Raw genomic sequence first — 144179 nt, forward strand, 5'->3', positions numbered from 1 at the left:
AATTAAACAGTCAAATCAATATTAAGCTATCAATCCTTACTTGTAGCGTAAAATCGCGATTAAATAAGAAGTTCAATTATTGGTGGAATAGATAATCCTCTTTGATTATTGTTCATCAATAAAAGTTGAACGGAAAGTTGAAACATGAGGATATCTAATACGGTCTGTTTATCAAATATGTACCTTGATTTGAATTTATTATCTATAGCTGATAATAGGCTAAGGAACATTAGTAGCTTTAATAATCTCCTAGATGTCCTCAATATTCCCGGAAAATTGGACAATTTTAAATTTTCCAAATATCAGCCATTTTCCTTATGTTCACGAACGAAAGTCAAAGTCAAAGTCTAGATTTTCGGCGACTTCGAAGTAAAGTCACGATTGAAGTTTACTTTCGTCAGAGTGTCGACTGTGAATAGGAAAATTGTGACTTTATGCTTTCCAAAGTCAACTTTGGACCCTAAATACACAAATTTAACATTGGCGGTATAGGACAGTTAATCTTCCCTTAATAGTATTATTATAATGTACCGAAGTACATATGATATTTCCATGCAGATATTCTGCGTCATCATACGATGAAAGAGTAATGGAACGGAGAAAAATTCTCTCTGGCGCCGGGATTTGAACCCGGGTTTTTAGCTCTACGTGCTGACGCTTTATCCAGTAAGCCACACCGGATTCCACCCCGGCGTCGGCAGAATCGTCTCAGTTTTAAGTTCCAACTCTTGGGTTCCCTCTAGTGGCCGCCCTCTGCACTACGTCATAAATGTCTACGAACGTAGGACCGAAGTCCACACATGTGCTGAGGTGCACTCGTAATGAGTGACTAGTTGGCCGGGATCCGACGGAATAAGCGCCGTCTTAAATCACGAAGTGATTTACGCATATCATATATATTATTTTAATGTACCGAAGTACATATGATATTTCCATGCAGATATTCTGCGTCATCATACGATGAAAGAGTAATGGAAAGGAGAAAAATTCTCTCCGGCGCCGGGAGCCAACTAGTCACTCATTACGAGTGCACCTCAGCACATGTGTGGACTTCGGTCCTAGGTTCATAGATATCTATGATGTAGTGCAGAGGGCGGTCACCAGAGGGAACCCAAGAGTTGGAACTTAAAACTGAGACGATTCTTCCGACGCCGGGGTGGAATCCGGTGTGGCTTACTGGATAAAGCGTCAGCACGTAGAGCTGAATACCCGGGTTCAAATCCCGGCGCCGGAGAGAATTTTTCTCCGTTCCATTACTCTTTCATCGTTCCCTTAATAGGCCTAACTGATGTGTCTCAATCACTGCTGCTGTGATCTCAATATTCTCAGACCTCAATAATAGTAAATTATTGTTTAATATAAAATACTTTTTTTTTTTTAAGTGCTTATGTATTTTGTTATTTTTAGTCCGTTTTTAAGTCATAGCTACGTCCATGCATATTTTGCCATTTTTAGTGCATATGAATCAGCCCCCTACATATTACTCATATGCAGACATAGCATCTTGGGGACCGATTGAGGGGAACACTGTGCCTGCAAGTTAACTGAATGCTGGAGTGTATAAGTAGCTGCAAGAGCGGCACATGTACACAACAGACTATGTAAGGAGGAGCACTGAAATAAACAAGTGTTTGTTCACCACGACACACACATACAGGGACATCATTTTATTTTTACTAACATTTTTAATATTAACCTGGCTATACCTTTAGAGAACCGGAAACACCGTTCGCTACCCCCTTCCACAACCGGAGTTCAATGACTCTGGCGTAAAACACAAACAAATCACTTTACTAGGTATAGGAGGGAAGAAAAGTACTTCATCCATTTACGTAAACTAGGAAATATCGCGATTTTGAGTTCGATAATTTTCATTAGGTTTTTATTTAATCAAAATGCAGTACTGTATTAAGAATACACGAACTGAGTTATCCATGCGAACGTGTTCATTATGCAGTGTATATTATACTGTCTACACCACATTAGCGTAGGCCTATACTATAGAGAATGAAGTTCAATTGAAAAATAATCATAATATGGATATTTAAACACATTTTTGAAAATGGTAGCCGTTCATTCCGATAGCCTACAGGCTTCAGTTCTTTTGTGCATATTACCGCACTATAGACTATTGTATCTAATTCCAATTACTAGTTTCATCCTTCGTACTAGTAACTCATGTTGAAATAATTCTGTACCTACTCTACAAAAGAGTACCTTACGTACTGTAAATTCAATCTTCACTTCTGCCCGACCCGCACAGATAAAATTACTCAGACATGCTATCTACTGTCCGTCCAAGTGGTTATGCCGCAGGATCGTAGAAAGGAGGGAAATCACGTGACAGTTAATTACTTAACGAGGCCCTTTTATTTAAGTTATTTTAAACAGTTGTATAATATTACGTAAACGTCCAATTCCTAACAGAAATTAATGTTTTCAGAAAAGAGCTAAGACAGCCCTGCTTTTACAGAGAGGCGTGCAGAAGCAGGTGGGGGAAATCGGGATGCGACGTAGGCAAACGGACAGTACCTGTGCGAAAATGTGATTCAATATTAAAAGTTCTTTCGTCACTGGAAAACGCGAAGATATTTCTGGAACGTACTATACTCAGTAACTCAGTGCTGTTTACTATAAGCGGCCTTGATTCTGTCTGGAGAACAGTTGAAACTTCATTAGTAGAAGGGGTGGGAGTGAAGTACATTTAAAAGCTCAGGTACAATAAAAATTGAAGTAAAAATAAAATGATGTCCCTGTAGTTTGTAACTACCCGTCAGTACGCTACTTATCTGCATAGATAGTGCATCTGTAGTACATCATGACGGAGGAAAAGGGATCTAAGAAGCATCAATTTGTGACAGAATTTGGAGGCGAGTGTTTTGAAGTGAATGGGGAACGTATTACTTGGAAACTGTGTAGCGTAAACATGCGGGTTGACAAACATCAATATAGAGACATTGGAACACTAGAAAATATGCAGAAAATAGAAAACTTGCATCGAAAAACGAAAGGGAAGGTCTGCCAACAGGTAATTGCATTTCAAATAATCCCAATTTTAACTGGATTTGTGTGAGATTATGGTACGTTCTTTAAACTACAAAATCTCCACTTTAAAGTCTTTATTGAAAAATACACAAGTAAAAAGTTGCCAATCTATGTAACATTAAGGCAAAATTATTTTAAAATAGGCCTATTTTACGATAGCACATTGCATTGAATAAGACAGATGTATTTAGGTTATTTTCATTTTTAATATAACTTAATATTTATTTAATTTTCAATAAATGTTCTTGTGTAACTCATAGTTCCTTGCAAGCAGTGTTTATGTTCATTAGACGACCAACATAGTTGTATAATATTAAAACTCAAAGATCCGTCCCTGATTCTGAACTACAAGGTCAACACACATTCAGCGGTAAACAACGCTTCTTGAGTTTCGAGTTCCTGTATAGACTACCTCCATCTTCTGCCACTAGACTATACAACGAAGTGTATACTCAGCATTGCAGTCAACTTAACTCATCGGTTCCCAAAATGCTATGTCTACTCAAATGTAAGTGTATTATTTAATACTAGTATTTATATGTTTAATTTACTTGATTTTTATAATGTATCATACTTTTCATTTTAACCTACATGACACATTCCTATAGGCCTACTATATTGTATAATCTCTGAAATTAAATAAAGATAAGATATCGAATTTATAATTACATAGGCCAAGCTCAGCGGTGACCAAAGTGGGTGTCGTGATTGCATCGTGTATTAACAGACATTCAGACGGGTACGAGGAGTTTCCTAGGCCTATACATTGCTGTGTGTTTCATTAACGTACTGACGGCAAGCAGTGGCGGTATCATGTCGCTCTACAAACTCTGTCTCTACAAGCAGTAAGAGGTGGTTTCGTAAAGAATGAGGAGAACTTTTTTGTTGTTCTATCGGGCAAAATGTAATATGTTTACTTTGTTCAACGGCTCAATTAGGAGTATATAGAAACATTAATTGCCACACTGAATAATGTATTATTATTATTATTATTATTATTATTATTATTATTATTATTATTATTATTATTATTATTACTGACCACTAAGTATGTGTTTCTAAGTTATAATTGTTCTGTACGTGCATGAATATTGATATTTTTAGATCTTCTGCCTACAAGGATAAAATTATTAGGTTTTATCTCAATTTTAATCTTCTTAATCTTTAGATGAGGGTAACTATTCATTTAATAATAATATTGTAGAAAAACTGATTCATTATTATGTGCCAACGACCTGTCAAACGCCAGGAATTGACATGTCTTAAAATCATAGCCAGGAAGAGAAAGATAAGATAAATAAATGTAAGGAAGTCAGCTACCTATGGGGTTTGAAATATATCGTGCTCTTAAGCCTTTTAACAAAAAACTTGTTCATAAGAAGTTTTTAATTTTGAAAATCTACGAATTTCTCGACCAAGTATCGAGAGAAAAATATAGAAAATTCCTGATTATATTCAAGAAGAAGGTTAAAAAAGAAGCAACAAAAATCGTGTACTTATTATTCACTGGCTCTTGATGATAGCAGTGACATTACTGATGCAGCGAAGCTTGAGATTTTTATCCTCAGGATTGATCAAATTGTTAGTAAGGCCTACAGGAACCACCACTGGTTGTAGTTTTCATACCAAGTACCTTTCCTCCGTCTCTTTACTTCATAGGCTGTCTGTTGATGTAGCCCTAATCACTGCAGCTCGATTTTTGGTCACCGCTGGCCTAGATTGAATTATTTAAAAAAATACATATCAACTGGAAATTTTCTTAGATTTGTATGACAAAATTAATTTCTCTTTTTTGTTCCACATTGGAGTGAGTACAATCGTATGAATTGTAGGGATTATAGGAAACACTGTTCTCCTTAGGCCTATCGTTTTCTTAAAACACGAAGAAATGCGACAAACTCCGAATTTGTTGATAGGCTACTCAATGTGACAGTCGCTGGTCTCCTGGCAACACATAATTCAGTTGTGTTGCGTTGTGATTACAATTCAGCAATGTAATCAGGTAAGTGTAATTAAATAAGATATAACTTATAGACCTACTTGGTAAGAAACACGCACGTGGCTAATGGACAGAAATAGAATATTTCTTAGAATTAAGATTTTTATTAAAGTGTCCAAAAGGGGAAATAGCATGGTAGCGACTTAGGAGTAGTAAGTTATGTAGGGCCTATTTTAAGTAGGCTATGCATTTTCATATTGTTATTCTGTTTTCGGAATTCGTATTAATCATTTGACGTGATCAGACAAAATAGGGTAAGGTTATAGCCTATCGCACCACTTTAGCATTTATAATTTTTATTGAACAATACAATTCTTATTTTCTGCATTCCTTTAGGCCTACATAAATACATTCCCAAAACATTTACCTTTCATGTAAAAAAGAATCCTTGAATTTGATTTAATATTTTTGAAGTAGAATGACATTTTCGAAACACTTGTCAATGGTGCCATTTAGGCAACTAGTTTCCTAAATAGCACCTGCGGTTTCTTAAATCGCACCTCTTTATCTGCAGGGAACAGGATGAAGGAAAGCTTTTAATATTGAACATATTGAACAGTATTTAATATGAATAATGTAATAAATGCAAATTACAAGTTTATTGAAATTAATGAAAGAGAGTAACGCATCTTCAAATGAAATTGAAAAATAGAGCATAAATTACGTAACATTTAAACTTCCTGAATGCGTTTTTTTATTGTCCCACATTTGCCATGTGCTTCACCAGGCAGTTCAAACTGTAAACTGCGTCACCTTTTCTCCGCGATTATCTCGAAGTCACCTAAGAACTGCTTCATGATATGACTGTCTGAAATGGTTTGAAGATAGAAACATCTAGGAAGCTGAAATAGGAGCACACATTTTCCCGAGATAATCTAGCTTCTAAATTTTTGGAATGGTTCGTTTGGGTGGACATACAGAAGCAGCACTTTATTCTATGGCAGGTTTGAGTGCCAAATAAAATGTTTGAGCTATTCGACAAATAGTTCACTGTTGATGTAACCTGACTCAGAGCAAACAAATAACGATCCTGGAAGAACACCAGCTGATAATGTAGGATGCACTGTTTGACGTTTAAAAATTTTCATAGGTGGCACAAAATATCTGGTGCGCTTGTATAGCACACACTTGTTGTATTAACGCCCTTTTCACCACTTGATATTGCACCCACCTGATACATTCCTAGTTCAGTTAAAATTTTTGGCCTTCTTTTGTACGGGTAGAAATGCTACAGTTGCTCATATCGCACCGGTGCGAATTAGGCGCCTAAAAAGTGGTGCGAATTAAGAAACTACGTCATAAGTTATTATTTCCTTCATTCTAGTCTATAATCACCTCATGTTCGAAAATCGTACTAAGTTAAATGTTCTTTAATATTTCTTTTAACCAATAACATCTTAAGATTATGGATTCCTTTGCATACAAATCCGTTATTTAGTTACAAAATGTTAGCTAAATATACATCCACCTGAGCGATTATATTAAATATTCTATCACCACGTTGCTAGCACAAAGAAGTGGCAGAAATCAAGTGACATGGTGGAAGTTCATATGGTAGATTGTAACAATACCACTAGATGCTACACTACTACAGTAACTTGTTTTAAACTAGCAGTGGTGCCATTTAGGAAGCGGTGCGATTTATGCTACTCTACCCTACATTTTTAGATTAGATCTCGTCAATCGTAAACTGTTTAGTCAAAGAAATGAACTTCATGTTGTCAGACAAAATACGTTTTCATTTTATATTACTAATATAACCATCCTCTGATTGAGGTTCTGGCTGATAGTCCTATGTAATTTTATTATTTATGAGGCAGTACATCTCACTTGACGATATGTGTCAGAGGAAGAACAATTGAGGACCGTTTTTGCAAAATTTGCTGACTGCAAAATTTGCAAAATTGAGATTTTGATGGATTCGTTATCATAAGGCAGGCCTCTACATGAAGTTCAAGGCGTCTTAGTAAAATTGAATTATTTTTCTTCATTGCAGTGTGTCAAAATGTGATCGTTTTTTCAAAACTTGCTTTCTGCTAAGTGAGAGTTACAGCAAAAATTTGCTTATTATAATGATTTGTCTCTCCTGTAAAATTTAGTTTTTTTTTTCAGTTAGCAAGTTTTTCAAAAACGGTCCTCAATTGTTTGTATGCATATGAAGTCTGGCTAGTGTAAAATGTAGCTAGTCGGCGATATATGCAATGGAGGGGGAAAGGAACTGGTCATTTTCTCCTGGCCTAGTTGCCTCATAAGTGGTACCCTGTTGGTATCACTTGTGAGGTTCAGACCTGTCTTCGGATAGTTGACTAAACAACTAACAACAACTAATCTACTAATCACATATCAATTTTAATGGTGTAGCCTATGTAATCCCTTAAAATAGAGCTAGACTTTAGGCCCACATTTAAACTTTGATTAAAATAACGATTTGAAGGAAATAATGACTAGTTCGAATCAAACGGTCTGGACTTACTTAAAAATAATCCTGTTTTTCGAAAAGCTGTGTCAAATTAATGAAAAATTGCCATGTCAGTGACAAATATGGCAACACCCATACTTCTGAACGGCCACCCTAATCCCCACTCCATTCCTGTGACCTTTTCTCATTGGCCTTTGTCCATCTGTCCTTAAGATGTTCAACACCGTTGCGTGAGGGTGTGTCACAGTACACCAATCACGGCGCGAGAACTCTCGTATTGGTAGAATGTAGCCCACACTCCACGGGTGCCAGAACAGAGCTGTCATCTGTGCTAGGACACAATGCACGGCCACGACGAGTATTTTACTGACTGCACAGGGAAGACAAGCTTTAGATATCACCTAGATTGGTGATTCTGTTTGGAATGGAAGTGGAAGCGAAAGGAACAGTTGCAGAACAGGATAATATTCACTAAGGTCGATTCTCGTGTAGCAACCGAAAATTCACGAATTCTTCCGATCCAAATCCCGCCCCATCTTACGATCACAGCCGAGCCCGGTACACAAAAATGATTACAGACAAATACGTTAAATTGTCCATCGCTTGTGGACAGTGTTGCCAACTTGAGGATTTTCCCACCAAATTTTGGGGAAAAACTTTTACAGGGGGAGGTTTGGGGGATAAAATTGTTAGGGGAATTTTCAGGGGAAAGATAAATTTTAGAGGTTTTTTTTGGAAGCTATTTTTAAAATTAACTACAGTGAAACAACTGTGTTGTGTAATTGAACAGTGAATATCATGATCATGATATCGGTCGGTATCGCATCTTGCAAGCATGTTTTCTCATTTGCTCTCTTCATTACTCTTAGGTCTATTATATTATGAGTTTATGACTCTCTCTCCCGCCCGTCATTGCGTTGCACAAGCATTCTCCTTCTTTGTTTAAGTCATGGACTACACAACAATACTGTCTGCAGTAAAATGCAGTTAAACAATTTCCCCAATCAAAATTTATGTTTTTGATACAACCAGTAGCGGCTGGTAACCGAAATCCTCGGTGAGGCCTGTAGGCCTAATCCCCATTTCAATTTGGTTGATAGTCTTTCCCCTCTACTCACACCCTTTACCATCCGTGAAGGGGAAGATGCTACTGTCTATCTTATTAACGTTCGACTAATTGACTTTGAACTTAGTGAAAATCCTTATTATTGAAAATGTTTACCGGTAATCTATATTTAGAAAATCTACACTAAGCGTTTGTATTTAATTTTATCGTTGTTTATATCAACTGGCACATTAAAAAGCTACTGACAGCAGAAAATAAATGTTTTCTCCACCGCTAGTTGCTACTCTAAGCTTAGCCTACACAATGGGACAGTCTATAATGTGTCACTCCCCCCCGACTTCATAATACAAACTAACATTCCTTAATTTAATTAATAAGCCTATCAGTCGAAAATATTGTAAGGACGACACTAAAATATATTGAAACATGTAATTGTCAAACATCTGTGTCACTGTATTTTATATCTACTTATGTACTTTAGTTAATATTTTATTTTCTTGTGTGTACAACTTGGGGGGTGCAGGTATAAGAGGAATTTAGAATTTACAAATCTTTTCACTATTCGTGACCTGCCACAAGGGACAAAGAATACTTAATCATAGAAATCAGTGAATCATTAATTTTGTTTTGACAATGAAACTCCAAGTACATACAGTAGCTGCAAATACATTTTGTGTGAGATCGTGCGTATTTGCTTGTTTTCCGCACAGTACCAATACGCGGTAAGTGTGAAATACCACATTCAGTATTCCCAACGTAACACACATAACAATTTCCCTCTTCTTACCGCTTAAGCGCGACATTCATTTTACTGCTTTAGGCTTTTAACTTATTATTTTTAGAGACGTTTAACATAGTAATAATTATAAATTGGAAACTTACCACTGCAATTTCACCTAAATTGCAATGTTAATTATTGTTTTTAAATATTTGCAAAAATTAAGTAAAGTCTACTACTCCACGAAACTTATTGCATTCCTGATACAAGTAACATTAAGGAAGCCGTGAAAAAATTAACAAGATTCCAGATGCCGATGTTATTACTGCAATATGTTAGACTATATAAATAATATTGTTAAAATATTAAAATGAAAAATAAATCATTACATAACCTTACCGTTTGTTTTAAGTTCGCATATATAGACTTTGGGAAAAAAAAGACAGACGTATATCACGGCCTGCTGGAGTATAGTAAACACAGAAAACATTTTATAGCAACAATGTTGAAGAAAGATATTTTGGTTTCCCGAAATTGCCGTCATTAAACAGAAACCAACATGGAGATTTCATTGCAACTAATTAGAAATTCGTCTTTCAGGTATGTAATAAACGATCTTCGCACAAAATAATGTACGATACACGAGCGGTATGTTTGTTTTCATGTTCTCGGAAATTAAAAAAGCTCAACTACGTTTCGCTTTTTCAATTTTTTCCTCGAACATGAAAACGTCAACATACCGCTCTTGTAACGTATATTACTATTGTGATTGGTGGAAATATACCTAGTTTTAGAGAGGCAAGTGTTACAAAAAAGTAAAGAATGCTAATGAACTTGGTTTCATTTCGAATATAGGCGATTCTTCAGGAGAGCAATTGATCCTTTCAATGCAGCTAAAGTTGCAATCGGAATAATAGATGTAGGTATTCCGAGCCTCTTAAACACATCTTTCATGAAGAGTAGCGGTACCTCTTGCTCCAACCAGAAGTCCGATTACTTCAAGCTCCTCTAGCTGGCACTTTTGGAGGTAATATGGAATGGTAGGATTGTAGATATTCTACCGGTCTGTTCCTGACGGACTCAGGGCAAGTAGAAGGGGAAAGAAATGCCTTCGCATTCTCTCAACTTGTATGAAATGTCGTTTACTAAGTACTTTAAGCAGGCTACCTTCCATACAAAATGTCTATTTTTATGATACTTTATTATGATTGACATTATTAGGGCCCTATTATTATTATTATTATTATTATTATTATTATTATTATTATTGTTAATGAAAAATAATATGTCAATCTTCAAATAAGTTTCTATGCTGTGAGTTGATTTCAGTAGGCTTAACTATTTAATTTTTATAAAGCAACAAATATTAAGCTCAACTGAAGAAGCATGTGTTGAAATTCCACTGGAAATATTTTTCAGATCGCTGAAGTTTCAGTAGACACACTGTTCTCTCATTTTTGTTGTTTTTGTTTTGTTTTTTTGACAACAAGCACGACCAACAGAAAAGTTTATTTCGCACCACATTACCAAAGACCATTTATGTTAGCTTATTCATAACAGCATGCATTGAAAACTCGCGTTTTAAGATTATCTTTCTGAAAAACTGTCAGTGATGGCGTAAGTCTGTCTTAATTTAAAACTTTTCTGTTTTTAATATTATTTCCTGTCGATAACGATACTCTAACAATGAATTTATTACAATCATTATTTCTCGCATTTCTATTTTCCCGAAACACATAACCACAGTGGACCACACGACGATTCAGTGATACTTGAGACCGGTATTGACAAAAGACCGGGTTGTGAATGGGAGAAGTGGAAGCTGATGGGTGGGGGAATGGGCCTACCTGCTAGGCCACAAGGCCACAAGAAATGTGCCTCAGTTTCAGCTTTCCTAATGCAACCTTAAAATCCGTGGAAACATGCGAAATGCAGAAGCCAGACCCGGCACAAGTGGTCCTGGCCTCAGGAACAAATTTTACTGCAAGAAAGCTCTATATACATCACAAAGTTTTCTACTTTTACAACTCTATACGCTTCATTGAAATAACTAATATAATATGTTATATACGACTAAAACCCACTAAAATTTTGAATTTAAGGAAGCAAAATGACTGAGGCCCGGCCTCACTTGCCTCAGCCAGTCAGCCGCCACTGGATACAACTGATTTTCATTTCTTTTATATTCTACATCTTTGTTTTCTTAATTAGATTTCATGTTGTATTATATTAAAATATTATACGTAATAATTGCCAGTCACGTGAGCTATGAATAACATTTTTAGTTTGAAACTGTCTGCTTGCCCGAATAAAACTCGGCACTCAGCAAGATGCAAGCGTTACGGACTTTCAGTGTACTGTGGAATTACTTGCAAAATGCAACACGTTGTTATCCCGATGGATAAGGTGCCAACCAGTTCGTAATGCGAAGATGAATTATGAGAAATCCAAAGAAATTAAATCAGTAATTTAAAATAATATATGTTTTTATTTCACTATTTTTAAGCCTATCAGTTTATTTATAAAGCAATTTTAAGGATAAGTTATGTACCGTTGAAATGCGGTAAATATCTTATTTTAATAATTAAAAATCCTTGCACATTAGAAATGAAATAGGCCTAATTATTTTTTATACTACCACGTATAAATATCAACTCTGTAACATAAGTCGATACAAAATATTAACTTACCTTTCAACAATGGATTTTTGTCCAGAGGTTTGAATATTTTTGAACATATCTTCATTTCTTCCTTGAATGTCATATTTGAACACAGTGTGCAACTAATGCAGACCCGAACACTTAAAAAGATTATTTTCTTCTATTGCAGGTCAATGTGCATGAGTATGAACATTTTTTTCTATCCAATTGTGTGTGTGTATAGGCCTATATATACACACATAAAAAGCAGCAAATGTGATTATATATATATATATATATATATATAGAGTAAGGGAGGGTATTGTCGGATACCATTTTGATGTTTCAAAATAAAGGTAATTAAAAAAAGTTAGAACTGGAAGTACTCAGTATTATAATAACCTATTGGGGTTCCTGCAGATTGTACATAAGTATTAGGTAATTTACATAATATGTATTTGCTGTATAACTTGCAAAGACAAAACAGAAATAATATCATCACTGACAGAATGGGAAGCTAATGTCGGATACATTAGACATTGTTATGTAAGAGGTATGATAATGCATTAAAATAATATATTGTATATCAGAAACTATTACAATAGTGTTCTGTTTAGCCAACTGATATGCAAGCCTTTTAACATCATTTCTGGTTCATCCAAAATATTTTCTCTCCATCATTAACACATAGTCAACTAGCTTCTCTTCAAGTGAAGCTGGGAGTATTGGTTTTCTCCAAGTTTCGATTTAACGGCTTTGGTGGGCTCAGAGTTGGACCGTACATAATCAAATAATGTTGATCGAGGTACACTGAATCTTTTGGAATACTGGTTAAAGGGTTTGGGCTACCGCTGACCCTATTATTACACAAAATATATCTAACAATTAATTTAATTTTAATTACTATGGTAAAACTAATAATACAAAATTATTACATTATGTTATATTATAAACTTTTTCTTTTGTAATTTCCTTGGGCTACCGCCGGCAGCCCCGGTAGCCCGCAAAATACGCCCAAATTGGAAGCAGCAAGATAGCCCATTCTTTTCTCCCGTACTGCGACAATGGCATTTACCATATCTTCAGACTTCCATTTTCTTTAGACTGAATCTCTCTTTTTTTTTTTTTTTTTTTTTTTTTTTTTTTTTTTTTTTTTTTTTTTTTTTTTACTTTAGGCATCGAAAAAATATCAGAAGAAGAAACAATTCGTTACTTCATAATATTCGATTAATTAGAAAATTAATTACATTAATTAAAAATACCCATGAGTAAAAAGTAGTGGTTTGTTATAGAAAACATATAAATGGGATTAAGGCAGCTTTTATGTAGCGAGCAGCATTGAAAGACAGCCGACAATGCCCTCGGCTAGTATCCGACATTGCCCTCGGCTAGTATCCGACATTGCCCTCAGCTAGTATCCGACATTGCCCTCAGCTAGTATCCGACATTGGCCGACTCTTCACAAACAGTAAAACAAGCCAGCTGCATGAAACATGTTGTCGATAGCATTTCTGCAATTAGAGAATTAAGAAGCCTTATCTATGGTATATCAAACAGTGCATACCATGTTGTGTAAATATAAGAATAACTTGTAACGAATAAATCACATTACTTACCCTCAAAAAGTTTTTTTTCTTTGCAGAAACGTTGAAAACACGCTATTCACACACAGTGAAGCACTCAACAGTAATGGCTATTCATGCAAATGTTCGTCTACTTGTAGAGAACGTAATGCATTATTTTCACATCAGATTGCACCATTCGATGGAAAAGAAATATGTTATCCGAGATTATCCGACATTACCAGACCTATCCGACAATCCCCTCCTTTACTCTATATATATATATATATATATATATATATATATATATATATATATAATCACATTTGCTACTTTTTATGTTGCGTTTTTCCAAGTACAAATTGAAATAATTAGGGGCTTTCTTTGAATTTTAGGGGATTTTTAATATGATACAGAGGGATTTCTTGTTCCTTGCTTGGCAACACGGCTTGTGGAGTAACTGTTAGCGTGTTTGACCGTGAAACGAGCGGGCCCCGGTTCAAATTCTGCTTTTCCCTCAACCAATTGAAGCATAATTGCTGCTAACATTCGGCGTTAGGCATCGGATTCACTTCGGATTAGGGAAGAGATGGATGAAGTGGTTAGGGAGGATGAAGTGGGCACTGCTTATTTTTTGCTTGTAAAATACTGAACTCTCTCGGAAACTGTTTGAACTAGTTCCTGGCTGTTAGAAAGTGTCTCTGTGTAATGTGCTGTTCGTGGAAGACTGGAAATTAAAAGGAATTAAGTGTTTTGACGTCTTCAGATGTAAGGTAAGTGTATTTTTATACATTATATTGTCAGATTATTTAATTTTTGTTGCAGATGTTGCACGTATTGCGTAGCATGTTTACTAAGCTGTGATTGTTCACACAAACATCTAAACGTGGAGTATGAAAATGGCTGCTGTAGACATTCATTCGTTACGACGCGAAAACGGGTAGAGTACCCACTTTCGCCGCCAGAGGTGACTACTTTACCTGCACTCCTTTTCCTCTCTTCGACAATACGTTTCTGGAACTACAGGGACATCATTTTATTTTTACTTCAATTTTTATTGTACCTGAGTTTTTGAATGTACTTCACTCCCACCTCTTCTACTAATGAAGTTCAACCGTCCTCCACACAGAACCCAGGGGCGTATTTTGCGGGCTACCGGGGCTACCGGCGGTAGCCCAAGGAAATTACAAAAGAAAAAGTTTATAGTATAACATAATGTAATAATTTTGTATTATTAGTTTTACCATAGTAATTAAAATTAAAGTAATTGTTAGACATATTTTGTGTAATAATAGGGTAAGCGGTAGCCCAAATCCTTTAACCAGTATACGCCACTGACAGAACCAAGACAGCATATACAGTCATAGTAGCCTTACGGTCATAGTAAACAGTACGTTAAAAAATATGTTCGCGTTTTCCAGTGACGAAAGAGCTTTCAATATTGCATCATTTTCCATTTGCCTACGTCGCATCCCGGTTTCCCCCACCTGCTTCTATTCGCCTCTCTGTAAATGCTAGTGGCTGGGCTGTCTTACCTCATTTCTGGGAACATTAATTTGTTAGGAATTGGACGTCTACGTAATATTATACCCATACAATTGTTTAAAATAACTTAAATAAAAGGGCCTCGTTAAGTAATTAACTGTCAAGTGATTTCCTCCCTTTCTACGACGCTGCGACGTAACCACTTGGACGAACAATAGATAGCACGTCTGAGTAATTTTATCTTTTCGGATCGGGCAGAAGTGAAGATTGAATTTACAGTACGTAAGGTCTCTTTTATAGAGTAGGCACAGAATTATTTCAACGTGAGTTACTTATACGAAGTACGAACCTGGTAATTGGAATTAAGCCTACGTACAATAGTCTGTAGTGCGATAATATGCAAATTAGAACTGAAGCCTGTATCGAAATGAACGGCCACCTTTTTCAAAAATGTGTTTAAATATCCATATTATGATTATTTTTCAATTTAACTTCATTCTCTATATTGTACGCTGATGTGCTGCAGACAGTATAATATACACTGCATAATGAATACGTTCGCATGGATAGCTCAGTTCGTGAGTAAAAATACTTATTGTTAATAGTCTACTGTAATTTATTTTGATTAAACAAAAACCTAATGAAAATTATCAAACTCAAAATCGCGATATTTCCTAGTGTATGTAAATGGATGAACTACTTTTCTTCCCTCCTATACCTAGTAAAGTGATTTGTTTGTATATTACGCCAGTATCACCGAACGTCTGTCGTGGAAGGGGGTAGCAAACGTGTTTGTGCGAGATCGTGCGTATTTGCTTGGTTTCCGCACAAAAACAATCCGCGGAAAGTCTAAAATTCCACATTCAGTATTCCCAACCTAACACACATAACAATTTCCCTCTTCTTACAGCTCAAGTGACATATTGATTTTACTGCTTTAGGCTTTTAACATATTATTTTTAGAGACGTTCAATATAGTAATAATTATAAATTGGAAACTTACCACTGCAATTTCACTTAAATTGCACTGTTAATTATTGTTTTTAAATATTTGCAAAAAGTTAAGTAAACTCTACAACTCCACTAATGAAAAATAAATCATTACATAACCTTACCGTTTGTTTTAAGTTCGCATTTATAGACTGGGGGAAAAAAAAAGACAGACGTATATCACGGCCTGCTGGAGTATAGCAAACACAGAAAACATTAATTTTAAAGCAACAATGTTGAAGATAGATATTTTTGTTTTGCAAATTTGCCGTTATTGAACAGAAACCAAGATAGAGATTTCATTGCAACTAATTAGAAATTCCTCTTTCAGGTATGTAATAAACGATCTTCGCACAAAATAATGTACGATACACGAGCGGTATTTTTTCTTTAAATTCTCGGAAATTAAAAAAGCTCAACTACGTTTCGCTTTTTCAAACTTTTCCTCGAACATGAAAACTTCAACATACCGCTCTTGTAACTCATATTACTATCCCTGTTCTTAATCGTTGATCCAAAGGTATAGCAGGTTAATATTAGAAATGTTAGTAAAAATAAAATTATGTCCCTGTGTAACAGTCTATTAAAATATTACACATTTCTAGCTTTGTTGATAGTCATTGCAGGTTAACTTATATCGAATTATTGCAGTGAAAAATACAATAGGACTTCAGCATTTTAGTCTTTATGCAATGTTGGTAGTGTAGGCCTATTTTAAAATCTTAAATAATGATTAGAATATTTCTCCTTTTTCCAAATAAACCCAATTTCACATTTTATTTGAAGTCAAATTATTTCACTGCAGAAAACCTTGCCGTCAAAACACAACAAGGAAGTCAAATCAGCAGAGTTGGCATGCTGAGGATGTGATGAAAGCCATAGACAACTGACAGTGCGAAATAGGGATATGAAATTTCAACAACTTTTTGTCAGAAAACACTAAAGTAAAACCATTCAATATAGGCCCTAATTTTTAATAACTTATGTCTATTATTTTTGTAGTAGGCCCTACATATGACTCAAACGAATATTCATCGTTCAAAAAAAATACTTTTGTGCGAGATCGTGCGTATTTGCTTGGTTTCCGCACAAAACCAATCCGCGGAAAGTCTAAAATTCCACAGTCAGTATTCCCAACCTAACACACATAACAATTTCCCTCTTCTTACCGCTTAAGTCACATTTTGATTTTACTGCATTAGGCTTTTAACATATTATTTTTTAGAGACATTCAATATAGTAATAATTATAAATTGGAAACTTACCACTGCAATTTCACCTAAATTGCACTGTTAATTATTGTTTTTAAAAATTTGCAAAAATTAAGTAAACTCTACAACTCCACTAAAGTTACTGCATTCGTGATGCAAGTAACATTAAGGAAGCCGTGACAAATCAACAAGATTCCAGACTCATCATAGACTGGGGGGGAAAAAAAGACAGACGTATATCACGGCCTGCTGGAGTATAGCAAACACAGAAAATATTAATTTCAAAGCAACAATGTTGAAGATAGATATTTTTGTTTTGCAAATTTGCCGTCATTGAACAGAAACCAAGATGGAGATTTCATTGCATCTAATTAGAAATTCCTCTTTCAGATATGTAATAAACGATCTTCGCACAAAATAATGTACGATACACAAGCGGTATGTTTTCTTTCAATTCTCGGAAATTAAAAAAGCTCAACTACGTTTCGCTTTTTCAAACTTTTCCTCGAACATGAAAACTTCAACATACCGCTCTTGTAACGTATAGTCTATTACTATTGTTCCTGTATTAAAATGAACTTACTTACTTACTTACAAATGGCTTTTAAGGAACCCGAAGGTTCATTGCCGCCCTCACATAAGCCCGCCAGCGGTCCCTATCCTGTGCAAGATTAATCCAGTCTCTATCATCATACCCCACCTCCCTCAGATCCATTTTAATATTATCCTCCCATCTACGTCTCGGCCTCCCTAAAGGTCTTTTTCCCTCCGGTCTCCCAACTAACACTCTATATGCATTTCTGGATTCGCCCATACGTGCTACATGCCCTGCCCATCTCAAACGTCTGGATTTAATGTTCCTAATTATGTCAGGTGAAGAATACAATGCGTGCAGTTCTGTGTTGTGTAACTTTCTCCATTCTCCTGTAACTTCATCCCGCTTAGCCCCAAATATTTTCCTTAGCACCTTATTCTCAAACACCCTGAACCTATGTTCCTCTCTCAGAGTGAGAGTCCAAGTTTCACAACCATACAGAACAACCGGTAATATAACTGTTTTATAAATTCTAATTATTAAAATGAACACAAATCAGAAATGTTATTAGATACGCAGATTTCAACATAGCCTAGTTGAAGAATGTGATCCCAAAATTTGCTAAGTCCATTTGGTCATTTTTATGATTTATACATTGTAGACCCTACTGTAGGGGCCTATATGCTTTTCTCTTAGATGTCTGTCATTAGGCTATACCTATTTTAAGCTTGTTTTCTTCCAAAACAACGCCAATCGTTGTCTAAAAGTTTGTGTTATTGTGCATATCACTTGAAAACTCGCTCAGTCCGTAGAACGATACATAAAAAACTAGCCCAGTTCTTTCATAAAAATGGGCGTAACTCGTTTTGGGATCACATTCTTCAGTTGCATCATTAAGACTACCATTTAGGTAGCTATTATGTAACCTATTAACATGTCCTCAAATTTTCATAACCCTAATTTAAGTAGTTGTTTCTAGGGGGAGGGGGGAATTAAAAAGTAATTTCTAGCTTACAATGTAGTACGTTAGATAATAACTAGACTTCGTTGAATTGCCACACGCAGCATGCAATCATGTTGCCGATGTACGGTAGTATAGAAGAGGTGAGCGACCTCCCGGTCTCGTAATATAAGCAGTTCATGTTAATAGTTGTGACCGGTCCAAATAGATAGAGCAGCTAAAGCTAATGTATACCTATGTAAGCACCTGTTTTTGCATTACTGTGGTTGGAATAGTCAAAGCTTAACATTTGTTCAGTGCAGACAAGAATTCAATCAAACATACCACAATGAGAGTGTTGCTGTTCCAAACAATTGCCCCTGAAATACCCTTACCCCCGCAGCCAGTCTTGACCCGTTGGAAAACGTGGTTGGATGCTGTTAATTATTATGCAATATATTACGGAGAAATAATGGAGGTAATTTATGCATTGATAGCACATACAGTTCCGCTGTTGCAGCTGTAATATCATTGCCTTCTGAACAGTTATTGGAAGATATTCTGTTCATTGATTCTAATTTTAAAATCGTGTCCAAAAGCATCATCCTATTAGAATCGTCTAAACTACAACTCTCAGAAGCCCTTAACATAGTGTTCAAAGTATCACAAACCGTTATCCAAAATAACAATTCACTAATTTCAGAAAAAGTGAAATGTAAGTTGAGAAATATTATTGCTAAAAGTTCTGCTTATTTACAACTTCGTGTTATAAATGATGTACCATCAGGTCACGACAAGACGTCTGAAATTGGTGTACTAAAAAGTAGTGACTTTCCGTTCTTCAAATATGCACGTATTACATCGTGTGATTTTGAATGTACATTTTCCCAATATAAAAACTGTTTGAGTGGCCATCGGAGGAGGTTCACTTTGCAATCGCTCAAAATGTACGTAACTCTTCACTGCATATATTCAAGGATGATGTGAGTATATTACATTAAATTTTAAGAATTAATATATCTCACTACAAAATAATTGTGTATTTACATGTTTAGACATTTCCTACTTCAATGATCATTCATTATATTTCTTGATGCAGGATACAGGTTTTATTGTAACCGCAGTATACTGCTCAGTGTTTACATCAGAGGCATACTCCATCCGTTGCACGTCCCCTTCTCATACAGTCTATACCGCGTGCGTAGTAAACCTTACGCTTCTCGTGGCAATTCCACGAAGTCTAATAATAACCATTCTAGATTCATTCAATAGCCAAAAGTTTCTTTATTAGAAAAAAAAATTCAAATAGCTGCTTTAATTTGGACAGAATGTAACAAGGGAAATTAAATGCAAACGATTTTCCAGCCTTACAATTTATTTTATTTAGCACTGGTTATCTGTTACCACAGTAGCATATCTCTTCTTCATAGATTACATAACCGGCTGTTGGTTCGCATGAACTCACTGTCGTCCAGACCAATATTCCTGAGCCTGGTTCTTAGTAAATCTTCCATTTCATTAGTCATATCTCTCTTATTAGCCAGAACCCTAATGAAAGCTGGAAAGTGAAGAAGAATATGAAAGAAATATGCACTTTATGTAGGTCTATTCAATGAAGGAAGGATGTTATTTTCTTCGGATTGATTTAGGTTTGTTTTCAATTGTAAAAGAAATACGTAGACTTACAGGCCTACACAGTAGGCCTATTAATCATCCGGTTGTAGTCTACAATATTTTAACTTTGTGTAAGAAAACTAAATAGGTATTAGCCTACTACAGCCTAGATACATTTACCACTTAGGTGCTTTATTGCGACGCATAGTGTGCTAAAACGCAAATCTGGCTGGGCAAAATTAATATCTTCTGTGGATTCCAAGGGAATGTTATGAAACTTTGTACAGACTTTATAGGCAGCACATAATTTTTCTGTACAAGCTCTGATTGAGTTTGTGTAAGAGGAACTACCCCTTTATAGGGGATGATTTCAGACAAAATTAATAACTTCTGTGCATTCTAACGGATTGTTATGAAACTTTGTACAGACCTTGTAGGTAGCACATAATTTTTGTGTACAAGCTCTGATTGAGTTTGTATAAGAGAAACGACCCCTTTATAGGGGATTATTTCAGACAAAATTAATAACTTCTGTGCATTCTAACGGATTGTTATGAAACTTTGTACAGACTTTATAGGTAGCACTTAATTTTTGTGTACAAGCTCTGATTGAGTTTGTGTAAGAGGAACTACCCATTTATAGGGGGTGACTTCAGACAAAATTAATAACTTCTGTGCATTCTAACGGATTGTTATGAAACTTTGTACAGACTTTATAGGTAGCACATAATTTTTGTGTACAAGCTCTGATTGAGGAACTACCCTTTTATAGGGGATGATTTCAGACAAAATTAATAAATTCTGTGCATTCTAACGGATTGTTAAGAACCTTTGTACAGACTTTATAGGTAGCACACAATTTTTGTGTACACGTTCTGATTGAGTTTGTGTAAGAGGAACTACCCCTTTATAGGGGATGATTTCAGACAAAATTAATAACTTCTGTGCATTCTAACGGATTGTTATGAAATTTGTACAGACTTTGTAGGTAGCACATAATTTTTGTGTACAAGCTCTGATTGAGTTTGTATAAGAGAAACGACCCCTTTATAGGGGATGATTTCAGACAAAATTAATAACTTCTGTGCATTCTAACGGGTTGTTATGAAACTTTGTACAGAGTTTACAGGTAGCACATAATTTTTGTGTACAAGCTCTGCTTGATTTTGTATAACAGAAACTACCCCTTTATAGGGGATGATTTCAGACAAAATTAATAACTTCTGTGCATTCTAACGGATTGTTATGAAACTTTGTACAGACTTTATAGGTAGCACTTAATTTTTGTGTACAATCTCTGATTGAGTTTGTGTAAGAGGAACTACCTCTTTATAGGGGATGATTAATAACTTCTGTGCATTCTAACGGATTGTTATGAAACTTTGTACAGACTTTATAGGTAGCACATAATTTTTGTGTACAAGCTCTGATTGAGTTTGTGTAAGAAGAACTACCCTTTTATAGAGGATGATTTCAGACAAAATTAATAACGTCTGTGCATTCTAACGGATTGTTATGAAACTTTGTACATACTTTATAGGTAGCACATAATTTTTGTGTACAAGCTCTGCTTGAGTTTGTGTAATATTAACTACCGTTTTATAGGGGATGATTTCAGACAAAATTAATAACTTCTGTGCATTATAACGGGTTGTTATGAAACTTTGTACAGACTTTATAGGTAACACATAATTTTTGTATACAAGCTCTGATTGAGTTTGTGTAAGAGGAACTACCCCTTTATAGGGGTGATTTTAGACAAAATGAATAACTTCTCTCCATTCTAACGGATTTTCATGAAACTACTGAATGTAATAGGCCTAAGATTTACAGCTAGCATATGATTTTTAAGTACAGATTCTAATTATGTTTGTTAAGAGGAACTATCACTTTAAAGAGATTAATTTAAACAAAATTAATAACTTCTATCCCATCTACCGGTAGCTAACAGATTTTTATGAAACACTGTATGGAAGTTACAGGTAGCATATATTTTTTGTGTACATAGGCTACACTATTTACGGTTCCATAAGAGGAATTACCCTTTACCTGTTAGATAGGAGAGAAGTTATTAATTTTGCCTAACTGCATTCGCTATAAATGGGTAGTTTTTCTTCTGCAAACGAAATCAGAGCACACTTCATATCGATAATCCTTTTCTGAAATAAACAACGAAAATGAATTAGGGTGAAACAGAAAGTAGTGCGGTGGCGTACTGTCTCATTATCTGTCTAAAATTTTACACGTTCTGTGAAAGATAAATTTTGAAAACACGATGATTATTTCTTAACCGTTTGGTTTCATCCAATCCCTAATAAGGTCCGAATTCATTCAATACCATTCCATTCACCTAAGCTTATTTCATTTTAATACTGAATTATTAGTAAGAATTATATAAACAACTTTAACAATTAGCCTACTAACTCAGATATTTTCGTCGGAGACCCTGGGTTCCCTATCTCAAATTGTTGTCTACAACCTCTCAATAACCAGATAAATTTCTTCGGATGAATTCTGAAACACCCTGTACTATGCTATTTAAATGTTCTAAGATATGTCCATTAAAATCTTTGCTAACTTAGACCAATTCCTAATAGCCTAACTGAAACAATATCTTTTTCTGAAAGTTGATTTAGGCCCTATAGGCTGTAAATATTTGAATCATGTTTCTTTACTCACGTTTTTCAAAGTTATCAAGGCAAGCACCGATTATTGCATAGGTGGCATAATCCGCTGCCAGAACTGTGTAGTTGCTACTGAAAACGTTAAGGTCAACTGAAACGAGTAAATAATGCAAATTACTGTTCGTTTTAATGGATGTAGTTCATCTGCAAGTAGTAACCTATTTACTTTTAAAGCCTACTACTATTATATAGATAAGAATGACTTCAAATAATGTCTTAAATAAATTTGGTGGCTCAGTCGGTTGAGGCGCTTGTCTACCGATTTGAAGTTGCGCTTGGTCGTGGGTTCGATTCCCGCTTGGGCTGATTACCTGATTGGGGTTTTCCGAGGTTTTCCTCAGCCGTAAGGCGAATGTCAGGTAATCTATGGTGAATCCTCGGCCTCATCTCGCCAATATCATCTCACTATCACCAATCCTATCGACACTAAGTAGAGTGCGAATTAACGAGAGGAATGGGGGGATTCTCCCCCTGTTGGAAAGTTATCCCCTCTCATAAATTCATATTAATTTTCCTGCGAGGGATAACTTCTATCCCCCCCTCACAAAATATAATTCTTTTAATACGAGTAGGCTATACTTTATAAAGTATAAAGTAAACAAATAAAATAATATTGATGTATTATCATCACCGGTAAGCTGACAGCAATCAATAACTTGGGAATTACACATCTTATCTTAAGCTGCTCATGGATATAATTATTATTATGATCAAGATGCAAGACAAGCAACTCAGTGCGACCAAGCGTTGAGCCGTATCGGATGAGGATAATAATAATTTTATGTATGGTGTTCTATATATAGGATTCTATCCCACCCTCATCAGAAAACTTAATTCGCACCCTGACACTATGAAAGTACTTAAGTAGGCCTACGTAGTAGGCCTAGTTGACACAACGTTGTTAAATAACCAAATAAAAAATTTAAAAAGTAAATAATTTTCACAAATTTAGTTCTTTTTTGAATATAAGTTAGTACCTACTCACATTTAATCCAATTTAATTTAATACAAGAAAAAGCACTGATTCAATATGAAAAACTTATCAGATTACCAGGTAACAATTGGCATCCATACAGTCCTCTTTGTAGATTGAAAACTCAAAAAAAGTTTCATATCCATTGTTCAAGAATTAAAACAGAAAATCAATATCACGAATTTAAAAGAAAACTTACAAATTAAACCAAACCCTTTAACTCTATTAAATATAGAATATAATCTAAATTTAACAGAAGAAATACTGAAATCAGAAATAAACACTGAAATGCTGAAACAGTTGTCTTCAGAGACAATTAATATTAGGTACTCTCCACAAAACTGGCTTCATTTATACACCGACGGATCTTTGATCTCCAGAGAACAAAGTGCCGGTGCAGGTGTTACGTGCTGTCTCTTCTCACTTTATAGATCTCTTGGATATGGAACAACAAGTTTTGATGGTGAAATCATTGCAATAAATGAATGTCTCAGGAATCTTCTATGCCACATCAATAAATTTAGGAATGCAGTTATATTGTCAGACTCCAAAGCAGCTATTCTATCAATAGTCTCTAAACACACACCTTCATCTCAAACAGCAGAAATAACTAAAATGCTCTCTCAATTAATATCACTCAATAAAAGAATTGTATTCCAATGGATACCATCCCATTGTGGAATCCTGGGAAACGAGAATGCGGATGCTTTAGCAAAGAAGGGCAGCACTGCTACTTACAGACCTGTTACTAAATCTACGTATTACTCTGTGAAGAGATTTATTAAATCTACATACTTAGACTTCAACAAACAAAATTTGATAACCCAATCCCAAGGGAAAAAATGGAACTCTCTGCATCAAAATCCACAGTTGATTCCCGATTTACCACGAAAATCGTCTGTAGCTGCATTTAGATTGGCAACAGGCCATGATTGTTTGGCCAAACACCTGCATAGAATTGGAATATATCAGTCCCCTAACTGCCCATTGTGCAACTCAAACCAAGAAATGGATTCGAAACACCTCAAAATCTGTGCTTCGGTGGCTGGTCATGATAATATCTTTGAAAAATATTGGAGTGCAAGAGGTCAAATGACTTTATTGTCAAACTCCTGGCATTAAAAAACAACAACAACAACAACAACATTTACTCCAAACATGTGGCCTAAATTTATAAGTTACGAGTATAACTAAATTTATAGCCGTACTCTACATTGAACTTTGCGCGATTTGTAAATGTTGGAAGAATCAAATCCATTCCTACTTTAATCCAGCTAAACCAACATCACAAACAAACAATGTCATGCATTTCAAAGGAGTTTATTTTAACTATTTTCTAAGGTATTTGCTAGGCTGTGCCTAGAATATTAGTAAATAGGTTGTGCATTAAATTAGACTAAGGTCCCTGAGCCAAATAACGCCATGTATACCTTTAACGCCACCCTATTAAAATTTGTTAACGACACAAGTGTTCGGTAGTGCACTACTGTAGCCTGCAATCGCTTGCAATCTAGTGATGAAATGAGTTACTAGCTGTCCGCTGACATTTACGAGTGATATCACAGTCTACTATATACAGTCGCGAAGCTTGAGGTGATTTTTTGCAAATCTCGTGATAAAGCGCTCCAAGCGGTTAGCAACTAGAAACAATAGACTGTCCACGGTCGACTTTGGACTGTGTCGTATTTCCATCGAGTGCTAGCTCGTTGCGCATTTCACATTGATGCTTGTGAAATGTTCGTTATTGGTTGTAATGAAAATGTTAATGGCTAAAATACAAAAATTTGAATAATAATATTTTACTAGAGACGTAGAAAAATTAAGTTTGTTTTAATGAAATTTATTGATCACGTTTTATATTCAATTCTGGTGGGATTATTATTGCTTAGGCCTACTTTTTTTTTCAAAGGATATGTTTTTAATTATAGCTGTTAATTTTGTTGTTATTTTTATTTGTTACTTTACTAGAGACGTAGAAAAAGTCTGTTACAATAAAATTTATTGATCACGTTTTATTTCCAATTCTGGTGTGATTATTATTGCTTAACCTCAACCCACTTTGTTAACTACGTAAGCCTACACTACAAGTACCGGTACACGTAAGTTACTCCATTAATTCATATTTCCATTATTATTGTTGTAAAGGAAAATGCAAATTAATATTTATTGGTTTCATAGTTAATTATCGCTATAATCTTGAATGAGTGAAGCGATTATAGTAAATTTCAGTTCGTTTTGCACAAACAAAAATAATATTAACCTATTTCTTGCAGGTATCTTCGAGTTTATGGTGGAATTTAATATACTTCATTAAAATAATAAATTCACTTTATGCATTTAATATTTAAATAATGGAAGGAAGGTGTTAATTTTTCCAAAAGAACACAACGAAAGTGTAACATATTTCGTCGTCTACTAGGAGAGAGATATGCGATGATAAGGCGATAGTAGCGATCCTAGTGGTGAGCAACTACCCATGTTTGCATTTTTACTACATATTGAGCTTCGCGACTGTATATAGTAGACTCTGGTATATTATATTCCATCATTTTCCTGTTGTGTGTTGATAGTGAATGGCTGTTCTTAAATCAAGGTAAGAGGCAATATTTTATTTTGTGTGTTGAGCAAATAATAACTATATTAAACTATATATTTTCGTGATCCTTAAACAATCTTCTATTTATAGAAAGTATTTGCTATCTATAAAATTTGAAAATGCTAGAGAAACAGGCATGTCATGTTATCAAGTACTCAGTAGCGCTTTAACGCCATGTGGCGTTAAAGGTCTACAGACAAAATTTTAGGTTATGTTAGTACTAAGGCTGACAGTACAGCATCAGTGTGAAAACATCAGGAAAATCACTAAGCTTTCAACTTACAAATGTTCAGAATGTGCAGTGGTGATATTGGTCCAATTGCTTATCGAACTCTTAATTTTTTTTTATTTTACATAACTTAATTTTTTTTGTTCTACTTATTGGAAAACATTCATATTAAACTAAGGTAAATGCTTTTGTGTTTAATAACTTTCTACTGTGTCACATTGTCTCTTTTTTTTAAAGTAAGGAGTCACTGGAAAACACATTTTCCTAATCCATCTGGTGTTTCAGTTTCAGATCAAGAATCTTTCATTGGTATTGAGTGATTTTGTATCTTTTATTAACAGAAACTCAAATTTAGTCGCTTAGTTCAATTTGTGTTGCTTAGGAAAAATAATTCATTAACAATTATAAGTGTATAGGTTACTAGAAAATAGGTGGCGTTAATCGGACAACCTGTTCCTAATAACGCCAGTTTACAAAGTTTTCCTATTTGAGTTCTAATTCTTGTTCGGTATATAATATATCCATTTTCATTTGTTATTTTGTAAAGATAAGATTACAGTTTCTATTTCATAATTTTCGTGTTTGTACATAACTTATTTCCAGAGCAAAAGTGACTGAAGTATTAAGGTGGCGTTATTTGGTACGTGTAACTTATATTGTTTCTAATAGTTTCTATAATTTCATTTCATATAACTTACGTGTTACTTATGTAGGCGTTTGTTCCTTATTGGTGTTAGCCTAGTTAAGCAGTCAAAAGAACTATTTTTTGTTCCTAACCTATTGTCTCAATGAATAATGGTTTCTCGTCTTCATTAAACTTTATTTTATTTTTTTCCTACTTTGCTACATGTTACTCAGAACAAAATACTCTCGAAGTTGAATTAATATGATCTCAGTAGGCCTAGACTACTTACCTTCTTGGTAAATCATGGTCAGTATATTATTTTCGTATTTTCTTTCTACAATCTTCGCCCTTTTTCTGAGTACATATTTGTTCCCAGTAGGGCGGTACCTAAACAAATATAAGAACATAAATTATAAACTTACAACTATGTAGGTATATTTAGACCTATTTATAATAAAAAATTGTGATCATAAAAAGTCAAAATTGACTCCAAGTTGTTTCCTCCACCACTGAGAACTTCGATTAATATATTAGGTCCATTAATCTATCAATCACTCCAATTAATCAATCGAATAAACCAATCAACTAATCCAATAAATAAATCAATCCAAACAAACAATAAATCAACCCATTAATTCAATAAATCCATCAGTCACTCCAATAAATAAACCAATTAATTGAATAAAACAATAGATCAATCCAAACTATCTATAAATCAATCTACTAATCCAATAAATGAATCTATCAATCAATAAATCAATATATCAATCAATCCAGTCAGTCAGTTAATCAATAAATCGAATCAATCAACTAATCAATAATAAATCAATCAATTCAACGAAAGAATAAATCAGTCAATCACTCCGATCAATAATCCAATCAATCGAATAAATCAATCAACTAATCCATTAATTCAATCCAATCAATCCATACTATTCATAAATCAATCTACTAATCCAATAAATGAATCTATCAATCCAGTCAATCAATAAATCAATATATCAATCAATCCAATCACTCAGTCAGTTAACAAATAAATCGAATCAGTCAACTAATCAATAATAAATCAAACAATTCAATGAATAAATCAGTCAATCGAAACAGTCAATAAATCAACAAACAAATGAAATAAATCAATCAATTCAACGAATAAATCAATCAATCGAAGCAATCAATAAATCAACAAACTAACGCAATAAATCAATAAATCAATCAACTAATTCAATAAGTCAATAAACCAATCTAATCAATAAATAAATCAATCAACTGATTCAATAAATCAATTAACTAATTCAATAAATAAATCAGTCAATTCACTCACTCAGTAAATCAGACAATTCAATCATTCAGTAAATCAACCAATCGAAACAATCAATAAGTCAATAAACTGATCCAATAAATAAATAAATGCAAACAGTCAAATTCAATCACTCAGTCAATGAATCAATAAATCAAATCAGTAAACTAATAAATAAATAAATAAATCAATCAATCAATTCAATGAATTAATCAATCAATCCATTCAATTAATCCAGTTAACCAATTGATTCCATCAATTCAACTAATCCATTCAATCATTCATTCTGATGAACTAATCAATTGGACAAGGAAGAGGCAGAGTAAGGTAAAAGGTACACGAGTTAGGCCCGATTGTATAAACCATTTAATCTTAGATCAGAGGTTAAATTGATCCTTGTTTCAGCTGAACTTGGAATTTTGTGTTGTATAAAGTCTAATCTAAGATTAATTTGTCTCAAACTAAAGTCAACTTTGACTGAAGAAATTTCTCCGATTAAGTTAGATGATCCAAGTTCAGTTATTTCTTTTCTGTTTGAAATATACGAGTGACAGATTGTGCAAATAAAATATTATTATTATTAAAATTAATAGATATGATAGGTACATTTATATATATTTCTTTCAATTTCTTGCCTTGATACACAAACAATCTTATATTTTATAAGGCTCTATCGTGTTCAACAGTATCAAATAACATAACCTATAACTATATTATGTTTATAACAACCATTAATTATTAATGGATGTGATAGGTACATTCATAAATTTTCAATTTGTCGTTTTATAAAGCTTTATTATGTTTAGCAGTATCAAACACCGTAACATGATAACAATTTGGAGAACAGTCAACCTTCTTCTTATTGTCCGCCATTATTTACAATGCACAAATAAACCAGTGTCTCCAACAGTGTGTACGGAAAGTCGCCAAAAAGTAGTTGTAAAGTCGCTAGATTTCTCATTAATCAACAAAGAAAGATTAAATTTTGTCACTATTGGGGTGCTAAAAAGTTCGCTAAATCCCTATTTAAGCAATATAAAAGTTAAAAGAAATTGTTGTTGGAAAAGAGTTAAAGTCGCTAGATTGGCAACACTGAACAAACCTGTATAACATGGTCCGCGCATCACGTATTTCACCTGTTTATGCGATGTTGCCAAATCCTTTTCACGTGAACTTAGATTGCATTTGAACTAAGGCAATTTGACCGCAGAAAAGTTTTATATAGGTTAGAGTCGGGTAGTATCGGACATCGGGTAATATCGGACAGTGAGTTTCTTTCATCTACCACACGATGATAGTACCTGATTGACATGGTTACGTTTCCGTGATGTCGCATAGAGAAACGTAACCATGTCATTCAGGTACTATCATATGATGGTAGATGAGAGAAGCGCACTGTCCGATACTACCCGACTCTCCCCTAATAGAAGAAGTTTCTGAACTCGGTTTCGCTTTTCGATCTTCGATCAAAGTTAATCTTTAGTCAGGGAGTTTTATACAATTGGGCCGTCCTTGCAAGAGCTCTTGGGAGTGATCTTAACATTTATTTGACCTCCTAGCCTGAAGGTTACTTGTCTCACTTCGTTCATACAGGGTCCTACGTAATCGACTAGAGTAAATTTTCCACCGAAGAGTCCGAAAAGTAGAAATAACGTTAAATGTCTGGACACTGCAAATGGGTATATACCCGGTGACAGTGGTAACTAATTACATTCAATAGTGACAATTAATAATAAACACAACTAATAAACACATTAATAATTAATAATAATAACAGTAATAATAATAATAATAATAATAATAATAATAATAATAATAATAATAATAATAATAATAATAATAATGACAAGGAGCATCATAAATTAAATGAAGCACGATCACTTAAAATAGCATTTAAAATAAATCTAATTTGTATCTTAACCCTAAGTTCGAACTAAGACCCACGAGTGTGATAGGTTCATACCTGCACAATACACTTATTTCGCTGTCAACTCACTCACTGCACTGATTCTATCCTGATTTCACTAACACTTCAAAACCATTTCACTGTTCAAATACTCTGCACAGCCACTATGAACTACAGTAGAACCCCGTCTATCCGCCATCCTATCAACCGATTGGCGGATTATCCGATTATCTTTCTCTCGTTCGTTTTTTTTTTTTTTTTTTCGCTACAGAAACGTATGAAGTTGATACTGTTGTACGCTATATTAGTATATACGTATTTTTTTATAGAGTGTTATTACAAACATTTACACTTAGGCCTACACAGTTTTGGTCTACTGTTCGAGTTGCTGTACTCTATTACTTCTATATAAAATTTGTTCCATGAGTTTAAAAAAAAAACGTGTTGTGCTAAGTGTCGAATAAAATCCAAATAATTAAGTGGTTGGGGAAAGAGAAATTGTGAGTCTTCTCGCATCACGATACGAGACTGATGTTACAGCTATGAGCGATTTAATAAAAATCAAGGATAAAGGGTATACTGTATGTAAATCTACAACATGAGACCTTTAGTATTTCTATCTTTCCGCTGACAGCCATTAAAAGAAGTTTCTTTTACCTCTTAAAAACACGTCTTTGACAACCGAACTTAAATTAATGAACTTCTGATTCACTACCTAGCGTATCAAACACAAGACCACGGAGAAAATAACCAGTGTTATTCACTTAATTTACAAAAAAATATTTTATGGTACGGATTATCCGATTTTTCGATTAACCGTTCAGTCAAACCCCTTCATTACAGCGGATAATAGAGGTTCTACTGTATACAACTTCACTGACACAAACACACTTCACTTACACAACACCTATAGTATACTGTATAGGTCAATTGATGAATTGTTTAAGGTTATAAATCGAATTAATCTACTTCATATGCATTGTACAATTTTGTATAGCTTAACGAAAATAAGTTTGTAAATTGAACTAATTTGATTGTATATATTTGTATAGTTTGGCTGGTGAATTGTAGGCCTATATGCTTTTAAAATGATTACTAGTCTGTGTAGCTCTACTGATGAATTGTATATAGGCCTACTGTAAATTGAATGGTAGTCTATATAGCTCAATTGATGAATTGTATATGCTGTAAATTGTATAGTAGTCTGTATAGCTCAACTGATGAATTGTCTATGATTATAAATTGAACTAATCTACTTGATATTAATTGCACAAATTTGTATAGCTTAATGAAAGTATGCTACTTTGTATTGTATATATTTGTATAGTTTTGGCCGGTGAATTGTATATGCTTTAAATTGAATAGTAATCTGTATAGAGCTATTGATAAATTGTTTGTGTTTGTAATTTGAAGTAGTTTGCATGATATGTATTATCAGTTTCTGTATATCACAACTGGTTGAACTGTTTATGCCTTAAATTTAATTAACTTACTTATTTTGTATTATACATATAGCTCAACTGATGAATGATCGTTTGCGTTTGTAAATTTAATAATCTGATTGGCTATGTATTGTATACTTTTAGTAGAGCCGTCGATGTAGCTCAGTCGGCAGACTCGCTGGGCTGCTGATCCAGAGCTGCGTTCGGGCTTGGGTTGGATCCCCCTTTGGTCTTTGGTTTCTTCCGAAGTTTTCCACAGCCGTGGGACTGAAGCCGGATGGTCTATGGCGAGTCCTTGGCATCAACCCCTTTGATTTGCTTACCCCTTTTGATTTCATTACCTGGTTGGATTTTTCCGAGGTTTTCCCCAAACCAAAAGGCAAATGCCAGGTAATATTTTGGTGAATCCTCGGACCTCACCTCATCTCACTACATCTCGCCAAAATATTATAAAAAATTGCACATAATTGTAAAAATTGTAGAAAATTACTAAATTGTAAAACTATAAAAATTTGTAAAAATTGTAATTGTAATATTGTAAAATTTAGACTGTTCCACATCTTAAAGCTTCATTGCTCATGTAAGATCTATGGAATAAAATAAATGAATGATTGAATGAATGAATGAATGAATGAATGAATGAATGAATGAACACACTTCACTGACACTACACACTTCACACTTCATTGACACAACACACTTTCTCACTGATACAACACTTCAAATAACAAAATATCAATTACACCCTTTAAATAGTGTGTATAAATACTACCGTCTGTTAGTAAAGTCCTTAAGCCTATTTTTAAATACTTTTTGGTTATTAGTAAACCATTTAGTAAGTCTGCAGGTAAAGCATTCCAGTCCCTGATAGTGCAATTGAGAAAAGAAAACTTTCCAGTGTCCGTCCTCTGTCTTCTTTCCCTCATTTATGTGAGTGGTCGTTCCTTGAAGAGTAATTTGGCGGCTGCACCGCCAATGCCTAGGTTCCATTGCCAACCGAAGATAAGCTTACATAAACTTTAGGAAATGTAAATGCGAAATGTATACAAATTTAGCGAAATGTAGGCCTAGATTTCGTGACCCATTTCTATCAGGGCTCGTCCCGTTATTTGTCTTAGGCCCAATTGTATAAAACTCCCTGACTAAAGATCAACTTTGATCGTAGATCGAAAAGTAAACCGAGTTCAGACACTTCTTCTATTGTATAAAACTTTTCTGCGGTCAAATTACCTTGGTTCAAATGCAATCTAAGTTCACGTGAAAAGGATTTGGCAACATCGCAAAAACAGGTGAAATACGTGATGCGCGGACCATGTTATACAGGTTTGTTCAGTGTTGCCAATCTAGCGATTTTAACTCTTTTTCAACAACAATTTCTTTTAACTTTTATACTGCTTAAATAGGGATTTAGTGACCTTTTTAGCACCCCATAGTGACAAAATTTAATCTTTCTTTGTTGATAATGAGAAATCTAGCGACTTTACAACTACTTTTTCGCGACTTTCCGTATTACATTCTGTTGGAGACACTGGTTTTTTTTTTGCAATGTAAATAATGGCGGACAATAAGAAGAAGGTTGACTGTTCTCCAAGTTGTTATCATGTTATGGTGTTTGATACTGCTAAACATAATAAAGCTTTAAGAAACGACAATTTTCGTTTAGTAATACAGTTAATTGAACATTTATGAATGTACCTATCACATCCATTAATAATTAATGGTTGTTATAAACGTAATATAATTATAGGTTATGTTATTTGATACTGCTGAACACGATAGAGCCTTATAAAATATAAGAATGTTTGTGTATTAAGGCAAGAAATTGAAAGAAATATATATATATATATATATATATATATATACACATACACATATATAAATGTACCTAACATATCTATTAATATTAATAATAATGGATATTTTATTTGCACAATCTGTCACTCGTATATTTCAAACAGAAAAGAGATAACTGAACTTGGATCATCTAACTTAATCGGAGAAATTTCTTCAGTCAAAGTTGACTTTAGTTTGAGACAATTTAATCTCAGATTAGACTTTATACAACACAAAATTCCAAGTTCAGCTGAAACAAGGATCAATTTAACCTCTGATCTAAGATTAAATGGTTTATACAATCGGGCCTTAACGCCTTAGGGAAATCACAGGCAGGATGAGTAGTCTCAATTTTGGAGATCGAGCCAGTTTGCTTATTAATAGCTACTCTAATTAAAAAAAAACTAGCAATTTGCTTAAAAATCTGTAACCCTAGTGCCCCTTGTAATGGATGAACCAACCAATTAGGCGAATTAAACTTCTTATTTTTCGGCTAAGGTCGGTTGGGTTAGGTTGTAAACATTCTTGTTGTATCTAGAAGTATAGGACCTATGCTATTTAGTCAGGATGGAGAATTGGAGTGGTGCACAGCGTGCGTTTGCCATCAAGGCTTAAGTTATAGATTCCTGATTGCACAGCTCTTGTTTCGGCAGCATTACAATGTAAGTTATACAGGGACATCATTTTATATTTACTAACATTTTTAATATTAACCTGGCTATATCTTTGGATTAAAGGTCTAGAAGCGGAAACACCGCTTGCTCCCCCTTCCAAGACTGGAGTTCGATGACACTGGCGTAAAATACAAATCACGTTACTAGGTATAGGAGGGCAGAAAAGTAGTTCATCTATTTCTGTAAACTAGGAAATATCGCGATTTTGAGTTTGATAATTTTCATTAGGTTTTTGTTTAATCAGAATACAGAACTGTAATAACACTTAGTGTTTTTACTCACGAATTGAACTATCCATTCGGACGTATTAATTATGCAGTGTATATTGTACTGTTACAGCACATTTTTTAAAATGGTGGCCGTTCATTTTGATATAGGCTTCAGTTCTTTTGTGCATATTATTGCACTAACTTATAGACTATTGCATCTAATTCCAATTAGCAGTTTCGTCCTTCGTACGAATAACTCATGTTGAAATAATTCTATACCTACTCTATAAAAGAGTACCTTACGTACTGTAAATATAATCTTCACTTCTGCCCGATCCGAAAAGATAAAATTACTCAGAAATGCTATCTACTGTCCGTTCAAGTGGTTTTGTCGCAGGGTCGTAGAAAGAGGGGGGGGGGAATCACGTGACAGTTAATTACTTAACGAGGCCCTTTTAGTTAAGTTATTTTAAACAGTTGTATAATATTACTAGACGTCCAATTCCTAAAAGAAATTAATGTTTTCAGAAAAGAGCTAAGACATCCCAGCTACTAGACTTTACAGAGGGGCGAACAGAAGCAGGTGGTGGAAACCGGGATGCGACGTAGGCAAACGGACGACAGTACCTGTGCGAAAATATGATTCAATATTGAAAGCTCTTTCGTCACTGGAAAACGCGAACATATTTCTGGAACGTACTATACTCACTAACTCAGTACTGCATACGCTGCTTCAGTTCTGTGTGTAGAACGGTTGGATGTTTACTAGTAGAGGGGGTGGGAGTGAAGTACATTCAAAAACTCAGGTACAATAAAAATTGAAGTAAAAATAAAATGATGTCCCTGTACATGCAGAAGGGCATGGTGATCACACACACAACATGGCCCTTTAGATATGAATAAGATTTATTTCTTCTACTCACGCTATGAATCCTGCAGTCGCATAATTAAGTCGAAAAGAATCGATGAGAAAGCAAAATCGATCAGAAAATGTTTTTGAATTTGTCAAAACCGTGTAGTACTGAAGATTATTCGACATCTGAAACAAAAGAAATACAGTAGCCATAATTCTTTACAAATCAATGTATCTGAGAATTCTGAAAAACTCGAACCAGTTTGAAAACTTCTCATAGGTTAGGCCTATTGCATAAATGTTACCACTGGTTTAAGTGTGCTGTATTTCTTTCCATAATTGAATTGGTCATTGCTAAAAGGTCCTTTCTCCGTATTTTTGCAAAAATGAGTTAACTACAGATTCAACATCCTTACATATAAATACACAATGTGTGCTAAAAGGACTTTCCTCAAGCCTTCATCCACACGCACAGTTGAGCAGTTCATTTTTAGTGTCATGCTAAAATGCCCTTACTCCAGGATAGAGGGCCATCTAGCTATGAACTTGTCATTTAGTGGTGCTTCAATCTTTTGGCAAAATTTTATACTAACTATACTATCAGCTCTATTTTTTGAAGCGGTTTGTTTATTCTGCTCTGATCTTTATTTATGTTTTAATACAAGTTATCATATTATACGCAATTTCGGCTAATTGAAATGGAAACTGATAGTTTGAAAAGCAAAAAGAGACGTAGTGACCCTGGCAGTTGGAAACGAAATATATTAAAGAAAGTCAAAGTTATAGGACGCTTTGACAAAATTGTGCACAGATTTCCTGTTCGAGGACATTCATATCTGCCCTATGATAGGAATTTATTTTGGTGTGATAAAAAGGGCAACTGCTCAGAGACACAGAATCTATATACCTACAGAATAGAATATCAAGAAAATTCTATGCTACATTGCCCGTGGACAGTTACATTATTATGAGATGAGAAAATTGTAAATTCTCCACTATCAGAACACAGAATACAGAATGAAATGGTCAAGTTAGATTTAAAAAAAGGGCCTAAAACTTTGTAATAAGTAATTAGAATATGTTTTAAGATGAGAAATATATTTTTAATTTGAAATAATGTTAGTTTATTTAATTAAAAATCCTGCATTTTATTACAGTATTCCATTTTAAACCAAATGTGAAATTATTTTAAGTTCACTGCTAAAAGGCCCTTAAATTTTAATTTTTAATTAATAATATTATACAACCTACACGTGACAACAAAATAAAAATTGTGATTCCAGAAAGCACAAATGTACCTTTATAATGGACAATTACCACATTGCTCTATGAAGATTAGTATTTCTTAAAAACAGTTTTTTTCGATTTATTCAGAACCAACAATTTTGGACAAAGGGCCTTTTAGCAGTGACCAATTCAATTTCATTCTTGGTTTTCACAACAATCACAGCTGTTTTCTTACAAGGGCTCAACCATTTACACAATGTTTATCTTCGAAAACGGGAAACATTTATGTTTTAAAACCAGAGTGATAAGGGAAATAAGTTATTTTCCAATGAACAAGCTGTAAAAATTATATAGACTAGATAGGCGTATTAAAGATAACAGAAACTAACATTATTCTTAGTAAACATCACTTTGTTTAAGTTATGTCTGAAGATTTACGGCAACTTTCTTCAACATCTGTTAAATAAATTGCTTTCTAATGTTAAATAACAGGCTATTAGGCCCATTAAAATAACTTAGACCTACTATGTTTCATAAATAACTGTACGTAATTTACGAACACAAAGTCAAGCTATAAATACAATGATTTACCATACTCTAGATGGCCTTGACAATAGACTACTATTGCTTTCTGAACGCTGCTCATGTCTCGGTTTGCGTTACTTTTTGTTAATTTGCCATTCGTCTATATCTCAGAAATCCATTCAATTTAAAAATTCTATTCTATTGCAAGTATTGTTGGGAAAATGTTCCGTCCTTAGAAAAGGTAGATTCTTATGTTTTGAGCAATTGTTGCATTGGAAAGGGGTCAATGAACTCGATCCCAGAGTTCCAACATAGACCTTCGTTATATTAGGCCTATTTGTAGTATGTAGGCTAATATTTACATTTTTATTTACGATTCACTGTCCAGTGAATGGGAGTATGGCAAGATCAAATAGGCCTAATATTTGTACAGCGATCCCAACAACACGTTTCAATTTAATAAGTTATCTTACCAGTTTATATATATATATACATATATTATTTATTTATCTATTTATTCATTTATTTCTATTTATTTATTTATTTCGTATTTGTTTCTTTATTTATTTATTTACTTATTATTTATTTATTTAATCTTTTATTTGTTTATTTATATATTTGTTTATTTATGTATTTATTTATTTATTTTGCATTCGTTTGTTTATTTTCTTATTTATTTACTGTTTTTATTAATTTATTTATTTACTTATATACTCTTAATTTGTTTATTTATTTACTTATTTACTTAGCCTATTTCTTTATTTTGTTTAGTTACTTACTTATTTCTTCATTTACACATTTATTTATTTATTTACTCCTTTATTTGTTTATTTATACACTAATTTATTTTACATTTGTTTATATATTTACTTATTTATTTACTGATTTATTTATTTATTTATCTATTTATTTATTTACTTATATACTTATTTCTTCATTTGTTTGTTTATTTATTTATTTACTTAGCCGATTTCTTTATTTTGTTTATTTATTTACTTATTTAATTGTTTATTTATTTATTTTTTATTTATTTACTTGTTTATAGATTTACTTATTTATTTATTTGTTTAGACCTACTTATTTTTATTTCGTTTGGCTTACTTAGGCAAGTTTAACTACTTTATATTAAGATAATATTCAGGAGTGTAACAGTTTCCAGCAATTCTTCACCATTACTTCGACCACTTACAGCGCTATTTAAAATCATCGTGCAAATTGCTGGCCTCATCTTTAAGCATTTTTCTGTCTTCCTTTTTTATCTAGATTTAGGCCCAGTAGTCTCGCATCTTACACTATTTTCGTTAGCTACACTTTGAACGCATTGCCCAGACACTATGACACAAAGATGTGGAATTAGACTCTTGTGGTATAACTGCTAAGATATTGTCAGAAGATTTCCCTGATAATGAGACTCATATTTGCCTTCACTGTATCCATGGGGGCTATATCACTCTAAGTCGTAGGGTATAAAACTTGTCTTAAAAAACGAGGATTAATTTTTCTAGAGATGATGGAGTAAAGAGTAGTAGGCCTAGTAGTAGTAGTAGTAGTACTAGTAGTAGTAGTAGTAGCAGTAGTAGTAGTAGTAGTAGTAGCAGTAGTAGTAGTAGTAGTAGTAGTAGTAGCAGTAGTAGTAGTAGTAGGTAGCAGTAGTAGTAGTAGCAGTAGTAGGTAGTAGTAATAGTAACAGTAGTAGTAGTAGTACTAGTAGTAGTAGTAGCAGTAGTAGTAGTAGCAGTAGTAGTAGAAGTAGTAGGTAGCAGTAGTAGTACTAGTAGTAGTAGTAGCAGTAGTAGTAGTAGCGGTAGTAATAGGTAGCAGTAGTAGTAGTAGCAGTAGTAATAGTAGTAGTAGTAGTAGGTAGCAGTAGTAGTAGTACCAGTAGTAGGTAGCAGTGGTAGTACTAGTAGTACTAGTAGTAGTAGTAGTAGCAGTAGTAGTAGTAATAGTAGTAGCAGTAGTACTAGTAGTAATAGCTGTAGTAGCAGTAGTAGTAGCAGTAGCAGTAGTAGTAGTAGTAGCGGTAGTAGTAGTAGTAGTAGATAGCAGTAGTAGTAGTACTAGTAGTAGGTAGCAGTAGTAGTACTAGTAGTAGTAGTAGCAGTAGTAGTACTAGTAGTAGTAGCAGTAGTAGTAGTAGCAGTAGTAGTAGTAGTAGGTGGCAGTAGTAGTAGCAGTAGTAGTAGTAGGTGGCAGTAGTAGTAGTAGAAGGTAATAGTAGTAGTAGTACTAGTAGTAGTAGTAGCAGTAGTAGTAGGTAGCAGTAGTAGTAGTAGTAACAGTAGTAGTAGTAGTAGGTAGCAGTAGTAGTAGTAGTAGCAGTAGTAGTAGTAGCAGTAGTAGTAGTAGTAGTAGTACTATTAGTAGTAGTAGTAGCAGTAGTAGTAGTAGTAGTAGTACTAGTAGTACTAGTAGTAGTAGTAGCAGCAGCAGTAGTAGTAGTAGTAGGCCTAATACTTTTAACGGCGCTTTTATCTTCGGATGTCATTCAAGTCAAAATTCAGCGTGGTGAGAAATGACCGATACATTTTGTCTGGAGCCCTCTACTTGGAGCAGCATCAGACTCTATTTACGCGCCTCCCGTTTCAGTTACCTGTCATCATATCATAATCTCTTCACACGCACGCAAAATAGCCGCATACTAGCCATACCAACACATAAGACATCATCGTATTCATCATCATACACAATCTCGCTCTCGCGCTTGTGGAATACCCTACCCAGTGACATCAGAGACTGTCGGAATTTAGTAGCGTTCAAAAGCAAACTTATTAAGCATTTTCTTACTGCGTAGAGTAGGTTTAATTTTTACTTAATTAATAAAAAATGTTTCTCTCTTCTTAACTTTTACAATAAACTGTCTAGCTATTATTAATCAGTTAGGCCCAGTTTCACCAAGCTTCGTTAAAATAACGCTAACAGCATGTTAACTAACGTGTTGTTAAAAATTGAACAACCTGTTAGTGTAATAGTGTTTCACCAACCATTTTAAGTACTTTGGTTAGGTAACATGATGTTAAGAGTAATGTAACAGGAATCAAAGAAGCAGTGATTGTAGGAACGTTTACTGAATGTTCCTTTAATTGGTGTAGTCATTTGTTTTAGCGGAAAATTGTATTTTTTACATTATGGAAGTATTGGAGACTAACATAATTACAACGGAAATCGAGAAAAAGAATTGTGTTAGGAGCAGTAATTTTATCTCATATGAGAAATATAATTATTTTAGTAGATCTAGCAATTGAAATCAAACGTAGTGATAGAACTTTCATTAGGAAAAAGGAACAAGCATGGGTCTCTTTAACCCAAGATTTTCAATCGCCATTTGGATGTGAAAACGCGAACTATGAAACAAATCATTGTTTTGAAAATATTAAAAGAAATGCTAAGATGAGTCATGCACAAGATACATAGAACATTTTAAAACTGATGGTGGTACTTTCACTCTTAAAATTGATATTTGTGCGAAGATTCTTTTAATTATTCAGGATCAAATAAAACCAATAGAAAATGAAGATAATTGTGATGCTGAATATTACAATGGTTAGCGTTAACATTATTTTCTTATCTTATATACCTGCCTTCATACGTCAATAGCCATAATTACATGTGAACTATTAAATCAGTGAAGTAAAGAAATATCGTTTTGAAAATCTGCAATTATACTTGTGTATTAATACGGAATAATAATCACAGAAATGTTTACGTTAATAAGCACACATCTTCTCTTGATTTTGGATGCAGTATTAATATTAAATGCTGAAGCAGTGATTGTAGCTAATTGTTTTCACTGCAAATATATCTCGATATAATAATGTGGCGTGTAACATATGTTCCCTGGCAGCCATGATTCACGCTGTAACAGGACGTTAAGGATTTAACTGCGGGAGTATGCTATGTTAATTTAACAGAGGATTTAACGTGGCGTTAGTAGTAACAACAGTTGATGAAACATCTCTTCCGTTAAGTTTACTGTTAAACTGCCTTAACGACATGTTAAATATTTAACAAGGGTTGGTGAAACTGGGCTTCAATCTTTTAGTACTTTGATTTTTATTGTATTTGTAAATTTAATATTAATTGTAATTATAATTGTAATTGTATTCTTAATATTGTAGTTGTAACCCCTGGTAGAGGGGAAGAGAAGGTCTGATGGCCTTCTCTCTAGCAGGTTAAATAAATAAATAAATAAACAAATAAATAAATAAATGTACGACACGGTACCCATAGTTCTATTTCGCCCCCACTAAGAAAGACTACTCGGAACTAATCATCCTCCAAAATGCAACGCCGGCAGCCGGGTTTTAAAATGACTACTTCCGATCCAAAATCTAGCATGGAACACTCAGAACGACATGAAGTTGTGGTACGGCGGTAACGGGACAATGAGGAAGAAGAATGCGAGGACAAGCAATGCCTGAGCTAACGTTGGTTCTAGAAGTCTTCCCTCAGGTCTAGTAACATCATAGGCTTTGTACCAGGGTTTAAGGCACAGTCGCATTTGTCTCATTTTCCAATTCGACTTCTAAAAATGCAACAAACTTCAATGTAAATGTGCAAAAATGCGACAACCACATCGGACTTCAGAAACTAAGATGGTAGTGGAGAAAATGAAATCAGAGATGTGCTTGAACTAATCTGAATTTAAATGAAATGCTAATGGCATGGGCAATGTTCAAAAAAGTATTGAGCAATAGATGTTCAGGAATTGATTTCAAAGAGTTGGTGCAATTCATGTAAGTTAAGTGAACAATTTCTTCTAATTGATTTATATAATTCCATCGCATACTGCAAATTGTGAGCGAGGATTTAGTTGCATGAATCTTGTAAAAACTGGAATTAGAAACGCCTTTCGGTAAAAAGAGTTAGCACTCTGCTAACAATAAATCTTGAAGGGCCTACTACTGGGTGTTCATTTCAAAGTGTGTCATGACGTCACTGTTGTTGGGTCACCGATTTGAAGCGAGTTTCAGCTTATATGTTAGAGAAGTTGCCTATTATTTAAGACGTTCTTTAATCTGAACTTGAGAACGTGTACGGTATAACCACAGTATAAAGAAGATACAGTAAGGTCAACTAGCCCATTTCGTGGGAACAAATTCTGAGTGCGCATGTCATGAAACCGGGTGTATTGTCTGGAACCTCCACCAGATGGTTCTCCATCTACGACAGGCTGGCATAATTTAATATTAACTGAAAGATTTATTACTCATCTTTTAACAGTATGAAAGACATGAGGCAAAGGAATGGCAACATAATCATAATAATAATTACTTCCGTATATAAACATCATGAAAATATTGACTAATTGACGCTAATTTTAAAGTCACTGGTAGATGCTTATGTTGGTAACGTAATATTCAATCATTAGCTACATAGATCATGACATTCGTTTCGATAAAGTTACGTCAACAATGGATATAATAAAATTTTGTTGACTAGCTAATAACATTATATGGAAAGAAATGCAATGGATATGAAGAAACAAAATAAAACGGTAAGCACTTCGCTAATAGTAGTCTATGTTTTACTTCAATCATAAACACTGCAATTTTATATGTATTTTGAAAAGAAAAAGTGAATTTTCATTAGACCTACATAATAAGACACAAATATCACTACAGAACAAAGGGATAATTACAACAGTTAATACAAAGTTTCATCTGAAAGTTTAGCGCTGCCGATACTAGCGACATGGTTGGATTCATTGAGAACTACACCTCCCTAAGTTTGATTTTAGTACCAACAACATCAAAGGTGCCGACAAGAGTTGTCTCTACTGTATCTTCTTTATACTGTGGTATAACTTGAACGTCGTAGCAACAGATGGCGGTCTGTACGGTCTGTGTGCTACCATAACCTCTTTCGAACTGTGTTTTGCGCCGGCAAGTCGTACGCAGGGTATTTGTTATCATCGGTTGCGTACGGTAACATTCCACAACACAAATCAAATGCTCCGTGTCCATGTTGACCGTCGAAGTTAATGTCAACAAATACGTCAGTAATCGTCTTAACCCTCTCCCCATATCTCGACAGTACGTATTTCCAAACAGTTCACATTCCTGCCACTACCGGCGTTACCGTACGTATCGGTACGTACTCTTCAGAATGAACGCCGTACTTGCTAGGCAACTTCTCTGCCTCATAGGTTATACACCTCTGCGGAAGTGTAGTGAGATTGAATTCTCTAGGCTCATCGGCTAGCCACATGACGGCATACAGCGAGCCATGACACACTTTGAACTGAACACCCAGTAGTAAAAAATTTCTATGTTTAGAGTGCCCATAAAATAATGTATTTTAATGTGATGTAAATTCAGCAGTAATTGATTCTAAACATACCTACTGCTAAGAGCTGACGAGAAGAAGAGTGGAAGGAATGCGTGACGTAATACTAGAGTCATAACATTTCTATCGCATGCATCGTAGTACTACGTGTCCTGAAAATATTAGTCGCGTTTCTAATTTAACATTTTAATGCGAAAGATTTTTTTAACCGTAAACTGTTAACAATAAATTAAGTTGTAAGTTATTCTCAAAGCATTTAAGTACTTAAATTTAATTTTCTTCCGTTACTTTATTCACGAATTCGACAATTTAAGAATAATTTAATCTGCAAAAAAACTGTGTACATTAAAGTAGGCCTATTAATAGTATATAGTCAATAAGTATACAATGTTATACTTTATTGCATGAGTGACGAATATAATAAATGCATACTATTTTAAACAAGTCTACATTGTACGAGTTTCATACGCTATTTTATTACAACAGAATCATAAAAGGATATTGATAAAATGAAATAAAATAAATATTAATGAATTAATGTCGATTTTATAATAGATAAATAAAATTTACTAATGGTATCTCAAATTACCCACTTATCAAAATCGCCCAAATGAACATTTCTTTCCTTTTGGCGATTTCTGAGTTTCCCTGGAGTAGAAAGGGAAGTCTCACCAGCATCAGCAGCTTCTCTACGAATTCTTGTTTCTGAACTGACTCAAATACCAGTACAATGAGATATTCGTAAATTTGCTTGTTTCACTTGTGGCCAAGTTTCCCTTGTCGTGCTTCCTCATCACAACCAAGTATGACCCTTCAAATAACATCCCGGGGCTTACTGTGTATTGTGTTTCTTTTTCTTTCTCTGTGGCTCCATTATAAAATACTGTTCTGTATACCTATGCGAAATTAACTATATGACTACTAATATTTCCATTAACTTAGTTATTTTGACGTATAAAATCTTTATAAACACTGTAATGAAAATGAAACAATTTCAGTAACCGCAACACATGGACGAATAAAACGTGACGAATAAAACAATCATTATCAACATTGTAATTAAAATGAAACAATATTAGTAACCGCAACACATGGACGAACAAAACATGACGAATAAAACAATCTTTATCAACATTGTAATTAAAATGAAACAATATTAGTAACCGCAACACATGGACGAATAAAACATGACGAATAAAACAATCTTTATCAACATTGTAATTAAAATGAAACAATATTAGTAACCGCAACACATGGACGAATAAAACATGACGAATAAAACAATCTTTATCAACATTGTAATTAAAATGAAACAATATTAGTAACCGCAACACATGGACGAATAAAACATGACGAATAAAACAATCTTTATCAACATTGTAATTAAAATGAAACAATATTAGTAACCGCAACACATGGACGAATAAAACATGACGAATAAAACAATCTTTATCAACATTGTAATTAAAATGAAACAATATTAGTCACCTCAACACATGGACGAATAAAACATGACGAAAAACAATCTTTATCAACATTGTAATTAAAATGAAACAATATCACTAACCGCAACACATGGACGAATAAAACATGACGAATAAAACAATCTTTATCAACATTGTAATTAAAATGAAACAATATTAGTAACCGCAACACATGGACGAATAAAACATGACGAATAAAACAATCTTTATCAACATTGTAATTAAAATGAAACAATATTAGTCACCGCAACACATGGACGAATAAAACATGACGAAAAAACAATCTTTATCAACACTGTAATTAAAATGAAACAATATCACTAACCGCAACACATGGACGAATAAAACATGACGAATAAAACAATCTTCATCAACATTGTAATTAAAATGAAACAATATTAGTAACCGCAACACATGGACGAATAAAACATGACGAATAAAACAATCTTTATCAACATTGTAATTAAAATGAAACAATATCACTAACCGCAACACATGGACGAATAAAACATGACGAGTAAAACAATCTTTATTAACATTGTAATTAAAATGAAACAATATCACTAACCGCAACACATGGACGAATAAAACACGACGAATAAAACAATCTTTATCAACATTGTAATTAAAATGAAACAATATCACTAACCGCAACACATGGACGAATAAAACATGGCGAATAAAACAATCTTTATCAACATTGTAATTAAAATGAAACAATATCACTAACCGCAACACATGGACGAATAAAACATGGCGAATAAAACAATCTTTATCAACACTGTAATTAAAATGAAACAATATCACTAACCGCAACACATGGACGAATAAAACATGACGAATAAAACAATCTTTATCAACATTGTAATTAAAATGAAACAATATTAGTAACCCAACACATGGACCAATAAAACAATCTTTAGCAACATTGTAATTAAAATGAAACAATATTAGTAACCCAACACATGAACGAATAAAACATGACGAATAAAACAATCTTTATCAACATTGTAATTAAAATGAAATAATATTAGTAACCCAACACATGGACCAATAAAACATGACGAATAAAACAATCTTTATCAACATTGTAATTAAAATGAAACAATATCACTAACCGCAACACATGGACGAATAAAACATGGCGAATAAAACAATCTTTATCAACATTGTAATTAAAATGAAACAATATCACTAACCGCAACACATGAACGAATAAAACATGACGAATAAAACAATCTTTATCAACATTGTAATTAAAATGAAATAATATTAGTAACCCAACACATGGACCAATAAAACATGACGAATAAAACAATCTTTATCAACATTGTAATTAAAATGAAACAATATCACTAACCGCAACACATGGACGAATAAAACATGACGAATAAAACAATCTTTATCAACATTGTAATTAAAATGAAACAATATCACTAACCGCAACACATGGACGAATAAAACAATCTTTATCAACATTGTAATTAAAATGAAACAATATCACTAACCGCAACACATGGACGAATAAAACATGACGAATAAAACAATCTTTATCAACATTGTAATTAAAATGAAACAATATTAGTAACCCAACACATGGACCAATAAAACAATCTTTAGCAACATTGTAATTAAAATGAAACAATATTAGTAACCCAACACATGAAGGAATAAAACATGACGAATAAAACAATCTTTATCAACATTGTAATTAAAATGAAATAATATTAGTAACCCAACACATGGACGAATAAAACATGACGAATAAAACAATCTTCATCAACATTGTAATTAAAATGAAACAATATCACTAACCGCAACACATGGACGAATAAAACATGACGAATAAAACAATCTTTTATGAACATTGTAATTAAAATGAAACAATATTAGTAACCCAACACATGGACCAATAAAACAATCTTTAGCAACATTGCAATTAAAATGAAACAATATTAGTAACCCAACACATGAACGAATAAAACATGACGAATAAAACAATCTTTATCAACATTGTAATTAAAATGAAATAATATTAGTAACCCAACACATGGACCAATAAAACAATCTTTATCAACATTGTAATTAAAATGAAACAATATTAGTAACCCAACACATGGACCAATAAAACAATCTTTATCAATATTGTAATTAAAATTAAACAATATTAGTAACCCAACACATGAACGAATAAAACATGACGAATAAAACAATCTTTATCAACATTGTAATTAAAATGAAATAATATTAGTAACCCAACACATGGACCAATAAAACAATCTTTATCAACATTGTCATTAAAATGAAACAATATTAGTAACCCAACACATGGACCAATAAAACAATCTTTATCAACATTGTAATTAAAATGATATAATATTAGTAACCCAACACATAGACCAATAAAACAATCTTTAGCAACATTGTAATTAAAATGAAACAATATTAGTAACCCAACACATTGACCAATAAAACAATCTTTATGAACATTGTAATTAAAATGAAACAATATCAGTAACCCAATACATGGACCAATAAAACAATCTTTATCAACATTGTAATTAAAATGAAACAATATTAGTAACCCAACACATGGACCAATAAAACAATCTTTATCAACATTGTAATTAAAATGAAACATTATTAGTAACCCAACACATGGACCAATAAAACAATCTTTATCAACATTGTAATTAAAATGAAACAATATTAGTAACCCAATACATGGACGAATAATACGACTGTGCAAGAGCAGAAATACAAGTTTTGTGAATGATTAATACAGTTCAATGCGTAGTAACACGTGCAGTGGGGATTCGCAACGATAACAGCGTCCCTCTCCTCATGCCCCGCTCTCCTCGTAAGCTCTTAGCAGTACGTCTAGTGATTTACTTACATAAGTAAGTTATATCTAGAGTGTGATGAGATGATTTGAAAGTAATAAAACTCCAAGAAACAAATTATATAACTTTTTGTTTCTGCACACTTTATTAATCTTATCTTCCTGCACAATTATTTATAATATTGCACAGGCATTTCGCAATTTGCACAAATGTAAATTTTCATTTGTGCATTTTTGCGACAATTATTTTTTTCTCTAGCTTTGTACGTACTACAGAAAGACTGAAGTTTTCGATGGGTGGAGCTCCAATATAACATGATGTATCGTCTGCAGCTTCCAAATCTCCATGGAGACTCGCTAAGATCAACATCAAGAGTGACACTCTGGCACCTGTAAATAGATATTTTCATAATGGCTCAAAAGTAAATGCACAAGGTCAACATTTGAATTAGTACGCAGATGGGAGAAAGGGAGCGATCATGGGTAACTTATTGTTCGTAGGATATTAAGCTATGCAACTGGTCTTCGTCGTTCACATTCTTCGTTGAACCTTACTTCTTTGGGCATTGGCATTCGCCTTCGTATTTCTATCTTCAATCTTGATACAAAGGGCAATCAGTAAGTTTCCGGACTGCCCTGAATGTAGGCAACACACAGGACATAGGAAACGGAGAAGTTATCTGGAACCAGTGAAACGCCTGTAATCTGTAATAAATGCATCACTTGAAAGGCAGAGAAGAAGACTAGCCATAAGGCGCATACGGAGAGATTCCAGGAAAAATCGTACTAAGTCCTTGACATGTTTGCGCAAAATCACGTGTAGAAGCCCAATTCTTAAAGACAATCTGACGCTGTTTGGTAGACTGACTCAACAGGCATGGAAGCAATGATCTTCAGTGACACGTGCTTGTATGTTTAACAGTATACAATAAATACAAGTGCAGTTCGGAAATATATTGATTGCACCTTGTGTCTGCCGAGCGGCCAACCCTCTCCATGCTCTTGCAATTGCTCATAATATGAATGCAGTAAATTATATTCAAAATTATATACGAGTATATTACAGTAATTAGATCGTTTAAGGGGAGGAGAAAGGAAAATTTGAAATGTTTTCTCTAATTTGATGCATAAGTTTCATTTTTTGTATTCTGAAATACCATTGTTCCAACAACGAGATAACTTTTTGAAAAAAAAAAAATGAACCAAAATAAAAAAATACGATAATAGCTCGTACAGTAATTCACTAAAATTCATATATCTCAGCCATTTTCAAAGATAAATTCAAAATTTCTATGCCATTTTACTCCTAAAATTATTCCCTTTAAAATATCCGGAGCACAATTTTGATATTGACCTTCAAAATTTTAAGATAAACAATTAAATTTTAAGAATTAAGTTCAGAGGCACTTTTGTAGAAATATGGGAGCATATTTCTTACACGCAAGAGAATAACAGATATAGGCCTATATTCCAAACAAAATTTTCCTAATAGCGTAACAAAATGTGTGAATATCACACACGTATTTATTACGAAGATATAATTTTTGTAAAAGAATAAAGCAAAAAAATGTTAAACTTACGGGAAATTGGGATCAAAATTTAGTGTCATAAAATTTCTGTGCAGCAGAGTTTTAAAAATGACTTCATATCAGGTGACAAGACCATATGTGTGCATTAAATTTTATGTAGCGCAATGTATTTTTCACATACTAAGGAGAGCTATTTTAAAGTAAAAAAGAAATAATAATAAAATAAAGCTGCCGGAAATTACAATGTGATTTAAATGTCCTATGCAGCTTGCCTTTAAAAATGGTATCACAGCAGGTGAAAAGCTATGAATGAGTATTAAATTTTATATAACTTAATATATTTGTAACATATCCAAGACTATTGAAAATTTAATGCTTATTCACCATATTTCTCTGTCTTCTCCCATTAACTAGAAAGTAGTATTACAGTAAACCAGCTTAAAATAATTAACTCGAGATAAAGTAGCTTATGTCTTTCCCCTAACAGATAACTTATCAGATAAGTAAGGGTAAAAAAATAAGGACCCGGTAGGGCCTAATAACGTATAGGCTACCTCTTTCTAAGACCTATTGGCGAATCCTCGGACCTCACCTCATCTCACTACATTTCGCCAAAATATTGTAAAAAATTGCACAAAATTGTAAAAATTGTAGAAAATTACTAAATTGTAAAACTGTAAAAATTTGTAAAAATTGTAATTGTAATATTGTAAAATTTTTACTTGTTCCACATCTTAAAGCTTCATTGCTCATGTAAGATCTATGGAATAAAATAAATGAATGAAAATGAAAAAATTAAATGAAAAAAAAATAACAGTAGCGAAACGTTTCTCCAGAGTTAATTTCATTTAGGCCTAATTTCTGTTATTAAAAAGAAGTTTGATGTTCTAGACAATAAGTGGAAATGATTTCACAAGTTAATTTAATGTTTTCAGATTCGGAAATGAAATTTTCATACCAGACATGGTGTTGCTTACTCTTGTGCTGTAGATATTCAAAAGAACTTCTTGCCGACATGAACTGTACTGTAGTTTGTATTAATCTAAAATTATTTTGCGATGAGGTTACTGCGTTGTAGGCCAGACATTGTCGATAGGTTTTTATCTTCACACTAATATATTTCTTTACAAAATTATCATTACTATCACCTGTGGGAAAACACTCAAATAGGTACGAGTATTTATTCAAACCCTGACATATTTAAGCTTTATCAGTCGGGTGATATGTGGCTACTGTAGAAGCTTCTTTGTTGAAAACAGGTATTATGACGTGTTTCTTGACCTTATTAATTCGCTGCTTAATAGTCCAACTGAAGTGATAAAACGCACCCTGTACTTACGGGCTGGAAGGTGACTAAACGGGTTCTTCTGAGAGATTAGTCAAGACAATGGCTTAAACATAGAAGTCTAAAATCATTGTGGTCTTTTGTGGATGGGTTTGAGGAAAGTGACAATTTTAGTTGAATTTTGTATGTATATTATCCCAGGAAAATGTGAGGCGTTGGAGAGGTAATGTTGGGAGATTTTTTAGAGCAAATAGGCCTACCAATAAACTGTTCTTTATTGGTTTGTTGACGGTTTGGCCGTAATTTTAAGGGAGTCTGTACTTCCATATCTTACGACGTTAAATGTCTCAAATTTGGGTAGAATTTTCTCAGAAGTTATAAAAGATAAAAAGTAGAAAAAAATAGGGCATATGTAACGTATCTTTATGTACACAACCGGTTAAATAAATTTAAAATTCAACTGAGGGGTTGGCAAAATAATCATCGGTAACATTTTTTGCATTGAGAATGACTGAAAATTATTTTTTATTTTTACTGAAGACAGAAATAAACTTAATTTTTTAACCTCTGTGTAAAATGCCATTACATTGATATAGTATATTAACTTCAGCCTTCTATGTACAATATTTTCTGAGAAAAGTGTACCAATGTCACAAAAAATAAAAATTCCAGAAAAATGGTGTCAAATGTTCCATATCTTGCAATTTAAATTCCTCAATTTTGGATACACTTTTCTCAGACGTTATAAAAGATACAATTGTAGAAAAAATAGGGCATATGTAACATATCTTTACGTATAAAACCGGTTAAATAAATTTAAAATTCAACTGAGGGGTTGGCAAAAAAATCATTGGTAACATTTTTTTGCATTAAGAATGACTGCAAATTATTTTTTATTTTTGCTGAAGATAGAAATAAACTTAATTTTTTTAACCTCTGTGTAAAATGCCATTACATTGCATTTGGTATATTAACTTCAGCCTTATTGGTACAATATTTTCTGAGACAAGTGTACCAATGTCACAAAAAATAAAAAGTCCAGAAAAATGGTGTCAAAGTTTCCATATCTTGCAATTTAAACTCCTCAATTTTGGGTGGACTTTTCTCAGAAATGACAAAAGATACAATTGTAGAAAAAATAGGGCATATGTCGGGGAGAGTCGGGTAGTATCGGACAGTGCGTTTCTTTCATCTACCATCATATGGTAGTACCTGAATGACATGGTTACGTTTCTCTATGCGACATCACAGAAACGTAACCATGTCAATCAGGTACTATCATCGTGTGGTAGATGAAAGAAACTCACTGTCCGATATTACCTGATGTCCGATACTACCCGACTCTCCCCTAACATACTTTTATGTCTACAAACTAGTAGTTTCCTGCTGATTCTGGGTTAGCCAATAATCATCTGACCAGAGCTGCAACAGACAAATATAAATGAAATAATGCCAAAAAGGTTCCAATTTAATTTAGAATACAAATACAAGCCTACCTTTTACATCCATCAAAAGACTAATTAAAAATAAATATGAAATCAAGCAAACACCAAGCACTATGTACAAAAGCCAAAGATAAAAAGTGGAGCATTTTAATAAAAAAAAAAACAGAAATTATTCCAGAAATCCCACGTAAATCTGCAGTAGCAAAATTCAGACTGCTTACAGAACACGATTATTTGGCCAAACACTTGAATAAAATAGGAATTTACACAAATCCAAATTGCCCTCTATGCAACAAAGAAGAAATGACTGAAGATCATCTACAAACCTGTGAAGTTCTACCTGATGGATCCACCACAGAGAAATATTGGAGAGCAAGAACGCTAATGGCTTCGTTGTCAAAGCCCAGAATTAGATAAGAACAACAACAACAACATATAAATGATACTCTGGAGGAAATTAAACACAGAAAAATATGGGAAATGCCTGTTATTATTCGATTGAGAAGCTTTTATCATCCAGTCTGCTGTCGAAAAATCTGAAAGTTAGAATTTATAAAACAGTTATATTACCGGTTGTTCTGTATGGTTGTGAACTTGAACTCTCACTCTGAGAGAGGAACATAGGTTAGGGGTGTTTGAGAATAAGGTGATTAGGAAAATATTTGGGGCTAAGAGGGATGAAGTTACAGGGGAATGGAGAAAGTTACACAACACAGAACTGCACGCATTGTATTCTTCATCTGACATAATTAGGAACATTAAATCCAGACGTTTGAGATGGGCAGGGCACTTAGCACGTATCGGCGAATGCAGAAATGCATATAGAGTGTTAGTTGGGAGGCCGGAGGGAAAAAGATCTTTAGGGAGGCCCAGACGTAGATGGGAAGATAATATTAAAATGGATTTGAGGGAGGTGGGATATGATGATAGAGAATGGATTAATCTTGCTCAGGATAGGGACCAATGGCGGGCTTATGTGAGGGCGGCAATGAACCTCCGGGTTCCTTAAAAGCCAGTAAGTAAGTAAGAGCTGCAACAGGGATTGTGCCGGCCAATAAGCTATCGCTTCCCACCGGGCAATATATGAGTCTGCGGTTTTGGGATTACTTGTTATGCTAGAGTCACTGTGTAATAAATTGAAATACACTTCAAAAGTTATATATTCACTCATGTCACGCAAGGAAATGCTGGAACTGCCTGCCTCCATTTTCCACACATTTCTGGCATCTGCTTAGCAAATTACCCATCACCATGTGTGTTCTGAACACTGGCCATAAGTGGCTTACAGCCCATGTCCACAAATGAAATGTATATGACTCCAAACGATGTAGTGTTAGCAACGAAAAATACTCCATCATTAATGACACTTTATGGAATGTAAAGCACTAGGGTCGTATTTATAGACATTCTTAGCGCTGGCATCCGGTGGATAATCAACGAACTAACGTTTTTAGTATTCATAAACCAGTGTTAGCGATATGATATGATATGAATCCCGTACAAGTAACCAGTCGATAGCCGGGGCTAGTTTAGCATGCTCGTAGTGCGGGCTAGCGAATTGTCTATGAATAGCACCCCTAATTATCTGCAAGCACCAACTTTGGCCAAGTTAGCTGGTACTAGAAAGCCAGAAGTCTGATGGTTAAAATCCAAGCAGTCTGGCATTAGACAGCAACAAAAGAACTTAAAATATTGAGGATTACATTCTTGAAGCTGTAATGCATGACCTACTGTCTGCAGATTCCATATCTTGCTGCTGTATTACCAATTTTATAGAGAATAAATATGGGAAATGCGTGTTATTATTCGGTTGAGAATCTTTTGTCATCTAGTCTGCTGTCAAAAAATCTGAAAGCTAGAATTTATAAAACAGTTATATTACCGGTTGTTCTGTATGGTTGTCTGTTGTCACTTTGAGAGAGGAACAGAGATTAAGGGTGTTTGAGAATAAGGTTCTTAGGAAAATATTTGGGGCTAAGAGGGATGAAGTTACAGGAGAATGGAGAAAGTTACACAACGCAGAGCTGCCGCATTGTATTCTTCACCTGACATAATTAGGAACATTAAATCCAGACGTTTGAGATGGGCAGGGAATGTAGCACGTATGGGGTAATCCAGAAATGCATATAAAGTATTAGTTGGGAGCCTGGCAGGAAAAAGACCATTGGGGAGGCCGAGACGTAGATAGGAAGATAATATTAAAATGGATTTGAGGGAGGTGAGATATGATGGTAGAGACTGGATTAATCTTGCTCAGGATAGGGACCGTTGGCAGGCTTATGTGAGGGCGGCAATGAACCTCCGGGTTCCTTAAAAGTCAGTAAGTATACAGAAGCATATCATTGTCATCTGTCTTTCTTCAGGCATTCGGGAACAGTTTTGGAATGGATGATAAATTCTCTTGGGCGAGTCACCTAGAAGATAAGGCGATTCTTGATGTCCACAACAAACTGCATAACTGGATGGCAGTTGGAGAGGAAACGTGGGACAACTCCAGACCAATCTTTGGCACCGTAGGTGCATAAACTGGTAAGTACAGTGACCAAGATGGCTGGGCCTTAATTTTATTCAAAACTTATCAAATGGAGTCCTTAGTACTTAGCATTTTAATGCATTTATTTGCAATTGAAGACTTTCCAGTAAGGAGGATGTAACATCAGATTCTTGAAACATGTGATGTAGCCTAAGTGAAAAAAGTAATTTTATGCTCGACCATGCCGAAATGTAGTAATTATACACCTGGTAGTAGCCCTTTAATGCACCTCATTAAAGTACAGCTATTCATTAAAGTCCAGGTGTTCAGCCATTGAGAAATCACCATTGTAGCATTATAACACTGCAAGTATCGATTATTCTCGAATAAGCAATCGAAAGACAACTAGCGAAATGTCACGGAGGCTGGAAATCCAATACTGTCGCAGAAGGTTATGTTCTGTTACTATAATAATTAGCGTTAATTGTAAATAATATTCAAATAAATTCAATTTGTCATCTCGTTTTTCAATTCTAAATCAATTTCCAGGTTATATCAAGATTAATGTTAATGTTATTCTCTAGATTATATTAAGGTCAATGACATTCGTTCCTCGGAAAAAATCAACACTTTCGCGTCTGCGCACATGTCACAATTTAGAAGGTCAGTTCCGCTCCTCACTACTTATGAATTATTTCAAGTTAGAAATATGGTCGAGCATAAAAATTCGTATGAAACTTGCCTATAATGGTAATTAAGACGCTCGTATGAAAATTATGAAACTTGCTTGCGCTCGTTTCGTAAACAAACATACTCGCATCTTAATTACTACCATTACTGGTTGCATAATGTACTATTAAAGTATTTATTTATAACAATGAATGGTTGCATTCTATGGCTGAATAAACTTGTATCCTTGTTTAGTCTAATAGTGGTGATAATAAATACAGGCCTAATGAAATATTCCCCTGAAATTATTTTCCTTTCCTCCTAAAAATGAAATACAGTTTTGTTGATTACATCCCAATTGTGGGGAGGTCTTCAATTAATAGAGATATAATTTTGTGGTAAATATTTTACCTCAATTTTTTATGCTTATTTTGTCATAATTTCAATGAATATTTCTGGAAATATGAAGGTTTGAATTAATATTTCATGAAAATGTCAAGTTAGGATATGACATAGAAAATTAATATTACTGTATATTCTGTATAACGACATGTGGAAATCCAGTTACTAATAAAAGTTTAATTGTTACAAATTTTCTGATTATGAACATTAAATTACATAAATAAACATTTTTCTTGAAAAGTAGTCTTACTTGCAATCATTGCTTAATGTCAGTTTACACATATCAAGAAAATAATAGGTATTGAAAAAGTATCCTGACCAATCCACAAAACAGGGCAAGTTCAATTTCATGACAAGCAGCAAATCTTAACACTAATCCCCATTTCAGTTTGGTTGATAGGCCTTCCCCTCTACTCACACTCTTCACCATCAGTGGAGGGGAAGATGCTATTGTCCATCTCACTAATGTTCGACTAATTGATTTTGAACATAATGAAAATTCTTACTATTGAAAATGGTTATCGGTAATCTATATTTCGAGAGTCTATACTAAGCGTTTGTATTTCATTTTATTGTTGTTTATATCAACTGGCACATTAAAAAGCTACTGACAGCAGAAGATAAGTGTTTTATCCACCGCTAGTTGCTACTCTAAGCATACACAACGGGACACTCTGCACTGTGTCGCTCCCCCCCCCCCCCGACTTCATAATATAAACTAACATTCCTTAATTTAATTAATTATCAGTCGAAAATATTGTAAGAACGACACTAAAATATACTCTAACATGTAATTGTGAAACATCTGTGTCACTGTAGTTTATATCCACTTATGTACTTTATTTAATATTTTATTTTCTTGTGTGTACAACTTGGGGGGGGGGTGCAGGTATAAGAGGTAACAGCTACCGGTCTGTTCCTTACGGACTCAGGGCAAGTAGAAGGGGAAAGAAATGCCTTCGCATCCTCTCAACTTGTAGGCTATGAAATGTCGTTTAGTAACTACTTTAAGCAGGCTACCTTCCATACAAAATGTTTATTTTGATGATACTTTATTATGATTGACATTATTAGGGTCTTAGATTATTATTATTATTATTATTATTATTATTATTATTATTATTATTATTATTATTATTATTATTATTATTATTACTTACTTACTTACAAATGGCTTTTAAAGAACCCGAAGGTTCATTGCCGCCCTCACATAAGCCCGCCATCGGTCCCTATCCTGTGCAAGATTAATCCAGTCTCTATCATCATATCCCACCTCCCTCAAATCCATTTTAATATTATCCTCCCATCTACGTCTCGGCCTCCCTAAAGATCTTTTTCCCTTCGGTCTCCCAATTAACACTCTATATGCATTTCTGGATTCGCCCATACGTGCTACATGCCCTGCCCATCTCAAACGTCTGGATTTAATGTTCCTAATTATGTCAGGTGAAGAATACAATGCGTGCAGTTCTGTGTTGTGTAACTTTCTCCATTCTCAAACACCCTTAACCTATGTTCCTCTCTCAGAGTGAGAGTCCAAGTTTCACAACCATACAGAAGAACCGGTAATACAACTGTTTTATAAATTCTAGCTTTCAGATTTTTGGACAGCAGACTGGATGATAAGAGCTTCTCTACCGAATAATAACACGCATTTCCCATATTTATTCTGCGTTTAATTTCCTCCCGAGTGTCATTTATATTTGTTACTGTTGCTCCAAGATATTTGAATTTTTACACCTGTCCGAAGGATAAATGTCCAATTTTTATATTTCCATTTCGTACAATATTCTGATCACGAGACATAATCATGTACTTTGTCTTTTCGGGATTTACTTCCAAACCTATCGCTTTACTTGCTTCAAGTAAAATTTCCGTGTTTTCCCTAATCGTTTGTGGATTTCCTCCTAACATATTCACGTCATCCGCATAGACAAGAAGCTGATGTAACCCGTTCAATTCCAAACCCTGCCTGTTATCCTGAACTTTCCTAATGGCATATTCTAACGCGAAGTTAAAAAGTAAAGGTGATAGTGCTACTCCCTGCTTTAGCCCGCAGTGAATTGGAAAAGCATCAGATAGAAACTGGCCTATACGGACTCTGCTGAATGTTTCACTGAGACACATTTTAATTAATCGAACTAGTTTCTTGGGAATACCAAATTCAGTAAGAATATCATAATACTTCCCTCTTAACCGAGTCATATGCCTATTATTATTGTTAAAGAAAAATAATAACATGTCAATCTTCAAATAAGTTTCTATGCTGAGAGTTGATTTTAGTAGGCTTAACTATTTAATTTTTATAAAGCAACGAATATTGTGCTCAAGTGAAGAAGCATGTGTTGAAATTCCCCTGGAAATATTTTTCAGATCGCTGAAGTTTCAGTAGACACACCGTTCTCTCTCTTTTGTTTGTTTGTTTTTGTTTTGTTTTTTTACAGCAACAAGCACGACCAACAGCAAAGTTTATTTCGCACCACATTACCGAAGACCCATTTATGTTACTTACACCAGGATGCATTGAAAGCTCGCGTTTTAAGATTTTATTTCTGAAAAATTGTCAGTGATGGCGTAGATCTGCCTAAATTTAAAACTTTCATTTTTTCAATATTATTTCCTATCGATAACGATACTCTAACAATGAATTTATTACAATTATCATCATTATTTCTCGCATTTCTTTCGATTTCTATTCTCCCGAAACACATAACCACAGTGGACCACATGACGATTCACTGATGCTTGAGACCGGTATTGACAAAAGACCGGGTTGTGAATGGGAGAAGTGGAGGCTGATGGGTGGGGGAATAGGCCTACCTGCTAGGCCACAAGGCCACAAGAAATGTGCCTCAGTTTCAGCTTTCCTAATGCAACCTTAAAACCCGTGGAAACATGCGAAATGCGGAGCCAGACCCGGCACAAGTGGTCCTGGCCTCAGGAACAAATTTTACTGCAAGAAAGGTCTATATACATCACAAAGTTTTCTACTTTTACAACTCTATACGCTTCATTGAAATAACTAATATAATAGCCTATGTTATATACGACTAAAAAATACTGAAATTTTGAATTGAAGGAAGCAAAATGACTGAGGCCCGGCCTCACTTGCCTCAGCCAATCAGCCGCCACTGGATACAACTGATTTTCATTTCTTTTATATTCTATATCTTTGTTTTCTTAATTAGGTTTCATGTTATATTATATTAAAATATTATACGTAATAATTGCCAGTCACGTGAGCTAAGAATAACATTTTCAGTTTGAAACTAAAACTTGCCCGCATTAAGTCGGTACTCAGAAAGGTGCAAGCGTTACGGACTTTCAGTGTACTGTGGAATTACTTGCAAAATGCAACACGTTGTTGTCCCGATGGATAAGGTGCCAATCAGTTCGTAATGCGAAGATGAATTATCAGAAATCCAAAGAAATTAAAATAATTAATTTAAAATAATCAATGTTTTTATTTCACTATTTTTAAGCCTATCAGTTTATTTATAAAGCAATTGAAGACATTATTACAAAAACAACCATTGTCAAAATTGTTATTTTTCAGGAGAACAATAAAAATAAATAGGACAACACATGTCAGCTGTTTCCGTACAACTGGTGTTTATCCTTGTGGTTGTTGCACCTGACATGAGTCATTTTTGCAGTCTATAAACACTTTGAAATAGTAGCAAATGTGTCCCTAACTCAATTTAATTAAAATGACTAGGGCTGTTTTTGTAATAATGTCTTCAATTTTAAGAATATATACCGTTGAAATGCGGTAAATATCTTATTTGAAGAGCCTAATTTAACATCCTTGCACATTAGAAATTAAATAAACTACCATGTATAAATATCAACTCTGTAACATAAGTCGATACGAAATATTAACTTACCTTTCAACAATGGATTTGACTCCCAGAGGTTTGAATATTTTTGAACGTATCTTCCTTTTTTCCTTGAATGTCATATTTGAAAACAGTGTGCAACTAATACAAACCCGAACACTTAAAAAAATCAAATTCTCAAGAAATCGTCTTCCCGTGCAAGGACATAGGGGATTCTACTGAGATTATTCTCTTCTATTGCAGGTCAATGTGCATGAATATGAAAATTTTTTCTATTCAATTTTGTATAAATTATATGTAATCACATTTGCTACTTTTTAATGTTGCATTTTTCCAAGTACAAATTAAAAAAAAAGGGTGTTTCTCTGAATTTTAGGGGGATTTTTAATATGATACAGGGGGATTTCTTGTTTTTGGTTGGCAACACTGCTTATAGAGTAACTGTTAGCGTGTTTGACCGTGATCGAGCGGACTCCGGTTCAAATTCTACTTTTTCCCTCAACCAATTGAAGCAGAATTGCTGCTAACATTCGGCGTTAGGCATCGGATTCACTTCGAATTAGGGAAGAGATGGATGAAGTGGTTAGGGAGGATAAAGTGGGCACTGCTTATTTTTTGCTTGTAAAATACTGAACTCTCTCGGAAACTGTTTGAACTAGTTCCTGGCTGTTAGAACGTGTCTCTGTGCAACGTGCTGTTCGTGGAAGACTGGAAATTAAAAGGAATTAAGTGTTTTGACGTCTTCAGATGTAAGGTAAGTGTATTTTTATACATTATATTGTCGTGTTATTTAATTTTTGTTGCAGATGTTGTACGTATTGCGTAGTATGTTTACTAAGCTGTGATTGTTTACACAAACATCTAAACATGGAGTATGAAAATGGCTGCTGTAGACATTCATTCGTTACGGCGCGAAAACGGATAGAGTACCCACTTTCGCCGCCAGAGGTGGCTACTTTACCTGCACTCCTTTTCCTCTCTTCGACAATACGGTTCTGAAACTACAGGGACATCATTTTATTTTTACTTCAATTTTTATTGTACCTGAGTTTTTGAATGTACTTCACTCCCACCCCTTCTACTAATGAAGTTTAACCGTCCTCCACACAGATCCAAGACCGCATATACAGTCATAGTAGCCTTATGCCCATAGTAAACAGTACGTTCCAAAAAATGTTCGCGTTTTCCAGTGACGGAAGAGCTTTCAATATTGCATCATTTTCCATTTGCCTGCGTCGCATCCCGGTTTCCCCCACCTGCTTCTATTCGCCTCTCTGTAAATGCTAGTGGCTGGGCTGTCTTACCTCTTTTCTGGGAACATTAATTTGTTAGGAATTGGACGTCTACGTAATATTATACCCATACAATTGTTTAAAATAACTTAAATAAAAGGGCCTCGTTAAGTAATTAACTGTCAAGTGATTTCCTCCCTTTTTACGACGCTGCGACGTAACCACTTGGACGGACAGTAGATAGCACGTCTGAGTAATTTTATCTTTTCGGATCGGGCAGAAGTGAAGATTGAATTTACAGTACGTAAGGTCACTTTTATAGAGTAGGTACAGAATTATTTCAACATGAGTTACTGATACGAAGTACGAACCTGGTAATTGGAATTACGTAGTCTATAATAGTCTATAGTGCGATAATATGCACATTAGAACTGAAGCCTGTATCGAAATGAACGGCCACCATTTTCAAAAATGTGTTTAAATATCTATAAGATATTATGTTTATTTTTCAATTTAACTTCATTCTCTATAGTGTACGCTAATGTGCTGTAGACAGTATAATATACACTGCATAATGAATACGTTCGCATGGACAGCTCAATTCGTGAGTAAAAACACTTATTGTTAATAGTCTACTGTAATTTATTTTGATTAAACAAAAACCTAATGAAAATTATCAAACTCAAAATCGCGATATTTCCTAGTTTACGTAAATGGCTGAACTACTTTTCTTCCCTCCTATACCTAGTAAAGTGATTTGTTTGTATATTACGCCAGTATCACCGAACTTCTGTCGTGGAAGATGGTTGGAAACGTGTTTCCGGTTCTTAATCGTTGATCCAAAGGTATAGCCAGGTAATATTAGAAATGTTAGTAAAAATAAAATGATGTCCCTGTAGGCTATAACAGTCTATTAAAATATTACACATTTCTAGCTTTGTTAATAGTCATTGCAGGTTAACTTATATCGAATTATTGCAGTGAAAAATACAATAGGACTTCAGCATTTTAGTCTTTATGCAATGTTGGTAGTGTATTTTAAAATCTTAAATAATGATTAGGATATTTCTCTTTTTCCAAATAAACCCAATTTCACATTTTATTTGAAGTCAAATTATTTCACTGCAGAAAATCTTGCCGTCAAAATATAAAAAGGAAGTCAAATCAGCAGAGTTGGCATGCTGAGGATGTGATGAAAGCCATAGACAACTGATAGTGCGAAATGGGGATATGAAATTTCAACAACTTTTTGTCAGAAAACACTAAAGTAAAACCATTCAATATAGGCCCTAATTTTTAATATGTCTATTATTTTTGTATTAGGCCCTACATAGGACTCAAACGAATATTCATCGTTCAAAAAAAAACTTTTGTGCGAGATCGTGCGCATTTGCTTGGTTTCCGCACAAAACCAATCCGCGGAAAGTCTAAAATTCCACATTCAATATTCCCAACCTAACATACATAACAATTTCTCTCTTCTTACCGCTTAAGTCACATTTTGATTTTACTGCTTTAAGCTTTTAACATATTATTTTTAGAGACGTTCAATATAGTAGGCCTAATAGTTATAAATTGGAAACTTACCACTGCAATTTCACCTAAATTGCACTGTTAATTATTGTTTTTTAAAAATTTTCAAAAATTAAGTAAACTCTACAACTCCACTAAAGTTACTGCATTCGTGATGCAAGTAACATTAAGGAAGCCGTGAAAAAATCAACAAGATTCCATAGACTGGGAAAAAAAGACAAATGTATATCAGGGCCTGCTGGAGTATAGTAAACACAGAAAACATTTTAAAGCAACAATGTTGAAGATAGATATTTTTGTTTTGCAAATTTGCCGTCATTGAACAGAAACCAAGATGGAGATTTCATTGCAACTAATTAGAAATTCCTCTTTCAGGTATGTAATAAACGATCTTCGCACAAAATAATGTACGATACACGAGCGGTATGTTTTCTTTCAATTCTCGGAAATTAAAAAAGCTCAACTACGTTTCGCTTTTTCAAACTTTTCCTCGAACATTAAAACTTCAACATACCGCTCTTGTAACGCATATTACTATTGTTCCTGCATGAAAATGAACACAAATCAGAAATGTTATTAGAAAGGCAGATTTCAACATAGCCTTTGAAGAATGTGATTCCAAAATTCGCTAAGTCCATTTGGTCATTTTTATGATTTATACATTGTAGACCCTACTGTAGGGCCCTATATGCTTTTTTTCTTAGATCTCTGCCATTAGCCTATACCTATTTTAAGCTTGTTTTCTTCCAAAACAACGCCAATCGTTATCTAAAAGTTTGTGTTATTGTGCATATCACTGGAAAACTCGCTCAGTCCGTAGAACGATACATAAAAAACTAGCCCAGTTCTTGCATAAGAATGGACTTAACTCGTTTTGGGATCACATTCTTCAGTTGCATCATTAAGACTACCGTTTAGGTAGCTATCATGTAGCCTATTAACATGTCCCCAAAATTTCATAGCCCTAATTTAAGTAGTTTCTGAAAAAAATACCTTAAAATTTAAAAATTAATTTCTAGCTTACAATGTAGTTAGTTAGATAACAAACATTCTAGGTTCATTCAAAAGCCAAAAGTTTCTGTATTAGAAAAAAAAAGATTCAAATAGCTGCTTAATTTGGACAGGATGTAACAAGGGAAATTAAATGCAAACGATTTTCCAGCCTTACAATTTATTTTATTTAGCACTGGTTCTCTGTTACCACAGTAGCAGATCTCTTCTTCATGGATTACATAACCGGCTGTTGGTTCGTATGAACTCACTGTCGTCCAGACCAATATTCCTGAGGCTGGTTCTTAGTAAATTGTCCATTGCATTAGTCATATCTCTCTTATTTGACAGAACCCTAATGAAAGCTGAAAAGTAAAGAAGAATATGAAAGAAATATACACTTTATATAGGACTAGGCCTATTCAATGAAGGAAGGATGTTATTTTCTTCGGAATGAATTAAGTTTGTTTTCAATTGTAAAAAAATACGTAGACTTATAGGCCTACACAGTATTAATCATCGGTTGTAGTCTGCAATATTCTAACTTTGTGTAAGAAATCTAAATGAGACAGGGAAATCAAATACCCCCTAACTCCAATAAACCAAATTTTACAGGAGAGAGAAAAAAAACATATTATTTCTCTTGCTAACTTTAAATATTATACATTTATCTATTAGAGTAAGGGAGGGTATTGTCGGATACCATTTTGATGTTTTAAAATAAAGGTAATTAAAAAAAGTTAGAACTGGAAGTACTCAGTATTATAATAACCTCTTGGGATTCCTGCAGATTGTACGTAAGTATTAGGTAATTTACATAATATGTATTTGCTGTATAACTTGCAAAGACAAAAGAGAAATAATATCATCACTGACAGAATGGGAAGCTAATGTCGGATACATTAGACATTATTATGTAAGAGGTATGATAATGCATTTAAAATAATATATTGCATATCAGAAACTATTACAATAGTGTTGTGTTTAATCAACTGATATGCAAGCCTTTTAACATCATTTCTGGTTCATCCAAAATATTTTCTCTCCATCATTAACACATAGTCAACTAGCTTCTCTTCAAGTGAAGCTGGGAGTATTGGTTTTCTCCAAGTTTCGATTTAACGGCTTTGGTGGGCTCAGAGTTGGACCGTACATAATCAAATAATGTTGATCGAGGTACATTGAATCGTTTGGAAGCAGCAAGATAGCCCATTCTTTTCTCCCGTACTGCGACAATGGCATTTACCATATCTTCAGACTTCCATTTTCTTTAGACTGAACCTCTTTTTTCTTTTACTTTAGGCATCTAAAAATATCAGAAGAAGAAACAATTCGGTACTTCATAATATTCGATTAATTATAAAATTAATTACTTACATTAATTAAAAATACCCATGAGTAAAAAGTAGTGGTTTGTTATAGAAAACATATAAATGGGATTAAGGCAGCTTTTATGTAGCGAGCAGCATTGAAAGACAGCCGACAATGCCCTCGGCTAGTATCCGACATTGCCCTCGGCTAGTATCCGACATTGCCCTCAGCTAGTATCCGACATTGCCCTCGGCTAGTATCCGACATTGCCCTCAGCTAGTATCCGACATTGCCCTCGGCTAGTATCCGACATTGCCCTCAGCTAGTATCCGACATTGGCCGACTCTTCACAAACAGTAAAACAAGCCAGCTGCATGAAACATGTTGTCGATAGCATTTCTGCAATTAGAGAATTAAGAAGCCTTATCTATGGTATATCAAACAGTGCATACCATGTTGTGTAAATATAAGAATAACTTGTAACGAATAAATCACATTACTTACCCTCAAAAAGTATTTTTTTTTTTTGCAGAAACGTTGAAAACACGCTATTCGCACACAGTGAAGCACTCAACAGTAATGGCTATTCATGCAGATGTTCGTCTACTTGTAGAGAACGTAATGCATTATTTTCACATCAGATTGCACCATTCGATGGAAAAGAAATATGTTATCCGAGATTATCCGACAATCCCCTCCCTTACTCTAATATTGTGTAAAATTACATTCTCTATCAATTAAATACTTCAAAACCTAAATTTTTACATTATCTTACGCTACAATTTGGAATAAACACTGCTGGAGTTAGTGGTTTTCTGACTTCCACAGTGTATGAATTAAGGAAAGTGAATAAATATGAGCCTTATGAAACACTGGAATATACGAGAAAATAGAAGATTATTATTAAGATTAACGTTGCTATATTTTTTTATTTCAAAAATATGAGACAGAAAATCACAAATTACTATAAAGCACATCAAAATACACAAATAAAACCACAAACAAAATTTAAATGTTAACACAGTCTCTTTCATGTCACAGATTCTGTTTTTTTTCTCTCACTCTCATGTTCTTCATGTGCATCTACATTCTAGATTATTACTGTCCGCAAACAGAGTTTGGTAATACGTCCTACTTTCATCAGAAATAAACTGCATTAAATTTTGCAAGTCCTTTAGCTTTCTTCTTTCAATACCAATGCTGAATTGTACTTTAGTTGAAGTCCACACCTGTGGAGTAACGGTCAGCGCGTCTGGCTGCGAAACCAGATGGCCCGGGTTCGAATCCCGGTCAGGGCAAGTTACCTGGTTGAGGTTTTTTCCGGGGTTTTCCCTCAACCCAATACGAGCAAATGCTGGGTAACTTTCGGTGCTGGACCCCAGACTCATTTCACCGGCATTATCACCTTCATTTCATTCAGACGCTAAATAACCTAGATGTTGATACAGCGTCGTAAAATAACCCAATAAAATAAATACTTTAGTTGAATGGGGAATGATGCATCTGTATTGGGTTTCTGGAAGTTAATCGGCTCGATATTGTGCTTTTAATAGCAGTGTCGTAGCATGAAATTTTGAGCAGGGGAAGCTAATTCAAGTTGTCTTTCATGCAATATGAGAAAACTTATTACAAAAATACAGTCTTAAAATAAATAGCAGTCAATGTCAAGTCAGCAGTTGAAGATTGGTTGGAACCTCATAAGTAACACCAATAAGGCATGACCTCAAATAGTACGTAGTAAAATATGATTTCACGGTTTACACATCAAATAGACACGTATACGTATAACACTAGCTCACTCCCTGTCATAGTTAGAGGAATCACAATATTAACGGTCAATAGATACAGTACGTAAGTATGCGTCTGTCTTTTGGTTGTGTCCTTCATTGACAGCAAGGGATTCGGTCATTTTTGTTTTTTAGATCACACTTTCGTTCGTAAGTCAATCTTGATAATAGAATTGTCCTAAAAAAATTCAAGTAAATTGGTGTCAGGAACTGTTATTTCACTCATTATTGATTATATCAGCCACAATGCACACTAACACTTCAACTGAACACAACTGACGAAAAGGGATAACTCTGAAACTACTTATTTTCAATGTCAAAGCTAGCTTCTTGCAATCCTTGCGACTAGGGTAGTTTAGTTAGAAAGGGAAGGAAAATCTGCGGGATGGGTTACACAGAAGAATGAGTGTAAGAAACCAGTCTGCTTGGAAGCTGGTGTGTGCAGGCTTCTTGTATACTGCTGCATCACAAATCATCCTAAGCTGCCGCATCACAATATTTAACGCGTAAATATAAATTCTATTAAAATTAATAAATAATTTTGTCCATAGATTGCAGGTTTATTATGAAATTATTATTAACTGGGGAAGCTGAGCTTTTTAGCTTACATTGACGCTACGCCACTGTTTAATAGTCTTACTTACATGGATTTCATAGATTTTTGTGACATTCTGAATGCCGTATCGTATCACTTTACTCAGCTGGTTGAGCGATAGTGTTGCCACCTACCGGAAAATTAAGCTTGAAATGCAAGAACTCTCTTATTCCATGGAGTAACTTAAGTGGAGTTCTGACTTCTACGAGTTTTAAAACAGCCCTCAGAATGCAGATGAATGTCGATATTAGTGTATTTTTGCCTTCCACGCATGCGCGACAAACTAAAAAGCATCATCCAGCCCATAACTCAATTTTGTCAAAAATTGGAGTTAGTGGATTTTTGATCTTCCTGTCTCAAATACTGTAGGTATTACTAGGGCCTAGGTACATTTACCACTTAGGTGCTTTACTGTAACGTACAGTGTGCTAAAACGCAAATCTAGCTGGACAAAATTAATAACTTCTGTGCATTCTAACGGATTGTTATGAAACTTTGTGCACACCTTGTAGGTAGCACATAATTTTTGTGTACAAGTTCTGATTGACTTTGTCTAAGAGGAACTACCCCTTTATGGGAGGTGATTTTAGGCAAAATGAATAACTTCTCTCCATTCTAACGGATTTTTATGAAACTATGATAGGAGTTACATCTAGCATAGGCATATTATTTTTACGATGAAAGAGTAATGGAACGGAGAAAAATTCTCTCCGGCGCCGGGATTTGAACCCGGGTTTTCAGCTCTACGTGCTGATGCTTTATCCATTAAGCCACACCGGATACCATCCCGGCGTCGGACAGAATCGTCTCAGATTAAGCTCCAACTCTTGGGCTCCCTCTAGTGGCCGCCCTCTGCACTACTGCAGACGATTCTGTCCGACGCCGGGATGGTATCCGGTGTGGCTTAATGGATAAAGCATCAGCACGTAGAGCTGAAAATCCGGGTTCAAATCCCGGCGCCGGAGAGAATTTTTCTCCGTTCCATTACTCTTTCATTACTATGATGACGCAGAATATCTGCATGGAAATATCATTACTACTTCGGTACATTAAAATAATATGTACTATTATTTTTATGTACAAACTTTAATTACGTTGGTGTAAGAGGAACTATCGCTTTATAAGGGTGAATTTAAACAAAATTAATAACTTCTCTCCCATCTACCTGTAGCTAACAGATTTTTATGAAACACTGTATGGAAGTTACAGGTAGCATATATTTTTTGTGTACATAGGCAACACTATTTATGGTTCCATAAGAGGAATTACGCTTTATCTGTTAAATAGGAGAGAAGTTATTAATTTTGCCTAACTGCACCCGGTATAAAGGGGCAGTTTTTCTTGTTCAAACGAAATCAGAGCACACTTCATGCCGATAATCCTCTTCTAAAATAAACAACGAAAATGAATTAGGGTGAAACAAAAAGTAGTGCGTACTGTCTCATTATCTGTCTAAAAATTTACACGTTCTGTGAAAGATACAGTTTGAAAACACGGTTGAAAAGTTCTTAATAGTTTGGCTTCATCCAATCCCTAATAAGGTCCGAATTCATTCAATACCATTCCATCCACCTAAGCTTATTTCATTTTAATACTGGATTATGAGTATTAAATGTAAACAACTTTAATAACTACTAACTCAGGATGTTTTCGTCGAAGGCCCTGGGTTCCCTATCTCAAATTGTTGTCTACAACCCCTCTATAATCAGATAAATTTCTTCGGATGAATTCTGAAACACCCTGTATGCTATTTAAATGTTGTAAGGTATTTACATTAAAATCTTTGCTAACTGTAGACCTATTCCTAGTAGCCTAACTGAAACAATCTCTTTCTCCGAAAGTTGATTTATGCCCTATAGGCTACAAATACTTGAATCATGTTTCTTTACTCACGTTTTTCAAAGTTATCAAGGCAAGCACCGATTATTGCATAGGTGACATAATCCGCTGCCAGAACTGTGTAGTTGCCACTGAAAACGTTAAGGTCAGCTGAAACGAGTAAATAATGCAAATTACTGTCCGTTTTAAGGGAACTATGAAGTGATTAGGGGTCAAAAATCCGATTTTTTATTATGTGTTTTAAAAAAAGTGAAAAAACTTACTCTTTAAAACAATATAAATATTGTGGGGGGTATTTGTGCAGATAAGCCCTTTAAATAGCCTCTTTAAATTTTGCGGTGCATGTAATTCATTTATCCTTTTTTTTTTAATGCAGGTTTCCATAAGTTAAAATTTTTCATACTTACGTGCATTTTTCTCTGAAACTACTGAATAAATTAACATTAAATTTTTCCAGAGTTTTATGCAGCCTGTGTTCTACATAGTAGACCTACGGGTTTAAGAATATCACACACATAACACGAGAAAAAATATATATATAAGCATTGAAAAAATTGCAAAAAATGTTAAACGAATTTCAATACTTTTTCTGTTTCACTAGGGGTGAAATATTTAACTAACTTTTGCTTTAGAATTTACAATATACATTATTAGATATCTTAAAAGAATACAAGGTATAATGAGTGAAGATTGTAGCAAGTAATGTGCACCTGAAGAATGAAGTGGATTTAGCAAAATGGGAAAACAGGTTATCAGTTACGGCCTTTCTTTTGTACTGGATAAGAAATTAATTAGTTGTCTTTTATACCATTGAATTCAGAATGATTGATTGTATAAGCATTGAAATTTTTATTCCAGTCTCGAGCACTAAAAGCCTAGAAATATTGAACTAAACTTTTGTACTGAAAGTTTTTAATCGCACAGAGATCACAACTCAGTGCCCTTAATGGATGTAGTTCATATGCAAGTAGTAACCTATTTACTTTTAAAGTCTACTACTATTCTATAGATAAGAATGACTTCAAATAATGTCTTAAATAAATTTGGTGGCCACCGGCGTAGCTCAGTCGGCTGAGGCGCTTGTCTGCCGATTTGAAGTTGCGCTTGGTCGTGGGTTCGATTCCCGCTTGGGCTGATTACCTGATTGGGTTTTTCCGAGGTTTTCCCCAACCGTAAGGCGAATGTCAGGTAATCTATGGCGAATCCTTGGCCTCATCTCGGCAATATCATCTCACTATCACCAATCCTATCGACACTAAGCAAGGTGCGAATTAACGGGAAGAATGGGGGGATTCTCCCCCTTGTTGGAAAGTTATCCCCCTCTCATAAATTCATATTAACGTCCCTGCCAGGGATAACTTCTATCCCTCCTCACAAAATATAATTCTTTCAATACGAGTAGGCTATACTTTATAAAGTACAGTATAAAGTAAGCATATAAAATAATATTGATGTATATCATCACCGGCAAGCTGACAACAATCAGTAACTTAGGCATTACACATCTTATCTTAAGCCTGCTCACGGATATAATTAATATTATTATTATGGGTAAGATGCAAGACAAGCAACTCAGAGCGACCAAGCGTTGAGCCGTATCGAATCAGGATAATAATATTTATATGTATGGTATTCTCTGTCTAGGATTTTATCCTCCCTCATCAAAAATCTTAATTCGCACCCTGACACTACGAAAAGTACTGAAGTACTTAGTAGGCCTAGTTGACTCAACGTTGTTAAATAACCAAATAAGAAATTTAAAAAGTAAATAATTTTCACAAATTTAGTTATTTTTTTAACATAAGTTAGTCCCTTCTCACATTAATTAATCCAAAACATTTCACACATACAGAGGTGTGAAAATTATTAGAATAATCTTAATCTTAAAGGTTTTTTAATAGTTCCTTCACAAATATTCTTTGAACTGATGAATATTGGTATATAATATTACTATACTGATGTAGGATATATTTACTACTAACAATGCCGGAAAGCATTGTTGTACATTGGTATTTTTCTTATTTTACAATTTTTATGGAAATTCAGAAGTTATTATATTATGTTGGCAGAATTGGAAACATAAAAAATTAATTAAGAAATGCTTTAAACAAATTGTTCTTTGCGTTTACATTGTTGTGAAGGTTCAAATGAACGTATACATCTGTTTTGTGCATATAATTTTTGATGTTTCCAATTCCGCCAACATAATATAATAATTTCTGAATTCCCATAACAATTGTAAAATAAGAAAAATACCAATGTACAACAATGCTTTCCGGCATTGTTAGTAGTAAATATATCCTACATCAGTATAGTAATATATACCAATATTCATCAATTCAATTAATATTTGTGAAGGAACTATTAAAAAACCTTTAAAATTAAGATTATTCTAATAATTTTCACACCTCTGTAGCCTATATTTCTAAGTTATGAGTGTAACTAAACTTAAGTTATACCCTAATCTGCATTGAATTTTGCACGATTTTGTAAATGCTGCAAGAATCAAATTCTTTCCTACTTTAATCCAGCTAAACCAACATCACAAGTAAACAATGTCGTACATTTCAAAGGGGTTTATTTCAACTATTTTCTAAGATATTTGCTACGCTGTGCCTAGAATATTAGTAAATAGGTTGTGCATTAAATTAGACTATATCGTTTCTAATGTTTTCTATAATTTCATTTCACCTACGTTTTACTTATGTAGGCTTCTGTTCCTTATTGATGTTAGCCTAGCTAAGCAGTAAAAGAACTAGCCTAATTTTTGCTCCTAACCTCGACATTGTCTCAATGAATAATGGTTTCTCATCTTCATTAAACTTTTTTTTTAATCTCTTTCCTACTTTGCTACACGTTATTCAGAACAAAAGACTCTCGAAGTTGAATTAATATGATCACAGTAGGCCTAGACTACTTACTTTCTTGGTAAATCATGCTTAGTATATTATTTTCGTATTTTCTTTCTACGGTCTTCGCCCTTTTTCTGACTACATATTTGTTCCCAGTAGGGCGGTACCTAAACAAATATAAAAACATACATTATAAACATACAACTATGTAGGTATACTTAGGGCCTATTTATAATAAAAAAATCGTGATCATACAAAGTCAAAATTGACTCCAAGTTGTTACCTCCACCACTGAGAACTTCGATTAATATATTAGGTCTATTAATCTATCAATCACTCCAATCAATCGATCGAATAAATCAATCTACTAATCCAATAAATGAATCTATCAATCCAATCAATCAATATATCAATCAATCCAAACATTTAGTCAGGGAATCAATAAATGGAATCAGTAAACTAATCAATCATTGAATCAATCAATTCAACGAATAAATAAATCAGTCAATCTAAACAATCAATAAATCAATAAAGTAATGCAATAAATCAATCAAATCAATCAATAAATCAATCAACTAATTCAATAAATAAATCAATAAATTCACTCACTCAGTAAATCAGTGAATACAATCATTCAGGGAAATCACAGGCAGAATGAGTAGTCTCAATTTTGGAGATGGAGCCAGTTTGCTTATTAATAGCTACTCTAATTAAAAAAAAAAACTAGCAATTTGCTTAAAAATCTGTAAACCTATTCTGTTTTCGCTGTAAGAAAAATCCTAATGTAAACATAAGCACGTGGCTGTCATAACCGTGATTGGCTCCCAGTCGAAACAGTCACATGACGCAGGAAAATATAGTTCGTATTTGGAAACCACAATCTTGTATTATTTGAAAATAAAAAATTGAATTCTAGTTGTTAAATGAGATGAAATATTTAACTTCACTCATGTGTAAAACGCTATGTAAAAGAAAAGCTACTTTTATATTTTGTTATGTACTATGAACGCGGATGAATACCAACAGTAATACCAAGGTAGTCTGTTCTTCTAACAAGCTGGCGTCACTTGAGCTCGTAGTTGTTCACGTAAGCACGTGGTACTGAAGTATGGCTTCTGTATCCTCAACTGTCCATTGTGAAGACATAAGACTTAAAATAATTTAATTACAGTAATTATAAAGTAAATGTTTCCTAAGCAAACGAATGCATAGTAGTGAGGTTAGGCCTACTTGACGAGTAACGGGAAATGTTTAACATGAAGCAGAATGTACAACAGTAGGCGGGAACACGTACTGAGAATCTATGGCGCCAAACAGTGGCCAATGACGCCTCACTTCAGTCACGTGCTATTGTTTATATTAGGATATTTCTTACTGCGAAAAGATTATAGTGCCCCTTGTAATGGATGAACCAACCAATTAGGCGAATTTAAACCTCTTATTTTTCGGCTAAGATCGAGTTAGGTTGCAAACATTCTTGTTGTGTTTAGAAGTGTAGGGCCTATGCTATTTAGTCAGGATGGAGAAGTGGAGTGGTGCACGTTGTCATCAAGGCTTAAGCTATTACAAAATTGGTGATAGTTTTGTGATTGCATAGCTCTTGTTTCGACAGCATTAGAATGTACAGGGACATCATTATATTTTTACTTTAATTTTTATTGTACCTGCGTTTCTAAATGTACTTGACTCCCACCCCTTTCACTAATGTCCCTGCTAACGTCAGTCACACAAACTTACGGCCGCTGTTGCTAGAAGTGAATTAAACAGTACAGAGTACAGTGTGTTTCAGAAATATGTTGCGTTTTCTATAGAAGAAAGAGCTTATATTATTGAAGTTTATTTTCATACAGGTATCGTGTGTAGCATAACTGAATTTATCTGTGTGGACTGAGCACAAGTGAAGATTAGAGTTACCGAAAGTACGGTACCCTATACAGAAATATGGTGCGGTACTTAACAGCATTATTTAAACAAGAGTTTTGTTTTACTATTTGTAGGTATGAAGGACGATGATGGAAACTGGAATTACAATATAGCCGAATGTGAACAACAGTTTTTTTTTTTTTTTTTTTTTTTTTTCACAATTTCCTGATTATATCTTCACGGAATATTTTCGTAGAAATGTCATTAATCTGGTAGATAAATTTAGAGCAACAGAGTGTACAGAAAGGAAGAAAAGTATAAGATGGTCAACAAAGGTGACAGAAGATGCTGTAGAAGATGCTAGAGAAAGGATGCAGCGAGGTCCTAATAAGTCGGTCAAGAAGTTAGCTGTAGAAATTGGGGTTTCTTACGAAAGTGCTCACAAAATTCTCAAGAATAAATTAGGTTAGTAATATGCTGAATAAAGTAGACATTGCATAATGAATATAACCGCCTGAAGACTTGAGTTTGTGAAAAAAATTGTTACTATTCTACTGTTTTTTGATAAAATACTGTAAAAGTAATGACCAAACTGAAAATCGTAATACTATATTTCCCTGTAACATAAATGGATACACTACTTTTCTCTCCTCCTATAGCTAGTAAAATGATTTGTTTACATATTGCACTAGCAACTCCAAACTCCTGTAATGGAAGGGGGCAACAGTGTTTCCGGGTATAGCCAGGTTAATTTTAAAAATGTTGGTAAAAATAAAGTAATGTCGCTGTACAACTTACATGAGGAAGGACATGGTGATTACACACACATATTCACACACACACAGCTCTTTAGATATGAATAAAATGTAGGCCTATTTCTTCTACTCATGTCTATAATAAAGAACTCACGCTATGAAACCAGCAGTCGCATAGTTAAGACGAAAAGAATCGAGGAGGAAGCAAAATCGATCAGAAAATATTTTTGAATTTGTCAAAACCGTGTAGTACTGAAGAATCTTCGACATCTGAAACAAAAGAAACACAGTAGCCATAATTCTTTACAGATCAATATATCTGAGAAACAAAATACAAATACAAATACAAAATCGATCAGAAAATATTTTTGAATTTGTCAAAACCGTGTAGTACTGAAGAATCTTCGACATCTGAAACAAAAGAAACACAGTAGCCATAATTCTTTACAGATCAATATATCTGAGAAACAAAATACAAATACAAATACAAAATCGATCAGAAAATATTTTTGAATTTGTCAAAACCGTGTAGTACTGAAGAATCTTCGACATCTGAAACAAAAGAAACACAGTAGCCATAATTCTTTACAGATCAATATATCTGAGAAACAAAATACAAATACAAATACAAAATCGATCAGAAAATATTTTTGAATTTGTCAAAACCGTGTAGTACTGAAGAATCTTCGACATCTGAAACAAAAGAAACACAGTAGCCATAATTCTTTACAGATCAATATATCTGAGAAACAAAATACAAATACAAATACAAAATCGATCAGAAAATATTTTTGAATTTGTCAAAACCGTGTAGTACTGAAGAATCTTCGACATCTGAAACAAAAGAAACACAGTAGCCATAATTCTTTACAGATCAATATATCTGAGAAACAAAATACAAATACAAATACAAAATCGATCAGAAAATATTTTTGAATTTGTCAAAACCGTGTAGTACTGAAGAATCTTCGACATCTGAAACAAAAGAAACACAGTAGCCATAATTCTTTACAGATCAATATATCTGAGAAACAAAATACAAATACAAATACAAAATCGATCAGAAAATATTTTTGAATTTGTCAAAACCGTGTAGTACTGAAGAATCTTCGACATCTGAAACAAAAGAAACACAGTAGCCATAATTCTTTACAGATCAATATATCTGAGAAACAAAATACAATCCTGAAAAACTCGTACCAGTTTGGAAACTTCTCACAGGGTAGGCCACGTCGGGATAGGCCTATTGCATAAATGCTACTACCACTATAAAAAAAAAAGTCGCGACGGTGTTATTCCCGGCGTGACTCCTCCTCTTTGCTTACGTCTTAGGAAGTGAAGGCTCTAAAAAGTCTAGGTAGGTAGTATCGTTCGCCATTTTTGTTCTTTCGTTGCCGAGCTACCATACGAGGAATCTATTTGCCACACCGTTAAACATTGTCATGTCGTAGCTCCTATGATAATAAACCAAACGCACTGTAATTTAGCAAATAATTGAGCGGCAAATAACGTCCTCGTGTGCTTTCTGCGAACGCCAACGAAAGAGCCAAAATGGCGAGCGATTAGGCCTATATTTAGTATTTATCGAACCTTAAGAAATGAATAACGTCTTCTTCAGCGAATCACAAGACGCACACGTTTAAATGTAGCCGACCTGCAACGCGATTGGCTGCCGGAAATTAGAGCGACGGGACTATAGTTTAACCGTGGTATATATCTTTCCATAATTTCATTCTTGGTTTTCACAACAAACATAGCTGTTTTCTTATAAGGGCTCAACCATTTACACAATGTTTGTCTTCGAAAACGGGAAACATTTATGTTTTAAAACCAGAGAGTGATAAGGGAAATAAGTTATTTTTCAAGGAACAAGCCGTAAAAATTATATAGACTAGATAGCCGTATTAAACATAACAGAAACTAACATTATTCTTAGTAAACATCACTTTGGTGATGTCTGAAGATTTACGGCAACTTTCTTCAACGTCTGTTAAATAAATTGCTTTTTAATGTTAAATAACAAGCTATTAGATCCATTAAAATAACTTAGACCTACTATGTTTCATAAATAACTGTTCGTAATTTACGAACACAAAGTCAAGATATAAATACAATGATTTACCATACTCTAGATGGCCTTGACAATAGACTACTATTGCTTTCTGAACGCTGCTCATGTCTCGGTTTGCGTTACTTTTTGTTAATTTGCCATTCGTCTATATCTCAGAAATCCATTCAATTTAAAAATTCTATTCTATTGCAAGTATTGTTGGGAAAATGTTCCGTCCTTAGAAAAGGTAGATTCTTATGTTTTGAGCAATTGTTGCATTGGAAAGGGGTCAATGAACTCGATCCCAGAGTTCCAACATAGACCTTCATTATATTAGGCCTATTTGTATTATGTAGGCTAATATTTACATTTTTATTTACGATTCACGATCCAGTGAATAAGATATGGGAGTAGGCTATATCAAGATCAAATAATATTCGTATAGCGATCCCAACAACACGTTTCAATTTAATAAATTATTTTACCAGTTTATATATATATATATATATACACACATATTATTTATTTATCCGTTTATTCATTTATTTCTAGTTGTTTATTTATTTACTTCGTATTTGTTTATTTATTTATTTATTCACTTATTTATTTATTCCCATATTTGTTTATTTATATACTTATTAATTTACTTATTTATTTATTATTTATTTATTTTGCATTTTGTTTATTTACTGATTTATTTATTTACATAGGGGAGAGTTGGGTAGTATCGGACATTGGGTAATATCGAACAGTGCGTTTCTTTCATCTATCACCAGATGATAGTACCTGAATGACATGGTTACGTTTCTGTATGCGACATCACAGAAACGTAACCATGTCATTCAGGTACTATTATCTGGTGGTAGATGAAAGAAACTCACTGTCCGATATTACCCGATGTCCGATACTACCCAACTCTCCCCTATATACTTACTTCATTTATTTGTTTATTTATTTATTTACTTAGCCTATTTCTTTATTTTGTTTATTTATTTACTTATTTATTTTGCATTTGTTTCTTTAATTACTGATTTATTTATTTACGTATATACTTACTTCTTCATTTGTTTGTTTATTTATTTACTTATTTACTTAGCCTATTTCTTTATTTTGTTCATTTATTTACTTATTTATTTTGCATTTGTTTGTTTATTTACTGATTTATTTATGTATATAACTTACTTACGTCTTCATTTGTTTGTTTATTTATTTACTTATTTACTTAGCCTATTTCTTTATTTTGTTTATTTATTTACTTATTTATTTTGCGTTTGTTTATTTACTTATTTATTTGCTGATTTATTTATTTACGTATATACTTACTTTTTCATTTGTTTGTTTGTTTATTTACTTAGCCTATATCTTTATTTTGTTTATTTATTTAAATAAGCTTAGGCTACTTATTTCATGTAGTTAGGCCTACTTAGGCAAGTTTAACTACTTTAGGCTATATTAAGTTAATATGTTCAGGAGTGTAACAGTTTCCAGCAATTCTTCATCGTTACTTTGACCACTTACAGCGCTATTTAGAATCGTCGTGCAAATTACTGCCCTCATCTTTAAGCATTTTTCTGTCTTCATTTTTTTTATCTAGACTTAGGCCCAATAGTCTCGCATCTTACACTATTTTTGTTAGCTACACTTTGAAACGCATTGCCCAGACACTATGACATAAAGATGTGGAATTAGACTCTTCTGGCAGAACTGCTAAGATAGTGTCAGAGGATTTCTCTAATAATGAGACACATATTTGCCTTCAGAGTATCCATGGAGGCTATATCACCCTAAATAGTAGGGTATAAAGTTTGTCTTAAGAAAACGAGGATTAATTTTTCTAGAGATGATGGAGTAAAGAGTAGCCTAGTATTAGTAGGCCTAATAGGCCTACTTTCAACGGCGCTTTTATCTCAGGATGTCATTCAAGTCAAAATTCAGCGTGATGAGAAATGACCGATATATTTTTTCTGGAGCCCTCTACTTGGAGCAGCATTAGACCCTATTTACTCGCCATAACTGTACGACATGGTAGGCTACTCATAGTTCTACTTCACCCCGACCAAGAAGGACTACTCGGGACTAATAGTCCTCCAAAATGCAACGCCGGCAGCCGGGTTTTAAAATGACTACTTCCAATCCAAAAGCTAGCATGGATCACTCAGAATGACATGAGGTTGTGGTACGGCCGTAACGGGGCAATGAGGAAGAAGAACGCGAGGACAAGCAATGCCTGAGCTAACGTTGGTTCTAGAAGTCTTCCCTCAGGTCTAGTAACATCATAGGCTTTGTACCAGGGTTTAAGGCACAGTCGCATTTTTCGTATTTTGCTACTCAACTTCTGAAATGCAACAAACTTTCAATGTAAATGTGCAAAAATGCGATAACCACATTGGACTTCAGAAACGAAGATGGTAATGGAGAAAATGAAATCAGAGATGTGTTTGAACTAATCTGGACTGAAATGAAATGCTAATGGCATGGACAATGTTCAAAAAAGTATTGAGCAATAGATGTTCAGGAATGGATTTCAAAGAGTTGGTGCAATTCATGTAAGTTAAGTGAACAATTTCTCCTAATTGGTTTATATAATTCCATCGCACATTGTAAATTGTGAGCGAGGATTTAGTTGCATGTATCTTCCGGACCAGGGTTCCTTATCTCAAACTGATATATATGCCCTTCCCCATCATCCCTGAAAGTTTGTAACACTAGTCCGGAAACATCCTGTATTATAGAATCTCATAAGATGGATTGGTATTCCCAAGAAACTAGTTCGATTAATTAAAATGTGTCTCAGTGAAACGTACAGCAGAGTCCGTATAGGCCAGTCTCTATCTGATGCTTTTTCAATTCATTGTGGGCTAAAGCAAGGAGATGCACTATCACCCTTACTTTTTAACTTCGCTCTAGAATATGGCATTAGAAAAGTTCAGGATAACAGAGAGGGTTTGGAATTGAACGGGTTACATCAGCTGCTTGTCTATGCGGATGACGTGAATATGTTAGGAGAAAATTCACTAACGATTAGGGAAAACACGGGAATTTTACTTGAAGCAAGTAAAGAAATAGGTTTGGAAGTAAATTCCGAAAAGACAAAGTATATGATTATGTCTAGTGACGAGAGTATTGTACGAAATGGAAATATAAAAATTGGAGGTTTATCCTTCGCAGAGGTTGAAAAATTCAAATATCTTGGAGCAACAGTAACAAATATAAATGACACTCGGGAGGAAATTAAACGTAGAATAAATATGAGAAATTCTTGTTATTATTCGGTTGAGACGCTTTTGTCATCTAATCTGCTGTCAAAAAATCTTAAAGTTAGAATTTATAAAACAGTTATATTACCGGTTGTTCTTTATGGTTGTGAAACTTGGACTCTCACTTTGAGAGAGGAACAGAGATTAAGGGTGTTTGAGAATAAGGTTCTTAGGAAAAATATTTGGTGTTAAGAGGGATGAACTTGCAGGAGAATGGAGAAAGTTACACAACGCAGAACTGCATGCATTATATTCTTCACCTGACATAATTACGAACATTAAATCTAGACGTTTGAGATGGGCAGGGCATGTAGCACGTATGGGCGAATCCAGAAATGCATATAGAGTGTTAGTTGGGAGGCCGGAGGGCAAAAGATCTTTGGGGATGCCGAGACGTAGATAGAAGAATAATATTAAAATGGATTTGAGGGAGGTGGAACATGATGATAGAGACTGGATTAATCTTGTACGGGATAGGGACCGATGGCGGGCTTATGTGACTGCGGCAATGAACCTGCGGGTTCCTTAAAAGCCATTTGTAAGTAAGCTGTAGGGCCTACGTGATAAGATGGTTTGAAAGTAATAAAACTCCAAGAAACAAATTACGTAACTTTTTGTTCCTGCATACTCCATTAAATTTATCTTTCTGCACAATTATTTATAATATTGGACAAGCATTTCGCAATTTGCACGAATATAAATTTTCATTTGTGCATTTTTGCTACAATTATTTTTTTTCTAGCTTAAACCCTGCTTTGTACGTACTTCAGAAAGACTGAAGTTTTCCATGGGTGGAGCTCCAATATCACATGATGTATCGTCTGCAGCTTCCAAATCTCCATGGAGACTCACCAAGAACAATATCAGGAGTGACACTCTGGCACCTGTAAATATGGCCCAAAAGTAAATGCATAAAGTCAATATTTGAATTAGTACGCAGATGGGAGAAAGGGAGCGACCATGGGTATTGTTCGTAAGATATTAGGTCTATGCAACTGTTCTACGTCGTTCACATTCTTCGTTGAACCTTATTTCTTTGGGCATTGGCGTTCGCCTTCGTATTTCTGTCATCAATCTTGATACAAGGGGCAATCAGTAAGTTTCCGGACTGCCCTGTATGTAGGCAATACACAGGACATAGGAAACGGAGAAGTTATCTGGAACCAGTGAAACGCCTGTAATCTGTACTAAATGCATCACTTGAAAGGCAGAGAAGAAGACTAGCCATAAGGCGCATATGGAGGGATTCCAGGAAAAATCGCAATAGGTCCTTGACATGTTTGCGCAAAATCACGTGTAGAAGCTCAGTTTTTAAAGACAATCTGACGCTGTTTGATAGACTGACTCAACAGGCAGGGAAGCAATGATCTTCAGTGACACACGCATGTATGTTTAACGGTATACAATAAATACAGGGACATCATTTTATTTTTACTTGCATTTTTATTGTACCTGCATTTCTGAATGTACTTCACTCTCACCCCTTCACTAATGTCCTTGCTACCGTCAGACACACAAACTTACGGCCGCTGTTGCATTCGAAGTCTTCAAGCAGTGAAGTAAACACTGCAGTGTATAGCGTGTTTCATGAATATGATTGCGTTTTCTACAGAAGAAAGAACCTATATTAATAATATCGTACTAAAAATTATATTCAAGAAACGATAAATTTAATTTCAGAGAATATGCTTCAAAATGTTTTTAATAATATGCGTACTGAATTGAAGCCTGCATTGTAATGAACGGCAACCGTTTCAGCAACTTGCTTAAAAATTCAGATTAGCTTTTTTTGAATTGAGGTGGCTAGAAGCAAAGGAATGCTAGTGACATTTGTAATAACATGAGTTAAGTGCATCCAGTGTAAGAAAAAGTATCTAAAATTTTAGTGGCAAAGGGATATTTTAATCGCATCACACATTAAAATTTAAATAAAAATTTCACCGATTTTACGAAAACTTAAATATTTAAACCCCATTTTCCCAAAAGTAACTTAAGTGCACTTACAGCCCTTTACTTATGAGCCCCTCAATTTAAATGCACTCTTTATATTGTATTTTTTTTTATTTTATTGGGTTATTTTACGACGCTGTATCAACATCTAGGTCATTTAGCGTCTGAATGAGATGAAGGTGATAATGCCGGTGAAATGAGTCCAGGGTCCAGCACCGGAAGTTACCCAGCATTTGCTCGAATTGGGTTGAGGGAAAACCCCGGAAAAAACCTCAACCAGGTAACTTGCCCCGACCGGGAATCGAACCCGGGCCACCTGGTTTCACGGCCAGACGCGATGACCGTTACTCCACAGGTGTGAACTCTCTATGTTGTGTGTTAACACCAATAATTAATATGCTAAATAAAGTAGACATTACATAACGAACGTAGCCGCCTGAAAAGTTGAGTTTTTGAAAAAAAAATGTTACTACTCTACTGTATTTTGATAAATTCCGTAAAAGTGATGATCAAACTGAAAATCGTAATATCGTATTTCCCTACAACATAAATGGATACACTACTTTTCTCTCCTCCTATACCTAGTAAAATGATTTGTTTACATATTGCACTAGTAACATCAAACTCCTGTAATGGAAGGGGGCAACAGTGTTTCCGAGTATTCCGAGTATAGCCAGGTTAATGTTAAAAATGTTGGTAAAAATAAATTGATGTCCCTGTACAAGTGCAGTCCCGAAATATATTGATTGCATCTTGTGTCTGCCGAGCTGCCAGCCGTCTCCATGCTCTTGCAATTGCCTATAATATGAATACAATAAATTAATTATATTCAAAATTATATACATTATAGTAATTAGCTCGTTTAAGGGGAAGAATAACGAAAATTTGAAATGTTTTTTTCTCTACTTGGTGCACAATTTTAATTTTTTGTATGCAGAAATACCATTGTTCCAACAACGAGATAATATTTTGAAAAAAAAAATTAGACCAAAATTTAAAAAAATATATACGAGAATAGCTCCAACAGTAATTCACTGAAATTGATATATCTCAGCCATTTTTGAAGATAAATTCAAAATTTCTATAGCACTTTGCTCCTAAAGTTACGTCCTTTAAAATAGCCGGAGCACAATTTTGATATTGGCTTTCAAAATTTTAAGATAAACCATTACATTTTAAGAATGAAGTTTAGAGGTACTTTTACATAAATATGGGAGCATATTTCTTACACGCAAGAGAATAACAGACAAAGGCCTATATTCCAAAGAAAATTTTCCTAATAGCCTAACAAAACGTGTGAATATCATACACATAGTATTAATAGTTACGGAGATATAATTTTTTAAGAGAATAAAATATATATATATATATATATATATATATATATATATATATATTAAACTTACGGGAAATTGGGATCAAACTTTAGTGTCATATAAAATTTCTGTGCAGCAGAGTTTTAAAATTATATCACATCAGGTGACAAAACCATAAATGTGCACTAAATTTTATGTAGCGCAATGCATTTTCACATACTAAGGAGAGCTATTTTAAGCTAAAAAAATGATAATAAAATAAAGCTACCGGAAATTTCAATGTGATTTAAATGTTCTGTGTAGCTTGCCTTTAAAAATCGTCTTACAGCGGATGGAAAAAACCATGAATGAGCATTAAATTTTATGTAACTTAATATATTTTTAACATATCCAAGAATATCGTAAATTTAATGCTTATTCACCATATTTCTCTGTCTTCTCCCCTTAACTAGAAAGTAGTATTACAGTAAACCAGATTAAAATAATTAACTCGAGATAAAGTAGCTTATATCTTTCCCCTAATAGATAGATAGTTAATTTTATTTAAGCCTAATTTATACTATTTAAAAAAAGTTTGATGTTGTAGACAACAAGTGGGAATGATTTCACAAATTAATTCAATGTTTTCAGATTCGAAAATGAAATTTTCTTACCAGACATGGTGTTTCTTACTCTTGTGCTGTAGTACTTGAAAAGAACTTCTTGCCGACACGAACTGCAGGCTACTGTAGTTTGTATTAGTCTAAAACTATTTTATGATGAGGTTATTGCGTTGTAGGCCAGACATCGTGGACAGGTTTTTATCTTCACACTAATATATTTCTTTACAAAATTATCATTACTATCACCTGTGGGAAAAAACTAAATAGGTACGAGTATACAGGGTGTTTAAAAAATACGGGGCATAATTTCAGGTATGTATTTCCCACATGTAGACAATCAAAATAGTTCATTACAACATGTGTCCGGAAATGCTTTATTTCCGAGTTATGGCCTTCACAACATTGAAATTCACCGGAACGTTTTTCTTTCCTCAGGTCGTTGCCGTCAAAGGAGACATTAAGAGGGCACTCTGACAGTTCATCCCGAGGCGAAGGTTACATTCAGTGTTGTGTAGGCGTTAGACTGTGCGACATGTATTCAAATCAAGAGCTGGCAGAGATACACTTCATGTACGGTAAGGCGGACGGCAATGCTGCGCTGGCTCGTCGTTTGTACTAGGAGAGGTACCCACAGCGACAATGTCCAGATCGGAAGATATTTGTACGTCTCCATTACCATCTGTGCGAGTATGGAAAATTTAACTCTCCTGGTTTGGAAAGGGGACGACAAAGATCTATAACTCCAGAAGTACAGGAGGAGATTCTGGAGGCTGTGAACATGACTCCTTCTATCAGCACACGAACCCTCTCGATTTCTACTTGTGGGGCCATTTAAAATCATTGGTTTATTCGTCTCCGGTGCCTGATTTGGAATCCCTTCGGAATCGAATTGTGGCATGTTCTGAGGACATACGCAATACTCCTGGAGTTTGGGATCGTGTTCGCAGGTCAATGAGACATCGATGTGAGGTCTGTATTCAAGCAGGAGGTGGACATTTTGAACATCTTCTGTAATGACAACGACCTGCGGAAAGAAAAACGTTCCGGTGAATTTCAATGTTGTGAAGGCCATAACTCGGAAATGAAGCATTTCCGGACACATGTTGTAATGAACTATTTTGATTGTCTACATGTGGGAAATACATACCTGAAATTATGCCCCGCTTTTTTAAACACCCTGTATATTCAAACCATGACATATTTAAGCTTTATCATTTTTTGATATCTGGCTACTGTAGAAGCTTCTTTGTTGAAAACAGGTAATATGACGTGTTTCTTGACCTTAAGTTATTAATTCACTCCATAATAGTCCAACTGCAGTTGATAAAACGCAACCTGCACTTACAGACTGGAAGGTGACTAAACAGGTTCTTCTGAGAGATTAATTAAGACAATGGCTTAAACATATAAGTATAAAATAATTTAGGTCTTTTGTAGATGTGTTTGAGAAAAGTAACAATTTTAGTTGAATTTTATAATGTATATTACCCCAGGAAAATGTGAGGCGTTGGAGAGGTTATGTTGGAGGATTTTTAGAGCAAATAGACCTGCCAACAAATGTGTTTTTTATTGGTTTGTTGCGTAACTTTGACGGTTTGGTCGTAATTTTAAGGGAGTCTGCACTTCCATATCTTACGACGTTAAATTCCTCAATTTTGGGTGCACTTTTCTCAGAACTTATAAAAGATACAACTGTAGAAAAAATAGGGCATATGTAACATATCTTTATGTATAAAACCGGTTAAATAAAAATTAAAATTCAACTGAGGGGTTGGCAAAAAAATCATTGGTAACATTTTTTCCATTAAGAATGACTGCAAATTAATTTTTATTTTTGCTGAAGATAGAAATAAACTTAATTCTTTTAACCTCTGTGTAAAATTCCATTACACTGATATAGTGTACTAACTTCAGCATTCTAGGTACAATATTTTCTGAGAAAAGTGTACCAATGTCACAAAAAATAAGAAAGTCCAGAAAAATGGTGTCAAAGTTCCCATATCTTGCAATTCAAATTCCTCAATTTTGGGTGGACTTTTCTCAGAAGTGATAAAAGATACAAAGTAAAAAAATAGGGCATATGTAACATACCTTTATGTATACAACTGGTTAAATAAATTTAAAATTCAACTGAGGGGTTGGCAAAAAAATCATTGGTAACATTTTTTGTATTAAGAATGACTGCAAATTATTTTTTATTTTTGCTGAAAATAGAAATAAACTTAATTTTTTTAACCTCTTTGTAAAATACCATTACATTGATATAGTATATTAACTTCAGCCTTCTAGATACAATATTTTCTGAGAAAAGTGTACCAATGTCACAAAAAATAAAAAGTCCAGAAAAATAGTGTCAAAGTTTCCATATCTTGCAATTTAAATTCCTCAATTTTGGGTGGACTTTTCTCAGAAGTGATAAAAGATACAATTGTAGAAAAAATAGGGCATCTGTAACATACTTTTATGTATAGAATCGGCTAATAAATTTAAAATTCCACTGAGCAGTTTGGCAAGAAAAAGAAATTGAATAACTTTAAGGGAAAAATTGTTCCGGGGCCGGGTATCGATCCCGGGACCTCTGGTTGAACGTACCAGCGCTCTACAACTGAGCCCCGGCCCCGGAACAATTTTTCCCTTGAAATAATTCAAATCTTCTTTACAGGGAGCTTTACCTGAAAGACTAGATTTGCATAATATAGCCTATACGTCACTGTGTACGTTAACAGAAAACCACAGTTCCAAGTTACACAGAGATTGTGTGCACTCGTTGTGGGTCTCTGGCGTTTCGTCAGCCCACCCGAGTTGTGTGGATATAAAGGGAAAAGTTGAGACGGTGTCGGGTGGAGTTCCCGGGTAGCTCAGTTGGTAGAGCGCTGGTACGTTCAACCAGAGGTTCCGGAATCGATACCCGACCCCGGAACAATGTTTCCCTTGAAATTATTCAAATCTGCTTTACAGGGAGCTTTGCCTGAAAGACTAGACTTGCAAGAAAAAAATTGTTCAGTGATAACATTTTTGCATTAAGAATTACGACAAATTTTTGCTGAAGATAGGGCTAAAAGTTGACAATTAGAAGAAACAAAATCATATTATCACTTTAAACATATTAAACTACCGAAAACGATAAAAAAAACTTTTTTTTGTAAAAATTCGGTGTACAGATTCCCCTTAATTGAAGTTCGGTGACAAAGTATTTGACAGGAAGACGTGGCAACTTTGCATTCAGTGACGGTAGAAGTGGTAGAACCAAGTCGTAGGCCTAACCAAGACCCTAGATCATATATGTAACAGATAACTCCTCGCTACGTTAAAATCGGCAGCACTTTGAAGAGAACAACCGCCAGGATCGCCACCCGTCCGCCGTAAACGAACACGAGATGGCAGTACAGTCGCTAATGCAATTCAAAAGGGAATTATGACGTGACTCCTTATGTAACAACTAGATGGCAGCCTAGTAAACCTGACAAAAGTTGTTAACCTCAAAGCCTATAAGCCCGACATATCTGTTACATATATGATCTAGGCCAAAACTAAAGAGGGAAGGAGAAAATGCACAGCCGCTAATGTCCCTCTGTTAGATTATTGAATCTTTCGTGGGACATTCACACTAGGAAATCTTCTCACAAATTTACTTCTTTACTCAAAATACAATCTATACATAGCGAACGCGCTGTGTAATTTGTCGTTCCAGATTTATGGCCTTTCACACAACATTTTCTCCCTCATCCCACCACTCCTATAATGATGACTCGTTCAACCTTTAATACTCTAAATCAGCCGTGGCGAAAATGTGATCGTGCGCCGAGCCACTGTGTAACCTGCAACGTGCATAGCACCTATGGAGGGAGGCGGACACCCGAAGGGGAAGTGAAGCAACTGTCTGACTTATTAACGGATTTTCATTTCCCTTACGTCAAGCACTTAAATATAATTTTATACAGTACAAGGCTACAAACTAATGTTTAGTACGTGTAACGAAGAAAGAAATGAACAATAAATGAACAATATCACAACCTAAAATTAACTGTCTTCAGAATGTCTCTGCGACAAAGTTTCAAAATCAGGAATTATGTCACTTACTGCCAGTCGTAGTTGATCACGAAGGTATTTGTCTGTCAGTCGTGATCTAAATTTGGGGTTTACTATTTTCATTGTTGAAAATAATTGTTCACAAACGTAAGTTGTAGCGAACATGGCTTCAATAGAGCAAGCGAAAGAACGAAGCTTCGGATATTTATTTTTTGGCAAAAATTTGAAAGTTCAATATAGGCCTATGTCAAGTCCTTGCATCTAGCTTTCATTTGACATCACATTGTAAATCTGTGAGTTCAAATTGAAGAGCTAATAGCATTATTCGTACATCTGCTGAAAAAGGGCCGACGTACAGAGATGATGATGATGATAATGATGATGATGATGATGATAATAATAATAATAATAATAATAATAATAATAATAATAATAATAATAATAATAATAATAATAATAACACTTAACCTTTTAATGTTACATGAGTAACATGTAGTATAATGCCGTTTTATGTTATACAACCGTTTTCCTCGTATTACTTGTGAACAAATCATACATTTAATATTCTCATCATATTCTTCTTTTGGTGGTGGATTTGGAATAAAATAAAATAAAAATAAAATATTGACAGCAAAAAAATGCGTCCTCCCATCCTACTTGAAACTTTGGTTTTTGTAGACGTACATGGTTTCGTGAGAGACATATGCCACTCGCAGGTCAGAGACAAATACAAATGGAACGGCGTTTGACTCCAGTGAGTGAGTGGGTGGGGGTTGGGGGAGATTAGAAGCAAGAGAAATGCATAAGTATCATTGCGAGCCACAATGTCTCGCGAGTCACATTCTCGCCACGGCTGCTCTAAATCGCAAGGCGAGACCTGCCCGATGACCTTCGTATGTATAGTAGTCACAGCGCCAGTGGGTAAGGAGTGGAACACTACCATTAACTAGACAGTATTACATTAAACCAGACTAAAATAATTAACTCGAGGTAAAATATATATTTCTTCTAACAGATATCATTTAAGTAAGAGTAAAAGAATAAGGACTTCGGTAGACCCTAATAACTTATAGGCTACCTCTTTTAGGGCCTATTAATAAAAAAATTAACTTTTTTATCTGCCCGCATCAGAATATTTGCTTGTTAGTGTAATAGAGCACACGCTAGAGTTCCTGCATAATAATAATAATAATAATAATAATAATAATAATAATAATAATAATAATAATAATAATATAATCCTGTGGCGCTACAGCCTGTGAAGGGCCTAGACCGACCAGCCGGCTTCTGGCTTCACGCCCACATGCCGAAGCAGAGGTGGACGATCATCCAACCAGAATGGAGGTATCGTGTGGTTAGCACGATGATCCACCCAGCCGTTATAGCTGGTATTCGCAACCGAATTTCGCTACCTATCGTAGCTCCCCAAGTGCATCACGATGCTGGGTGGGCACCGGTCCCATACACTGGCCGAAATTTCATGAGAAAATTTCTTCCCCCATAGGGACTCGAACCAGCGCGCATTCCGTAACGTGAGTCCTAGACCGCGACGCCACGGCGCGGGACCCATAATAATAATAATAATAATAATAATAATAATAATAATAATAATAATAATAATAATAATAATAATTTTATATATAATAAATTATAGACTATTATAAAATAAATAATACATAATAAAATTATGTACCAAATTCCTTTAATATTTGTATGCAATATATAGGAGTATGGGTTTAGTTCTCATAGAAGGTTTATTTTTTCATTTTCAGCGCTATCAAATCATTACATTATTTTAATTGTTGTTGGGGTCAGCGTCTCAACTCTCATTATAAAGGAACTCTAGAGTCTAGACGTTACAGATAATGACGGATTTATTATTTCACCGGTATAATTTATTTTATTTGAGTACATAATGTACCTACATGTATTAATTGTATGTGTTATATTTCCGCTGTGTCGACTGCTAGCTGGTGTGATGTCAGCGCCAACTCTAGGGAGAAAGCAGAATGTCACGCTCAAGCTGGTCTGAGGTCCTTGAAATCAGTCCTGCTATATCAAAGGTACCGACGCGAAGTGTCCATACTTGTAATTAAAGTCGCGACGCTGTTATTCCCGGCGTGACTCCTCCTCTTTGCTTATGTCTTAGGAAGTGAAGGCTCTATAAAGTCTAGGTAGGTAGTATCGTTCGCCATTTTTGTTCTTTCGTTGCCGAGCTACCATACGAGGAATCTAGGCTATTTTCCACACAGTTAAACATTATCATGTCGTAGCTCCTATGATAATAAATCAAATGCACTGTAATTCAGCAAATAATTGAACGGCAAATAACGTCCTCGTGTGCTTTCTGCGAACGCCAACGAAAGAGCCAAAATGGCGGGCGATTATATTAAGTATTTATCGAGCCTTAAGAAATGAATAACGTCTTCACCAGCGAATCACAAGACGCACACGTTTAAATGTAGCCGACCTGCAATGCGATTGGCTGCCGGAAGTTAGAGCGACGGGACTATAGATGTATTAATTGTATGTGTTATATTTTTCGCTGTGTCGTCTGCTAGCTGGTGTGATGCCAGCGCCAACTCTAGGGAGAAAGCAGAATCTCACGCTCAAGCTGGTCTGAGGTCCTTTAAATCAGTCCTGCTACATCAAAGGTACCGACGCGAAGTGTCCATACTTATAATTACCTATACGCTGGTATAGGTACAGTTATCGTCCAGTTATCTTTAGACTTCATCATATTAGCTTGTTTTAAGTAGGATATATTCTAATAAATTCTAATAGAACTGTTTACGAAGTATTTTCTCCAGAGTTTATTTCAGTTAGGTCTACATTCTATTATTCTTAATAAGTTTTGACTTTGTACCTAACAAATTGAAACCGTTTCATGTAAAAAACAAATAATAAAATTTTCTTACTGAACATTGTGTCGATTGTGTTGCGCTATAGGCCTTCAACAGAACTTTGTCACGACACCATTCGTACGGAATTTTATACCACTCTTAAGTATGTCTTATGACTTGGTAATTGCGCCATAAGGCAGGTAACGTAAGCTGGTCTATATGTTCAGACTAATTTATTTTTATTGTCACTATCACCTGTGGAAAACTATTCAAAAGAGAAACGCACTGAAATTTATTCTTTCAAACCTTATTATAATGATAGATATTTCGCTATCTTTTCTTGAAAATAAATATTTATGTGCCACGTGACCTTGTTATTTTCTTTGCTGCTGTATGATAGCACTACGTAACTCATTCTGCGCCAATTACGTCTTCACTTTCAAGATAAGTTTGTAGGCCTATGCATTTGTTGCAAGTAGTAAATTTTAAATGTCTTTTATAGTCGTAACACATTTGTCTCAACTAATTCTTAATAGTTTTTTTTATTGTTAACATGAACAATTTATTTATTTACATTAAAAAGGTGGCTTGTGCAGCAATTGCTGCAAACTAAGTCCATAAAAAGTTCAAATAAAAATTGTTCAGATTTATTTTCAATGAAGAATACCAGACATTTTGATAGTTATTTGCTTCCATAATAGTGAAACATACTCCCTCTGAAAGTTTTTTTTTTTTTTTGCCAAATACTTTTCTTTGAACCTATCCTTCTTCAGTTCTTGAATTTCAATGCGAAATCGCTAGTAACAATGTCAGGATGATCAGTGAGTTTTTCATGTGGGAGTAATGCAGTAGCTATTTCGGGTCATTGAGGATTATATGTGAAAGTTAAGAAAATGTAAGGTTTGTCATGCTTTGAACAAAAGAATTAGCATCTTGGTATAGCTGCTGCATGTTTCGTGAACTACCCTGAAATGTAGAGGACAGAATCACTTTTTCCCACTAAGAGATCTTGCTGAGATGATCAAGAGACTACAAAATCTTGTAGGCCTCTTATTTTATCAGTAAGTAATACCTTTTGGTCTTTTCTTATGAATTGTAATTTTTTGCGCTTCTTCCATACAATACTGATCCATCAAATAACTGCTGGATTAATATGTGTAACAATGAATGTTATTTTATGTAATATAGGCTGTTGTTAGAAATTTATTGCTGAGATGTGGAAAATGAGGCGAATGATACGTTATAATTTATAAGCCTACATAAAACAGCAATACAAATTAAGGAATTTACCCCCGTATAAGCAAACGCTCGTGATCGGGAGTACGTAAGCAGAAATAAGACAAAATAAACTTATTAATAAAAGCGCACAGATTACAAAAACAAGAGCCTATTTATGATAAAGAACAATCATAATTGAAAATGTTTATAACCAATATTCACAAGTATAATAATATAAGACTAATATTTACGAATTAATTATCTAACCCTATGTTAAGTTCCCTTAATAATTTCTATAATTTTCAGTTTAAATTTAATCATACTTATGTTAGCTAAAACAGGGTACAGAGAAACTAATTTGTTGCGAAGTTTTAAGCCATAGTTGAAGCCAAATTTCATACCAGCAGCTGTTGAGCTTTTGGGTTCTGTAAAATGAAATAATAAGTTTCTTCTCGTATTATAAGTATGCCAATATGTGTTGACATTTTTCTTGTTATTAACAAAAAGAAGGTTAATAATGTTTACTCATATATTTGCTTCAATTTGAAAACGTTAAAATCCAAATAAAGATATTGTATTTAGTAGGGTAATCAATAGACTTTTTTTAGACAAATTTTGATTATTCTCTTTTGTAGTAAATCCAGCGGTTTTCTTATGGATTTAGAAACACTGCTCCAACCAATAATGCCACAACGTAATACAGATTGCACCAAAGATAAATAAATGAATTTTAAAATATTAATAGGGAGGTAAGAACGAAATATAACAAATCTATAAATAATTTTGCGTAATTTATTACATAAAATGCAATATGTATGTACCATATAAGGTGCTTGTCAATTAATATTCCTAGATATTTAATTTTAGAAGAATTGGTTTAATATGGACATTCACAGTTTAGAGAAATTGTACAATTAGGATTGTGAATTTTAATATTATGAATATAGTCGAGATGTATGGCATTGTGTGAAGGAATCTATAATATTGTAAAGTTTTATTACTAACAACAATGAAATTTTATTCTTCCAACAATAACTCTCCACACAGCAACACAGCGTTCGTTATTGCACTCCACAAACGACAATGACAATTTACTTGGACTATTACGAACAACAATGAACTGTTAATCTTAACTAATATTTACAAAGCATTATTTACAAGTCAGAACTGTCAGTTCTCAGTTCACAGTTCTTCTAGCTCAGGCACTCGAGTTCACAGTATCTCGAACCACAGACCTTCAGAGACAGTCCACTGAATTCGAACTCAGGTCCCTCCAACTACGGTCCACTGCACTCGAACTCAGGTCCCTCCAACTGCGGTCCACTGCACTCGAACTCAGGCCTTCGGATGCTGACACAGTTGCGGACGCACACTCAAGTCGAACTCCGGTACACAAGACTGGCTTGCTCTGTTCACTGGCTTACTCACTGAACTAATCATGAATCACACTCTGTCTGAGTTCCCTCGCGCTTCTTCTTTTATAACCACAGCGATGTAGCCTGGAAAGTTCGAGTTATTTCGACGCGTGTGTCCGTTCTCGAATCATCTCGCACGCTGCTGCTCTTCGGACGGACTTCTCTAGAAGATTCGGGAGGGTCCGTCCCTCCTTCACTCCGCAAGTAGCAGCTGCGCGCGCACTCTCCCCTCGTCGCGTTGACGTAATACACCCCCTCTGCCCTTCAGCATGCAGATGCTCCCCGTACCAGCGTTTCGTCTGCCGCGCGCCCTGTCGGACGCGTGTTCAAACCCCGTTGTAGCTGTCACAATATTTTGATGAGTTAAGTATACAACCTACTAAAATTATATGCAAGGTAGGCCTACGGGTAAAAATTTAAATTGTCTAAACATTTTTATACTTTCAGTTGCTTAATAATTTTTTTTATAATATGAATACTTGTGTCAATTTTGGTCAATATGGATCTCCAAGTAATAATGCCGTGTGACAATATTGAGTGAACATAGTCAAAGTATATTAATTTTAAGTTAGAAGTCTCATTGGTGATATATTCGAAAGAACTCGGAAAGGATAACGCAGACGACTCAGCTGCGCAATTAGATGTTGTAGGCCTATATGCTTGTCCTATGTTGAGCAGCTCTTGATATTAGGTTTATCTAGTCTTCAATAATTTAGACCACCAGCTAAAATACTGTAAACTGCAGATTTTTTGCCGTCGAATTTGTTGACTGTTAGATTGTGTACCGGTACTGGTAACCTATTGACAACTGGTCATGAATCTATAGTATTTTTAGTCAATTATTTATGTACCGTATATCAAACAATCATGAAAAGGCAGAAACATATTTTGTTTCGATACTTTATCATTAAATTGCTGAATAAAAAAAACGTAGCGAAAGAGGGTAATGGCAGAGCCGCCTGTGGTAATGAGCAAACTTTTTAACACAGCTTCGATGTGATCTATCTGTTCACTGATCATATACCTAATTAACCGGGATTATTTTAGTATCTTTGAAAATGAAAAGATATTTTATTGTATTAAAGGGATTTTCCATTCCGACAGTGTGGCAACTCTGCTTTCAGAGTGCGCGCCAACCATTTCGTTCTTTTTTCTGCATGACATGCGAGCAGGTGGGTGTGTGTAATTTTCTCTGTAATTTTTCTTTTTGTACATAGAGTTTCTAATATCTTTCAATGGAATTAAGTAATAGGTTATTGTTGTAAGTACTGTATGTACAGAACAATTAAATTGTGCTTATTAATATGGAGTTTCATGCAAGCCTGGTAAATAACGCAGCATGTAGGCCTACAATTTCGAACAAATGGGCTTGATGTTCACGTGTTCCCTTTTTTGTTGGGAAAATTGCATTTCCCATTCTACTTCTTTCTCATTTTCATCCTTAGTAGCAAGTAGTCCCCACTATCAATACATATAGGCCTAAGGTTGGGTTCGGTTTTGAAGAAGGTATAGGTTGTTGACAAGTAGCCAATAGTCCCAATATGCGCTGTCATTAACGAGGTTCCTTCTTCCTGGACTTTTAAAAGCCCACCTTTACTTTTCTCGCAATATATACCAACATTGCACGCCTGTGAATTAGCACATATTTTATGAAGTATGGTTACCATCAAATTTTACTATTTTACACACTTTCCAAACCACCAATATACCGGTATGATGTCTCTTCAATAACAAGACATAATTTTCTTTCGCTTCATTGGCTTATGTAAGATGTACAGGTGATTTTAATTTGTAGCCGCCACAAATAGCCTACTTTCAACATAAAAATATAGGCTTTGGACAATGAACACGACTTTGAAACTAGACAGCCAAGCTGAGGTAAATCCTAAATATTAACGTAGTAAAGAAGTTGGAAATTTGTTCAGTGACATGAAAATAATTTGGGTAAACGAGTGCTGATGTAGTTCCCTTCCACTGCGGATAAGCAATTCGTCCTGGACCTCTCGCATGTTATGTTGGTAATTAGTAGCAAGTGGGTGAGGGGGGGGGGGTAGAACAGTGCATTAAATTATACCGGTAAATATCAAACGATTTTTATCTTTTAGATCACTAGTGGTTTGCAAACTAAAATCACGTATTTATCGCCATAGACCTACATCTCACAGAAGCTAGTGAAGTAAAAGGAAATGGTGCCTTTTTGGGTCTAGCTATTTTGGAAAATTAGCCTACCCAGAAAATCAAGGCAAATAAAGCCGTAGTAGGCCTATACTCTGGCATGGTGGGGTAGCTTTATGGAGAGCACTGATGAAGTTATGATAATAGATGCGAAGACGTTTTTTGATAAGCATTATATGTTTAGAACTTCGCACAACGTATTTTTTTATTTGATGTATACTACTTACTGGCTTTTAAGGAACCTGGAGGTTCATTGCCGCCCTCACATAAGCCCGCCATCGGTCCCTATCCTGAGCAAGATTATTCCTTTGCTGTGGTCGTGCCAGAGAATCAGTCCCATTCCGAGGCTTATTTGAATGTTTCGGAACAAGCTGTTTTTTACGGTGATGGGTTGTTAGCCCTTCGCCCAATCCCCAAGCTGGAGGACCACCCCTCATCGGCTGCTTATTCAATATATTCACAGCTACCCTCCATATCTGGAAGCCGTCTCCTCGATCCGCAACCTGAGAACGCGCCATGCCGTGGTGATAGGGACCCACAATACATGGATTTGATGTATTTATTTTGCTAATAATTCTAACATATAATATAAACATAAAATTTTCCCTCACCCCTGAAAGAGTAGAACTCGTGCTCAGGGGCAGATTCCTGAAATAAAATGAATCAATCTTCTTAATGTATCCAGCTGTTTGCTGACAACATAAAGTCCACTGTACCCTCTCGTGGGTACTCACCTTGTCGTGGTGAGGGGGCTTAAACTTGTTGTTTAAGCTAACAAGTAACGAAGAGGGGGCGGAGGTACCCACATAAGCTGCAGTAACACCAACACAGTCCCCACTATATTTTTCACTGCTTATGATTCGTTGAGTCCCTCAGTGTAAAATTCTCCGGAGGTAAAATAGTCCCTCAATCGGATCTCCGGGTAGGGACTGCACTGAGAGATGCAAGAATCGTACTAAGATACTTATTTGGAACACCAAAAGTCACACCGTCCAGTCAATCAGAGCCAAGTTTAATATTGAAAAGAACCATATAATGAGACAAAGAGGCAAATATAATACCAAAAGGATTGAAGTATGGTGTCAGTCCAATGCACAAGCAAAATCCATTCTCTATAATATAAAAAATGAGGCTGAAAAAATAAATTTAAATTAAGAAGTATATAATACAATTTGTTTTATGTCTACTACAAAATAAGAATACATAAATGTAAAATTTACAATTTTTAATTATTATTTGAGAAGATTAACTCCATACGTAGATGAAATTATTGGGGATCATCAGTGCGGTTTTAGGTGTAATAGATCGACTATTGATCAGATTTTTTGTATTCGACAGATAATGGAGAAAAAATGGGAATATAAGGGTACAGTATATCAGTTATTCATAGATTTCAAAAAGGCATATGACTCGGTTAAGAGGGAAGTATTATATGATATTCTTATTGAATTTAGTATTCCCAAGAAACTAGTTCGATTAATTAAAATGTCTCAGTGAAACATACAGCAGAGTCCGTATAGGTCAGTTTCTATCTGATGCTTTTCCAATTCACTGCGGGCTAAAGCAGGGAGATGCACTATCACCTTTACTTTTTAACTTCGCTTTAGAATATGCCATTAGGAAAGTTCAGGATAACAGGCAGGGTTTGGAATTGAACGGGTTACATCAGCTTCTTGTCTATGCGGATGACGTGAACATGTTAGGAGAAAATCCACGAACGATTAGGGAAAACACGGCAATTTTACTTGAAGCAAGTAAAGCGATCGGTTTGGAAATAAATCCCAAAAAGACAAAGTATATGATTATGTCTCGTGACCAGAATATTGTACGAAATGGAAATATAAAAATTGGAGATTTATCCTTCGAAGGGGTGGAAAAATTCAAATATCTTGGAGCAACAGTAACAAATATAAATGACACTCGGGAGGAAATTAAACGCAGAATAAATATGGGAAATGCGTGTTATTATTCGGTTGAGAAGCTTTTATCATCTAGTCTGCTGTCAAAAAATCTGAAAGTTAGAATTTATAAAACCGTTATATTACCAGTTGTTCTGTATGGTTGTGAAACTTGGACTCTCACTCTGAGAGAGGAACATAGGTTAAGGGTGTTTGAGAATAAGGTGCTTAGGAAAATATTTGGGGCTAAGAGGGATGAAGTTACAGGAGAATGGAGAAAGTTACACAATGCAGAACTGCACGCATTGTATTCTTCACCTGACATAATTAGGAACATTAAATCCAGACATTTGAGATGGGCAGGGCATGTAGCACGTATTGTCGAATCCAGAAATGCATATAGAGTGTTAGTTGGGAGACCGGAGGGAAAAAGACCTTTGGGAGACCGAGACGTAGATGGGAGGATAATATTAAAATGGATTTGAGGGAGGTGGGATATGATGATAGAGACTGGATTAATCTTGCACAGGATAGGGACCGATGGCGGGCTTATGTGTGCGTGGCAATGAATCTTCGGGTTCCTTAAAAGCCATTTGTAAGTAAGTATAAAATCGATACTTTCTTTCAATTAATTGCTCATCCATTACAACCTTATTTTATCTCGCAGAACAGTTAAACATAGTAAATTAACAGTAATATTTGCATAACAGAAATCAGTTTAAAATTATTATAATAATGTACTAGAAAAATATGTCTTCAGATTCTGGAAGATGTGATGCATCTGTCTGTGGTAGTGGAGTAGGATGTCGTTTGCATAGGTTGCTGTTTCAAATTTTACAAAACTTAAACCACGTACAAAAAATATTAATATTGTAATCTGTGTTGTTTCAGTTATTCAGGGACAGTTTTGGGGTAGGAGTTAAATCTCTGGAGCTACTTGGTGAGAAGATAAGATGGCGATTCTTGATGCACACAGCCTGAGCAACCTGCATAGTCAACTGGCTCTCTAGTGGGAAATGTTAGCAACTCTGGACCACAGCCCCGGCCAGCAAATCTGCATGAACTGGTAAGTGCAGAGACCTAAGTGTCTTCTGTCTTTGAAAACTAGTAGTTTCCCGATACTCAGTATTCTGCTGATTCTGGGTTATCCAATTATCTGACCAGAGCTGCAACAGGGATTGTGCCGGCCAATAAGCTATCTCTTCCCACTGGCCGGGCAATATATGAGTCCACGGTTCTGGAATTACTTGTTATGCTAGAGTCACTATGTAATAAATTGAAATACACTTCAAAAATTATGTATTCACTCATGTCTTGCAAGGAAATGCTGGAACTGCCTGCCTCCATTTTCGACACATTTCTGGCATCTGCTTAGCAATTTACCCATTACCATGTTTGTTCTGAACACTGGCCAGTCCACACCTGTGGAGTAATGATCAGCGTGTCTGGCTGCGAAACCGGGTGGCCTGGGTTCGAATCCCGTTCGGGGCAAGTTACCTGGTTGAGGTTTTTTCCGGGGTTTTCCCTCAACTCAATACGAGCAAATGCTGGGTACCTTTCGGTGCTGGACCCCGGACTCATTTCACCGGCATTATCACCTTCATTTCATTCAGACGCTAAATAACCTAGATGTTGATTAAGTGTCGTAAAATAACCAATAAAATAAACACTGGCCATAACTGCCTTACAGTTCAAGTCCACAAATGAGTTACCGATGTAGTGTTAGCAATGAAAAATACTCCATCATTAATGACACCTTATGGAATGTAAAGCCTTGATTACTTGCAAGCACCAATTTTGGCCAAGTTAGCTGGTACTAGAAAGCCAGAAGTCTGATGGTTAAAACCCAAGCAGTCTGGTATTAGATAGCAACAAAAGAACTTCAAATATTAAGGATTACATTCTTGAAGCTGTAATGCATGACCTACTGTCAGTGCAGATTCCATATCTTGCTGCTGTTTTAGTCTGTTGGTTAAAAACCAAGCAGTCTGACATTAGACAGCAACAAAAGAACTTAAAATATTGAGGATTACATTGTTGAAGCTGTAATGCATGACCTACTGTCAGTGCACTTTCGATTTCTTGCTGCTGTACTACATACCTTGTCAAAAATTTATACCACTTGTATAGAGAAACATATCATTGTCATCTGTATTTCTTCAGGCATTCGGGAACAGTTTTGGAATGGATGATAAATTTTCTTGGGCGAGTCACCTAGAAGATAAGGCGATTCTTGATGTCCACAACAAACTGCATAACTGGATGGCAGTCGGAGAGGAAACTTGAGACAACTCCAGACCAATCTTCGGCACCGAACGTGCATAAACTGGTGAGTACAGTGGCCAAGATGGCTGGGCCTAATTTTATTCGAAACTTATCAAATAGAGTCCTTAGTACTTAGCATTTTAATGACATTTATTTGCAATTGACCTTCCAGGAAGGAGGATGTAACATAGATTCTTGAAATATGTGATGTAGGCCTAGCCTAAGTGAAAAAAGTAATTTTAAAGCATTTATTTATAACAATGAATGATTGCATTCTATGGCTGGATAAACTTGTATCCCTGTTTAGTCAAATGGTTTTGATAATAAATAAGGCCTAATGAAATATTCCCCTGAAATTATTTTCCTTTCCCCTTTAAAATGAATTACAGTTTTGTTGATTAGATCCTTATTGTGGGGAGGTCTTCAATTAATAGAGATGTGATTTTGTGGTAATTATTTTACTTCAATTTTTTATGCTTATTTTGTCATAATTTCAATGAATGTTTCTGGAAATACGAAGGTTTGGATTAATATTTCGTGAAAATGTCAAGTTAGGATATGATATACAAAATTAATATTACCGTATATTCTGTATAACATGTAAAAGTCCAGTTACTATACTAAAAGCCAGGTTATGAACCGACTAAACTCGAAGCAACGTTCTGTTGCTCTCTTCCTGAGCTCTATTGCCACATAGTGGCGCGAGATTCAAAGCGTGTTCAGCGTTTGTCACCGATATGTTTAAAATAACTACTGTATATAGTTCTTGATAACACTATCAACAATATTAGTAATTAAAATTACTGTTTTAAGAAAGCATGAGCTAATGACGCTGGTACGAAATGCGACTCGTAATGCATGTGGTACTCCAAAGGAACTGGGAAGTTTGGCTACACTGTCTCCGTGATTCCGTTGCCAGATTTTCGTTAGAAGACGACATTTTCACGTGAGGTCCAATGAAAAGCTCCGTTCTCCTTCCCCCCTCAGCCCCGCCTAACTCAACGTGTCATCGCTGCACAGGCTACCCCTCTAACCCGCACTTTCCTCTCACCCTGCCAACTACTTCCTGTTTAGTCGGTTCATAACCTGGCTTTTAGTATAATAAAAGTTCAATTGATACAAATTTTCCGATTATGAACATTAAATTACATAAATAAACATTTTTCTTGAAAAGTAGTCCTTGCAATCATTGCTTAATGTCAGTTTACACATATCAAGAAAAAAATATTGAAAGTACTCTGACCAATCCACAAACCAGGGCAAGTTCAGTTTCATCCCAAGCAGCAAATCTTACACCAGTTTATAGCACTTATCTATCCTGCTCCTGAATATAAAGATTGAGAATAATTTCAACATTTGAACATGACAAACAAAAACTTGTCGATCAGATAAAATATTTCTATATGTCGAAAATCCTTTTATCAATGTTAGAGACAGAAAACCACAGCAGTCAAAGACATGTTGGAGCAAAACTGTTAAGGTCCTCATTAACGAGGAAAACGCATTGCTGTACTGAGTATAACTGTGGTTAAAATACTTATTTCTCAGTACAGTTCTGGCAGCTGTGTATCTGACATTGACAATGCGAAGTGCCAGCAAAATTGCGTGGTCAGCATAGTACAGCAACTGATTAGGAAAATTCACACATTGTGTCCTAGACCAACCGTAAACAAACCTAAGTTACCGACATTCTTGCTGAGATGCGAGATTATATTATGGCAAGTAGTGCATTGGGTTTTCTTATCTCATGTACAAAATGTAATGACAGTCATTTTGAGCAACTGCTCTGAAATTAGATGAGATTCTCTCCACTTCCTTAAATAAATAATAATTATCTAATTACTCGAAAGATCACTTGCTAGACTGTAACAGTGAGACATAGCAGGATTGCCGGTCTCTTAGATTTGATTCGCCCTGTACATAGCATGTAGAGAAATATATCAGTGTTGTCTGTGTTGTTTCAGGTATTCACAGACAGTTATGGAATGAGTGTTGAAATCTCTGGCACAACTCACAGAAGATGGGAAGGCGATTCTTGATGCTGGCAATCACTTCTCTGACAGGGAATGTGATGCAACTTTGGATCACAGCCTACAACAGCAAAAGTACATGAATTGATAGGTATGGACACCTAATTGGCTACATTTATTAAACATTTATCAAATAATTCTTTTAGCATTGAATATTAAAGAGGACAGACATTGAAACAACCTTAGAACTAAGACTATTTGCCTATCTGTTCTTACCTTTTCAGTAAATTAATTTCCTAAGAAGTCCTAATTGCTCTGAGAGCTTCAATATCTTGAATACAGGAATGCTGTGATAATCCTGAGATTTAGGAAAAGGATACCAGGATCTTATACCGAAATTAGCCTAAGTTTCACATTCACAAAGGATGTGCGAAGCTAATTCCTCTTCTGCAGAACGTCTTCTAGATCAGGGATTATCTACGATCCCTAACAAGTGGGATGCTTGTTGAGATGGCAGTGTCTGTCAAAATTCCGGCCATTGCCCTAAGTTGGCCTATTTAGTTTTAATAGTTCCCTCGTTCTGTCCTTACATAAGTCTTTCATGAGGAGCTTTTGAGAGTTCCACCCAACTCTCAATAGTTCAGTATGGTAGGACTTCTCTTCCACAGGCTTCTTGTAATGCCCTAAAGCACTGAGTTGCAGGTTTCCTCTTGCAACTGGGATTTTTATGAAGCACCTTTGTTCGTACCTTTAGGGCTGTATTGTTTACTACAAATCAGAAACAGCCACTGTGTTTATAAAATGTGTCTACTTCGTGACTTTTAATATTGCAAATTTATGGAACAATCACTGCTCTATTACGTAGTGCAAGATTTCAATGGTTACCGCCAGGAGCATTGATTTACAGCATTGTTGCCATTACTTATGGAATGCCCTAGTATATCAGATTAAACATTGGCACAAAACACAAGATTATCTTCCTCTTAAAAAAATTTCTTCCTTATGTCTATATCAAGTTAAGATGTAGATTATTCTGTATTTGCAAGGGTTGGTACTAGAATTTCAAGAATGTCACTGCTCTGGTGGTATAGGGGATGTTCGAATAAGTAATGCCTGGTCTTGTTTCTTAAAAAGTACTACTTTTAGTAGTGTTACTTATTACTTAAGCTTTTAAGGAACCCGGAGGTTCATTGCCGCCCTCACATAAGCCTGCCATCAGTCCCTATCCTGAGCAAGATTAACCCAGTCTCTATCATCATATCCCACCTCCCTCAAATCTATTTTAATATTATCCTCCCATCTACGTCTCAGCCTGCCCAGAGGTCTTATTCCCTCCGACCTCCCAACTAACACTGTATGCATTTCTGGATTCGCCCATACATGCTACATGCCCTGCCCATCTCAAACGTCTGGATTTAATGTTCCTAATTATGTCAGGTGAAGAATACAATGCGTGCAGTTTTGCCATTGTATAACTTTCTCCATGTTACTTATTAGGAATGTAAAAATTAGTGGTTAGCAGTGTGGAAAATTCTGTTTCATAAACAAAACTCTACACACTTAAATTTCCTACACTACTTTTAGTAGTTAGCAGTGTGACTTCATTCAAAGAATATGTAACATATATATTGTCGGACCATCGGATCTATGTCCCTTCAGCGCTGTCGTCGTTTTTGGAAAAGTTAACGCCTCTACTCACCCCATTCCATCCATTTCTCTCCCACTACGTCAAACAGCAGGCCACAAACCTTACCGAATAGGGATGTTGCCAAACTTCCGTCAAACAGTGTCATGTCTCTTGAATATTGCTTATAATACTGTAAGGTTAATTATTATACATTTTGAATCTTGCGTACACCACTTTTAATACTTGAATATAATTAATTGATGAACTAGTGGACTTACTCGTGTTAAATATGTAATATTTGTCTGGCTTACAGCTGTTTCAGTGCTTCATGCACCATCATCAGAGCCTACTAGATCGCAGCGCCATCTCGAACTTCTCTACCAAGGATTGCCAATGGGATCACCCATATCCAGCATACTAGCAGAGATATTTTTACACAACATAGAACAAACATACATACTCAACAATGAACACAACAAGTATGCAGACAACATAATATACTGCCACAGATATGTAGACGATATACTCATACTATACAAAGGAAACAAAAGACAAATATACAAACTACACCAATACATAAACAAATTACACCCAAAACCTCAATACACACTAGAACTTGAAAACAACAACTTCATAAATTTCCTAGACATCACCATAACAAAAATCGACAACAAACACATCTTCAAAATATACAGAAAACCAACCACCACCACCACCACACACACACACAAAACACATCTAACCACCCCATACAACACAAACATGCTGCATTCAGGACAATGGTACACAGATTACTCAACATACCCATGAACCAACAACACTACAATGAAGAAGTGAACACAATCAAATACATAGCACAAGAAAACGGATACAATCCAAATATAATAGACAATATCATAAGGAAGACGAAACAAAAACTTAACAAACACAAAAATACACAAAACACAACACAAACACAAGAACACAAGAAATACATCACACTAACATATGAAAACAAAAGCACACATAAGATCGCATCTTCATTCAGAAAACAGAAATACAACATAACATACTAACCATACATACAATAACATAAACACGGACATGGAAATCCTACACACACAACCCAAGAACCAAAAACTCAACACACTAGAACAATACGAAATATACAAACACACTAAAACACACCCCGATCAAATCCTCAACACACAGATCAATTTCAGTACAACACACATTATTCGACTCCACACTTCAACACCTTCCAACAATAAAACACACCCTCCTAACAGGCAGAGAAGTTCGAGTTGATGCCGCGATCTAGTAGGCTCTGATGATGGTGCGTGAAGCACTGAAACAGCTGTAAGCCGGACAAATATTACATATTTAACACGAGTGAGTCCACTAGTTCATCAATTAGTTAATTATTACTTATTCATAATTTAATTTAAGGTCTAATGACGCAGATTGACTTATGCAAAATGCTGTTACTTGCTTAATATTTCTTTCACCACTCCGTGCTACAGTATTCATGTTGAGTTGACAACACTGGGCTGCAAGTGCAAATAAACTGTCCTGCAAGAAGGCTCAAAATTGTGAGTAGTGGGGGAGAGAGAGAGAGAGAGGGATAGAAAAGAGAGAAATAGGAATAAAGGGAGAGAAATGAATTGCCGAGGCTGAAAAGGAATTAAGGTTCAGTTCGCATATCTTACGGGGGCACAGATCCGATGGTCGGACTATACAGTGTGTTTCGAAAGTCACACATATTCTCTGCTACAGCTGAGAGAAAATGTTTTTCGAAGAATGCTCGGACATATGAAACGGTATATTTTAAAAGACACTTTTTCAGAAAAACCATTCTTGATATCATTGTTGTACGAGTTGTGACATGATCGGAAACGTTTTTAAACAACACTGTGTGTTTTTCTGTATACCATCTGAAAGATTTTATTCTCAACGGTTACACAAGCTATCAACTGTTTTATACAAGAAACATTGCTATGGTAACACACTTTACTAATGCCAGTCTTCTTAAATTACTCAGTTTTCATAGTATTCCAATGAAACATATTAATTATAAAAAAAAAAATTGTTATATTTGATGTGCATTATTTTCTTGGACAAGTTGACTCAAGGTTCAGGGTTCGAACCTAGGCGAATACTGGGTTAGTACCAATTATAAGGGCCACAACCTGCTACATTCCCAATCGTACAATGCTTTGTAACGTGATTTCATACGCCATGTTCTCGCCTGCGACAGGCTGAGTGTGTTCTTCTCTGTTGAGATGAAAGAGAATTAGAGGCAGCTGCTAAAAGTGAAAACACCTAACAAAAAGAAAAGGTTGACTTGTAGAAATTCAATATGAAGAAAACCTGGCCAGCTGGGTAGGAGAAATGTTGTTGTTTGTTGTTGTTTTCTAATGCCAGGTGTTTGACAATAAAGTCATTTGACCTCTTGCACTCCAATATTTTTCAAGGATATTGTCATGGTCAGCCACTGAAGCACAGATTTTGTGTTCCGAATCCATTTCTTGGTTTGAGTTGCACAATGGGCAGTTAGGGGATTGATATATTCCGATTCTATGCAGGTGTTTGGCCAGACAATCATGGCCTGTTGCCAATCTAAATGCAGCTACAGACGAGTAGGAGAAATGTACACAGTCAAATCACTGCTGAAAATGTGTACTTTGTGAATATCTCGCAGTAGACTTTCTGCAGAATCATAATACAGTAGAATCTCTCTTTACCAGCGCCAAAGGGACAAGGCTAGTTCCAGATACGAGATTTTCCCGAATAATTGAATTAAATGTTGAAAAAAAAATACATGTTTGTAAGTTATGATGCCAACTGTTGAAATTGCAGCCATGTGATTTCAGCCATTTGATCATAATAAAATAACACTGTCTGGATTTTCTTTATTAAAACACATCACACAACACAAATCATACACTAATTTTGGCGTTGAATATTCACTGAACATGAAGGTTTGTACTAACTTTCTAATGTGCCATGTGGCAACACAGCCCAGGTTGTGGTAACGTGGCAGATTTAAAACTTTTTTTCTCCAGTTAAAAGTGCCGTTTTGGTATTGCCAGTTTTTCATTTCATTTATTATATTCCATTGATCTTACATGAGCAATGAAGCTTTAAGATGGGGAACAAGTCAAAATTTTACAATATTACAATTACATTTTTACAATATTTTACAATTTTAACAATATTTTGACGAGATGTAGTGAGATGAGGTGAGGCCCGAGGCCAAAAGATTGCCTGGCATTTGTTATGTGGTTGGGGGAAGCCTCGGAAAAAACCCAACCAGGTAATCAGACCAAATAAGTGAAATGAAGTGAGGCTGAGGACTTGCCATTGATTGGGTGCCAGTGTTAAGAGGGATTTGTATTCCAAATGTAATTGCAACAGAAATTCTAAAATAGACAATCAACTTTCTACCTAACATTGAGCTAATATTCTTTTGAATTCTCTTGCAGATCATTTCTCCATGGGCGGAGGAGGATGTCAGTTTCTCCTGAGACCGACAAGCAGAACTGGTGTGAAGAAGTGGAGGACTTTGACATGGATGCTGTGGGATTGAGGTTCGAATGCATTGGAAACTAATGAATTAGAATGCAAAATATGTATGAATAGTTTAAATCAGATTATATGGTTAAAATATATATACAGGTTGATGTGGATATCTGATAGATGAAATAGAATAGACAAATTAGATAAATATTCAGATTAGATACATTTCTGTAAAATCTCAAATCATAGCCAGTTTCAATATCTGTTAGTGACTTCACAGCCCATAAAATATTTTGTTTCTCCATTGTGTACCACACATCATATGCAAATTTTATATTTCATTAATGCAGTATAATTTTTTAATTTCTATATAAAAATTCAATTACATGACTTAAAAGTTTCTGCTAAACCTATATTTCAGTTAACAGAGGTTTTACTGTAATTTGTGAATATTAATTTTTTTCATCAATCTTTGTTCATGTCATGGTGGATTAGATGTGTTCCAGTTGTTACTCTGCCATATCTCTCTATATACCGTAATTATTACAAAAATAATACATATTGAACCTATAAATATCATCCATTCACAATAATAATAATAATAATAATAATAATAATAATAATGGTAATAACAATGAAGATAATAATAATAAAACTAATAATAAGTATAGCTCTTATATTTGAAACTCTTACTTTAACTTTTTCACTTCTATACTCAATCTCTTAAAAATTATTCCGTTAACTTCATTGACTACTTTTCATAGTTTCCTACCATGTCCGACTACTCAACACCTATAATTCCATATCCATTAGAGCTTTGCCTTTCTGTTCCCATCTAATTTTAACTCTAAAAATAAATTTTCCTACTTTATGCAGATTGCTGGCATTTAGGGGACCATTCATTTTTTATAAGCTACTATAGTGTTTATTTGTAGAAATTTTTTATCCACCCAACCATTTCTCAAATCATAATTTGTGAATATATGAGTAGCCTACTAAACTAACATAATTTATTCTGATGTCAACTCATTTGTATTGGTCAGGGAAATAAGTAGTCTTGCTGCCATCTTGAAAATTTATTAATTTTAACAGAGATTGATGAAACTGGCCATGAGTTTATAGCCATGCAGGAAAACATCCAGACATGCATGTGTACCTTATTTCATTGTGTAATCGTCGCATTTTTTATTACTTATTTTTGGCTTCAAAATATAGTGTGACCATTATGTGAAGAATAAATTAAAATGCTAACGATTGGTCACGTCAACTTCCAGTGGTCAGCTGGACAGAGTACGAGTAAGCAGGGTCAAGTTGTGATTCGTAGCAGAAAAGCGGAAGGAGGGGAACTGGTATTAGCGTGCGACGCTGGAACTGTAACATGAATAATACCTTACACGGTGTTACTGAATTAAAAACACTTTTTTTTTTTCGGCGCGGCTTCGATCCCCGCTTGGGCTGATTATCTGGTTGGGGTTTTTTCGAGGTTTTCCCCAACCGTAATGTGTATGCAAGGTAATCTATAGTGAATCCTCGGCCTCATCTCGCCAAATATCTCGCTATCATCAATCCCGACGCAAAATAACCTAGTAGTTGATACAGCGTCGTTAAATAACCAACTAAAATAAAATAAAACACTTTTTTATTGACTAAAAACGGGCACAGTATAGTTGAATCACATGTAATGGTACATCTGATACACTGAAGTCAATATTATTTGACTACTGGACCAGTCAGCAGAAAAGTGATTGGTTTAGGTCTAAAGAAGTACAGTGTGATTAGTTTTGCTTTCCACTGGAGTGTTGTGCATATGGGCGAGTGTGCTGCTCATTAGCTGGGTCTCTGTGATTAGCGGGAGGGTAAAACAATAAAACAAACCAACAATACACAAATTTATGCTGCTTGTTAGCTGGTTAGCCAGGTAGTCGGGTCTCTGTGATCAGTAGGGGGTTAAAACAAAACCAACCGTACAACAATACACAAACAAATTTATACTGCTCATTAGATGGTTAGCCAGTTAGCCGGGTCTCGGTGATCACTGGCAGGGTAAAACATTAAAACAAACCAACCGTACAACAAATACAGAAATAAATTTATGCTGCTCATTAGATGGTTAGCCTGGTCTCAGTGATCAATGGGAGGGTAAAACAATAAAACAGACCAACCGTACAACAAATACAGAAATAAATTTATGCTGCTCATTAGATGGTTAGCCGGGTCTCAGTGATCAATGGGAGGGTAAAACAATAAAACAGACCAACCGTACAACAAATACAGAAATAAATTTATGCTGCTCATTAGATGGTTAGCCGGGTCTCAGTGATCAATGGGAGGGTAAAACAATAAAACAGACCAACCGTACAACAAATACACAAACACATTTATGCTGCTCGTTAGATTGTTAGCCAGTTAGCTGGGTCTTGGTGATCAGCGGGAGGGTAAAACAATAAAACAAACCAACCGTACAACAATACACAAACAAATTTATGCCGCTCATTACATGGTTAGCCAGTTAGCCGGGTCTCAGTGATCAATGGGAGGGTAAAACAATAAAACAGACCAACCGTACAACAAATACACAAACACATTTATGCTGCTCATTAGATGGTTAGCCAGTTAGCCAGGTCTCAGTGATCAATGGGAGGGTAAAACAATAAAACAAACCAGCCGTACAACAAATACACAAACAAATTTATGCCGCTCATTAGATGGTTAGCCAGTTAGCCAGGTCTCAGTGATCAATGGGAGGGTAAAACAATAAAACAAACCAACCGTACAACAATACACAAACAAATTTATGCCGCTCATTAGATGGTTAGCCAGTTAGCTGGGTCTCAGTGATCAATGGGAGGGTAAAACAATAAAACAGACCAACCGTACAACAAATACACAAACACATTTATGCTGCTCATTAGATGGTTAGCCAGTTAGCCGGGTCTTGGTGATCAGTGGGAGGGTAAAACAATAAAACAAACCAACCGTACAACAATACACAAACAAATTTATGCCGCTCGTTAGATTGTTAGCCAGTTAGCCAGGTCTTGGTGATCAGTGGGAGGGTAAAACAATAAAACAAACCAACCATACAACAATACACAAACAAATTTATGCTGCTCATTAGATGGTTAGCCAGTTAGCCGGGTCTCAGTGATCAATGGGAGGGTAAAACAATAAAACAGACCAACCGTACAACAAATACACAAACACATTTATGCTGCTCGTTAGATTGTTAGCCAGTTAGCCAGGTCTTGGTGATCAGTGGGAGGGTAAAACAATAAAACAAACCAACCGTACAACAATACACAAACAAATTTATGCCGCTCATTACATGGTTAGCCAGTTAGCCGGGTCTCAGTGATCAATGGGAGGGTAAAACAATAAAACAAACCAACCGTACAACAATACACAAACAAATTTATGCCGCTCGTTAGATTGTTAGCCAGTTAGCCAGGTCTTGGTGATCAGTGGGAGGGTAAAACAATAAAACAAACCAACCGTACAACAATACACAAACAAATTTATGCCGCTCGTTAGATTGTTAGCCAGTTAGCCAGGTCTTGGTGATCAGTGGGAGGGTAAAACAATAAAACAAACCAACCATACAACAATACACAAACAAATTTATGCTGCTCATTAGATGGTTAGCCAGTTAGCCGGGTCTCAGTGATCAATGGGAGGGTAAAACAATAAAACAGACCAACCGTACAACAAATACACGAACACATTTATGCTGCTCGTTAGATTGTTAGCCAGTTAGCTGGGTCTTGGTGATCAGCGGGAGGGTAAAACAATAAAACAACCAACCATACAACAAACAATACACAAACAAATTTAAGAGGCTCATTATATTATATTTAAGTTCTTGTATGGTGTGTTGGTTCATCTTATACATTTTTAAGTTTATCTTCGCAAAACATTTTTCCATTGAGACAACCCCTACACTACTTTTTTGGTTTCTTAGGCTGGACACTTCCAATTTCCTGAAATTTATGATAAATATAATGGACTGTTTTATGGCTGGCACGTCTACACCTGGGAATCTTTCTTGAAACAGTGTTCGAACTTCACGAGCTGAGTTAACACACATAAATTGTAAATAAAGACACACTGTACCTTTGTAAACTCATGAGACATAATACACTTTATGTATACTGTCGAATTAAGAAGCGAACAACACAACACACACCCGGAAACAGTTGTGCTACAACTGCAAAACCAGCAAGGTCAGCTTACTACTCCCTGCAGTGCTTGGCAAATAAGTGGGAGTTCGTCAGTAGGAAAAACCCTATGCTGCAGGGGAAAGCATAACTTGATCGCAGTGTATTTTAATCATTCACAACCAACAATTGTGTTGAACTGAAGGCATTTCTGGCTACTGGATTGGTGATAACATCTTGCACCTTCATACCATTTGCTTTGTCAGCTGCCATTCGACCATGAGCATAAAGATACTTTGTATTGCAATGGTGGCACGTTATTTTTTAATAATGCGTGATTGTGATAAACAGAAATATCCATGTAACAGTTATATGGTGAAATTTTGAAGTCCTGATCAGTCTGTCTATAAATAAGGGTGCGACCATTAAGCGATGGTGACGATTATGCTATGAAATATGGTATTTCCATCCAACTCTACCCCAAAATGTTATGAGTTGTCAATTTCTGGAATAGGTCTGTCTTTACATGCATGTTATTTATCTTTATGAAAGTGTGATAGATACTGTATAACTGAAAAGTCACTTCCCACCTTAGGAAAGATGGTCACAAGTGCAAAAAAATCTACCAACGAGATATTTGAAGTTTACTGTATAACAGATCCATTTGCTTTGCAGTAGTATCATATGGCCTGCGTCCAAATGTTGACCTACCACTCATGACCATAATATAAACAGAAAAACTTTTTTTCTCTTAGGCTGCAGTGTTACCTCAATTTTTGCACTTGTGGTCCTCGTCTTCCCAAGCTACGACATGCCAAAAAGGGAAAACAGTATTATTTTGAAATGACAAATGTAGGATCATTACAAAGACAACGAGAACCACGACAAAGACAACAAGGACCATGGCAAGCTCAATGCAAGGATCACAGTAACAATCTGTATACAGATCACGAAATGAACCAAGACAAGCACCACAATAAGTATTAGGATATGGACCACTACATGAACCATGCAAAGCACCACAATATGGACTGACCACCACATGAACCATGACAAACACCACGAAATGAACCACGACCAGCACTGCAGTAAGTACCACAATACAGACTACGACTTAACCATGACAAGCATCACATTAAGTATCACGATGTGAACCAACGATATAGATCACAAGCACCACATATGAATCATGACGAGCACCACGATATGAATCATGACAAGCACCACATATGAATCATGACGAGCACCAGGATATGAACCACGAGCACCACAATATGGACTGTGACAAGCACCACATATGAATCATGACGAGCACCACGATATGAACCACGACGAGCACCACAATATGGACTGTGACAAGCACCACATATGAATCATGACGAGCACCACGATATGAACCACGACGAGCACCACAATATGGACTGTGACAAGCACCACATATGAATCATGACGAGCACCACGATATGAACCACGACGAGCACCACAATATGGACTGTGACAAGCACCACATATGAATCATGACGAGCACCACGATATGAACCACGACGATCACCACAATATGGACTGTGACAAGCACCACATATGAATCATGACGAGCACCACGATATGAACCACGACGAGCACCACAATATGGACTGTGACAAGCACCACATATGAATCATGACGAGCACCACATATGAATCATGACGAGCACCACGATATGAACCACGACGAGCACCACAATATGGACTGTGACAAGCACCACATATGAATCATGACGAGCACCATGATATGAACCACGACGAGCACCACAATATGGACTGTGACAAGCACCACATATGAATCATGACGAGCACCACGATATGAACCACGACGAGCACCACAATATGGACTGTGACAAGCACCACATATGAATCATGACGAGCACCACGATATGAACCACGACGAGCACCACAATATGGACTGTGACAAGCACCACATATGAATCATGACGAGCACCACGATATGAACCATGACGAGCACCACAATATGGACTGTGACAAGCACCACATATGAATCATGACGAGCACCACGATATGAACCACGACGAGCACCACAATATGGACTGTGACAAGCACCACATATGAATCATGACGAGCACCACGATATGAACCACGACGAGCACCACAATATGGACTGTGACAAGCACCACATATGAATCATGACGAGCACCACGATATGAACCACGACGAGCACCACAATATGGACTGTGACAAGCACCACATATGAATCATGACGAGCACCACATATGAATCATGACGAGCACCACGATATGAACCACGACGAGCACCACAATATGGACTGTGACAAGCACCACATATGAATCATGACGAGCACCATGATATGAACCACGACGAGCACCACAATATGGACTGTGACAAGCACCACATATGAATCATGACGAGCACCACGATATGAACCACGACGAGCACCACAATATGGACTGTGACAAGCACCACATATGAATCATGACGAGCACCACGATATGAACCACGACGAGCACCACAATATGGACTGTGACAAGCACCACATATGAATCATGACGAGCACCACGATATGAACCATGACGAGCACCACAATATGGACTGTGACAAGCACCACATATGAATCATGACGAGCACCACGATATGAACCACGACGAGCACCACAATATGGACTGTGACAAGCACCACATATGAATCATGACGAGCACCACGATATGAACCACGACGAGCACCACAATATGGACTGTGACAAGCACCACATATGAATCATGACGAGCACCACGATATGAACCACGACGAGCACCACAATATGGACTGTGACAAGCACCACATATGAATCATGACGAGCACCACGATATGAACCACGACGAGCACCACATATGAATCATGACGAGCACCACGATATGAACCACGACGAGCACCACAATATGGACTGTGACAAGCACCACATATGAATCATGACGAGCACCACAATATGGACTGTGACAAGCACCACATATGAATCATGACGAGCACCACGATATGAACCACGACGAGCACCACAATATGGACTGTGACAAGCACCACATATGAATCATGACGAGCACCACGATATGAACCACGACGAGCACCACAATATGGACTGTGACAAGCACCACATATGAATCATGACGAGCACCACGATATGAACCACGACGAGCACCACAATATGGACTGTGACAAGCACCACATATGAATCATGACGAGCACCACGATATGAACCACGACGATCACCACAATATGGACTGTGACAAGCACCACATATGAATCATGACGAGCACCACGATATGAACCACGACGAGCACCACAATATGGACTGTGACAAGCACCACATATGAATCATGACGAGCACCACATATGAATCATGACGAGCACCACGATATGAACCACGACGAGCACCACAATATGGACTGTGACAAGCACCACATATGAATCATGACGAGCACCATGATATGAACCACGACGAGCACCACAATATGGACTGTGACAAGCACCACATATGAATCATGACGAGCACCACGATATGAACCACGACGAGCACCACAATATGGACTGTGACAAGCACCACATATGAATCATGACGAGCACCACGATATGAACCACGACGAGCACCACAATATGGACTGTGACAAGCACCACATATGAATCATGACGAGCACCACGATATGAACCATGACGAGCACCACAATATGGACTGTGACAAGCACCACATATGAATCATGACGAGCACCACGATATGAACCACGACGAGCACCACAATATGGACTGTGACAAGCACCACATATGAATCATGACGAGCACCACGATATGAACCACGACGAGCACCACAATATGGACTGTGACAAGCACCACATATGAATCATGACGAGCACCACGATATGAACCACGACGAGCACCACATATGAATCATGACGAGCACCACGATATGAACCACGACGAGCACCACAATATGGACTGTGACAAGCACCACATATGAATCATGACGAGCACCACAATATGGACTGTGACAAGCACCACATATGAATCATGACGAGCACCACGATATGAACCACGACGAGCACCACAATATGGACTGTGACAAGCACCACATATGAATCATGACGAGCACCACAATATGGACTGTGACAAGCACCACGATATGAACCACGACGAGCACCACAATATGGACTGTGACAAGCACCACATATGAATCATGACGAGCACCACGATATGAACCACGACGAGCACCACAATATGGACTGTGACAAGCACCACATATGAATCATGACGAGCACCACGATATGAACCACGACGAGCACCACAATATGAACCACGACGAGCACCACAATATGGACTGTGACAAGCACCACATATGAATCATGACGAGCACCACGATATGAACCACGACGAGCACCACAATATGGACTGTGACAAGCACCACATATGAATCATGACGAGCACCACGATATGAACCACGACGAGCACCACAATATGGACTGTGACAAGCACCACATATGAATCATGACGAGCACCACGATGTGAACCACGACGAGCACCACAATATGGACTGACAAGCACCACGATATGAACTGACAAGCACCACAATGTGAACCACGACGAGCACCACAATATGGACTGTGACAAGCACCATGATATGAACCACGACGAGCACTGCAATATGGACCACAAAAAACACCATGGTCCTTGTAGTCTTTACATTGGTTATTGTCTTTGTCATGGTCGTATATTTGTCATTTCAAATTACTGCGTTTTTCTGATTTCTATATCACATGGTACTGAGTGTATAGTGGTTGCAGAGAAAGATGCAACTTCCAATGTTTCTAGTAAAACATGTGGAATGTACAGAGTTAAAGAGCTTAACAGCCTTCCCTCTTCCCTCACCCTGATAGCATTCAGTTGGAGGGTGGATGGGAAGACAGATAAAGAGTGGAAGGAATATGTCTAATCATAAAGTGTCCATTTGTGCTGTGAGAAAGACGATTTATCTGGTTCCTGTATGCTGAGAGATGTGCAGAGTAGATGAGAGTTCAAAAATATGTTAAGGATCTCTCAGAAGTTGCTTCTTTGCTAGGTCTTAAAGAACAGTATGGCATTGTAGTTGACCAGAGTTACAAGTATCTTGTGCATTAAAATATTTGAAGTGACTTTCGTGTTCAAAAGCCTGAAATAGAGTTAGAACTGTTGCTTTCAGGATGTCTTGCTTAATGGCTCAGCCTATACATATTTTTTTTTTTTTTTGTTTGTGATTACAGTATATAAAAGTTCTGAAGTGATTGGATTACAGTTTGTGAGAGTGTTAAGTGTTAATGAATTTTAGCAGGCCAGTGATGAAGTTATAGTTGTATATCTTTGTAATATGAATTGTGGTACAAGTAAAATCTTTGAAAGAAAGTATGTGTGTTTTATGTTCTTTGTGCCTCTTACAACTGCCACCTTTCCTTGGGGAATCCCTTTTCATTTGAAAAATTTTCCCGCCAAAAAAGATAGAATATATACGCTTTATAGGCCTTTTATAGCTGATGGCAGTGCTTGTGCAGAGGTGGAGAGCTAATGAATGCATTTATTTTCTAAGTGCTGCTTATATAGGCTACAGTAGAGAACCCTGGTGGGCAAACTGTACACTAGATACTTCATGAATTTATTCTAAGTCCTGATGTTCAATGGATGCTTTTATTTCTGAACTTGTACACCAGAGTTCTCTAGTGTATACAAGTTCAGAAATAAAAGCATCCATTGAACATCAGGACTTAGAATAAATTCATGAAGTATCTATAGTGTACAGTTTGTCCACCAGGGTTCTCTACTGTAGCCTATATAAGCAGCACTTAGAAAATAAATGGATTCATTTGCTCTCTACCTCTGCACAAGCACTGCCAGCAACTAGTATAAAAGGCCTATAAAGCGTATATATTCTATCTTTTTTGGCGGGAAAATTTAAAATTTGTTAGAGGGAGGGTTTAGGGAATACATATTCTAATCCACACAAACCTAGTCCTTACAATCATACAATTTATTATTCACAAAGTATGATACAAGTTTCAAACCAACACAAATTCAACACTTAAAATTCACTTCATATTCTTGTCTTTACACAAACTGTTCATTTGCATTCAGTCACAACACTTCTGCTGAATTTCTGAGAAGTAGTGCACAGATGAAGATGCCAACACTTGAAAGCAGAATCATGTGCAGCAAATCTGGAAATAAAGAGAACAAAAACTGATGAGAAATCTAATCCATTTCTTTGAGACAGTGCAAAAATAGCAATCAGTAACAGCAGAGAATTGGTGACTTGTATTTTGGCTGGAGGACGAATTTTAGGGGGCTATAAAAGGTTAGGGAAAGTGGAATTTAATAGCTACTTCATCTTTGTACTCTTTTAACACAAATTGGTCACTTTTCAGAGAGTAGTCCCTTGTAATAGCTGGGAAATCATGCAGTGTTCACATGCATGTATTTTACATAGATTTCAAGCTAGTCTTTATAACAAGAAGAAAGATCTCTATCTCTTTTGACAGACAGATTCATCACTGCTACATCATCCTCAGACAGTCCATGCGAATCTTGTATTAACCCAAATGACAAATTTACCACTGCTGGTAAAGCAACAATTTTCTGTGTCAAAGAGTGTAAAACATGAAGCTCACTTCTGCTCCCTGGAATTAAATTTTGTTTTCAAGACATGCACTTATTACTATGAAACCAAAAGATAAGCCATATCAAACAAGTCACTGCTGTAGGATTTTTTCGTCAGTTGTGGGGTTAAATTAAAGGCCTACCAACATTTATGTATAGCCTACTGCAATTACCATATTTACCCATGAATAATCCAACCCACGTAGTGGCATCAACACAATTTTGATAGACATTTTGTAGTAAACATCAAACTATGTCTACCAGGATGTTCTGCTAAATGTGTCAATGATGTGAATTCTTTTGCTGCCCAAGCCATACTGCACAATGCAGGAAGTTACCTAGCCATGAGTCCCATTCACAATGCCAAACTTGCTCCACCTACATTCCTTCCTATACTAAAAGCCAGGTTATGAACTGACTAAACTGGAAGCAACATACTGTTGCTCTCTTTCTGAGCTCTATTGCCACATAGTGGCCTGTCCAGCATTTGTCACCGATATGTTTAAAATAACTACTGTCTATAGCAGTGGCGGTGCATCAATAAGAACACATGAACACCTTGTTTCCATTAATGCACGACTAGTTTTATTATTTAATACCGTATTGACATAGTGGGAATGTATAATATCAGAATCAAGTATTTTAAACTTCCCGCATCTTGCATAAACTTATGTAAACTTGGCAACATCCATTCACGTACAAGCTGTGCTCTTTTCAAGAAGGTTACAGGAATTTCACGCATGCACAGGAGAAAATTGTCTTTCACTGGCCGCTTATGACTCGTCAAGAGCACAAAGCATTAAGTGAACAGTGAATCTATCCTATAGATGTCAGGTGCATAGATGCTATCATTCACGTGATATATCTCGAGGATGAAATTTAATAGTCTGTATTCTAGCCTGTAGGTGTTAGCATCTCATTGTCAGAACATTTACTTTATGTGGTTGCATGTACAGTGCTGCTACGAGAGTGTAGTTTGTGAATTACTATACTTCAGTGTCAGCATAAAACCATAGTTTGGCTTTCAAACACGTGCTGGCTGAGTGTGTTGGTGGTATGAATTTAAGTATCTGTATGGTAGTGTATAATATTTAAGAATAATATTTACTGGCATGTAGGCTATTTATAGTAATCTATGGAATGGGATTACAGTACTGCTATAGGCTATAGTGTATCAGTGTGTTGTGAATCAAAATATATTACTGAACACACACTTTTGTAAATAACGGCACTGTTGTATGTATTCATTTTTAACAAACGTAAACAATGAACTCTGTTAAAGTAATTTGGAACAGTAAAGAACTCGGTAAACTGGCTTAACAGGAAAAATTGGAAATAAAAAGACTCAGTTTCATTATTATTATTATTATTATTATTATTATTATTATTATTATTATTATTGTATGTTCTTTTGAAATTATATACGGTTTTTTCGATAGTGAAATATTTGAATAATGACATTTTAAATTAGGCTAAACATACGATTTCAAATTCTCTTCAATTTTGTAACACAAAATTGTGAACACATATTTTATCACGAGCCGCCACTGGTCTATAGTTCTCGATAACACTATCCACAATATTAGTAATTAAAATTACTGTTTTTAAGAAAGCACGAGCTAATGACGCTGGTACAAAATGAAACTCGTAATGCACATGGTACTGCAAATGAACTGGGAAGTTTGGCTACACTGTCTCTGCGATTCCATTGCCAGATTTTCGTTAGCAGACGACATTTTCACGTGAGGTCCAATGAAAGGCTCCATTCTCCTTCCCTCCTCCACCCCGCCATACTCAACATGTCATCACTGCACAGGCTACCCCTCTAACCCACACTTTCCTCTCGCCCTGCCAACTACTTCCTGTTTAGTCAGTTCATAACCTGCTTTTAGTATAGTCCTTGAGTTTTGTGTAGCCTTCAATTCAGTATAGCTGATTGTACTTTTTTGAAAGTATGAAGCAAACAAGGCAGATACGAGTACAACCAAACTATACAACAAAATCTACAGTACAAGAGGCGCAATATGCACTAGAGAGCAGCAGGGACAAAGCACGATATTAATCCTAAACATTCGTCATTAGATAAATGAAGACTTCCCTTAAAAACCAATAAAATCAGACAAGCATTTCAGTGGAAGGAAGCAAAATATTCTCCAGTGGAAATGGAGCTGGTGAAGTATGTTAGGAAAACGCAAGCAAACACATATGAAGGGTACACAGGAATAACGATCAAGGTCCATTTTAGAAAGTTTCGAGAAAAACGAATTTTAAAGTTTAAGCACTTAATACTTCGTTATGTGTGTATTTAATAGAAATTGACGTAGTGGAATGTCAAGAACGATGATTTCTTATTACTAGCTAGTACTTCTTTTCCACTATAAGATACTTACTGGCTTTTAAGGAACCCGGAAGTTCATTTCTGCCCTCACATAAGCCCGCCATTGGTCCCTATCCTGAGCAAAATTAATCCATTCTCTATCATCATATCCCACCTCCCTTAAATCCATTTTAATATCTTCCCATCTACGTCTCGGCCTCCCTAAAGGTCTTTTTCCCTCCTGCCTCCCAACTAACACTCTATATGCATTTCTGGATTCGCCCATATGTGCTACATGCCCTGCCCATCTCAAACGTCTGGATTTAATGTTCCTAATTATGTCAGGTGAAGAATACAATGTTTGCAGTTCTGTGTTGTGTAACTTTCTCCATTCTCCTGTAATGTCATCCCTCTTAGCCCCAAATATTTTCCTAAGCACCTTATTCTCAAACACCCTTAACCTATGTTCCTCTCTCAAAGTGAGAGTCCAAGTTTCACAACCATACAGAACAACCAGTAATATAACTGTTTTATAAATTCTAACTTTCAGATTTTTCGACAGCAGACTGGATGATAAAAGTTTCTCAACCAAATAATAACAGGCATTTCCCATATTTATTCTGTGTTTAATTTCCTCCAGAGTATCATTTATATTTGTTACTGTTGCTCCCAGATATTCGAACTTCTCCACCTCTTCAAAAGATAAATCTCCAATTTTTATATTTCCATTTCGTACAATATTCTGGTCACGAGACATAATCATATACTTTGTCTTTTCGAGATTTACTTCCAAACCTATCTCTTTACTTGCTTCCAGTAAAATTCCTATGTTTTCCCTAATTGTTTGTGGATTTTCTCCTAACATATTCACGTCATCTGCATAGACAAGCAGCTGATGTAACCCGTTCAATTCCAAACCCTCTCTGTTATCCTGGACTTTTCTAATGGCATATTCTAGAGCAAAGGTAAAAAGTAAAGGTGATAGTGCATCTCCTTGCTTTAGCCCACAATGAATTGGAAACACATCTGACAGAAACTGACCTATACGAACTCTGCTGTGCATTTCACTGAGACACATTTTAATTAATTGAACTAGTTTCTTGGGAATACCAAATTCAATAAGAATATCATATAAGATAGCATTATTAACTCAATTTCGATTTTTTATGGACCTTGATCGTTTTTCCCGTGTACCCTTCATTTGTTGTGTCTGTTGAAAGGCTTAGTTTGAAGTGCAGAAAATAGCAGACAGAAAACGTCATGTATTGTATTTAAAGCGAGTTGTGGATGGGCTAGACATTTATGATGCAACATGACCTAGTAATAAGGCAGCAGACATCAATGAATGACCTACCACAAGAATCTACTCGAATTCCATCAGTATGTGATCATGCTACACAAGAATGACTACAGCCTGGGTGACATCAGGAATGCTAACAAGACATCTGTATTCAACATGCCAGGATATGTAAATGTTAATGATGTAGGTGAAAACACAATGTAGTATTTGAATAGTAGGGACACTCCAGCAGTTTTTCTGTGTACTGGATATGCATATACATAAACACAGCAAACCTAGAAGCTGGTGACTACAATAGCAGATAGCATTTAAAATCTGCAAACTTGAAAATAAATGCGACTATTTTGACTATGAGAACAACTGCAGGGAAATGTTTAAACAATGAGGGGAGCAATCCCAAATTAAGTTACTATAAACTTCCAAAGAAACTAGAGGGGCACATACGAAATTTGTGTGCAATATGATTTCTGATTTCACTTACACAAAAGCTTTGATATCATGATTTACATTTTGCAGAGGTTATATTTTTTTCTCTCATATAACAAGAAGCTATAATTATTTCATTTTACATGTAAGAGGTGGGTTATAAATTTGCGCAAGGAATATCTGCTGACTTGTTTAAATAATAATTGCAGGTTATGCACAACCCAGTTGTGTTTCATACCAAAATTTCTTATATATTAAAAAAATCAGTCATTCACCTATTTCTAAACATTCTCTTTGCAACATATGTTGTCATATTTAAATGAAAGTGTACATCAGTACTAAAAGGGAGAAGGAAATCAAACTGGTTGGAGGTAAGCAACTTAACTTTGATGCCAAAATCTAACCTCACATCAGCCTCTTCTAAAATACTTTTAATGTATATATATATATATATATATATATATATATATATATATATATATATATATATATATATATTTATTTCCGAGTCACCACTCCTAGTGCATGAAAATATACAGGATTAAAGGGAACCTCTGCACCAAAATTCAAGAGGAGATTCTACATGTTAAAAATAACAAAACTTTTATTACACTTTTCTTTCAATAGAAGCACCATTAAGCATGAAAGACCTGTATCTCGCAACTCCAATATGCTAGCACCCTGATTCTGGAGCCAAATTAAAGATCTTGTCTGTATCTGTCGATTTAAGATAGACATATTCGTGTAAAACCTATGGCTGTGTCCCCACAAAACCACACCTATTTTCCTCCTGGAACCTATTTTCCTCCTGGAAAATTTGGAACCTATACATGCCTAAATATAGCTAACAACTTCTACTTTCCTGCATTCACATGACAACGTCCAGCATTCAGAGGTGATTGCATAACCTTCATATTTAATGTTATGTTTTCATCCCACTTACTTACTGGCTTTTAAGGAACCCAGAGGTTCATTGCTGCCCTCACATAAGCCCACCATTGATCCCTATCCTGAGCAAGATTAATCCAGTCTGTACCATCATATCCCACCTCCCTCAAATCCATTTTAATATTATCTTCCCATCTACGTCTCAGCCTCCCCAAAGGTCTTTTTCCCGCCAGCCTCCCAACTAACACTCTATATGCATTTCTGGATTCACCCATACGTGCTACATGCCCTGCCCATATCAAGCGTCTGGATTTAATGTTCCTAATTTTGTCATGTGAAGAATATAATGCGTGCAGCTCTGCATTGTGTAACTTTCTCCATTCTCCTGTAACTTCATCCCTCTTAGCCCCAAATATTTTCCTAAGAACCTTATTCTCAAACACCCTTAATCTCTGTTCCTCTCTCAGAGTGAGAGTCCAAGCTTCACAACTATAAAGAACAACCAGTAATATAACTGTTTTATAAATTCTAACTTTCAGATTTTTTGACAGCAGACTAGATGACAAAAGCTTCTCAACCGAATAATAACAGGCATGTCCCATATTTATTCTGCGTTTAATTTCCTCCCGAGTGTCATTTATATTTGTTACTGTTGCTCCAAGGTATTTGAATTTTTCCATCTCTTCGAAGGATAAACTTCAACTTTTATATTTCCATTTCGTACAATATTCTGGTCACGAGACATAATCACTGATATTATTATTTAACAAAACGATCCTACCCACTATTACTTTCCCATTTCCCGCATTTTATGTCTCATATTCGCAGATCTGATTTTACACAAACTGAGAGATTGTCAAGAATGGTGTAAGACATTGGCTGTATTTCTCTGATATGGCTCAACATTTGGTCACACTGTTACTGGTAATATAAGCTACATAGATCATCCCACTTTCAAGGAAAACTAGTTTGACAAATTGAAGTAGAACCTGGATTGATCATCTCAAGCACTGATTGTTGGAAAAAATAAGACTGATGGGGGGGGGGGGGGGGAATACGAGTGCAGCATTGCCCAATCTACTGCAACTCACATACAAAATGAATACACAGGCCAATATGTAATTTCTCAAAGAATTTAATATTATGGAGATATGCAGTGTGAAATAATTAATATTTTGAAATTTCTACACTCATAACACACAGATATAAACTGCAATTTAGCTACAATCAAATCAGGAAGGCACATTATACCATTAGGTGTACATAAAGTTTGTCAAAACTACTATGAGAAACAATAATTTGGAGTTTATCTGCAGATGCAATACTGTTGCTATGGAAACTTCCTTCCCTACAGTCAGGACAAATGAATCTGTAATTGTGGCAGTATTGTTGGATGATTCTTCTATTGGCTGTGATGCCTACAGACACCCTTCCAGATAATGTAGGATGAGGGAAAAAGAAGTTGGCGTGTTTTACAGGGTTTTACTTCATGTTGTCATGCTACTGTGATTTTTCAGCAATAACATATGCCTGCTACAGTACTTCTTTCCTAACATTGCCCCAAACAAATTACAGCAACAGAATGTTTGTTAAAATCATATTTCTAATCAATATTCCCCCCTCCAATAACAGACTTCAGTTTTCCTTCTCAGTGGGACACTGCATTTATGACAACTCAAATCTGCTCATTTTTACTGTCTCATATGAAGTGTATAGAGAAAGTACTGTGGTGCTGTGAATAAAATACATTTCCAGAATCAGGCCCATTTTTACCAATGGACAGAACTGGGCAGCAGAATTTAGGGGATGGCACTTTAAAATTCGGTACCAGTACTTGAAGAAATTTTATCATGTAATTCTTTTCGAAAAAAAATGATACAACATTCGAACAAGTCCAAAATGAATTAAAAGAGTTCCTACTTTTACTACAACAAAGAGCAATCACTAAATAATTTAGAAGGAAAAATTTTCCGGGGTCAGGTATCGAACCCGGGACCTTTGATTAAACGTACCAACACTCTACCAACTGAGCTAACCGGGAACTCTACCAGACACTGATCCAACTTTTCCCTCTATATCCACTGACCTCAAAGTGGGCTGACAACTGTCAAGCAACCAACATTGAGTGCACACTAACTGTGTGTGACAAATTGTGGTTTTCTGTTAACGAACAGTGACGTGTATTATGCAAATCAACAGCACGAGTATCATTCTCATTTTGAAAGCAGCAATAAACATGTAGCATTTATTAAAACACTCAGTGGTATTTGTATGGAATTGGGCAAAAAAAAATAGCGATAATGACATTTAATATTGTAAGAAAATAATAGAAAGAGATTGACAGACTAACAGTTCCTAGCTGTGTACTTAGGGTTTAATTATAGCATACCTGATCAAACAACTGTGAACTAAAACGTTCTTACTCATTTTTCAAACTGCACATTGCTCACTGTTGAACTATTTACATTACGTTTGCAGTTGCATATGTGGAGCGATGGTAGCCTGGTAGGTTGGTCAGTTGGTGTGTATTTAGCTAATTATTGTTAAAGAATGAGAGACTGTAGAGTTAAATTAAGTGGTGTGCAATGCAAAAAACGATCAAAAGAAAGAGCTGTTCGAAACAATGAATTGATCAGACAAATTCCAAGACTAGAATTATTTTTTAAGAAATCAGATTCAAAAAATTCTGTCCTATAACCTGGTACTCCTGTATACCTGCTTCTGACTTAAGAGATAATATTGTTAACTCAAATCATACAGATACAGTAGATGGTGCAGACAACGATTCTTCACTAGTAAATGATAGTGACAGTTTACTTCCTCCTATAAGTACAACGCAGTAAAAGGTACGTTAAATTTATTAAAAGTATTAGTTAACAGTTATTTTAAAAAGTTACTTTTATATTAATTTAAATATTTTTAAAAAAAATTTTCATCAATTCTTCCAAGCACAGAACTGCTTTTTGAAACCGAGTACACATGATTTATGACGGTATGTATTGCAATGAATCGATTGAAGGACAGGTGGCAAAATATAAACTTCCCCAGGCAACAGAATGTCTAATTATGGCCCTATCCAGAATTAGAAGTTTTAAGTTGTCCCAATGTCAATGATTGTTTGAGGCACACGATCTGCTATTTGTCAGAATTAATTCTGTGAGTAGTAGAAATATGCATACAATGAATTTTGAAAATTATACCACTTGGAATACTTTTGTCTGCATTGTTGTTGCCACCAACATCACAATTATTAGCATTATTTACATCCCTTCCAGCCCACACAGTTCTCCTGTCCACCCTCTGTATAAAATCTCATAGAGAAACTATCTTTCTCTATTTTTCCTATTCCCTAGGGATAGCAAAAACTGATACTAGAATTGCAACAAGTGGAAGCGAATTCTATTATATTGTAATTTTCATTTATACTTGTCACTTTATTACATATGATATAAAACGTAATAAAGTCTGTGATCTTCCTTGAAGCAGACTGCCATTGTGGGTTTTTTTATTTCAAATACAAACCCATTAATATTTTGCTACAATGTTTCCTGTGCATCATTCCCAGATGTATTAACTTGTAGATATTGAATGCGACTAAAACCCGAACAAAACTGCAGCACACCAGCACGTGACATCAGGGATTAAAATGTGTTTATGTTAAAATCCACAAGAAGACGTTTACAGCTTCACAATACTTTCTCTGTTCTTTGTGTAATGGAAAAGTAAAAGCAGTTTACTTTTAAATAACAGTCATGTATGTCAAGTGATCTTAATATTTCAACAAGACACTTGCCTGTGTTGCTGTATTTGTGAAGACCTCCATTCCAAATCCACCCAGTTGACACCAGCTGCACATCCCCTTCCTCCTAGGCACGATCATTTTCTGCTGGCTGCAACAATAAACATTTTCCATCACACCAGAGACAAAACAATGTATATTACTGCACTACACTGAAACAGTCGACAACTGCATAGCTTTACTTTATCTACGAGTCTGCTGCCCTGACTCACTCAGCCCAGAGGAGAATACAAGGAGAACAAGGGGAATACAGTGAGTACAAGAGGAATGCAGAGAGAATAAGGGGAATACAGTGAGAACAAGGGGAATACAGTGAGAACAAGGGGAATACAATGAGAACAAGGGGAATACAGTGAGAACAAGGGGAATACAGTGAGAACAAGGGGAATACAATGAGAACAAGGGGAATACAGTGAGAACAAGGGGAATACAATGAGAATAAGGGGAATACAATGAGAACAAGGGGAATACAGTGAGAACAAGGGGAATACAGTGAGAACAAGGGGAATACAGTGAGAACAAGGGGAATACAGTGAGAACAAGGGGAATACAGTGGGAACAAGGGGAATACAGTGAGAACAAGGGGAATACAATGAGAACAAGGGGAATACGATGAGAACAAGGGGAATACAGTGAGAACAAGGGGAATACAATGAGAACAAGGGGAATACAATGAGAACAAGGGGAATACAGTGAGAACAAGGGGAATACAGTGAGAACAAGGGGAATACAGTGAGAACAAGGGGAATACAGGGAGAACAAGGGGAATACAATGAGAACAAGGGGAATACAGTGAGAACAAGGGGAATACAGTGAGAACAAGGGGAATACAATGAGAACAAGGGGAATACAGTGAGAACAAGGGGAATACAGTGAGAACAAGGGGAATACAATGAGAACAAGGGGAATACAGTGAGAACAAGGGGAATACAGGGAGAACAAGGGGAATACAAGGAGAACAAGGGGAATACAGTGAGTACAAGAGGAATGCAGAGAGAATAAGGGGAATACAGTGAGAACAAGGGGAATACAGTGAGAACAAGGGGAATACAATGAGAACAAGGGGAATACAGTGAGAACAAGGGGAATACAGTGAGAACAAGGGGAATACAATGAGAACAAGGGGAATACAGTGAGAACAAGGGGAATACAGGGAGAACAAGGGGAATACAATGAGAACAAGGGGAATACAGTGAGAACAAGGGGAATACAATGAGAACAAGAGGAATACAGGGAGAATAAGGGGAATACAGTGAGAACAAGGGGAATACAGTGAGTACAAGAGGAATGCAGAGAGAATAAGGGGAATACAGTGAGAACAAGGGGAATACAGTGAGAACAAGGGGAATACAATGAGAACAAGGGGAATACAGTGAGAACAAGGGGAATACAGTGAGAACAAGGGGAATACAATGAGAACAAGGGGAATACAGTGAGAACAAGGGGAATACAGGGAGAACAAGGGGAATACAATGAGAACAAGGGGAATACAGTGAGAACAAGGGGAATACAGTGAGAATAAGGGGAATACAGTGAGAACAAGGGGAATACAATGAGAACAAGGGGAATACAGTGAGAACAAGGGGAATACAGTGAGAACAAGGGGAATACAGTGAGAACAAGGGGAATACAGTGGGAACAAGGGGAATACAGTGAGAACAAGGGGAATACAATGAGAACAAGGGGAATACAATGAGAACAAGGGGAATACGATGAGAACAAGGGGAATACGATGAGAACAAGGGGAATACAGTGAGAACAAGGGGAATACAATGAGAACAAGTGGAATACAATGAGAACAAGGGGAATACAATGAGAACAAGGGGAATACAGTGAGAACAAGGGGAATACAGTGAGAACAAGGGGAATACAATGAGAACAAGGGGAATACAGTGAGAACAAGGGGAATACAGGGAGAACAAGGGGAATACAATGAGAACAAGAGGAATACAGGGAGAACAAGGGGAATACAGGGAGAACAAGGGGAATACGGTGAGTACAAGGGGAATACAATGAGAATAAGGGGAATACAGTGAGAACAAGGGGAATACAATGAGAACAAGAGGAATACAGGGAGAATAAGAGGAATACGGTGAGTACAAGGGGAATACAGTGAGAACAAGGGGAATACAATGAGAACAAGGGGAATACAGTGAGAACAAGGGGAATACAGTGAGAACAAGGGGAATACAATGAGAATAAGGGGAATACAGTGAGAACAAGGGCAATACAGTGAGAACAAGGGGAATACAGTGAGAATAAGGGGAATACAGTGAGAACAAGGGGAATACAGTGAGAACAAGGGGAATACAATGAGAATAAGGGGAATACAATGAGAACAAGGGGAATACAGTGAGAACAAGGGGAATACAATGAGAACAAGGGGAATACAGTGAGAACAAGGGGAATACAATGAGAACAAGGGGAATACAATGAGAACAAGGGGAAAACAATGAGAACAAGGGGAATACAGTGAGAACAAGGGGAATACAGTGAGAACAAGGGGAATACAGTGAGAACAAGGGGAATACAATGAGAACAAGGGGAATACAATGAGAATAAGGGGAATACAGTGAGAACAAGGGGAATACAGTGAGAACAAGGGGAATACAATGAGAACAAGGGGAATACAATGAGAACAAGGGGAATACAATGAGAACAAGGGGAATACAGTGAGAACAAGGGGAATACAGTGAGAACAAGGGGAATACAATGAGAACAAGGGGAATACAGTGAGAACAAGGGGAATACAATGAGAACAAGGGGAATACAGTGAGAACAAGGGGAATACAATGAGAACAAGGGGAATACAGTGAGAACAAGGGGAATACAATGAGAACAAGAGGAATACAGTGAGAACAAGGGGAATACAGTGAGAACAAGGGGAATACAGTGAGAACAAGGGGAATACAGTGAGAACAAGGGGAATACAGTGAGAACAAGGGGAATACAATGAGAACAAGAGGAATACAGGGAGAACAAGGGGAATACGGTGAGTACAAGGGGAATACAGTGAGAACAAGGGGAATACAATGAGAATGAGGGAATACAAGGAGTACAAGTGAAATATAAGGAGAATGAGTACACGAAGGACGAGGGGAATACAAGTATAACTTCGTGAACACATAGCCTAAGTACAGTGCAATGCTAGGACAACGAAAGGAATACAAGGAGAACAAGGGGAATGCATTCAAGAGGAATACAAAGAGATCAAGGGGAATTAAAAGATAAGGGTGGGAAGATAAAGAGAATGATGACAATGCAAGAACAAATGGAATACAACGAGAATAAGGAATGACGATAAGGACAAGGGGGGACGCAAAAAGAGTAAGAGGAATACAGGGAGTAAAGGTGAAACCGAGGAGATCAGGGGGATACAAGTAGAACAAGAGAGACAGAGCATGCAAAGAGAGCATGTGGAATACAATTAGAACAAGGGGAAGACGTGGAGATCAAGGGGAATAGGAGCAGAACAAGAGGAAGACGAGGAGAACATGGAGACGAGGAGAACGAGTCTTTATGCATAAGGTAGGTTAAGTTTTATTTTTTAATTTAGTTTTTCACCTAACACTCAAAAATGAGTATTCTGACCCACTAAGTCTCCTTAAAAAAAAACTATCGCGCAGAAATGCGTTCTTGGCAACTCTGAATTCCTCTCGATGTACTTGTTATAAAGTCTTTGACAAGAATCCGGTCTCCGACAAAAGTTAATTTCCGCCCAAAACTAGGCAAGAGTTTAGTCTTTCTTTCCCCAACATTTGTGCTGCAATACCTCCCGCTGGCATGAACCTGCAGGGGCGCAGACAATAACATGGAGTAAGGGTCCTCAATCTCTATCCATGGCACAAAAGGTTCTCCTCAACTCTCAAAGGTTTAGCCTGGAACATCCCTGAAATTTCTGAAAATCTATCAAAATCGAGCTTCTGGAAAGAATTTCTCTCAATGAATGTCGAAATAGTAGTATTTGTGACGGATCCGGTCCTATTAGCCCTATGTCGCAATGAAGCCTACAGACGTGGACAAATTATTAGACTAAATTAATTATATGTGCAACGAAGCTGTATTTATCGGCAGAAATAATGAACAAAAATGAATTTTGTGCCGAAATAATGAACAGAAAATTTAGTCTTATAGTTATTAATATTTTGTGAACATTCCCTTATTCTTTATTAACACGTTGATTTTTGTCAGGGATGCTGGAACCAAAGTTTGACACTTTCTTTGAATATCAGCATCATTTAGCCAGATATCAGACAGTGCTTAAATGAGTCCATGTTTTGTTGTAAGCCTCTTTTTGTTCAGTTTCTTCTTCACTATAAATCACAGATTTTCAATTTCGTTCATGTCCGGTCTTCTTGCAGGCCATGGGAGAATATCTTCTGCAGTACCGTAAAGTGGGGTGACTTTGAACGCTGAGGTGACTTTGAACAGTAATTTAGCGCCTTTCTAAATTAAATGCTGTACCCAATTGCGAAAAAACTGAACTAATTTATTGACAAATTAAACAGTTTTTTCGCAATTGGCTACAGCATTTAATTTAGAAAGGCGCTAAATTACTGTTCAAAGTCACCTCAGCGTTCAAAGTCATCCCACTTTACGGTATATAATTAAAACACCAGTAGTACCACCATAGCCAGTAAAAAAAATATACTTAACCATTGGAAAAATATACTAGAAAATGTAAACAATCATATTTACAACAATAGAGACTCTCCGAATTATACTGATAGTTGATATGACGAATTATATTATATTTCCAAGAAAACGTTTTAGTCTAATAATTTGTCCACGGCTGTATAGTGCGATTGTGGCCAGTGACATTTAATTGGACTTGGTAATAATTGCCCTCCCACCCCGCCCGAGTTTAAGATAAAAAAGAATTGAAGTACGGTACTAATTCTTACTGGGGAAGAAAATATGAGAACTTTACTTTCGATAAAAAAATATTGCACTTAAAAAAAAAGCTTAGAAAACAAGTGACGAGCTAGTTGATGGCTTTGCTTAAATGATACAAAGACACTACTCTTTGCCACATTAGTGCTCGTTTCCTCATTTTAAATAATTCAATAATAATTATTAGTTAATTAAATACTCAGAACATTGGCTACTTATCAGTTTGTTTTCTAATAGGTCAGTAAACTTTTGATGTTATTAACACTTTTATCAGAAATGTGGATAATAAAATATATATGAAAGGGGTGAGAATGAAACAGTTCAAAGCAACACTTTTAACAGAAAGAGTGTTTTGTGCGAATTCATTTCTTACACATATGGGAAAGCTACTAGTAAAATATTATAAAATTTACTCAAGAAATAAACAGGAATACAGCAAAGAAATAATGATACCGCACCTAACAGCATTGGACTATAAACCTTCAATCCGCTCTCTTGTAAAATTTAGTCTTTATGACATAGGTCTGTATCATTCTCACCCCTTCAAATGTTTGAAGGCCCCCGAGTCTTACCCGTGCATCCACGAGAGAGTGGGCAACACCAGCAGCATCCTTGCGTTGACTAGTCACCCAGGCACAGCACCAACTATGGGCTGGTCACCAAGATCGAAAACTCTCCAGGCTTGCTGCACCACGGGGGCCCAGGGGTCAGGTGGTGCTGAGTACACAAAATGGCTGCCAGGTGCAGTCACGTCGTCTGCTTCAGAAATCGCTGGCAGTCAGGCAGCAAATTGCAGAACATTCCAGACACAGCGATGCAAACTGCACCACTGTCAGGAAATGAGAAGGACTGGTCCTCACCGCTGTACTTGTGTCTTTGTACAGCAAGCCTGCATCTATCAGCCCCATACACCAAGTCCGTGGATGCTGGAGTCGCTCTGTGGAGGTTTAGACATCAATGAATACAGATAGCATTTTTTCAATAAAGCCAAATGTTTTAAAATTTGTGAGCCACTTGTAACAAGTAGGGTTTGGATATTGACTAGATATATGCAAGCTAATATGTCCTAAATAGCTTAAAACGCTCCTGAAAGAGTAAAATATGCCCGCATTTGTATATTAAAAAAAAAAAAAGAGGAAAGAAATATTCGCGGACCTAAAAGAAAACGCACTTGAAAATATTTATATATTGCCACGATGAAACTTACATTATTCGAAAAGTAAACTAGTTTCGTTGAAGTCGTTTCCTGTATTACTTCCTACTGTAATAAGTCAGGGCAAATACCGCCTCATATGATTTCAAGAAATATGAGATAATCGGATAGAGTAGACATACTCAAGAGGGCTATCTAGCCCTCTTGCCTATTCTGGAACATGTTATATAAAAACATTCTCAATTCTCCAAGTTATTTTTAGACATGAAAAAATACAATGTTTTTAGGTTAGTTAATACTTCCAGGCGATTTGTTTTATCCTACCGATGCCTGGCTAGTTGTGGGATTGTCTATCGTCCAGGCTTATCATGACAGGTAATCAAATAATATAAAGTGTACCCAAAAACAATCACATTTTTGCATTATTTATTTCTCTAATGACATAGAACATTAAAAAGTCATCAATTGTCCATCTGATTCATCATCTTGATCAGGGTTGCCACATTTTAGATCTACCAAAGAGGGACATCCTTTTTTCATCATAATATATAGTACTTACGTTTTATTTTAAAGAACGAATGGTATGAATATGGACAGAGTTGACATTTTCATCACTTACTTACTTACAAATGGCTTTTAAGGAACCCGAAGGTTCATTGCCGCCCTCACATAAGCCCGTCATCGGTCAATATCCTGTGCAAGATTAATCCAGTCTCTATCATCATATCCCACTTCCCTCAAATCCATTTTATATTATCCTCCCATATACGTCTCGGCCTCCCTAAAGGTCTTTTTCCCTCCTGTCTCCCAACTAACAATCTATATGCATTTCTGAATTCGCCCATACGTGCTACATGCCCTGCCCATCTCAAACGTCTGGATTTTAAGTTCCTAATTATATCAGGTGAAGAATACAATGTGTGCAGTTCTGTGTTGTGTAACTTTCTCCATTCTCCTGTAACTTCATCCCGCTTAGCCCCAAATATTTTCCTAAGCACCTTATTCTCAAACACCCTTAACCAATGTTCCTCTCTCAGAGTGAGAGTCCAAGTCTCATAACCATACAGAACAACCGGTAATATAACTGTTTTATAAATTCTAACTTTCAGATTTTTGGACAGCAGATTGGATGATAAGAGCTTCTCAACCGATTGATAACACGCATTTCCCATATTTAGTCTGCGTTTAATTTCCTCCCAAGTGTCATTTATATTTGTTACTGTTGCTCCAAGATATTTGAATTTTTCCACCGCTTCGACATTTTCATCACTACAAAAAATAAATAAATAAATAAAAAACGAAATAAAAACTATTCCTTTACATACAATTGAAGAAACTAATGATTCTGAAAATTTTAATTTAAAAAACATATTGTAGATACTGTACATGTTTCCAATACAAAATAATATTTATCTGGCTGCAAGTTGCACCACGTTTCTCTAACGTCTTTCTGAAGGACTTGTGGCATTAATATGTTATGCCAAATTATTAACTTAATGACTTCATAGTAGTTCTGTCTCATAGATTTCCCCAGCTGTTTTTTATTAATTCTAAAGCACAAATTCCAAAAGATGGCACCAGATGTGACAAAATATTTAAATTTCAATGTTTATTAATTGATAACAATAACATAACATTTACTGAAACTTGAATTCATATTTATTTTATGACATTACTGCTCGAAACCCATAATTTAACATGCCGTGCAGTATACATTTTCAGAGCTTTCTACATACAGTATTTATTACTGGACTTTAGCATTTTCAACAAGCTTTTTACCAATCTCTTTGTCATGCATTTGGGATGAATGTCTCTATAAATGTTTAGAAATATCATATTCACCATTGAATTAGCTGTTACAAACCTTACACTTGTCAAAATATTCGTTTTTTCCAATATAAAAACCTACATTGTTAAGAAAATTAATTTAAATTTGTTGTAATTATCTAGACCTAGGACAAAATAGTTACTAGGTAACGATACAATTATACAAGTAACATTAATTTTCTAAAGGAGGGACTTTTTGCATCCCGCCTTGAATCGAAGCGGGACTCGGCATTTTTATATGAAAATTGGGACATGTCCCGCCAAATCGGGACATCTGGCAACCCTGATCTTGATCCTGGTTTCCCAGTATTTTCCGGTCATTTTTACATTATTAAATTCATTATCTTGTACTGTAATACGTTCGAAATTCATACACAGTCTATATTTTTATTCTCATAAGTATGGTAGACTGCAATGAAACAAAATAACAAAGTAGTGTTATCTTCATTATCAAGCTAAAAAGGCTTTTATAACCCTTAAATTGATAAATTATCCTATAGGATACAACAGGTTAATAGGATATATGCTATAATTTTAATAACAATAGAAAAAAGAAATTGGTAGGAAAATTAAAATTTCACAATACTGTAATATTGTACAACATATAAAATATGACATTGCGATAGTTGTTTTCTTTACAGTCCGACAAGATTTAATAAACTAGTGTGAGAAATGAAGTTTTGCTAATTTAAGGGATAAACATTATGCCGTTCACTTCTAAACTATCACGAAAGAATTTCAATAAATTCACATTTAAAAATTACTGAAATTAAAGAAACATAAGAAACAAAATAATTTAAATTGTTAATAAAAATTGATATTTCCTTAACTAATGTAGAAATTATTTTAGAAAAAATATAATTTTTTGTATAAAATATTATCTTGTAATAAAAAAATAAGTTACTTCTAAAAATATCTATCTACACTAAATAAATTTTACAAGAAAATGAGTTCATCCAAAGGGCTGGACTCAGGAAGGATACCCAAAACGCTCATTGCATTTCAGCGTTGAATTGCAATACTTAAACGTTGACGCAAATAAGTAGTGCAACGACGATCACCGGTAATGGAGATCACAATTTGGCCGATTTGAGATACCAAAACTTTAGCGTCATAACTCCAAGGACCGAAGGTCTCCACAGCAAAGGGGACAAAGATATAATTGTCTAAAAGATGAGCATACTTATGAGCATACTTATTGGCTTTTTTTTTTCACGGATAATTCAGCAGCAGATGCTGAAATGTTCTGTCACATTATGAAGAAAACGTCACATTGGGGTCCACGATCCTCGGTTCGAAGACGAAGAGATCGAGTCTTTGGTGTACAGCAACGAAAATTAGTCTATTTGAAATCCCACGATATGGAAATCGTCGTCAATAAAGCTCCCTTGCCAGGATTGTAGATTCTCTTGCTGTTCCGTACATTAAACGAATATTGCCTAATTCAGCGTCAGTGAATTCTTCCATTACGTCAAATGAATTTCTTGTAAGATTAATAATCCTCAACAGGGCGTGTATGCTGGATTACATGTACTCGAAAGACGTGCTGTTGTGACGGGCATTCTACAGTTCGATCAGACCGTAAAATACGCGACATTTATGGGAAAAAACTGTTAGAGCAAGGGGAAAAGTAAATAGGGCGTTGTTTTACATGCATTTTTCTCAAACAAATACCCAAATATTTGCACGTAGACCTCTAACATCCTGTATATTCGTATCCGAAAATTCGGTTTCAGTTATCTGCAGTTCACCACGGCCCAAAAAAATTAAATGGAGAATTGATAATTTCCTAGTACCCGGTACTCGTTACATAGGTCGTTTTTATGTTTAACATTTAGTATAACTCCTACCTCCACCCCTAAGAGCGCCAGTTCTTATATACACGTCAGTCAAGGCCTTCTGACAAAAGCAATTGACAATAGATATCTCAGTCGTGACAACCTCATAAAATATCCCATCAATTGAATAATCGATCTTGCTACGTACAACATAATTATATTACATTATTACCCATTTCAGCGAGTACTGACGACTACTGGAAAATACGACAATTTGGTCCAGGGAGCATTCTCTTTTGGCACAAGGATGATTTATGTAACATGCTTCTAAATTATTAGTCTTTTAAATACCAGCACATTCTTTAATAAATCACTGAAAAAGAAATGTGAATATAGGAAATGGAGTGAGTATGAAATTATTATTTTTTGGCGCATCATTTTTACGTAAATAACGACAAATAAAAAGGGATTATTAGCAAGACGTACACTGCGTTTGTCAAATGCGCATCACCATGCTTTCCAAAAGGCACTTTTCAGTGCCCGATACCCCAACTTATATTTTATGTGTTCTTTCTTGCTTTAGGGGGCTCCACCCCCTAAAACCCCTCTTGGGGACTTGGACCCCAAACCTTCATGCAATTAATTTATAGTAATTAACCGGTCCATCACATTTGAGTTGAAGGTACGAGTTACATTTTATGTGTTCTTTCTTCTCCCTAAAAACCCCTGTTGGGGACTTAGTCCCCAAACCCTCATGCAATTAATTTATAGTAGCCTAATAAACCGGTCCATCACCTTTGGGTTGAAGGTACGAGTTATATTTTATGATGTGTTCTTTCTTGCTTTAGGGGGCTCCGCCCCTAAAACCCCTGTTGGGGACTTGGCCCCCAAACCTTCATGCAATTAATTTATAGTAATTAACCGGTCCATAACATCTGAGTTGAAGGTACGAGTTACATTTTACAATGTGTTCTTTCTGTGTAACCGATCCGTCATCACAAAAATAGTATTATCACATCATACGTTACCATGACAATCACATTAGTTAGGCCAAAACTGACATAAGTAACGAGTACCGGGTACTAGGAAAATACCGGAGAATTAAAAAAATAAACTAATCAAATTGCGCAACATTCTGAATAACATGAATACTTTCATTGTCCTATCGGTCTTAGAGGTTTACATTAAAACGCCAAAATCCCGTTTATGATAGAAAGAGATAGTGAGAGAACAAATACAATGTATTACATGATTTATCAAACCAGAGTATGCCATTCGAATTATATTTTTACGGCCTAAATTGATTTAATAACAATTTTGAAATGAAGGGTTTATTCATTAGGGCCTCAAAATCTTATATACGTAAGTATTTTCAAAACCTAATTGCAACACTGCTATTAATGGAGTCTTTCGATTTCCTGGTTTTACAGCCAGATAGTCATCTAGAACAAACGGCGTACTCTGTGAAATGTTTGACTTCATAAAAAATACGCTCACCTCGTATCAACGAAGAAACCAGAACTTTCTAATATTTGTGTTGTGGAACGACTGCAACATTCTCTTCTCTTCCACAGACTTCCTGCATAAAAAAGATGCATCATTAGCAAGATTAAGACAAATATGTTACTTAAAGATAAATAGATATGTAATCCCCCAGCCCTAGAACAAAAACGTTAATATTTTCAATCCTTTTAATGTAAACTCGATTAGTAGATATTCCAGATTGTTCAGTTGCATTGGCTATACCGGAAAAGTAAAGTATTCATAGACGCCATTTCACTTAGGCCTAATCTTCAAACACATTTTCAACACGAAAATTAATATTATATTTAGCGTTCATATCGGATTTCATATGAAACTAAATTATATGTTAATTTTAGAGTATTCTTAAACATTTAACGTAATTCCAGATCGAAATTTAGGTCTATTATATCATTCAACTTCCAAGAAAAGTAAACTTTCAATTCACTCGTTCTGAAGCCTCAAATGTAAAATATGCTTCCGTGTTTTATCACATTTACCTAGTTATAAATCAGGACTTTACCATACTTTAAATAAATTTCTTACTTTAGACGTAACAATGTCTCCGATAGATTTGCAAATAAATTTAACATACATGACTTGCAGAGAAATAAATCTCTAATTGTAACTCACCGCATCAAACCCAGGATCGAACCGCACACTTCTAGCATCGCCGTTCATCTAAACAGAGCTCACGTAATCCAACCACCACCGGCAGAGGGCAGTTTTCCGTTGGGTTTAGTTCAGCCAATGAGAATGGAGAAAGAAATGACGTCTGAACATTTTTCTAAATCTTGTTTACTAATTGTAAGAAGTACAGTTTTAGACAAAAATAAACACATTTTCGTATAATACAAAGCGAGAAATACGTTCCAGTTCTATACTTATTTATTGTAATTAGTGTTTAATACTTGTATTCAATTGTCTTTCACATCCCAGTCATAAATAAGCTGTTGTAATACAACATTAAACTATAATCTACCTCAATCAAAATTTCCACATTTGACTCCCATTCGTGGGACATAGAGACTTCCCAGCCCCATCAACTACCTGGACAGAAACAAGACAAATACGCAAATCCTCCCCTCTAGTCATGCAATGGAGAAGGAATGAAATGCGTAATTATTGTGTCGACATTCGACATAGCATTACATTACTGTATTTCATCCTTGGTTCTTTTTACTAATGCGTATGTCCGTTTATAATAGAAGACCAAATCTAAACATTGTTATAAATAATTATGCAATATGTCACTATGCAACAGTGTTCATGAATTTAATTCCTAAATAGGCCTATAATTAAAACAATAAATAGTTAAAACAGTTGAATGAACACATTTCATGAAGGAATTGGTCTTCTTTTATTAGGCATAAACAGTAATTAACAATGACTGTAATAGAATTACTTAAATTTTGATTGCAAAAATGTCTTAATGAACATGAAAACCTTATTTTAACACAATTACAAGCGATAAAAATTAAAATGTTTTCGGTTAAAATTGTTGTAAGAATAATACAAATGTTTTAATGACTTATTCTATTTTAGTTATATTTTATGAATACTTTTCATACTCGTAATTTAAGCTCAAAAAATATACAAAAAAAAAAAAAAAAAATTCACTGCTTATCATTAAGAGAAATTTTCATTAAGACCTACATTATTTTATAATGCGCTACATTAGATGTAAGGTAATTAAATTTGTGACGAAGCCAAAATGATGTAATATGTATGGCGAATCTATCTACCTAGATATTCGCTACCCAGGCTATATAACTTACTTCGTTTTCGAGTGACGTAAGGGGCTGTCGAATAATGACTTAATTTAGAACAAAATAACATAAATTATTGCTTAACAGACTATATTTATTAATGTTTTATATTTGCTACTTATAATAAAACTAACATTTGTCCATTATTATACAAAACTCCAGCACTCCTTTGAAAGAGTGTGGTTTCGTGCTCAAATATAGCCCCAAGAATTGTCGTGGAAAGTTGGTTTATAGCCTTGGAATTATTTATCTGTTCACTTTGACTTGTAATGACCCACCGTTTTTATTTTTTGTTAAATCTACCCACACACAGAAACAAATCTAAGCTCACTGTAATGTTTATTTTATTTTAGTAGGTTATTTTACGACACTTTATCAACATCTTAGATTATTTAGCGTCTGAATGAGATGAAAGTGATAATGTCGGTGAAATGAGTCCGGAGTTCAGCACCGAAAGCTACCCAGCATTTGCTCTTATTGGGTTGAGGGAAAACCCCGAAAAAACCTCAACCAGGTAACTTGCCCCGACCGGGAATCGAACCCGGGCTACCTGGTTTCACGTCCAGACGCGCTAAACGTTACTCCAGAGGTGTGGACCACTGTAATGTTCTAGAACAATGAGAGCAAGAGCAATACAATGAGAACATGGGAAATACAAGGAGAACAAGGGGAATAGAAGAAAAACAAGTGGAATACGAAGATAACAACGGGAATATGAGGAAAACAAGGGAAATACAAGGAGAAAAAGGGGAATAGAAGAAAAACAAGGGGAATACAAGGAGAACAAGGGGACTATGAGGAAAACAAGGGAAATAAAAGGAGAACAAGGGGACTATTAGGAAAACAAGGGAAATACAAGTAGAACAAGGGGCATAGAAGGAGAACAAGAGGAATAGAAGAAAAACAAAAGGAATACAAGGAGAACAAGGGGACTATGAGGAAAACAAGGGATATACAAGGAGAAAAAGGGGATTAGAAGAAAAACAAGGGGAATACAAGGAGAACAAGGGGAATACAAGGAGAACAAGGGGAATAGAAGAAAAACAAGGGGAATACAAGGAGAACAAGGGGACTATGAGGAAAACAAGGGAAATACAAGGAGAACAAGGGGACTATGAGGAAAACAAGGGAAATACAAGGAGAACAAGGGGCATAGAAGGAGAACAAGGGGAATAGAAGAAAAACAAGGGGAATACAAGGAGAACAAGGGAAATAGAAGAAAAACAAGGGAAATACAAGGAGAACAAGGGGACTATGAGGAAAACAAGATAAATACAAGGAGAACAAGGGGCATAGAAGGAGAACAAGGGGAATCGAATAAAAAGAAGGGGAATACAAGGAGAACAAGGGAAATAGAAGAAAAACAAGGGAAATACAAGGAGAACAAGGGGACTATGAGGAAAACAGGGGAAATACAAGGAGAACAAGGGGACTATGAGGAAAACAGGGGAAATACAAGGAGAACAAGGGTCATAGAAGGAGAACAAGGGGAATACGATAACAAGGGAAATATGAGGAAAAACAAGGGGAATACGAGGATAACAAGGGGAATATGAGGAAAACAAGGGAAATACAAGGAGAACAAGGGGACTATGAGGAAAACAGGGGAAATACAAGGAGAACAAGGGGCATAGAAGGAGAACAAGGGGAATACGATGATAACAAGGGAAATATGAGGAAAAACAAGGGGAATACGAGGATAACAAAGGGAATATGAGGAAAACAAGGGAAATACAAGGAGAACCAGGGGACTATGAGGAAAACAGGGGAAATACAAGGAGAACAAGGGGCATAGAAGGAGAACAAGGGGAATACGATGATAACAAGGGAAATATGAGGAAAAACAAGGGGAATACGAGGATAACAAGGGGAATATGAGGAAAACAAGGGAAATGCAAGGAGAACAAGGGGCATAGAAGTAGAACAAGGGGAATCGAATAAAAAGAAGGGGAATACGATGATAACAAGGGAAATATGAGGAAAAACAAGGGGATTACGAGGATAACAAGGGGAATATGAGGAAAACAAGGGAAATACAAGGAGAACGAGGGGAATAGAAGGAGAACAAGGGAATACAAGGAGAACAAAAGAAATGCAAGGAGAACAAGGAGAACAGGAAGAGAACAAGAGAAAGACAAGATAAAAAGAGGGGAAAAGGAAAATATGGGGAATACAAGGATAACAGAGAAAGAAAACAAGGAAAACATGAGTGGAAGACAAGGAGAATAAGGGCAATGCCAGAAAAACAAGAGAAGGAAATTGAAAAAAGAGAGAAAAGCAATAAAAATACGAGAATAAGGGGGAAAGAAATACAAGGGAAATAAGAGCAATATACAGAGAATAAGGAGAATACAAGGAGAGCGAGAAAAAATGTATGAGAAAGAGGAAGAGAAGGGAAACAAAGAGAATACAAGGATAATAGGGAAAGAAAGACAAGGAAGATAGGAGAGGAAGACAAGAATAACAAGTGGAATACGGGGAGAACAAGGACAAAGCAGGAGAACAAGGGAGAAAGCAAGGAGAACAAGGGAGAAAAGAAGGATAACGAGGAGAAAAGAAAGGAGAACAAAATGAATTCAAGGACAACAAGGTGAATTCAAGGATAACGAAAGGAAAGACAAGCGAAACAAGAGAGGAAGACAAGGGTAATACTAGAATATAATGGAAATGCAACGAGAACAAGGGAAATACAAGGAAAACAAGAGAAAATCGAGGAGTACAAGGGGAATACAGAGATAACAAAGGAAAGGCAAGGAATATGAGGGAGGAAGACAAGGAAAACAGGAGGAATATAAGGAGAAAAAAGGAAATACAAGGAGGAAAGGCGGACTACAAAGAGAAGAAGGAGAATACGAGGATAAAAAAGAGAAATATAAAGCGAGTCATGGAAATACAAGGAGAACACAGGAAATACAAGAGAACAAGGAGGAGAAGAGAAAGACAAAGAAAACAATGGGAATACAAAGAGAACAAGAGGAATACAAGGAGAACAATGGGAAGAGAATGAAATCAAGGGAAATATGAAAAGAACACTGAGAATCAAGGTGAACAGAAGAACAAAGTGGGTTGCATTTTTATGTGACAGTCAATGCTAAAGTAACCCTCCTCTCCTCCCCGTACACCTAGTGAAGGGAAAGACTTTTGCCCATTGTGTGTCCCATACATGCGATGGTTGTCCGTCCGACTGGTGGCCTAGATAACATTCATGAGCGGAAGCTGACTACGTCGTCTGCTTCGTTTACCACAAATTACGTCACGACCTGACCGGGCATTGATCCCGGGCCGCATGGATGGAATATCGGCGAGCTAGGGTTTGAGTCTCAGACTTGGTTGAACGGAGCATTACTTCTGGTAGCTGCTAAGGAGTAACATGATGATCACATGTTTTGTTTTACGTAATCCAATCACATTGCGCCATTATGTTGTCTCGGCATGGTGTGGTAACATGAAAAGACCTATGTCAATTTCCTCCCGATTCTTAACAAATTCAATACATTTGATATTTCTATCAGGGATTACACTAGATTTGACATAATATCAATAACCTCCTGTAAAAAAAAGTGTTAGAGCTGGAAAATATGCACAAAAACCATTTGCAAAAAATGCGCGCAGTCATCTACGTATTTAGCCTACAGTGGAGGCATAGATGTTATACAAGATTGTTTTAGTTATCTAGTGCTGTCAATAAGTAGGGAAGAAAGTAATACTGTAAGGTCATATGACACATAAATATGTATTTTGAAGAAATGCATATTTTGAAATAGCCAGGTGTCTAGAATGACAAGGTTTCAAAGTATAATATTTTCAATACTCGTATCTTTAAGTACTAGTATTTCCACAGGTGGTAGTGACAATAGCGATATATTATTTTAAAGAAATAAATTAGTTTGAAGACAAATCACTATCCAAGTTATCTGTTTTATAACGCAACAATCACGTCACAAGACAGTCAGTATAAAACACCGCATGGATCACGCTGGCACAAAATCATCTACAGCACAAGAGCGCGATGTCTGGTAAGGAAACTTTATTTCAGATTTTTTAAATTTAATTATCCTATGAAAAGGTAAATTTCTTGTGTGCACAACAAAGCTTTTCAAAAAGTGACATGGAATTCACTGAATCCATTTAATTGCGTGAAACGTTTATGCTGTTCGTGATTGTTATTGTGAGTATGGTTGCGATTGTAAGGATGTTTGGGATTTGAAATACAAGATTGATATTTCTTTTCATTTCTATTTTCATACTCCCCATATTTAAATTTAACAAGATTCTCGCACAGTCTAGTATATACAGTCACGAAGCTTGAGTTGTTGAGGGTGCTAGGAACAATAGACTGTGCAGGTACTATTTCACATTGTCTGTAATGAGGCGATAGTAGCGATCCTAGTGGTTAGCAACTGCCTATGGATGCATATTTTTTACGTATTGAGCTTCGTGACTAAAATATGAAAAAAGCCGTCCCTTAAAAAAATAAGTTTCGTAACAAGTAGGTCCTAAAATCAAATACGATACAGATATTTTCGTGCTATTCTTGAATTGAGGCGCTGACACGGGAAAGGTAGTAACTGCCAAAAACAAAATTTTTCAGGGGAAGCAAAAAACAAATTTATGAACACTTTCTCACTTACATTATTACAGAAACTGCTTTAAATGAAAGGCATACACTCATGTTTGTGTTACACATGAAATATGAAAAGTCTAGCACAGATTTATCTGTGAAATCCTATTTTATGAAAATAGAACATTGAAATCACTCCTTAGCCAAACTGAGAATTAACGTTATTTATACATTATGCACCAATTTTTCGGTAAAATGCATGATACTTTTCATCGAGGAAGTCTAACAGAGATAACAAGTCTCTCTTTTTGGCATCAGGCACGACTGGTCTTCTTTCAAGGCGTTGCAAGCAATGCAAGTTAGTGATTGACGTTAATGACTGTCCTTTCTTAAAAATCCTGTGCCCTGTCCACATTTCAAGGTCATTAAATGACTGTCTTGTTTTTATTAGAGGAAAATCAGCTTTTGAGAGTCTAATCCAGTTGAGGGTGCTGATTTTGATAGGAGTTGTATTCAAAAACTTGTCACATTCTGCAGAAATACGAAGAAATCCTCATTCTTCATCATTATTACATTATTAGGCCTTACTTCTTCTGGAACCATGGTCTTTCATCTTTTTTTTTCTTTTCTCTATGATGCCAAATTCCTTATCACATGGCATGTAGGAATGTTCTGAAACCAGGAATTTCAAGTCTACTGAATCAAAATGTTTCTT

The 144179-nt window shown here is 35.6% G+C and overlaps 2 protein-coding genes and 2 long non-coding RNA genes across 5 annotated transcripts; 1 reads left to right on the forward strand and 3 right to left on the reverse strand.

Annotated features, from left to right (window-relative positions):
• Positions 1-19869: 19869 nt before the first annotated feature.
• LOC138716286 (uncharacterized) lies at positions 19870-50548 on the reverse strand. Of its 2 annotated transcripts, none has more exons than XM_069849211.1 (6): positions 50398-50548; positions 48182-48300; positions 35615-35730; positions 27620-27717; positions 22903-22998; positions 19870-20167 (listed from the first exon to the last, which is right to left on the reverse strand). In XM_069849211.1, exons 1-6 carry the CDS (start codon positions 50402-50404, stop codon positions 20034-20036), a joined length of 570 nt encoding a protein of 189 aa, XP_069705312.1. In that variant the 5' UTR covers positions 50405-50548; the 3' UTR covers positions 19870-20033. The 2 variants fall into 2 exon arrangements, with proteins under 2 accessions (XP_069705312.1, XP_069705301.1); XM_069849200.1 differs by having other exon boundaries at positions 50417-50530.
• Positions 50549-63471: 12923 nt separating this feature from the next.
• On the reverse strand, positions 63472-83663 carry LOC138716290 (uncharacterized). The gene is made up of 6 exons (XM_069849224.1): positions 83536-83663; positions 80382-80500; positions 74464-74579; positions 71761-71858; positions 68894-68989; positions 63472-63672 (listed from the first exon to the last, which is right to left on the reverse strand). Exons 1-6 carry the CDS (start codon positions 83540-83542, stop codon positions 63539-63541), a joined length of 570 nt encoding a protein of 189 aa, XP_069705325.1. The 5' UTR covers positions 83543-83663; the 3' UTR covers positions 63472-63538.
• A 14293-nt stretch (positions 83664-97956) lies between these two features.
• Positions 97957-112072, forward strand: LOC138716300 (uncharacterized). The gene is made up of 4 exons (XR_011336629.1): positions 97957-98128; positions 99226-99391; positions 101292-101448; positions 106389-112072. It is a non-coding gene; the product is annotated as an uncharacterized lncRNA (long non-coding RNA).
• Positions 112073-125956: 13884 nt separating this feature from the next.
• LOC138695246 (uncharacterized) lies at positions 125957-138303 on the reverse strand. Its single transcript, XR_011331094.1, has 4 exons — positions 137768-138303; positions 137111-137192; positions 131428-131792; positions 125957-126053 (listed from the first exon to the last, which is right to left on the reverse strand). It is a non-coding gene; the product is annotated as an uncharacterized lncRNA (long non-coding RNA).
• Between the last annotated feature and the right edge of the window lie 5876 nt (positions 138304-144179).

The sequence above is a fragment of the Periplaneta americana genome, chromosome 2 (genome assembly GCF_040183065.1).
Source record: "Periplaneta americana isolate PAMFEO1 chromosome 2, P.americana_PAMFEO1_priV1, whole genome shotgun sequence".
In the NCBI taxonomy this organism is placed as follows: Eukaryota; Metazoa; Arthropoda; class Insecta; order Blattodea; family Blattidae; genus Periplaneta; species Periplaneta americana.

Coding starts and splice junctions, on each gene's coding strand:
- LOC138716286 (XM_069849200.1), bottom strand. CDS start 50,456: ATGTCGGCAAGAAGTTCTTTTGAATATCTACAGCACAAGA. Junction 48,301..50,416: donor TGAATATCTACAGCACAAGA/GTAAGCAACACC, acceptor ATCTATTTACAG/GTGCCAGAGTGTCACTCTTG. Junction 35,731..48,181: donor AAAACTTCAGTCTTTCTGTA/GTACGTACAAAG, acceptor CTTTTGTTTCAG/ATGTCGAATAATCTTCAGTA.
- LOC138716290 (XM_069849224.1), bottom strand. Junction 74,580..80,381: donor AAAACTTCAGTCTTTCTGAA/GTACGTACAAAG, acceptor CTTTTGTTTCAG/ATGTCGAAGATTCTTCAGTA. Junction 71,859..74,463: donor GCGACTGCTGGTTTCATAGC/GTGAGTTCTTTA, acceptor ATATTTGTTTAG/GTACCGCCCTACTGGGAACA.